Source organism: Dermacentor variabilis, chromosome 3 (genome assembly GCF_050947875.1).
Source record: "Dermacentor variabilis isolate Ectoservices chromosome 3, ASM5094787v1, whole genome shotgun sequence".
In the NCBI taxonomy this organism is placed as follows: Eukaryota; Metazoa; Arthropoda; class Arachnida; order Ixodida; family Ixodidae; genus Dermacentor; species Dermacentor variabilis.
This window is the reverse complement of record NC_134570.1, coordinates 145,893,706-146,037,884: the sequence shown is the minus strand read 5'-3', so window position 1 is coordinate 146,037,884 and position 144,179 is coordinate 145,893,706. Positions and strand designations below refer to the sequence as shown.

Below are 144,179 nucleotides of genomic sequence, written 5' to 3'. Positions count from 1 at the left end.
AGGTGATCGAAATTTCCGGAGTCCTCCACTACGCGTGCTTCATCATCAGAAAGTGGTTTTGGCACGTAGAACCCTGTAATTTAATTTGAAAGGTCTTACGTTTTGCCCAGCCTCAGGTAGATTCAGTGAATTTCAGCTTTTAAGCCCCCCCTCCTACCTACATAATTTTCCTCGAAACATACGCCTTAACGAGTACATTTATAATCGTCAAAGTGCTTGCGAGACCAGCCTACTTGTGCCTACACACAAGCACTGGACACCGCCGCCGCAACGCGATAAATGTCTAGATATGTGCATAAGTGCTGTACAATTTGATATCCTAGAGACATACAAAACACGAGTTCCATAACCGATCGAATCTGAGGAAGGAAGAAAAAACAGCGCTAGAACAATTAGCAATAACCACGACATTATTATTAAACCTTCATATCAGGGAGGAGCAATTGTTCTTCATAATAAGCAGGATTATATAGAGGAAGCTGCCAGACACCTCTCGGATGTAACTTTCATCGAAGGTTTTTCCAAGGGCCCAACCGATAACTTTAAGGGCATTTTGAAGGATACGCTTATGGCGCTACTAAAAGAGAAAAAGATAAATGAAAAAGCCTCTCGGTCACTTGTACCGCTCAATCCTGTGGCTGGTTGATTTTGCTTGCTCCTGAAGACTAACAAACAAGGTAACCCGGGCCGCCCGATTATATCCGGCGTAAATACTACAACAGAGAACCTATCACGCTACGTAGACTCTTTTATTAAAGATTTCCAAAAAATTTCCGTCATTTGTAAGAGATATCAACAAATTTCTCCAAGCTATTTAAATCGTGCCATTGCGCATAACGCAATCCTCGTAACGCTCGACGTCACTTCTCTCTATACTAACACACCGAATGCCGATGGAATTGCAGCACTCCTTAAGACTTATGAAGATTCCTATTACGAGAAACCTCTTCATAAAGAAACCCTGAGATCGTTGTTAAAGCTTATTCTTGAGCTTTACAATGAATTTATTAATTATTATTACGTTTAGATTAATGGCCCATTAAAGGGAACTCGAATAGGCCCAAATTACGCAAATATCTTCATGGGCGTTCTGGAAAATGATTTTGTATCCAGTACTAACCTGCAGCCTTTCTTTTATAAGCGCTTTATTGACGATATCTTCTTGATTTAGGCTCATGGGAGGGCTAGCCTGTTTACGTTCATAGAAGGGTTGAGTCACTTTCACCCTTGAATGAAATTTTCGCAAAATTACTCGTCAACTTCGGTAAACTTTCCGGATGTCACAGTTAAGCTACCCCAAGATAAATTACAAAGTTTATCGCAAACCTACTGATCGAAACTAGCTTCTACATTTCCGGAGCAGTTATGTGCGACATTGCAAAACCGGCATCCCCTACAGTCATACTCACCGCTCCAAGCGGCTGGGTTCCGATCGCAAAGATTTCATTTCTAATTGCGAACAACTCAAAAGTGTTCTCGCTAAACGGCAGTACCCGTCAAATTTAATTAACGACGGCATATGCCGATCAGATCAATTAAACAGAGCCGTCATTCTTAGCGGAAACCGGTTACCCGAAAAACTTAACAGCACCAATCTTGTACTAACATTCTCTGCATCAGCGCCAAAAGTCTTCTATATTGAAACGCTACCGCAGTGTCCTTTCTCAAAGCGAACATCTCCTCGATATCTTTCCTGAACCGCCTCGCGTCGTGTACCGACGGTGTAAGAACCTGCGCGATATGTTAACATCCTCAAAATTAAATGAGCACAAGACGTCTGGCTGCGCCCCATGCTGAAAAGCACGCTGCAAGTTGTGTGTGCATATGCAAACCACATAGAAAGTGATTAGTCTGTCCTCAGACTTTACCCTAAAACTTCGCTGACCTTTTAATTGCGATACCTCGAATGTTGTATATATGCTTGAGTGCACAGTCTGCAGAAAACAGTATATTGGCCAAACAGAAACCTCGCTTCGAATACACTTTAATAACCACCGATCGAATGCTAATGAGCTTCGTAACCTACCGTTATCAAGACATATTCGCTTACCAGGGCATTTTTCCGAGTACCTCAGGGCCACATACTTGAATCAGGCTTTCATTCCCATCACGATCGCGAAGTCCGCGAGTCTTACCTAATCTATAAGTTCAACACTGCGTCATCCAGCAATACCGAAAGCACAGTCACACTAACCAGCGGGCCCACTAAGCGTCCTTGACATTAGCCGTGACTCCTTATGTATGCCCGTAGACGCAGCTTTTTTAGAGCGCAGCTCTTTGGCGTCCGTTCCTGGGTTTCGCGTCGTCGTCGGCGTTGTCGTCGGCCTCGTAACCAGCTCCGCCCCCCTTTCATCCCCCCAGCGCTAGCAGCGACCGAGTGATACCGCTGGATGCCGCTGACGCCGCTAGAGAGTCAAGATAACGTGACTGCGTAGAACACCGTCGCCGCCATGCAGAAAGAGGAGGAAAGGGTCCCCCCCCCCCTGTTCTTGTGTGGCGGATAGGGTGCTCTTCAGTTGCCGACGCGCCGGTTATTTCACGTAGGCCCCGGCACGTCGACGAATACGTGACCACCTTCCCACGGCTAGACCTGGTTCTTAGCGCTGCGGAAGCGAGGGTATCATATTGTTTGTGTCGGCATCGGCGGCGTTGTCCCTGAACCCAACTCCGCAGCTGGGGTTGACTCACTATCGGCGTCAGCGGCATCAGTCAGTCGCTGCTATCTCTTCCCTCCTCCCTTTATCGTGTTGTCCGCTTGCTGCGCGCGCTTCTGCCCCCATCGTTTGCCGCTGGGTGTACACGCCGCCCCCCTCCCCCCTCTTCCTGCGAGTCTCCGGTTGTCAAAGCGCCGGCTCAAACTTAATTCCTTTCTTCGCTCCTCCTCCAATGCAACCCCTGTGCGGTGGCAATCAGAGAGCCAGATCGGTGGCGGCGGATCTGTATATGTGCACCGCCCAAGCCGAAATTGCCGCTGCCGTTCGCCCTGTGCGGTGGCAATCAGAGAGCCAGATCGGTGGCGGCTTGACATAAAGACAAACAGCAATTTCCTAACACTTATGCGGGAGAACATCCCGTTCCTCTCGCTCGTAACGCGTCCCACGGCTGTGACAACCTCGCGAGGCACTTGTATAGATCTCGTCTTTGAGAATCAAGCATTGGTGTACCAAGTAGAACATATATCAGTCTATTTCTCCTTCCACAAAGCTTCCTTCATGACTGTCAAGAACTGTTAGTGGAGTCTTTGTTAAAGGAATACGTGTGAAAAAAAAATTCTGTGATAGCGCATACATGTGTTGCTCGATTTCTTTGCCTCAATCTATCGAAAAGGTGAAACAGCTTATTTGCTGCGCTCAAATTTCGCATTAGGAAGTAACGTAATCGTCGGTAATTTTTTTCAAGAACCCTCTATATTCTTTTCCTCTTTTTTTCGCTGTGGCGTCAATTCTGTGTCACATTATGTCCATCGCCTGCACACGACACTGTATTCCACTGTACACATGCCAATAAAAGCCCTGATCCTGCTCGCCATGAGGACTACTGAGCAGTGCGCTTCACCTGCACCCTGAATGTACTGTCGCGCGGTGCCTATGATCTCGATATTTCTTTTTATTTTATGATTTCTTATTTTTTGTTCCTTTTAAGTGGTTACACTGAGTAAACGAACGATTCATTTCAACACTGTGCGTGTGTGGTATCCCTATCGCCAGTGGTATCGCTATATTTACGTTGTTTTTCTTGTTGTTCCTACTGTGCACAACTTTATCCCATTTATCACGGGTTTATAAGGAAGCCCAAATGCATCTACATGTTATTTGACAAAGGCTAGTCCACCGGCCGAAATGTCAGTGAAATATACTGTGCTAATTCAGCGTACACTCGCGTGCAGTATGACTCGCAACGCCCTTGTTCGCGATTGAAGGGGCTCCAGGGCTGCGCGGCGGCTCTGGGATGCGAAATAGCGGTTTAATAAATACCGCTACTTGAAACTCTGTTTATGTCTGGAACTTACACTGTGTCTGGAAAGCCGTACAGACGTAGACTGGGAATAGATCAAAAGGAATGTACACCTTATCGACTCTCGTCTATACGCAGTCCATAGACAAAGAATCAATAAGGATAAATGGAGACTGTATAAAATTTTGTCTACAGATAAGCTATAGGGCACAAGTAGAGAAAGAGAAACAAGCATCATATCGACTTTTTCTTTAGATCGGCTATAGAATGGGAGTAGAGAAAATTAAATAGAAACCTTATAAATTTTTGTCTATAGACAACCTATAAACAGGGAGTAGACAAAAATGATCAACACGTCACCGACTCGCGTCTATAAACAGTCTAAAGATGCAGAATGAACAATAAATAGAGACTTTATCGACTTTTGTCTATAGGTAGCGTATACAGCAGAAGCAGACAAACAAACAGCTTATCGACTTTTTTGTGTAGACCATCCATAGGATGCGAGTAGACAAAAAATAGAAACTTTATTGACTCTCGCCTACACACAGCCTATACACAAAGAATGGAGAAAATTAAATAGAGACTGTAACGGCTTTCGTCTATAGGTAGTCTATAGAGGGGTCATAGAGAAAAAGAAGAAACAGCTTATCGACTTTTTTCTATAGACCGTTTAAAGGATGCGAGTAGGCAAAAAGAAACAGAAACTCTATTGGCTCTCGTGTAGGCAGTCTATAGACAAAGAATGAAGAAAAATAAATAGAGCATCTATTTTTGTCTATAGTTAGTCTATTGAGGGGAAGTAGGCAAGAAAGACCTTATCGACTTTTTCTAGAGACCATCGATAGAATGCGAGTAGACAAAAAGAAAGAGAAACTATCGAATTTTTTCTACAGACAGTCTATAGACAAAGAATGGACAAAAATAAATAGAGACTGTATCGACTTTCATCTATAGGTAGTCTACAGAGGGTCGTAGCCGAAAAGAAACAAACACCTTTATGCCTTTTTTCTATAGACCGTCTATAGAATGCGAGTGCACAAAAAGAAATCGAAACCTTATCGACTCTCGCCTATAGACAGCCTATAGGCAGAGAATAGACTAAAGTAAAGAGAGACTGTATCGATTTTCATCTATAGGCAGTCTATGAAGGAGACACACACAAAAAGGAACAAACATCTTATCGACTTTGTTCTATCGACTGTCTATAGAATTTGAATAGGCAAAAAGAAATAGCAACCTTTCAACTTTATCTATAGACAGTTTACAGAATTTGCATCAACAAAAACCAAATCTTAGAAAGGCAGGGCCGTCTATAAAAGGTCTATAGACTTTTCATAGAAAGCCTAAACTCATTTTTGTAAGAGATAAGACCACTCGCCGAATCGGGTTTGGTTTCCGAAGCACCTACTGAATAAATATGTGGAGAAACGGTGGCACGGCCCTTCAGAAGCGACCCAGCATCGAGACAGAGTCGCTGAAACATTTGCCACTGCTCGTTCAGGTACACGTTCTGTAGAAATTGTTGTCGTGTTGCGACTGCTCGGTTATGTCATGCGTCATTATATTCTTGCCCCTGGCTCCCTTACACGGATTCTCCGTCTCTTATGCCAGGGCGATGGTGCATCTTCTTTTAGTACAGACAATCTGGAAATTGAGGCATAAGTTTGGACATCCCAACACAACTCATTGAGATTGGTGGACCTCCATAGTGGAATGCTCCGGATTATTTTTGAGCACCTTTGCTTCTTTATTGTGCACCTAGATCATGATATATTATTGTTCTCATTCTTTTCCAGCTTCGAAATCTGACAGCATGGTTGGGAGCCAAACCACCCTCGACTTCATGTTAAGCAGCAGAACGTTACAGCCACTGAGACACCAGGTCGGCTTAGTGAATACCACGCTGGGCACCTTTTTATTGCACGTCGGCTACCAGATCATTGAAATTTGCTGCTTTTAGGATTTACTGAGCTTGCAAGTTATTTGTTATTTTGATGAATGGGGTTGAGCAATAAAAAAGACTTCCAAGTGAAACATGCGGGATGGCGAGGGATTGCAGATATTAAATCTTCTGTGAAAACCGCAGGCTTTTTGAGTCACACGCTCAGAAAGTGAACAGGGAAGAAAATTTTGAATACTTGAGATTGAGGTCTAGAGCCTGCCCGTGAGGGTTAAAATACAGAGACATGAAGTGTCGCAGCTGTACCCGTGGCACAATCCAGGAAGTAAAAAAAAAAGATTATCAATGATCGCATAAGCGAACCTGATGTAATGAAAGACGGTAAACGATGATGCTGCTATGTTGGCTACCTGCACCGGAAGGTAGCAGACTTGAGTTTAGAAGTTAGTAGAGCGTGAAATGTCACACAATTTTTCTTGCGATCGGTGAAAATACAGTAACCAAGCAAAGCGAAGCTTCAATAAAATGTGACGGTCATGTGATTAACACTGAAATATCAGCGGGTTGATAAGGTTTATTCATTAAAAAGAACTGGTCTAAGAAGGTACGCAAACGAAAGCAAAAGCCAACAACTTATATACAAGCTGACTAATGGCTAACCGATTAATCTTTCCTGAAGAACGCTCGTGTTTTAAAAAAATTAAGTTATGGGTTTTTAGGTGCCAAAACCACTTTCTGAATATGAGGCATGCCGTCGTGGAGGACTCCGGAAATTTTGACCACCAGGGGTTCTTTAACGTGCACCTAAATCTAAGTACACGGGTGTTTTCGCATTTCGGCCCCATCGAAATGCTGCCGCCGTGGCCAGGATTCGATACCGCGACCTCGTGCTCAGCAGCCTAACGCCATAGCCACTCAGCAACCACGGCGGGTACTCGTGTTTTGCGCTTGTGCTCTTTTTAATTTGTATGCGCTTTTTGTGCGCTTCTGTACTTATAGTTATAATGAACAACTTTGCTTGTTAAAATATAACCTTGTTGATTTTCTTACTGTCTGCACGACAAAATAATCTTGACATGGTACATGCGGCACCTTATCGCTTTCTGCTGGATATCTATGAAGAATAAGAAGAAACTTTAGTAAAGAATAGCCCCCACAGTGGGTGTGCGCCATCGCATAAGGAATACCATACCATACCATAGTCCGGCAGTTCTTGATGTGGTGGCCTCAGGTGACGGCTCGAAGTTCTTGGACTGAAACGGCATCTTCGGCTTGCCGGACGGCCCAGAGCTGGTCTGCCAGCTCCATAGCCGCCTCCCAGCGGCGGCGACGCCTACGAAATACGCATTACATTGGCAGATGGTACTCCCGTACCGCACGTAGAGAAAATTAGAATCCTAGGGTTACACCTGCAGGCGAACGGCCATAACGAAGAGGCGGTGCGAATACTTCGTCGTTCGGTAGATGACACGATCCGACTCTTGCGTCGCATCACGAATAGACGCAAAGGCATGCGTGAAGAGTGCGCGATCCGTCTCGTGCAGGCGTACGTACGCGATAAGCCGCATAACGTATGTTGCCCCCTACCTGAGGTGGATCGGGTCCGAAAAAAACAAAGTCGAATGCATGATCCGACAGGCTTTTGTTACGTTTCGCCTACGACGCGCGGTTTAGCCGGCGCGGCTGCAACGGACGCCGGGGCTTCGTTCAAAGCAGCAGACATTTTGGCCCGTTCGGCGCCGCCGCTGCGCCTCCCCGCCAAGCGCGTCCAGGCATGTTCCAATGCCACGTGTCTTCATGTGCGTGTGTGTGTGTATGTGCATGTTGGTGCCCACGCTTGTCGAAGCGCGGCAGCCGGGGAGAGGAGCTCCCCCAACTGTGAAGCGAGGGGTCTGACCGGCGCCGGCACGACGTATGCGCCACCTTCTCTTCCCATTGTGCCCGAACGGCGCCGGCACGACGGCTACGCCACCTTCTCATCCCATTGTGCCCGAGCGGCACAGTCACGTGCTCGTCTATAGAGGGGTTCCTTCTTGCCCTCAACTGCGAGAGTATAAAAGCAGCTGCCCCCGGACGCCAAGAAGGAGGCTCCGATTTCTTCTGTTGAGTAACGTACTCTCCCGTCTCTCTACTTCGGTCGACCTGACCGCCAACTCTTTACGATGTTAGAATAAACAAGTTGTTTTGTTGTTACCAGTCGACTCATGCTTTGCCGGGACCTTCGGATGCTTCCAGTTGTACCCCAGGCCGCCAGGCCAACGCTACCCTTGGGGCTTGTGACCCAGGTGCAACCACGGGTGTCAGCGCCGAGTTCCCAACAACTCGTGCCAGCGGTGCGATTCCAACAACTGGTGGCAGCGGTGGGATCGCGACAACGGAGGCCAGCAGCGAAGAGATGCAGTTGACTGTATGCTGAGCAGCTCAACGACCATCCGGGAGCAGTGCAACGAGCCCTGTGTGATGACTGGTTGCCTGCAGCGGAACGACTGCGCTGAATTCTTGGCTGCGAGGTTTGGTGAGTGCGGGACTTTCTTCTTCTGAGCTTTGCCAGGCTTTTGTTAGTGTCAGAAACAGAGCTGGTAATTGTGGTTGTCGTTGCTGCCGGGTTAGTTTGCGACAAGGCAATAGTAGGCAGTAGAGAAAGCAGCATTCAGAGCAGCCATGGATTTGAAGTCATTGCGCAAACCGAAATTGTTGGAGCTTGCAAGAGAGTTGGGTCTGGATGTCTCGGACAAACTCAGAAAACCAGAACTGCTAAGGGCAATTCTTGAGTTAGAAGCTGAGGATGACGAGCTGTCGGAATGCCTTGAGACCATTGAGGAGAGGGAGACTGCAAAAAGACAGGAGCGCGAACTTAAAGAACAGAAAGAGAAAGAAGAGCGTGAACGTAAAGAAGAGAAAGAAAAAGAAGAGCGCGACCGTCAACACGCTTTGGAAATGAAGCGTCTCGAGGTAGAGATGGAACGCGCTCGTAATGGAAGTCAGGCACACGGTGCAGGAGAACGCGTATTGTTCAAAATGACTGACCTGATGCGGCCGTTTAAGCTTGGAGAGGACATTGGTTTGTTCCTGGTTAACTTTGAGCGAACGTGCGAGAAGCAGGGGTTCTCTCGGGAAACGTGGCCACAGCGCTTCCTCACTTTGTTACCCGGCGAGGCGGCCGACGTAGTCGCTCGCTTGAATAGAGAGGAGGCAGAGGATTTCGACAAAGTGAAATCGAGTCTGCTAAAAAAGTACAGGTTGTCAGCGGAGGCGTTCCGTCGGAAGTTTCGGGAAAATGAGAAAGGCAGAAGTGAGTCATATACAGAGTTTGCGTACAGGCTTATGTCAAACATGCAGGAGTGGCTCAAAGAAGAGAAAGCGTTTGGTGACAACGAGAAAGTTCTGCAGTGTTTCGGGCTGGAACAGTTTTATAGTCGGTTACCTGAGAACGTGCGGTACTGGGTCTTGGATAGGCCAGACGTTTGTACGGTGGCTAAAGCCGCTGAGCTAGCCGAGGAGTTTGTGACGCGTCGGGCTCGCGGAGCTAAGGACGGTGAAAAGGGTGAATTTGGCTCGAAGTTTGAGAGGCCAAAGTTCACACCCATGAGAGCCAAGGGGAACACACGTAGTGCGGACGCGAGTGAAAGCAGTGCGACCGAACCTAAGGAGACGGCGGCAGCCGAAGCCGAACGCAGAAAGCGGTTCAAGACGAGGCGAGCGCGCGTTTGTTATACGTGCCAGAAGCCGGGTCACTTTTCGGCGCAGTGTCCGGAAACAAAAACAAAAGTTGTGTTTTTGTCATTATGCAGCACTGACGAGAACATGAAGCTTCTCGAGCCTTACATGCGAGACCTCCTCGTGAACGGGAAAGAGTGCCGAGTGCTTCGCGATTCCGCAGCTACGATGGATGTAGTTCACCCCTCCTACGTAGAACCCGATATGTTCACGGGCGAGTGTGCATGGATCAAGCAAGCCGTGGAAGCTCATAGCGTGTGTCTGCCCGTAGCAAAAGTGCTTATTGAAGGACCTTTCGGAGCACTTGAAACGGAGGACGCAGTGTCATCTATGCTGCCCCCTCAGTACCCGTACCTATTTTCGAACAGGTCCGATCACCTCCTGCGCGAGAAGGGGCTTTTTTTGGTGAGGCTAGCGTTCAGGCCTTAACCAGATCGAAGGTTCGGGAGCTCGCTGCAAAGGCGGTAGTTGCGGGGCCGACGTTATCAAACAATGAAAAAGGGTCAGAGGCGCAGCAAGCCGATATTCAGAGCACGCCCGAACTGAATAAAATTGAGCCTGTAGCGTTGAAGGCGCCAGATACTGGAGAGGAAATGCCCGATAAGGGAAAGTTAGAAGAGCTATCTGCAGATTTGCTCATCGCGCCTACGTCAGACGGACTTGATAGGTTGCTAAAAGTCAGCCGGTCGGCTTTGATAGCCGAGCAAAAGAAGGATGGCAGCCTAGAAAACGTGCGCTGCAATGTCAAGGAAGGTATCGCCAGGAAAAATGCGCGTTTTGTGGAAAGAGGTGGAGTCCTGTACCGGAAGTATCTAGACCGCAGGGGAGTGGAGTTCGACCAGCTGATCGTGCCTCAATGCTATCGTCAGGATCTGTTGCGCTTGTCGCACGGGGGTTCGTGGTCCGGACACCTAGGAGTTAAGAAAACTAAGGACCGTCTCTTGCAAGAGTACTATTGGCCAGGGTGTTTTCGGGACGCAGACCATTTCGTGAGGACATGTGACACCTGTCAGCGGGTGGGCAAACCAGGGGACAAATCGAGGGCGCCGTTGAGATTGGTACCTATCATTACGGAGCCTTTTAGACGGCTCGTTATTGATACAGTGGGACCTCTGCCGGTAACAGCCACGGGGTACAGACACATTTTGACTGTGATCTGCCCAGCGACAAAGTTCCCTGAAGCAGTGCCGCTTAAAGAACTCAGCTCAGTTGAGATAGTCAATGCACTACTGTCCATATTTGCGCGAGTTGGTTTTCCTGCGGAAATCCAATCAGATCAGGGCACAGTGTTTACTAGCGCTTTGACGACAACTTTTCTCGAAAGGTGTGGGGTAAAGCTGTTACACAGCTCAGTGTACCACCCACAGTCGAATTCCGTTGAGACGCTCCACTCCGTCATGAAGCGCGTGTTGAGAGCATTGTGTTTTGAACATCAAACTGACTGGGAGCTGTGTCTGCCTGGGGTGATGTTTGCATTACGGACTGCGCCGCATGCGGCTACGGGGTTTTCGCCAGCTGAGCTGGTGTACGGTCGCTCGCTGCGATCTCCGCTTCGCATGCTTCGAGAATCGTGGGAAGGCAGGGGCGACGACCCAGTCGTGGTGGAGTACGTGCTTAAGCTCCTCGAACGCTTAAGAAGGGCACAGGAGTTGTCAGGTGAAGCAATGGCAAAGGCCCAGCAGAGGGCCAAGGTTTATTATGATCGGACAGCCAGGGCCCGTCGTTTTGAGGTGGGCGATGAGGTCATGATATTGCGCACATCGCTAAACAACAAACTAGACGTGCAGTGGGAGGGCCCAGCACGAATTGTTCAGAAACTGTCGGACGTTAACTACGTGGTGAGTCTGCCAGGAAAGCGGAAAGCACAGCAAGTTTACCACTGTAATCTGCTCAAACCTTATAGACAAAGGGAAGCAGTGGTGTGCATGATGGTAAACGTTCCTGAAGAGCTTCCGGTCGAGCTTCCGGGACTAGACTCAGTGACGAACAGGGAAGACACGGATCAAGTCATTAGTGACCTTATCAGTAAAGCACCGCTGTCGCCTGAGCAGAAAACCGAACTACACCAGCTCTTACAAGAGTTTCAAGGTCTGTTCTCTGAGAGGCCTGGTAGGACTTCTGTCCTTACTCATGACATAGAACTTACCTCCCCAGAGCCAGTACGATCCAAGGCGTATCGGGTGTCACCCCGCCAGAGCGATATTATGGAGGCTGAGGTAAAGAAAATGCTACAGCTCGGTGTTATTGAGGCAGGTGAGAGTGATTATACCTCCCCTTTGATTTTAGTTGAGGTACCGGGCAAGGAACTTCGTCCTTGCGTCGACTACCGCAGGCTTAATTCCATCACTAAGGATCAAATTTATCCGATCCCTAACATCGAGGAGCGCCTTGAGAAAGTTAGTAGCGCTCAGTTTATTTCCACCCTAGATCTTGTCAGGGGTTATTGGCAGGTTCCACTTACAGAAGAGGCTAGTAGGTATGCGGCGTTCATTTCACCAATGGGAACATTCCGTCCTAAAGTGTCGAGTTTTGGTTTGAAGAACGCGCCATACTGCTTTTCAAGCCTCATGGATAAAGTGTTGCGGGGACAGCAAGAATTCGCTTTACCGTATTTAGACGACGTAGCGATATTCTCCGCATCCTGGTCTGAGCATATAGCACACTTGCGGGCAGTATTAACCCGCCTGCGCGAAGCGGGCTTGACAGTCAAGGCTCCTAAGTGCCAGTTAGCCCAGGCCGAGTTTGTCTACCTCGGTCACGTGATTGGTCGGGGTCGTCGCCGCCCCTCTGAAATAAAGGTGGCCGCTGTGCGAGACTTCCCGCAACCGCGCACGAAGACCGATATTCGGTTGTTCTTAGGTGTCGCCGGCTACTATCAGAGGTACATCCCCAGGTACTCTGATATCGCGGGTCCCCTGACGGATGCTCTAAGAAAAACAGAGCCCCAAACAGTCGTATGGGACGAGACAAAGGAAAGAGCTTTTAGCGCCCTAAAGAGTGCCCTAACAAGCCAGCCGGTGCTACGATCGCCAGACTATACAAAAGGGTTCGTTGTTCAGTGCGATGCTAGTGAGCGAGGCATGGGCGTTGTACTGTGCCAACGGGAAAATGGAGAAGTAGAACACCCCGTCCTGTATGCTAGTCGTAAGCTGACCAGTCGTGAGCAGGCATATAGCGCCACCGAGAAAGAGTGTGCATGTCTCGTGTGGGCCGTTCAGAAATTGTCATGCTATCTAGCCGGCTCGAGGTTTATCATTGAGACGGATCACTGCCCTCTCCAATGGCTGCAGACCATCTCTCCCAAAAATGGCCGCCTCCTGCGCTGGAGCCTCGCTTTGCAACAATATTCCTTTGAGGTGCGTTACAAAAAGGGGAGTCTCAACGGTAACGCCGATGGCTTAAGTCGAAGCCCCTAACGTAGGAATCAGCCTCAAAATTGTTTGTTACTGATGTTTTTCTTCCTGAGGCAGGATTTTTAACATATTGCTTTTGTTTAGTATTTCAAAGTGATGACATGCTTTCTAGTGCAATTTTCCAATTTGTGGACGCGTTCTGAGTGCTGCTAGACTACTGTAAGGAACTAGGCAGTGGTATAGAAGGGGAAAGAGCCTGGCAGGGCTTAGTGAGGGTTGTGCCGTGCTTGCTGACTAAGCGGTTGAGTTTCAGCGTAGTTCTAACGCTTGCCGGGAACGAGAACAAAAATGTGAACTCTCCCGAAGTCACTTTGCAGTGTCCCGTGCGAACCTGAACGAGAGAACGAGGCCTTCTCTGTGCGCTGCGCTCAAGAAACGTCGAGGGACGCCCGACTTCGGTTATGAGCATCATCGAGCGACATCCCTCCGGACAGCGGATGCAGTCCCCTGACCATCGGGATCTCCTTCCCCCGGCTGGGCGGTCTGTTACGTTTCGCCTACGACGCGCGGTTTAGCCGGCGCGGCTGCAACGGACGCCGGGGCTTCGTTCAAAGCGGCAGACATTTTGGCCCGTTCGGCGCCGCCGCTACGCCTCCCCGCCAAGCGTGTCCAGGCATGTTCCAATGCCACGTGTCTTCATGTGCGTGTGTGTGTGTATGTGCATGTTGGTGCCCACGCTTGTCGAAGCGCGGCAGCCCGGGAGAGGAGCTCCCCCAACTGTGAAGCGAGGGGTCTGACCGGCGCCGGCACGACGTATGCGCCACCTTCTCTTCCCATTGTGCCCGAACGGCGCCGGCACGACGGCTACGCCACCTTCTCATCCCATTGTGCCCGAGCTGCACAGTCACGTGCTCGTCTATAGAGGGGTTCCTTCTTGCCCTCAACTGCGAGAGTATAAAAGCAGCTGCCCCCGGACGCCAAGAAGGAGGCTCCGATTTCTTCTGTTGAGTAACGTGCTCTCGCGTCTCTCTACTTCGGTCGACCTGACCGCCAACTCTTTGCGATGTTAGAATAAACAAGTTGTTTTGTTGCTACCAGTCGACTCATGCTTTGCCGGGACCTTCGGATGCTTCCAGTTGTACCCCAGGCCGCCAGGCCAACGCTACCCTTGGGGCTTGCGACCCAGGTGCAACCACGGGCGTCAGCGCCGAGTTCCCAACAACTCGTGCCAGCGGTGCGATTCCAACACTTTCAAGAGGGCGGTCGGCGTTCCACTCAACGCGAGCACCGACAAGTTTCTAGAGCTCGGAGTTCACAACTCCCTCAACGAGTTAATCGAGGCGCACGACATTGCTCAATACGAACGATTATCGAGATCAAAGGCAGGTCGATGCATCCTCGAGTCGCTCAGCATCGCGCACCACACTCAGCATGGAGAAAAGACGGCGGTTCCCGCCTCTGTTCGTGACCGCCTGATCATCCCACCGCTTCCCAAGAACATGCACCCGACGCACCACGCCGGGAGACGCAACAAACGAGCAAGCGACCTTCAGAAGAAGTTTGGTAACAGCAACGAGGCGGTGTACGTAGACGCGGCGCGATATGGAGGAGGGAGAAGCGCGCACGCGATAGCTGTTGTAGACCGCTCGGGTAGGTGCCTCGCGAGCGCCGCGGTGACCACGGGACACACGGAGGGGGCCGAAGAAGCCGCGATAGCCCTAGCACTCGTCGCGGTGCCGAACGCTGCGATCGTGATCAGCGACTCGCAGGCGGCAACCCGCGGCTTCGCGCGCGGTCGTGTCTCGCAGGAAGCGGCCCGCATACTCCAAATTTCTGACGACGGCGACACGTCATCGCCCTCGCAACCCCAAAATTCTACGGTCTACCTCCTCTGGACCCCGGCACACACCGATGTTCCGCGCGCGGGAAACGAGGCGGCCCACGCCACGGCTCGAGGTCTCACACGCCGAGCCGCCGCTGATTATGTGGGCGCCTCCGCCACCGAGAGCGGGGCATCGGATCTGCCGGATCGGGACACTACAACAGAAACACAGCAACAAGAAACACACTGGGCGTGGGGCGATCGCCTAACCACGTTCAGAGACCTCGCCGAACACTACAGACTCTAAAGACGCACATTCCTGCCACCGCACGATAAATTGAACAGGAACGAGGCCGTAACCTTACGCTTGCTCCAGACACACACCTACCCTAGCCCCGCTATCTTACACCACTGCTATCCGCGTTTGTACCCGACAGGCGCGTGTAAAACATGCGGACACAGAGCAACGCTGCGACATATGCTCTGGGAGTGTACCGGCAACAACGGTAATCAAAGCAGCTCCGTTGGCGACGCGTCCATAATCGCGGCTGTTGCCAGAGTAGGAGAAGGCTCGAGCTCCGTTCTTCGCGACGCCGCCCCAGATGCGGGAGCCGCCGGGGACCTTCTGGATATCTATGAGCAACTCTTTTTTTGCTTATATATTTCCGTCTCCAGAATAACTTTCCGCGAAATATTAGAAATTGAGCAACAAGAACTGCTCTAGCTGGAGTATACACGAAACAGTTTTGTTCATGTATTGGGACATATAGTACATACCTAATTTCGAATTGTCCTGAAGTTTCTGAATATTGGATTATGTACAAGAGAGGCTGCGTACGAAGTTCATGCGGCCAAGTGTGTCGATATTACGTCGATATTACGTGAACATGCGCTGCAAAACGCCATACTTTCTATACCTCCAAATACTCTCACAAAGTATATATTTCGCATGTGTTACGCAGCCAGAAATTCCGGCACTATTTTCGATTAACGAGCTTTTTTTTAAATGCGAAGGTTAATGTCTCAGGGCATACAGTGGCATGGGATGCGGGCGTGGAAGGGCGACTAAATGTATGAAAAAACATTTGTGGATCTAATATAGCCCAGGAGGGATCGATAATGTGGTCCCTCCATCCAAGCAGTGTAATGGCTAGGATTATGCGGCGAAGGTACCGATGCTGAGATGTGCCGGAGCCTCGTCCGTTTCAGCGCAGAGCGAACCCAGAGCAGGTGGTGGATGTCGGCTTCAGCATTGCGTGACTGGCAGAGTGGACACCCAGAGTGGGAATATAACTGGCGAAAGTGCGGCCACTTCCGAGTGACGGTAGGAGCGAGGGCAATCCCGATCCAGATCCTCCGAACCACTGGATAGCGTTACCGTACACGGAGGTATAAGAGCACGTGCGTGGCGCCGGAGGTGCTTTCTTCTTGTTAAAAGGAGGGTGGTATCATCTAGGTGAAAGAGCTGAGGCATTTAGGATATAGATGTCGCTAGACGGTTCTCAGAAACGGCACGACTTGGGAAACTCAGAAGATCGTGTGGGATCCACTTGATAGATATTTGCTGCGGGGTGCGTGCCGCCTGAAGATGGTCTGCTGACATATTTAAGGGCTGCGACGAACACGTGGCAGGAGTCGCATCCCCTGGTGCACATCAGTGTGGATGACGATGCGGGCCGTGGGGGCCGTGGGAAAAGTTGAAGGAAGAAAACCAATCAAAAAACACAAAGGACAAGAGGAGAGGTTCACACCACAACGACTGATTCTTGGTAAGGGCAATGTCAAAGAGCGAGAAATCCTGGAAGCATACTACATCAGTTTATCAGGTGACGACTACATTAGTACAACCTCGGTGCGCTCACTTGAAAAAGAATTTGCTTTTGTAGGTCGGCCACGATAGATGCGATATCTTGCCTTCTCGTGCTCTGTCATTAGCGATGATGTGGTTGCGCGTGTTCTGCTGGCCTTGCCGGGACTACGCCGTTTTCCAGTCGTTGTGGTGTGAACCTCTCCTCTTGTCCTTTGTATTTTATGACTGGTTTTTCCCTTCAACTATGTACCAACTGGCCCGGATTTTAACCCTTCTGCAAGGCCATGGGAAAGGCGGACACAGAGCGCAGCGCTTCCCGAAGAGCAAGTAGCTCAGTACAATAGGAGGAAGGAGGCTCTTGGATTGGAAACCGGGACATCTTACTCAGGGCAGGTGTGCAAGGGCAATAAAGTGCCGTGGTTGTTTCACAGTGCTGGGTGCTTGAATCAACGTAAATCACGATGGAGCCAAGTAGCAGGTGGCCGTCTTGAACTATAATTTGTTCCCGAAGGGAAGCCGTCGCATGAGTTGGTGTAGGGCGAGGTATATCTGTTGGCTTGGTATCGCTTAGCTGTACAAAACTCCAGTGAGGAAGAACTGGCGATGGTGGTGGTAGAAGCCAGTGCGAGAATGCATAAGCCCAGAGAGCACCCGTTGCGTGCAATAGGCTGCACGTGAAAAGGCAGGCCTTTAGATTGCGAGCATCACGTCGCTGCTACACCAGCTCATCTAGTGTGTTCAGCTGAGCTTTTTCTTGGAGAGCAACCATCGGGGTGATGCGTGGAAGGCAAATGATTACCTTCATTGCCTCGGAATAACAGCTCAAAGGCGATCCCGTTGTGCCCTCGTCAAATGCTGGAATTGGGCTTGATAAATAAGGCGTGGTTGCACTACGACCTTCACCTACTGTCGCCAACATATGAGCGGGCGCCGCCCACTTTAAGAGCAATGCGTCTAATCAAACCCAATGCCTGAATCGCCTGCTTTTTAGCGCTGGAGAGAAAAGCAATCCCAGTTGCGGACTCGTGGACCGTCAAACCTAGAATATTTATAGTTGAACATTGGTGAAGCGGGGTTCCGGATAGATGAACAAGAATGGGTGTTGCAGAGAGTTTACGCCAGCCCCAGTGGTTGGCGACTGACATGTAAGCGCATTTACTGACGGAAAGCTTAATACCGACTGAAGAAGCGTAAGTCGACGTAATATGTAAAGCCAATTTAAGGGTAGTGATTTGAGCCTTCAGGTCACGGTGCGTTCTCCAAACTGTGATGCCATCAGTGTACAACAAGAACTTTATGTCAGGCACATCGTGTAGGTGCCATGCAAGCGAGATGAACGCAAAACTGAATAATGTGAGTGACAATATCGATCGTTGGGTTACGCCGCGAAAAGGGACAAATGAGCCGATGGCGTCACCAGTGAGGCGGAGTGCAAAGTGTCGGTCTTTGAGGAAGGATTTGACAAATTCCGTAGTGTTGGGGGAAATGCAGCATGTCAATGAAGCCCAGATGGCAGCATGACTGATGTTATCCTACGCCTTTTCGAAATCCATAGGACAGTACGGAGAGTGAGGCTGCGAGTTGATGGTTAAACTGACGATGCCAAGACAGCCAGCCCATCTTCAGCGCCTACAGATGGACCGTAGCCAATTCGAGCAGAGTGGTAGAAACCGTGGTGCTCCAGCCACCACAACAGTCGTGTGGCTAGCACTTTCTCAGCAATCGTGCACATTGCTTATGTTAGAGAAATGGGTCATGGCCCAACTCGGGCAGCTCCCGAGGTGGGCCATGACGAAGAATGAAACGATGGAGCAGAAAGGAGGCAACGTCACTGGCGGTCGCTGCCGGTAGAGCAGCGGTTTCGGCATAGCGTGTAAGGTGATCAACTGCGACAATAATCCATCGTTTTCCAGTGGGTGTGAGTGGTAGTGGCCCGTACAGGTCAATTCCCACACGGTCGAAGGCATGAGCAGGGCACGGAAACGGCTGTAATAAACCGTGGGCCGGATGAGGCGGAGATTTGCGGCGTTGGCATTGCGGGCACGAGCGGACAAACTTTTGGACAAAAGTAAACATTCCTTGCTAGTAGTAACGTTGCCGCAGGCGCTCATATGTCCTCAAAACGCCTGCTTGTGCACATTGTAGGTAAGTATGGAAAGACGCGCACATATCGGAACGCAAACTCCCAGGAATAACCAGGAGCCCCTTGCGACCATCGGGCTGATAGTTGCGTCGATACAAGAGGTTATCCCAGACAGCAAAATGGACAGCCTGGCGACGCAGGGAGCGGGAGATGGGAGATGCAGGCGAGCTGGAAAGGAGATCCAAAAGAGAGGCCACCCAAGGATCCTTGTGCTGTTCTGATTCGAAGGTGTCGATGTCGACCGAGGATACCGCCTTAATGGTGGAGAGGGAGGCCGTGTCGGCTGGCAACGGAGAGCGGGACACAGCGTCAGCGTCAGTGGGCTTGCGACCTGAGTGGTATATGAGGTCTATGCCGTATTCTTGAATGCGCAGAGCCCAGCGGGCAAGGCGTCCAGACGGGCCTTTTAAAGATGATAACCAAGAAAGGGCGTGATGGTCAGCAACCACATTGAAAGGCCTGCTGTATAAATAGGGCCGAAACTTTCCGAGTGCCCAAACAATGGCCAGGCATTCTTTTTCTGTGAAGCTGTAATTGCGTTCCGCTTTGGTCAGCGTACGACTGGCGTAAGGAACGACATACTCAGAGTAGCCAGACTTGCGCTGCGCAAGGACAGTGCCAAGGCCAATACCACTGGCACCGGTATGCATTTCAGTTGGGGCGGTGGGTTCGTAGTGTCGCAGTATAGGCGGAGACGTCAGGAGACGGCGTAAGGTCACGAACGCGGTGTCGCATGTAGGAGACCAGGAGGATAGGTCGTTGGCGCCACTTAAGAGCTGTGTCAGAGGTGAGATTATCGAGGCAAAATTGCGAACAAAGCGTCTCAAGTAAGAACAGAGGCCGATGAAGGCGCAGAGTTTTTTGAGTGTCTTAGATTTCGGAAATTCTGGCATGGCACGAAGTTTTGATGGGTCGGGGCAAATGCCGTCTTGTGATGCGACGTGACCTAGGATCATGAGCTTGCGCGCGTTCAACTGTCACTTTTTCAGGTTCAGTCGCAGGCCTGCGTTGGTCAAGGACGTCAACATTTGCCTAAGGCGAAGAAGATGCGTGCTGAAATCAGGGGCGAACACAACGACGTCCTCGAGGTAACACAAACAAGTGCTCCATTTTAGGCCGCGCAAGATATTGCCCATCATTCGTTCAAACGTAGCAGGAGCATTGTATAGTCCAAATGGCATCACATTAAATTCGTATAAACCATCTGGAGTAATGAATGCAGTTTTAGGGCGATCAACTGCTGACATCGGGACCTGCCAGTAGCCCGAGCGTAAATCCAACAAAGAGAAGAATTTAGCGCCTTGCAAGCTGTCCAGAGCTTCGTCAACACGCGGTAGAGGGTATACGTCTTTGCGCGTTATCTTATTAAGACGGCGATAAACGACGCAGAACCGAATATAACCATCGTTTTTTTTTTGTGACGAGAACCACCGGTGATGCCCACGGGCTATTGGAAGGTCGAATGACGCCGCGCTGAAGCATGTCGTCCGCGTGCTCACTGATCACCTGACGCTCCTTGGCGGATACGCGGTACGGGCGCTGCCGCAATGGCGCGTTGTAGCCAGTGTCGATGTGGTGGCTGACGGTTGACGAGTTATCTAGAGTAGGCTGACCGACGTCAAAAGATGAGCGGAACTGGGCAAGCAGGTGTAGAAGCTGGGAGCGCTGCTCGGAAGTAAGGTCATCGGCAATAAAAGGAGTGAATAAGTCAGGCGATGGCGGAGCAGAAGTGGAAAGTGCACAGAAGTCAGTGAGTTCTGCATGAGAAGCATCCGGCATGTCGGTTATAAACATGTAATCGAGAGGCTTAACATGGCCAAGTGCTTCGCCGCAAAGAGCCATCAGGGCTGTAGGAAGCGGATTGCAGTCAACGATGGCACTGAAACCGGCTGAAATGTCAAGCGCGGTGAAAGGGAGGGGAACGTCCTTGCGGGTCATGAAGAGTTCTGAAGGAGTGAAGAGGACAGCGCCTTCAGAGGCAGCGCCACATAAGACGGGGACAACGGCAGACGAGTACGGTGGTATGGCGATGTCTTCTCGAAGAACTAGATTAGCGGGAAGAGAAGTGGCGCTGACGAGAGGCACGTCACACAGAGGTGATAATTCGACTTCAGTACGTGCACAATTGATGACGGCGTTATTTCGCGAAAGAAAGTCCCACCCAAGTATCATGTCGTGAGAACAGGACTGCAGAACCACAAACTCCACAATATAGACAACGCCCTGAATAACAAACCTAGCTGTGCATGCTGCTTAAGGCTGCAATGGCTGGGCGCTTGCTGTGCGAAGAGAAAACCCAGAAAGTGGCGTCATAACTTTTCGTAAAGCGCGAGAGAGGCGTTCGTTTAGGAGAGACAAGGCTGCTCCAGTATCAGTTAGCACAACGGTAGGGACGCCGTCAACAATAAGGTCGAGAACGTTCGAAGGCGACAATGGAGGACTTGTACAGATCGATGGCGACGCAGTTCTCGCTCCTTAACTGCGGCGCTTAGTTTCCCTCTGGCGTGGGTGAAGGGCGCCGACGCATGGGGGACAACGAGCGGCGACGCGGGGAAGGTGAACGACGTGTAAGGGCCGGGCGCTTGGCTGGTGGCCTGTTCGACTGTCGACTAAAATAAATGCCGTGGAAAGGCTGCACGTCGGCGTTAGGAGGCGACTGCAAAAACTTATCAGAGTGCAGCATGCAGCGGCGGCAGAGTCGTGCAACATGGCTGGGAATACCGCAGGCATAACATATGGGACTGCTGTCTTGCGTGCGCCAAGCATTAGTAAAGCCAGGAACAGGTCGATGAACGGGATTATGAAAGGGTGGTAGCAGCCGAGGATGTAGCGCTACGAGTGGTTGACGAGGAGGCGGCGCGGCGATGGATTCGTAAGTAGGTCGCGCGGCGACAGGATACTGGTGATGCTGCATTGGTAGAGCCTCAGCAACTTGGTCTTCAATAACCAGCCGGAGCGTAGGCGCGAGCTGTGTAGGATCTTGTTGCGGCAGCGCCTGTTGCTGGGTAGCTCAGCGAAGGGTAGCAGAGAAAGCTGACGTGCAACTTCCTCCCGCACGAAAGCTTGGATTTGTGTGAGCAAGGGGGAGCGATCAGAGAAGGCTGTCATGAAAGAGATGGCCTCGCCAGCCACTGAGGGGCGCCTGGTCAACTCGCGCTGCCTCCTCAACTCGTCGTAGCTTTGGCACAAGTTTATGAGCTCTGGTACGGTGCGCAGGCTCTTGGCAATCAACATTTGGAAAATGTCATCGGCGATGCCCTTCAATATGTGCTTCAATTTGCCATTTTCGGGCACAAAAGCATCCACACGTTTTCATAGATCGACAACCTTTTCGATATAACAGGTAAATGTTTCACCGGGTTGTTGCGCTCGCTCTCGTAACCGCTGCTCGGCGCGCAGCTTGTGGACGGCTGGGCGACCGAAAACTGCAGCGAAACTGATCTTGAACGTGGACCAAGACTGAAAGTCGGCTTCGTGATTTTTAAACCACTGGTGAGACACTCCCGCAAGGTAGAATATGACGGCATTTAACTTGGCGGTATCATCCCATCGATTGTGCAAGCTCACCCGTTCGTACGTAGCCAACCAGCCATTGACGTCCTGTTCATCGGTACCGCTGAAAACCGCTGGATGGCGTTGCAGGACAGCGCCAGAGCAGGCAACAGGGGGTGGCGGCGACGTCAGCTGGGGAGAGTCAGGCATGACGGGAGGCAGAGTCCGAGACCGGAGTTCCAGGGTGTAGATGTTCATGAATACGCCGCCCCTTCCACCAGTTGTAATGGGTGCAGTGAACAGTTCCGAGGGTAACGTCTCTTTGTAACCGAGCAGGCAGGTGACGCAGAGCAGGAACAACTGGTTGCCCGAACGGATCACGCTCGTGCAAAGCACTGGCGATCGGGCTGGCCCACTGGTTGCGCAGCAGGCACGGAAGATACGATCTGGCTGACCTTGTTCTTGTGCTGTTCTTCTTCATTACAATATATATATATATATATATATATATATATATATATATATATATATATATATATATATATATATGTATGTGTGTGTGTGTGTGTGGGTATTGTTACTATCAAATTTAGGGATGTGCCAAGGAAGCACTAAATTTTACGTTGACCTCGTGTGCAAAAAATACTATGTATGTCATTTTTCACTAATGCCGTCGATTATGCGCTTAGCTGAATAGTAAACCTCTCTAAGAAAAGAGCCTTCACTTCTAAAGGATTTCAACACATGTCGCTGTGAGCAAAACACAAAAGCGCCCATGAACTTATATTAGGCCCACGTTAAGAAAAACGGGCCGGTGTAAAATGTTGAATTCGAAAGTATACGGTGCCTCATCATAAAGTGCATTTAACATCTAAAACGTAAGTATTAAATCATTATAATGCCATCGGATTAGTAATAGCGCGCGACATATGCACAAGTACGCAACGCAATGGTGCAGTGGCTTCTGAGTCTGTGTTCTCATTCACGTGAGCTCTTCCTCTCCGCTCATGTCAATGGCACTCGCATCACTCTTGCTGCTCGAATCCGATCCGGGTGAAATTAGAAGCTGGATGAGGCTTGCACCAGTGATGCCGTCATGTTTGCCAGACCTCATCTTCGATTGTCTGAACATGAGCACACGCCCGAAGTCATTTCTCAGCCATTGCGTTTCGCGCGTTGTGTTTCGGTTGGTGGGAGATATTCGGAATTTTTCTACAGGCCCATGCGCTGTGGTATAGGGTAGGTCGCTCTGTACGGAAAGGACAAAGGGGTTGATAAAGGATGGAGCACATCGCATTGGGGAGCGTGAGGTGAAGATAGGTGTTGGTCAGAAGTTGCATCCAGGCCGTGACTTCAGCTCTGATGCAGGATGGGAGCGGTGACGGCACAGTTATTCTCGAAAAGAGGCAGTGCTTAAGTATTTCATAGTAAGTTTGCAGTGCTTGAACACTGTGGGATTCTGGCATCTCTTGCAGTGCCCGGCTACAGTGACCTCAGGCTATTGTGTGCACGATTGTTTCCGCCGAGGGCGTCGTGTCCCGGTGTCCAGGTTATGGCGGTGCGGGGTAATTGTTTCAAGCGGTTGAGGATATCGCATGCTAGTTTATTTAGATTGCCGTTCGCGTAGGCTTGATACGCTGACTAACAATCTGCAAGAATATATATTCCCTCATCCTGTGTCGATGCCGACATAGCGAGATGAATGGCGGCCTCTTCTGCTGCGATGACGTTCTGCGTGCGAACGGAGGCGGATGCCAGTTCATCAGTCTGCGCCGTGCTGATAACCATTCCCTCCCCATTCTGGTGCAGTGAAAACTCGATCAAACGAAACTCGATTTTATAATGTTCCCAATCTAACAAAGAAATTTCTATTCCCCGGCAGGTACCCATCGGTTTCAATGTTGTCATCCGCCCAAATTACCGAAACCAACTTAGCCGAACTAGATTTAACGAAGTTTTTTTTTAAGTAAATGAGGAAAGAAAAAGCGGTGATCTATTTGTAATTTTGACACAGGCGGATTTTTCTTCAAGGGTAGACTCTAAAACTAACGCGTTAATGCATCTAGGTGTCCTAGTCGCTACCCTAGCTTTATCTTGACGAGGCTGCGCCCCGCGCCCATGCACGGGACAGCGGTCTCAACCCTGCCTCGGAAGAGGCGATGGTGGTTGCTTTCATTATTTCATGGTTTATGCGACAGATGGCTGAATTAGCGGCAATACGATGCCGCGGTATCTTTTGCGTGTCTCTGCATAACAATATTCGATTTCGACGGACTGAAAACTTTTTGTCAATTTTAAAAACTTCCCGATTTAGCGAAATAATTCGAGCGTGGCCATCACTTCGTTAAATCGAGTTTCAACTGTACTTGGCCGCATCTGTCCAGCGAGCAGTGGAGAAAATGCCTTATCCGCCTAGTATTGCTTTGGCTCGTGCTTTCCTCCTGCCAAAGGGATATTCAGGTTGCATGTTACGGCGAATAGGGGCCACCGTTATTTCCTTATGTAAGCAATTGAGGAGGTAGTGGCGCATTGCAATTTCGGAATAGGGGCCCTGCCGCATGTAGTGAGCTTGTGCAGCGTGTGATTCGCGCATGTCGGTGTGCTTCAGTTAGTTTATTTTCGGAGTTGTGGATGCCGAGGGATGGAATGTTCCTTGTTCCCGTGCCTGGAAGAATGTAAGGGCTTGTTTGTATGCTTTCGGTAGTATTACATTTATTAGAACGCTTTCGGTTGGTGTTAGCTTGAGATAAAGTGTCGCTTACGTCACTCTACTGAAGATAAGGGCCGGAGTCAAGCGTAATTAATGGATATTCATCCTTAATTCCATGTCTGCGATTGGCTACTCTATTGATCATGCGAGCGCCGCTGTAGGTAGTTTGTCTTAGTGCATTTTAAGATCGGATATTGCGACCATTGCCTTGCCTGTAAACACCTAATACGTGGAATGTTTGGATTCTGGGCATAGGTTTTTTGTTTAGGTGCATTGAGCTGCGCTGAAATTTTGCACTAGGGTGCATCGTTATCGTCGGTGATTTTTTAGTTTGTGGTTATTTCGAATTTATCGAATAACTTCAAAGAAATAGGTCTTCGCGATGAGTCAACCGCAGGGAGCTACAATACTGTTGTTTACAGAAGAGAAATTGAAGCCGTGTATTCCTATTATGCCCTAAAGCCGTCAAGAACAACATTCGATCCGGTGTGATGACGCCGGTGATAGATGGCTCATTGTAATGTCTCTGCCACGTTATTTTAGACAGCAATATTTCTGAGAGGTTTTTTACGTGTCGCACTGCATCTGCGCCTCACAATGGTATCGGACCGCAAAAAATAAAAAAAATAATAATAAGACGAGCGTGTCGTGAAAAGCCACTTGCAATCCTTTGTTTTTGGAGAACTCTAATTTTGTGTCAAGCAGAACACTACATCCGAAAGCGACCGCGACAGCTCGCCGTTCTAGGATTCGCCGTTGTCTTGCAGCTTTTGGGTAAGTGGCGAAGATGAATTTTGTCATTCGCTGAAGGGGTTGGCAATAGAAAATTAGGGGTATCTTTATTTGAACGAAATATGACGTTGAAGTGGCGCAAATGTTTGCCGTCCATCCCTTTTTGCCTGTGGCTCTTATAAAGAAGAACACTGGTGCAATAAAGGACAATCTGAGGAAGGCAAACAGGCGTTCGCCGGCATTTTTTTCGTTCTTCCTGCGTGTCCCTGTTTTTATAGTCTATCTCACAACTAACCTGCAGCGCTGCCGAAGGGATGAGATTCACACAGGCAATATCCACGGGCACCAGAATATAATTCCAGGCGTAACTGTTTGATCGTTAACAAGATAAGAGCGTCTCAGCTTAGCTTCTTGCATGATGCGTCATAGTACTACCTGATACGCTAGGCCCTCCACGCATGCACTTATATAGCAGCATGGCACCACCCATACAGCCGAGCCCGTCCGCTCCGATAAGAATTCGTGCTTGTTACTGGCTCTCCGCCAGGACAAAAAATATGTCGCGAAATTCGTCTTCACCTAATGACCGCTGAGGGCAAAACAGTAATTGTATTTTGTCGTCATCATTTAGATCAGCTGTTTATTTCGATGCAGCTAGTACTACTGAGGTGGTGCCGAGCTGTAAAAATGGTTCATGCTAACTTTGCTGGTCGCACCACAACATTAGCGCCGGTGATGCGATGACAGTGTGGAACTCTCTAATAGACTAATTGTTTACTGCGCTAATGATTTCATCTCCGGTTTACTACAATACGTGATGACCGCTGAAAGGGCGTCGGATCAATTTCCGTAGCGCTACATGTCAAAGATCCAGTATTTTTTTAAAGAAGCAAAGTTCGTAACGCTAAATGTGTTTGGTTCAGTCAGAAAAGAACTCGGTAAGAGTGCCAATATGAACGCTGTCATGCAGATAACCTCGTTTTCGCAAACGCCAGCGAACGCCCCCTGTAACAGTGGGTTTCTTAACTTCGAAGAAGCATTCTTTCTCTATGGAAGCAGCGCGGAGGTGGCGTCCCTGAAGTGGCTTTCCCGTGGAAGCAGAGCTCGCGAGCGGAAAAGGAAATTTGGCGATTTGCACTTGACCAATCTGCGTCAAGTGGGCCATGAATACTTCAAGTGGAACGAAATCCCGATGTTGCTAAAACCTGCCTCTCCCTTAAACGAAAATTAGACCCTGCGTTTATATAAACCAGCAACATTGCCTCGCATTCTCAGCAAGATAGGTTTTCGCTTTGACAAAATGCCCGGCAACGCCCTCTTTATTGAGACTATACTCACAAGTTCAGTGCCCGTGCATGTAATGGAGGCAAATTAGAGAACTGCGGCGTTAAGGTAGGCACATATTCATATCGTCACGAAACGTGGGTTCATTTAATGCACAGGGCAGATAATGTGTGGGTGGACGAGGGTGTCTGAACAGCCGAACAAGCAAAGAGGGCCGGTCTCTCAGCTGGCCTACGCTAACAGATATAGCCAGTCTTGTGAAAACGGCTTCCATACGTATTTGCTCCTCGTTTTTAAAGTGTCCGGCTTGCGACGTTTTTATTGCGTAGAGTTTGGTGAAAAATCTGTTTGAGACGGTGAATCCAATAATACCACGTTTTGAAGACTGTGTGCTATCTTGGAGAGCAACCTAGGGAAGCGGAAGCCATTCGCTTACGGAAAGAGAACTACGAACTTAAGAAGACGATCAAGAGGCTAGTTAACGAAACGGCAGTGATCAGTAAACTTGTTTCGAATGTGTCGGGTAACGGTGCGTTAGTCAGGGCCACCGAGACTCCAATCCCAGCTCTGGTAGACGGTACTGAGACGTCTTCCAAACGCAGGGGAGTAGCCAAACAAAAATGTGAATCGGGAGCGTTGTGCGCAGAAGGCAGCGATATAAGCAAACTCTCATTGGGCTGGCAGATGGCCTCAACAGGTCAACGCCAGCGCCAGTTTCCTCGCCGATAGCGTTCGCCAAATTCGGATTGTGCTCGGGGACGCTAACAAGGGCCTCGGAGCTCTCGCAGATCGATAGATGCGATTGAGGCGCAAATGGCTTCATGCGCCTTAGTCATACAATCGGTAAATGTTTCCGCCATACTAAAGGAAGCCAGTATCCCATGTGCGCGGCGGCAGGAGGTCCCAGTTTTGCGCAGCCCTAACTGCCCCGTTATGTGGTAGTCCGTCCGGTCAGCCATAATGGATAAACTCAAAGAGAATTTTCGCCTTTTTCAATGTTACTTCAGCGGGTACTTTAACAAGAAAGCCCCTCTGCAGCAGTTTTTAAGGAATTTAACCTCCAGTCAATACTCTCCAGGAAACATTTGTCTCCACCGCCTCACTCCAGGGCAGCAGAGCCATGCCGGCCCAGACCGCCGGCGAGCGATTTGCACCTTGATCGATCAAATGCTGACTCATCTCACCCACGACCTCAAGCTGGCGAGTGGTAGAATAGAACATGCCATAATTGAGGTCCTGTTCGACGTACTGCAGCGGAATCAGCGCAGAAACAGCGTGTTCGTCCTCAATATCTATAGCGACCACAGGGACTCGCACCAACAGTTCAAGAACATCCTCAAGAAAGCGACAGACTTGGCCGGCCCTCGACCTTTGGTCGTCGTCGGTGACTTAAACGCACCGTACGGCATCAGGGGTTACATCTACGACGCTAAGGGGCACAACCTGCGGCAAGACGCCAACGAGATGGACTTCACTCTAGTCACTGACAAGAATTTTCCTGCGCGCATCGAGAACTCTGTCACTTGGGACTCGACACCTGACCTCGCCTTCGTCAGTAACGTCGAGGACGTGGGCTGGGAGAACACCACCATGAATTTCGGCAGCGACCACTACATTCCAACTTCAAGGTGTCTCAGAGTAGGGCCAAGGTATTCACATTCATTAATTGGGAGCATTTTGGAAAGATTCGGGAAGAACCCCGGAGAGCCAGGGCACCTGCCACTCTCAAATAGCGGTATGAAGACACCCGGAACGACGCTTCTATGGTCAACTAGAAAGTGGAAACCGATCTTGACATCGATCAGTTGGACTGCCGACTCGCTCACCTGATCGAGGCCAATAATGCCCTGCTCCACCGATGGAAGGGTCAAAGGCTCAATCGCAGACTCCGAAAGATGATTTAGGACCTCAACAAGGTTATTGATGATCACTGCAAGGCGCTATGCCAGCAGCAATGGGACAAGCACTGCGAATTCATTGACAGACAGATGCGCAACGGCAAATACTGGGGTATCCTGACGCACCTTCTCGACGAAAGCGACTCCAAGTCAAATCATAGGCATGGGTGTTCAGCGACTTCAGGTTTGCTAGTGTAGGCCGTGGCGCAGTTGGAGCATTTGCCCTGATGATCCACTACCGCCGCCGCGAACTTAGTTCGATCCTTGTAAGGAGCCGAATCAACAAAGCAGGCTCCTCCGCCCCCTTTATCCATTTTCTTGATTAACGCCCTGGCTCGTGCAACTCTCCTGCTGATGTTATGTTTTTGGTGCATATTCCTGGGTAGCGGTGCGACAATTATGTTGTCTGTGAAATCGTGATGAACTTTAATGAAATTTGCTGGATCCGTAATAGGGTTGATCATGATCTTGTCCAGGATTGATCTTCCCGTGCTGCTTGTAGATAGTCTCGCTATTTGTGATGTTTCTTGAGCCTGCGCGATCTCCATGGTCGCGTTGTGTATTCCTAGGTTGAGCAATTTTTCACTGCTGGTTGGAATTGGGAGCCAAAATGTGCTTTTAACAACCTTCTTGATCGCTGCGTCAAGCTTCTTCAGTTGAACCTGCGTCCAGTTGTACATGACAGCGGCGTATGAGATATGACAGAGTACGAAAGGGTCGATTAACCTGATGAGGTTATTTTCTTTCATGCCCTTGTGTCTTCCTGCCAGGCGTCTGATCACCCTGCAGGCGTTATCCGTTTTAAGGGTGATTTTCTTGACTTCCGTATGCTTTCCACCGTTGTCATCAATGAAAAAGCCTAGTACCCTGATCACGTTGACTCTGGGTATACTGACACCATTTTCTGTATGTAGGTGCATATTGCTTTTCGATAGAGGTTTCCAGCCCTTAGGCCTGCCCCCTTTTTCACGTCTATAAAGTAGCAACTCCTATCTATGTGGGGAGCAGCTGAGTCCAGTAGGTCTCAGGTATTCCTCCACCGTCTTGACCGCTCCCGTCAGTGCGTCCTGTATCTGCCCTTCACTGCCACCAGCACGCCATACAGTGAGATCATCAGCATATATGGTATGGTCAATAACCTTAATGTTTTCCAGCTTTCTGGACAGACCAATCATGCAGAGGTTGAAGAGGACGGAAGAGATCACCGATCCTTGGGGGTTCCTCGATGTCCGAGCTGAAACACTTCCGAGTTTGTGTCGCCGACCTTTATCTTCGCAGTGCGTGCATCGAGAAAGGATTTGATGTACTTAGACATCCTCAATCCCAGTCCAATGTCTTCTATCGTTTTGAGGATGTACTCATGCTTGATGCTGTCGAACGCTTTTCCAAGTCTAATCCGAGTATGACCTTAGTATTTCTAGAATATCCGTCGAGTATGTGGTGTTTAATTTGCTTCATGGCATCCTGCGTGGTGTGGTCCTAAAACCCAGCATGTTGTGAATTTATATATTACTGTCCTCTAAGTGGTCTTTTAGTCTATTAAGGATTGCGTGTTCAGCGACCTTCCCCACGCATGATGTTAGTGATATTGGCCTTAAGTTGTCCAAGCTTGAAGGTTCACCTGGTTTCGGTATTAGTATAACTTGGGAAGTCTTGCACTCTTCTGGGACCTCGCCTGAAATCCATGCTTCGTTGATGAAGTCTGTCAGCGATTCAATTGACGGCTCATCGAGATTGCTAAGTGATCTGTTTGTCACTCCATCAGGACCGGTGGCTGACTTTCGATTTAGTTCACTTAACACCCTCCGGATTTCGGATGTGGTGAAGGGTTGGTCGAGTTCAGGTTGAGCAGCTTCCCTGTATTCTGATGGACGTGGTTGGTCCTGCTCATTTCTAACTGGTTGGTATTTGTCAACTAGTTGTTTGGTAACTGTTTCGATAGGCTGACCCTTAAGGGCTACGTGTATAGCTCGGGCAAGGCTGTGTGTCTGGTTGGCTTTAGTGCCTTCTTCATCCAGCAGATGCTTGATCAATTTCCACGCCTTGCAGTTCCTAATTTGCCCATCAATTGACTCACAAAACTCGTCCCACTGTTGCTGGCAAAGGGTGTTACAGCGTTGTTCGATTTGTTTGTTAAGTACTGCGATTCTTTTTCTCAGCCTACGATTTAGGGTTTCGGCCCACCACCTTCGGCTTATGGCTTCCTTGGCTTCTATTAAATGGGCAAGTTTCGAGTCTATTGTCTCTATATTGGTGCTGCAACAAACCTTTTGGACGCTGATTTGATGTCCCTTCTGATGCCCTCACACCTGTCTCTGAGATTGAGTTTGGTGGTTTCTTTTCCGCTTTGGGCTCTTAACTTACGAAAAAGGTCCCAATCTACGACCTCGAATTCTCGACTTCGGCCTTTCTCAACTTCCAGTTTGACTTCTATCACGTATTGATCGCTGCCAAAATTCATGTTTGTGTTAGTCCATGATGCATGCTCCGCGTTCTTAATGAACGTAAGGTCCGGTGTGGTGTCTCTGCAGACAGAATTGCCGATCTTGTGGGATGTGTCTTATCCGTGATTAAGACCAGGTCTAGTTCATCCGCGTGGTTCCACAGATTCCTGCCCTTGACATCCGTCGTAAGGCAGCCCCCTAGCTCGTGGGCTGCATTGAAGTCTCCTAATATAATCAGAGGTCTACTTTCAGCTATATTAGTAGCCTTTTCGAATAATCTCTTGAAGTGTTGTTTCTGGTGTTTCGGATTGCTGTAGACGTTGAGCACGAATAAACTATTTTTCCTTTGTTTTTTTGTGTGAAGTTAGCACTGCAACCTCAACCATGCGGTACTCTAGGTTTTTGTCTATGATGCCTAAGTCATGTGAAATCTGTGTAAGCTGCTTATTTACCAGCACGTACAGGCCCCTACAATATGTTTGACACTCTATGGCTCTGTATCCAGTGAGTGTGACATATCCATATCCTGTCTCTCGAAGTGCGATAATTTCCGCTTTAAACTTAAGTGACATAAGGTATTGCTGCATGATGGTACGTTTGTTCTTGTACCCCCCGCAATTCCACTGCCATATTCGAAATTCCCTCTTAGTGTGAGCCATATTGCATATTCATCTCCCCCGCCTGGGGAGTAAGTGTAGCTCTGAGGAATGACGACCCGCATTGTTCCCTTACATCCAATGACATAGTCATCATTTCCAGGGTTCCAATTCTTTCGCCAAAAGCCTTCAGTCCATCCTTAGGGTCATTCAGTGCCGTCTGTATTTGGCCTACATTCAATGTCAACTGTGAGACGCTGTCCATAAGCATCTGCATGTTGTCTTTGAAAGACGCCAGCGCTTGTTTGACTTCCTCCATCTGTATTTCACTGTTCTTGAGCTTATTTTCAACAGCCCTACGCTTAGCTGACATAGGTCCCTCACCAGCACACGCGGGGACTGGGGCTTCTTTGCGTGTATTAGTGCTTTCTTTGTTTTCTGCTTTTTTAGCCTCGCTTAAGAGTTTCCTTATTGCCGTCATCTCTCTAATCATGTTCTGATTCATTTCTTTTAGTTCTGCGTTCTCTTTCTCCAGCCTTTCTAATTTACGATGGCTAGTTTGCTCTGGGGGTGGGTCACAAAGCATGGCACTTACCGGATCGGTACGCGCGTCGTCGGCCCAGATTGGTGTCCCTGTGAGGCAGCGTCTTGTCCGCTATAGCCGTTCCCTTGATTTTGTCGGCCCACGTGGAACCGTTGCTTCCTTCCCTGGGTTTCGATGCAGCCTGCTGACTGTCATCTCTTGATCCGGATCGCGCCCTGGATTGGGATCTGGATCTGGGTACGGATCAGCACATGCTTCTTCCCCGGGAACGTGAGTGACTGCGGGACCTGGACCTGCCGCGGGACCTTGATCTTGGCGGCGCATCGTTATTGCCCTTGTTGACGTTGGTTGCTAGTGCTCTTTCATTTCTCCGTTTTCTGACCACGCGTGGAGTCGTATAGCGCTCCTTACACATTTTGTCCGCCGTTGGGTGTGGGCCACCCCACATTTCACACCTGGGTTTGCACTGATGTTCGTCAGTCGGATTCGCTGCACCACAGCCTCAGCATATTCTCTCTTGCGGAAACGGGCACACGTCAGCTCTGTGACCGAGCCGACCGCAAGCGTAGCATAGGTCGACTTGTTTCTTGTATAGTGAGCACCTTACAAGGACCGGGCCGTATCTGACGAAATTCGGAAACCTTTGTCCATCAAATGCGATGATCACCGTACCAGTATTCTTGATTCTTTTAACGGCGAGAGTCAAAGGGTTTCTTGAATTGACTATGTTCTTCTCCAGCTCTGCCGATCCATCAGCTACGTCAATGTTCCTTATCACTCCATTGCACGTGTTGTGAGGTGCAGCCTCATATGCATTGATCTCGAAGCTGCATCCATCCAGGTTAATTGACCTTATTCTCACATATTTCTCAGCATTCTCTCGTTCCGGCGTACTCGCCACAATTATATTTTGGTTGAAGTTCGGGCATATGTTGTCTGATGCATAGTGGTCCGAGCTCAGACCAGCTGCTTCAAAGATGGTTTTACCTATCTTGGTGGAGCCAATCTTGCTAATATTGAGTCCGCCGCGTGGTCGGAGTATGCTTTTAAAGTGATCTTTCGGGATGTATGGCATTGGGGACGCCCTGGCGATCCTGTTCTTCACTCGACTGCCGTTCTCGAATGTTCTAGGCGACGTAGCCATATGAGGCCCAGCTCCTGCTGAATTCCCGCTAACACCGGATCTGGTCGAAATTCCCCTAGAAACTGCTGCCTGCCATCCGTTCTCTTCAGTGCACTCGTCGGGCGGTAGTTCCTCCCCTACCATCATGACTTGCATGTCTGACTCGCCTCCAATCGCCACACTAAGGCGGCCCCTGGCCTAGCGCGGTGGCGGCGATGGCGGCTCGAAAAAAGTATCTTAAGATGCGAAAAGTCGACCCACCGTAGAAATCTTGGTGTCTCCGCGATTCCCTCGATGCTAAGCGTCGATTTATGTAACCGAACCAAGGGTACACTCTGATTAACGGGTCAAAACCGATGTTGAAAGCGGGAGCCGATCTTTCTCCATGTTCTTCGATGCTTCTTCTTCCTCGTCCTCTCGTGATCTAGGCCATGAAATAAATTTCCACTAGCTTCCAACTCACTACGGGGTTATCGGAAATCAAGCCGATCAAGCTGCCTTTCAGCCCATGCTGAGGACCAGTACGTACGAATACCACTTTCTAGAACTGACGCAGTACGGAAACTCTACCTGCTTGCTCGCCAGTGAACCACGTCGCAATGGAATGAACCACTTTAAGGAATTGCAGACTATACTTCTTTAATCCCACATTAAGCCTCCGAGTCCTATCAAAGCTTCACCGTGAAAACGCTACGCTTTTGCATCAACTGTGGTTGGGCGTTGCTTTTACCAAAACGAATGCGTTTCCCATAGGGATGGCCGACACCGCAGCCGGTGACGACTGCGGCCATGAAGAAACGAAGGCCATATTTCCTCTCTTTTTCTTCTCTGTCTTGTTTCTGACCCCTCTCTCCCAACCCCAGTGTAGGCTAGCAAACCGGAGACTACTCTCTGGTTAACCTCCTTGCCTTTCCTCTTCATGTTTTTCGCTCACTAGCAACTGTCTCAAACCTGTTCACGTAAGCTTACAGGTCAGCTTTCCTTTCATCGAATGCCACAAGCTGCTCGCTTGCGTTCAGACGGAAGTTCGTTTCTTCCCTTTCAACTCTCTCGACTCTTGCCTTAGCAGGAGCGTCTGTGTGCTGCTGTTGTGCTGCCTTTGTTCTTTCTCTCTGATATCCCAGCTTCTATTTGTTGTTTTAACTGTCGTGATATCGCCTCTCTTTCTTCTCTTACTACAGCTTCTTTTTTCTTCTGGCTAACCCACTTCTGTAGCTCAGCTGCGGAAAGACCCATCTTCTCATCGAGGGCAACTAAATTATCGACATCCATGATGCCCTTCAAGAACACAGCCGCGTGGAAAAGGTGTCTGCCTAGATTTCAACTATCCAACAGTTTTCTGTGACAATTAGCGAGACGTGATGCAACAATAAAAATCGTTTACGATGGCAACGTAAACAACCCTAGGCTCTTTTGACCTAGTATGGACACACCATTTGCACGAGAATATCCTGTCGCAGACGCCAGAAATATTGTCAGGCACCCCGTGAACGAGCCAAATTCCAAATTCATATTATCAGCTTTGGCGCCGGGCCAAATTCCAAATTCATCTTATCAGCTTCCGAAAATAACCCCAATAAAGTACGGACAATTAATAGGAGACATTCTGGTGCGCTAGCGATTGCCAGCTCTTGTCCGTCGCAGATAGCTTTTAAGGTACGGCGACCCGGGAGGCGGCCGCCAGGTGGGCGGCTTCTTAGGAGCCTCGCGGCTCCTTTCCTAGGAGTCTCGCGCGATGGAAGATGGCGCGCTTCCTGCCTGCTTCCCTACGGTGAGTGCGCGAGATTGAGCCATGATCACCGGCTCAACCTCGTACGCTTGTACTGGCACATATGTGCAGCGCAGGTCGCGTGGACACGCTATTGTCGCCTTTAGAGTTTACACCGAACATAACGGCAATGACGACGTCGACGTGAGAAATGCGCTTGGAGTGTTACTTATTCATATATGGATAGTGAGAAATGCTAGTGGCAAAAATTAGAGCACATATTGTTATGTGGAGCTAACGGAGACCAAAATGGCGACGCTTTGTCAAGGAGGCACACGTCCTCTTCTTCCTCGTCAGTACAGCCACACTTGGCGGCTGTTTTGTATCATCACCCCCGGCAGTAGAAGCACCATCCGCGGTGAAAGGTGTGTGGTATGGCTTTAGTCTCGCCACGTGAACGATGCCACGTGCAGCTGACGATGACGCTGAAAGGTCGGAGGGGATGATTTCATACGTGACATCGGTCACTTGTCGCACCACACGGTATGGGCCAGTCTAGCGCAACAGCAGCTTTTCGGAAAGGCGCACACGTCGAATGGGTGACCAGAGAAGCACCAGAGAGCCCGGAGCAAAGTGCACGTCACGATGGTGGCAAACATAGAGGCCTCTCTGATGATCCTGTGAGGCCTCGAGACGGGTGCGGGCGAGCTGGCGTGCATTGTCGGCGTGTGCGATCGTGTCGCGGGCGTATTCACTGGCTGAACGTGTGGCCGAGGGCAGCAAAGTGTCCAAAGGCAACGCGGGTCCTCGGCCATATAGGAGATAGAATGGTAAATAGCCGGCGGTGTCGTGACGCGATGAATTATATGCGAACACCACATATGGTAAGTGAATATCCCAGTCGTGGTGGTCGGTCGCAACGTGCTTCGAAAGCATGTCGGTGATGGTCTGGTTGAGGCGCTTCGTGAGGCCGTTGGTCTGTGGGTGCTAGGACGTGCTGAACTTGTGCTTTGTCGAGTGGGAGCGGAGGATGCCTTCGACGACTGCCGAGAGAAAGCTGCGGCCACGGTCAGCGAGTAATTGGCGCGGAGCACCGTGCACTACAATGATGTCATAGAGAAGAAAGTCAGCAACGTCAGTAGCACAATTTGTCGGGAGCGCTCTGGTGATTGCGTACCGCGTAGCATGATCAGTAGAGATGGCGACGCATTTATTTGTGGAGCCCCAGAGAGGAAATGGTCGAACTAGGTCTCGACTAGCACGGAAAAAGGGTTCAGGTGGGATGTCGATCGGCTGGAGACATCCAGTTGGAAGTGTGGAGGGCTTCTTCCGGCGCTTACAAGGGCTCACAAGCGGCAACGTAGCACCTCACGCAGCGGGCGGCATCCGGCCAAAAGAATCGACGGCGTACACGGTCGTATGTGCGCGAGACGACCAACTATCCAGCCAAGGGAGCGTCGTGGAGTTGGTGGAGGATAGTTGAATGCAGGTGTGATGGAATGGCGAGCATAAGGTCAAGGCCATGTGGATCGAAATTGCGGCGGTATAATGTCCCGGTCCTGGAGGAGAAAGATCCGTAGAGAGGCGTCGCCAAGCGTTGATTCCGGGCGGTCGATGAGGGCTCGTAATCAAGGACCGCGGTGTTGCTCGTTGCCGATTTGAAGCAACTGGGACACAGAGAAAACGCAAGCGATGGCATCCGCATCAGTCGGTTCGTCAACGGGGTAGTGGGACAAACAATCGGCATCCTGGTGCAAGCGTCCCGTCTTATATACCACGGAGAAGGTATATTCTTTCAGGCATAACGACCAGCGAACGAGTCATCCCGGGGGGCTCTTGAGCGAGGATAGCCAGCAGATACAGATAATTTGCCACCATAATACAGCTTCACTGACACCAGAATGCTTTGAAAGAGTTCAAAAAGACCACTCAAATGTGCCATAATAATAGTAATAGCACTTCCATATACGATTCGTAATGATTTAGGGAATTTCATAATATATGAAATTGTAAAGTACTTATTTCTATTCAAAGTAAGGGATAAAAGAATTTAATAGAACCTTGAAGGATAACAAAACTTTGAAGGAAGGACACTGATGCAATGAATGCAATAATGCAGAGTGGAACGGACTGCCCGAGGACATGGTTTCACAAACCATAGAGAGAGAGAATGAAGAGCAAATGCAGGGAGGTTAACCAGATATGAGTCTCCAGTTTGCTACCCTACACTGGGGATGGGGGATAGGGGTTAGAAAAATGACAGAGAGGAAAACACTAAAAAAAGAAGGGAAAAAAAGGAACGCGCACACCTGGAGACACACACACAGAAGGCGTTCCAGTTAAAGTCGTTCACACAGGCCGGTAGATCGCAAGAAGCGCAATAGCGCTTGCAGGGCCTTCTTCTGTGACGGTAGGTCCTTCCGATGCTGTAGAATTCTTTTTTCGGATAGCGGTTGGTCGTCCAGTTGGTCAAGTTCGCGGCGAAGGCATGCCCTCTGTGGACTGTACTGCGGGCAGGCGCACAAAATATGGCCAATTGATTCTTCATGGCCGCACTGGTCACAGGTTAGGGTGTCGGTCATCCCTACGTGGAATGTATAGGCTTTGGTAAAGGCAACGCCCAACCAAAGTCGATATAAAAGCGTGGCGTCTCTTCGGCGAAGCTGTGATGACGCTCGAAGACTTTGTGTGGGATCAAGTTAGTACAGTCGCGTATTTCTTAAATGTGGCTCATTCCATTGCGACGCGGTGTACTGCCAAGCAAGTAGGCGGAGCTTCCGTGCCGCGTCAGTTCTAGAAAGAGGAATTGGGAAGTGGCGCTTATCGGTATGGGTTGATCGGGCAGCGTGATCCGCCTGTTCATTGCCGATAATCCCGCAGTTACTTGGAAGCCACTGGAAGGTTATTTCATGGCCTGCATCCCTTATACGGTGTAACGTCTCTGTAATATGGAATGTTAGTTGTTCGTGCGATCCGCGTCGTAAAGGTGACAGTAGAGCCTGCAGTGCCGCCTTCGAATCGCAGAATATTGTCCACTTGTGTGGCGGTTCATCACCAATGTGATGAAGGGCAGTAAAGAGCGCGGCGAGCTCTGCTGCCATCGATGTTGTCGCGTAGGTCGTCTGAAATTTGATTGTTGTAGCTTTCGCTGGTACGATGATTGCCGCCGCGGAGCTGCTTAGAAGGACAGATCAATCAGTGTAAATATGCGTAGAGTCACGGTAGCTGTCGTACAAATAAGTAACGTGAGCTGTGTAAGGGCTGGTGATGACAGATCAGGTTTTTTCGAGATACCAGGTATTCCAAGATTGATCTTTGGCTGAGCGAGGCACCATGGAGGGATCGAAGGTCTCGCAGCCGGAGTGAAACAAGCTGGCAATGATTCATCATATGCAGTTATCGTTTTGCTGAAAGATGTGTGTGGTCTGTCCGCTTGTGGTGAGGCTAAATGGTGACGAGGAGTCCTGGCTAGATGCATTATATGTGTCCTGAGTACTTCAATTTCAATGTGGGTCTTGACAAGGTGGTCTCTACCGATTGCTATCGTAGCCACTGTTGAAGCACTCTGAGGCAGGCCTAAACAGATCGAGAGCACTTCACCCTGAAGACTTTGTATTGTGCGTAGATTCGTTTTGCCTGTGTTGTTTATTGCTGGCGAGCTGTATCGCAGAAATCCTAGAAAAAGCACCCTGTACAGTTGTAACATGGCACTTGGCGACATTCCCCAGTTTTTGTCAGCGAAAAACTTGAACAGGTGGCAGACGCCTGTCAACCGTTTTTTCACGTATGATATGTATGGGCTCCATGACAAGTCCCTGTCGATTATGACACCTAGAAACTTGTACGATCGGACCCGTTGTAATATTTGGCCCTTTATCATTACACTGTAGTTTGCCATGGGTTCGCGCGTAAATAGCACTAGTGCGCATTTCTCGGAGGAAATTTCCAGGCCTCGATTACGGAGGTAGATAGCAGTTTGTGTGGCGGCTCTCTGAATTCTCGCTCGCAGTTGTAGGCGTGTTACTGCAGACGTCCATATGCAGATGCCATCCGCGTACATTGATAGCCTCACTGTGGTTGGCACGTGATCAAGGAGAGCAATTAGTGTTAGATTAAATAACACATGGCTAAGTACACCGCCCTGGGGGACGCCGCGGTAGCTATAATGTAGAAAAGTATGGCCTTCCTCGGTGCTTACAAAGAACGATCACATGGATAGATAGCTCCGTATCCATTGAAACATCCGACCATCCACTGCTACCTCTGCGAGAACAGAGAGGATGGCTTCATGTGTAACGTTGTCATACGCCCCTTTAACGTCCAGGAATAAAGAAGCGCAGAGACGCTTACGGCATTTCTCATGTTGAATGTAGGCGACCAGGTCGACGACGTTATCGATCGATGATCGACCACGTCGGAACTCCGCCATGGCATCTGGGTAGGTGTTGTGGTACTCCAAGTACCACTCCAGACGTCCTAGGACCATCCTCTCCATTACTTTGCCCACACAGCTCGCCAAAGCGATCGGGCGATATGATGAGAGTTCCAACGGCGATTTGCCAGGCTTCAGCAGTGGAACAAGGCAACTTGTCTTCCAGGTTGTTGGTAGCGTGCCATTTCTCCAAGATTCATTGTACACCTCAAGGAGAACTCTCTCGCTTGCTACACAAATTGCGGCTACACAAAGCTAATGCTGCCTTAAGTTGTGGATTGGGAATAGTAGATCCAACCGGTGATCACGTGGTGGCGGACAGCTGCTCGAAGGTGATAGAATGTTGGTAGCTGTGAGTTGGCCGGATAATCTGGCGCAGAAACCCTCTGCTACGTCAATCTCCAATATCTTTTGAGAGAGGGCAAGCGCCTTGACTGGGAATCGCTGTACGGGAAGTGTCCGGAGACCGCGCACCGTTCTCCATAGTTGAGATAAAGGCTTGCGTGGATCTATCTACTGACAGAACGACTGACGAAGCTTGTCTAACCGGCGCTGTATCTTTTTTTGCGTGCCCCTGGCGGTCCGTAGATCGTCCATTGTTTTCGTACGTTGGTATCTTCGTTAAGCACGTCATCGGATTGCTCGAAGTCGTTCTAGTTTAACATCAAATTCATTCAGTTTCGAAGGGCATGTGAGAGTACGTATAGTGTGCTCGAAGTCGTTCTAGTTCCGCATCAAATTGATTCAGTTTCGAAGAGCATGTGAGAGTACGCATAGTGTGCTTTTAACTGTGCATTTGGTGATCAGTGATTACCCAGAATTGGCGTCCGTACAAGTATGGATGAAACTTCGCAACAGCCCACACAAGAGCGAGGCACTCGCGCTCTGTGATTGAATAATTGCGCTCGGCGGGTGATAAAAGTCGGCTGGCATAGGCTAAAACGCGATCATGTCCACGCTGACGTTGTACTAAATTTCTCGTATGCCGTGACCACTGACATAAGTTCGAACTTCCGCTGGGGCAGACGGGTCAAAGTGGACCAGAATTGGAGGCGTGGTAAGGAGAGCAGTGAGCTGCCAAAAAGATGCGGCATGGGCAGGACCCCAAGAAAAAGGGGCGTCTTTCTTCAGAAGGTCGGCAAGGGTAAGTGCGATGATCGCAAAATCCTTCACAGAGCGTCGGAAATATGAGCAGAGCCCTACGAAACTATGAACATCCTTGGTAGACTTCGGAAAAGGAAAGTTCGTAACGGCGCGAACTTTGTCCGGATCAGGTCGCACGCCTCTGGCATTCACGAAGTTTCCAAGGACGGTGACTTCACGGCGAGCGAAGTGATATTTGGCGAGTTTAACTGGAGACCGGCGCGCCGGAACACGTCAAGAATCACTGAAAGACGGTCTAGATGCCTGTCGAATGTGGGCGAAAAAATGATGACGTCGTCCAGATACCACAACCAGGAGGACCACTTGAACCCCTGAAGCAAAGAGTGTATCATTCGTTCGAAAGTAGCGGGCGCGTTACAAAGACCGAAAGGCATCACTTTGAACAGATAGAGGCCGTCAGGGGTAACAGATGCAGTGTTCTCTCGGTCTCTGTCGTCGACACATATCTGCCAGTAGCTGCACCGTAAGTCGATAGTAGAAAAATAGGTGGCACCATACAGCCAGTCTAGAGCGTCATCAATACGTGCCAAAGAGTACACTTCTTTTTTTGTGATCTTAATCTACGAAAAGCGCCAGGTTCCATCCTTCTTTTTGACAAGTACGACGGGAGAAGCCCAGGGACTACACGAAGGCTCAATAATGCCATTTTAAAGCATCTCTTTTAGTTCCTGCTGGAGAACAGCTCGTTGCGACGCAGAAACACGATATGGACGTCAGTGAATAGGGTTCGCATCGCCAGTATTTATGCGATGGGTCACAACGGACGTTTCACCTAAGGGTCGATTGTGCAAGTCAAAAGTGTCGCGAAAGCCTTCAAGAATGTGGCAACGGGCTTTCAGCTTGAGCAGGTGTAAGGTCAGAGGAAACCATCTTCTCAATGTCAACGTCAGTACCGTGCGACGACGTTACGGTATAGGCTGGGCTGTAACGATCTTCCAGTGTGAATGGCTCGACCTCATCTTCCTGCAAAGCGTTAAGTATAACCAATGAGATCCCCTGAGGCAGAACTTGCGCGGTTCGCACAAAATTGTCAAGGGGAAGGAAAGTGCGGTTGCCAGCAATTGTCAGCTCAGTGTGCGGCACGGTAACGGTGCGATGTACGGTGTAACGGTGCACGGTGTGGTGTTAAGCGAAATTACCATGAGCTGTAAGTAATAATACTGAATGCCTGAATTCATGCCATTGCTTGCGTGTTTATTGCGCGGTGCTATTTGTGTGTTTTCTTTCGTGATTTTTTGGTGCTCTGGGAAAAATAAAACAGTGCATTTGTAATGAAGACCGCATTCGCCTTATCATGAATTTTTGCCTGGATACCGTTGTTTCTGCACTTCTTGCGCTTGTGCAGCATCTGTTTTCCGTGCCGTATGGCCTCCGTGACGCTGCGCGCGGACGTCACGCGTGGTCATGCGTGGAAAAACTAATATATAGGTATTCTTGCCGAACATTAGTTCAGTATGCTTAAGAAATGACGTCACAAAAAGGCAAACGTTTTAGGCTGCTTTTCGGCTGCCAAAAATGTTTTCTTTTGGCTACATTTGGGCTACTGAGGAGGTCACCTTGGCTACCTGTGGTTGGAGCGATCTGGCAACCCTGCCGAACAGTCAATGAGGGCAGAATTATTGGCGAGGAAATCCAGAGCGAGAATGAGTTCGTGAGGGCAATGCTCCATGACGGTGAAGACGACGACGGTGTGTCTTACCGCAATGGTGAGTCGGACAGAGCACATGCCAACAATAGCGACAGTCCCTCCATCGGCGACTTGTGCAACTCGGTTCAGGGCACGCGTCAGAACTTTCTTGAGCCGACGGCGAAGATCAGCACTCATATTGAACACATGCGCCCCGGTGTCAATCAACGCGCACGCAGGAACATTGTCGACGAGAACGTCCCATAGATTCTTGTTCGTGGGTAAGGTGAAGCGAGGATTTCGTGCCAATGTCGTCATTGCAGCTTCACCTCCAGAAGCTGGACTGTCTGGTTTTACGGTCGGGAGTGCGGCGAGTAGTTCGGGGAAGGAACACGGCGTGACGGGGGCCAACGAGATTGGCGGCGGGAGGGAGAAGGCGAGCGGGAGTAGCGGCGTCGTGTCAAAGGTGTCGCAGGGTCTGATGATGGGGCGAACATAGAAGGAGCGAAGGAAGAGGACTCGCTAGAGGGACGAGGGTGCTAATCAGGAGAATAGCGCGTCGGATAAGTCCAGTGGCTGCGGCAGTTGCGAGCGACATACCCAATGCGTTGACAGTTAAAACAGATCGGCTTGTCGTGCACGGTTCGCCATTCGGAGGGGTTGCGCTGTCAATAAGAGGAGGAAGAGCGGGGTGGGGACGTGCGTGGAGAATGAGGTTCCGATCGTACGGAACGAATGGATTGCAGGCCGACGTTGGACAACTCTTGCCAGACGAAGCCTGGATCACGGAGATTGTCACCGGAGAATGATCAGGTGACGGGAATGAAGGGGCTGCCGATTGTGCTGCTTCGACTTCGCGACGAATGATGCGGGTCAAATTGTCGCATCGCGACGGCTCGTGGAAGCGGTCGTCACAAGGTGACGTAGCAGCTGTGTTGGGAAGTCGCGTGATGTGCTGGGATACCCGGCGGCTTTTAGCATTCTCGAGACGTCGCCACTCCTTGAGGATTGTATCGATGCTGGCGGCGTTCGTAAACACCAGTAAATTGAAGGGGTCATCAGCAATGCTTTTGAAGACGTGATTAACCTTATCGTCCTCAGACATGTTCGGGTCTGCCTTGGCACAAAGGGCCAATACATCGAGAATGTGCGACACGTAGGACACGATCAAAGTCTGTATACGTGTGGCAAGGGCTTTCTTGACACTGACTTGGCGACCGAACGGATTGTCAGAAAGGTCCCAGCTCGAGATTTCTTCGTGAGTCTGGAACCATGCCAGTGGAGCTCCGTCCAGGTTGAAAAGAACTTTGGCAAGACTAATAGTCCGATCCCACCTGTGAGTGGTGCTGACATGTTGGTATAAGCGGAGCACATCAGGACTGCCGATGCCGGTGAAAACATCAGGGTCCCGAGGAGGGGAAACGGCAACGCCTAGGTCGCGGCTGCAGGCGGAGACGCTTGCGCAGTTGAAGTGCCGCCAGCAGGAGCCGAAGTTGCACTGTCGCGTTGCGATCGCTGCGGAGCTCCGTGACGGGTACGGGGAAGGTCTACTTCAACCAAATTAATGTTACGTGTAACTGATGCCCAATTCTATTTACAATTTATTTTCAGGGGAGCTAACGGAGGCTAAACTGGCGACGCTATATCAAGCGGGCACACGTCGTCTTCTTCCTCATCAGTGCAGCCACACTGTGGCGGCTAATCCGTATAAATATAATTTAATCGAGGATTTCAGCCCGGGTAATGCACTAATGATCAACTTAATCGGATAAAATACAAGCAATGGCAAAGTGACACCTACGAAAAAAATTGAACATTAAAGGTAAGCTGTGGTTGGGGGGCTGTTTCGATGGCAGTCGTAACTATACCCGCACATACTGTAATACTTGGAATAGCCCCAGTGGCTTGCGTGAAATTCCATTAGAAATATTGTAGTGAGAACTGTCACTGACACGAGCGAACCTTTTTACGCATCGCACAAAAGGGTAATTTTAGTCGATTGCGCCCTGCTACTTTTCTGAATAATAATCGAATGCTGGAAACGCGAGCTTTATTTGTTCGAACTCTACAAACAAAAATTTTCGGGAAATAGGTGCATGATTTCACATTTTTACGTTCAACGCCAATGGTATCTCATTAATGACACTGTGGTTACTATTCCCATTGTTACACCACACTGACGGTCAGAAAAGAAAGAAACGTTTTACTACGTAGGCTAATCGCCTGTCACACACACACAAAAAACTTGGAGGCCGCTTAAGCTTCGCCTTCAAGAGTGGAGCGCGATAGTGTTATCGCACCCCGTTTCCACCGCCCACTCATTCGCTCGGCATGCTCTTGAGTCATACAACGCCGAAACATGCGCATGAGCAAGCGGAACGAACCAAAGAACTCGGTGTCTCTGAGGGAGAAAAGATCTACGCGAGCCAATCATCATGATCGGCACGGATAACCGGGCCGCGACGCACCATGAAGGCGGACGCGATTATGGGGCTGACGCCTCGATGCGATCGTCCTCTATTTCGCTTGGGAGCACCACGCAGACGTATGACTCCTCGCCAGCAGCACGGCACACATCACAGGGGACGCTTTCCCACCAGACCCGCTACGGTGCAGCGATCACGTCAGAGGCGTCCCACATCAGACGCTGCACCTAGGAATCGCGCTGTGAGCGGCAATAGGAGCTGCGTCTCCTAAACACGAGGGTTCGAGTGACGACACTGGAAGTTGGAAGGGGAGAGGGCGAGAAAAGTTATTAAATGCAAGGTTATGGGGGAATTCTCGCACTGGTCACCACACGGCCGCAATGCACTCAAACGAGACGAACGGCAGAAGCGTGCGAGTGGCGTGTCAGCTGTCGGGGCAGCGCCGTAAATTGCGAGGAGGGGGTCTTCTGTGTTTGCCGCAAGATGGCTCTGCGTGTGCGCTAAGCGCAGAAGAAATATAGCGGAAACGTACTTCACTGCTCGTTTAACTGCGACTTCTGTAATTTACATGCTCATAATTACCAATATACACCACAGTATAACTCTCTAAGGCACGTTTCTAAGGCAACACCACATTCACTAGAGGCACTTTTGTCCCGCTTATGAGCCATCGAACTCATGGCTGAGTGGTAGCGTCTTCGTCTCACAGTCCGGAGACCCTGGTTCCATTCCCACCCAGCCCATCTTGCATGTTGCTTTTATTTATGAATCGCCTTCCGCCATCTTTCGGTCACGGCCAACGCCGCCGACGCCGACGACAGCGTCTTTTCTGCGACACGAGCTCCTTAACGCTGTCGCGTTAATGTAGCTTACAACGGGATCAGATTCAAGCTAGGAGCATCGCAAGTGCAAGAAGGCGAAGAAGCCAGCGCTAAACTATAGGGTGTATTAAAAGGCAGTCATGAAAAGGTTCACTTGCGGCAAGAATCAGTTCCTGCATCATGTACGACTCTTCGTTGTGCCTTCTAAAAAAATAAAAGTGTCCGACGCAACGCTTTCGTATTCCAGTTACTTTTGTGATTCAATGCCTAAAACAAAGCCTTCTTCAATGAAGGAACTGTGGAACGCCAATGCATTTCATGGAACACATTGAAAACTGATATCTTGAAATTGGTGTAGTCCTCAAAATTTGTAAGTGGATAATGTGGTGGGGTGTGCCATTGAAAACATGCACCACACCAATTTTAAGATTGTGGCTAGTACCATCTCCAACCAATTTCCTTGCCGGTTGCTATTTCATGCTTACCCTCACCACATGTAATGGCACTCTTTGGCCCTACTTGGCACTTGCGTCAATAAAAACCACATATTATTATTGCCATTTCATGCTTACATCTACTCTCGATTACGAGAGAGTCGGCAATATTTAATTTATACCCTATTGGTTGGCTTGTTTCAAGTGGAATGGAAAAGCCCACTACGGCAGATGGGCCCTGGATCATGTTACAGTAGGGAATATATGCGGAATAGAAAATGGAAAATGTAGTAAAGGAATATGGCAGTAAATGAATGAACCTTATTAACAACCATAAGGAAGAACAGGCGCTTTGAGTATGGCAGCATGAAATTTAAAAGAACTACTGAAGTGAATAATACTGCGTCCTGTTAGTGACATGAATAAATGGTAATAACAATAATAAAACTTGAATTAGCCTGATATTTTTTTGTTTGACGATTAAAATCAACTGAGGCGCCACATGCGTTCCTATGGTAGTAACCAAGTTTCGTAGCCTCAACAGAGAGAACCAGCAGACGCGAAAGTAGCAGGTTAGGGCTACAAAAGGTACTTTAAGAGAGCGCTTCTATAAATTGAAGATATCATCATCAACAACAGCAGCAGCCTGGTTACGCCCACTGCAGGGCAAAGGTCTCTCCCACACTTCTCCAGCTACCCTGGTCATGTAATAATTGTGGCCGTGTTGTCCCTGCAAACTTCTTAATATCATCCGGATTCTCCGCTAGGGGGCCGTGGAGTACTGACGTGCCTCATATGTGCTCCTGCGTCCTGCGTTCATTTCTACTAGAAAGGCCACCCACCCCTTTCATGTTGCACCGATAGAATCGGCAAGATTCAAGGAACCAGCGGATTCCACCTACATTAAATGTGAGTGCGTTTTGGTCAAGATATCGAGCTTCATCTTCGACCACCCCGCACCTTGCTACGCCTAACGCCGCGCAAGACCATGGCGGTCCGCCGGGGAGAACACCTGTCGCACGTGCAGCAGGCACACGGCGCGTGAAAGGAGTCCGACACCGCTCGATGCCGCACGAGCAACAGGCGTTGCACGTGCACTGTGAGCCGAAGCCGACGCGTCCAACGCCCGAGGGTCGTCTCGCGGAAGGTATGATAGGCTGCGTGTCGCTCTGAAGTCTCGGGCCAAGATGGTTTTCGCTTCGCCCGGAGAGCGCCCGCCACGCGTTCGCCACCGTCGCCATGCCAGTTTGAGCCTGGTGACACTCGGACCTGCATCCCTCGACGAACTCCGGGCAAGGGAGGACCTGGAACTTCGTGCAACTCGTATGCTGGGCCAGTGGCTCAGTCAACGGGCCGCCACCCTCGATCTCCCTGTGGATCCCCCCCTGCCTACTACCGCTTCGAAGCCTCTCCAGGACGGCCACCCAGTACAAGAGCCCCATGCTTCGGTCCCGCTCCTCCCCTCCGACGACGAGGACATGGATATGTCCAGCTCCCGGAAACGCGCCCGAGAGACGGAGAGCGAGGGCGAGGAGCCAACCGGGCGACGTAAGCAGCCGTCGAGCTCTCCCCCCAGCCCGGAGCAGCACACGGCAGCCAGCAGCCACGTGCAGCAACCGGACCACGGCAGCGCCATTTCCCCACACTCAGGCGAACCAGCCGCCACCTCCTCTCCGCCTGCCGCACAAGACGGAGGCCCTCCAAGAAGGGCGAGCGCCACCTCTCGACATCCCGCCGAGTCTACAGCCGCCGCCCCCGCGCCCCCTCCGAGCAAGGGCGCGCCCGGAACCATCCTCGACGCGCCGTCTGCTCCTGATGGCGGCGCGTCCCCTGCAGCGTCTGCTAGCGAATCAGCTATAAACGAAAGCGCTGCTGACGAGATGGAGGTGACGGACGCAACACCCACTGTTTCGTCACATCAGGGCCCTGATCACCCCGCGGCGCGGTTCCTGAAGGACCCACCATGCCAGCCTGCTTCGCGGCCGAAGCCAAAGGGGCAGAAGAAGAAGCAGAACAAGAGGAAGGAGCCTGCCCATGTTTCCCGTTCGTCTCCCGGGGCAACGGACGACTCGCGGCGCCCACCCGCTACCCTGGTCACCCCCAGTGTGCCTACAGCCACAGTACAGAGAGTGACACCATCCGCCCGCGAGTCCACCACGTACGACTTCGCGCTGGTGCAGTCAAAGAGGGACCGGCGCCGTGCACGAGCCCTGGAGACTGCTGCACTCCCGGTTGACCCCGCGGTCGTCGGTACGGTGCTCTTCCGTCCCTCGGCGCCTGGCGGAGCCTTCCGAGGAGCACCGCGCCTCTCACTCGCTGCAACCCTCTCTTCGCGGCCCGGTGTTGCAGTGGTTCGCGTTAACCATAAGCGCAACATCGTGGCCGCCGATACTACCACCCGGGAGTGCCTGGAGGAGCTGCTGGCAGTCACTGAGCTGCACGGAATTCCAGTGACTGCCGGACTACCAGCCGAGCGCGGCAAGAGCACCGGCTTCCTGCACGGGGTGGTCGGGTTACCCGCGGACGCAGACCTGCTGGGAGCCATCGAGTCGAGCGTTCCCGTGCTGTCGGCAACGAGGGAGGAGAGCACCATCACCATCCGATTCGCGGGACCGGTCCCCCCTGAACACGTGCGCCTTTTCAAGCTCGGATTCAGGGTGAGACCTACCAGGCCCCGTCCAGTGCAATGTCGGCAGTGCGGTCGCTTCGGGCACGTGCTGGAGTCCTGCAGATGGCCGACCGACTGCATCTCCTGCGGCAAAAGCCACGTGGAGGGCGCCTCCTGCCAGAAAGTCCGCTGCAGGAACTGCGGGGGGCCCCATAGGGCCGACACTCCCTCCTGCCCCAATTGGCAGGAAGAACGGGAGGTGGCCACCATCATGGCTTCCTCCACCTCGGCATTGTCGGGGCGTTCTATCAGGGCAGCAGTCCGAGAGGAGAAGCAGCCACAGCAGTCCTTCTCATCTCCGGCGCGGTCCTATGCGAGCGTGCTGAAGGGCCCCAGTCCTGCACCCAGGCGTCCAGTACGAGCCCCTCGTGCCTCTCAACGCCAGCAGACGCAGGATACTGCAGCTCCACCCGCCCAAACTACTATGGATCAGCTGGTAGAAAACCTGCTGCTCACCATGCAAACAGTCAGCACCATGCTGCCAGCTGACCATCCGCTCCGGGCCATCTGCCTGCAGGCAGTGGCATGTCAACAGCAATATAATCAGCATGGCTAGTCGCACAGCAAAACGTCGGCCGCGCATCCTGCAGTGGAACGTGCGCTCGCTGCGCCGACGACACGCCGAACTTTCCGAACACCTACTTCTGCACGAGTACGACGTGCTCGCGTTGCAAGAGACATACACGCGCGACGGGGAGTGCAACCTTCCGGGATCCATGGGATACCACAGTGCGACCACCTGCGAGTTACGGACTTGCGCCAACGTGCAGTGCTGTGATCCGCTCCATCCACCCGGTCGCTCCCGCGCGTCTATTTACGTCCGTGCGCGTCTTGCCCAAGCCGTCGTTCGTGTGGCCGACATTGTTCCCACCTCCGTAGACTGTGTGGCTGTGACCATTGCGCGTTGGGGGGGCCGACACTTGTGTCGCCAGCATGTACGTGCAACCCGTACGACGGTGGGATACGACCTTCATCGAGAGCCTCACCGCGCGCATCGGTGGTGACTGTGTCGTGTGCGGTGATTTCCACTCCCACCACACGGCGTGGGGCAGCGCCGACAGTGAGCCGAACGGCAGGGACCTGCTAAGTTCCATCCATGCTTCGGGCCTGCTAATCATCAACACCCGAAGTCCCACTTTTGTGCGTTGGAGGGTACACGGGAGTGCGATAGACTTGTCGCTCGCGAGTGAGCGATGCCACTACGAGTGGGTTCGCAGCCCTGACACGCAGGGGTCGGATCACCATCCGATCTCTCTCGACCCGCTCGGCCGGAACCGCACGAGGACATGTACGTACCGCGTCACGGACTGGTCTCATTTTCGGTCCCTCTGTGCCATACCCCCTCCGGCAAATACAAACTTTCGTACGCATCTTACGAGGTGTTTGGATGCCGCTACAAAATCGTGCGCGGTGCCTGCTGGAACGCCGGTCCCCGATATCAAGCTTCTCAATCTGCGCGCTGTCCGTCGTCGCGCCGAACGCCGTGCCATCAAGAGCGACAAGGTGGAGCATTGGACTTTATACAACCGCCTGGACGCTGCGTGTCGCCGTCACGCCAGGCAGTGCCGCAATCAGAGCTGGCAAAGTCTCTGCGTGTCATTGGAGGACACTCGCGACAAGTCGCGCCCTTGGCGCATTCTCGCTTCCCTCCTCCGTCCCAAGATCCCTCGCCATCCTGCATTCTCCATCGCGGTGGCTACGGGCTTGAGCACAGAGCAAGTGGCCGAACTCTTCGCCTATGCCTTCGCTCAACCGCCACCGTCTGTGCGCCCAGTCAGTGCACCCTGCGAACTACCGCCGCACAATAAGGCTGAACTCCTCGCTCCCCTGCGCTACTTTCCTACGAGGGCAATCTTGGAGCACGTTGAGGTGCTTTGCTCGGCCGAGTTTACCCTCAGTGAGTTGCGCATTGTTTTGAACACGCGTAAACGACGCTCAGCGCCTGGTGCCGACGGACTAACACATCAGGTCCTCAGGAACGTCGATGCTGCGCAGCTCCCTTGCCAACTCGAGGCCTTCAACGGCGTCTGGCGCAGTGGCATTATTCCTGCTGACTGGAAAGAGGCGATAGTCGTCCCTATTCTCAAGCGCGGCAAAGCTGCCACGAGCGTCAGCTCCTATCGCCCAGTGTCGCTTACTTCGGTAGCCGGCAAAACTCTGGAGGCCATGGCTTTGCGCCGCCTTGAGTGGATTGCCTCCGCCCTCGACGCTTTCGCCCCTGAACAGAGTGGTTTCCGGCGACTGCGCTCAGCAGCTGACTCGCTCGCGGACGTCGTGGCTACGCTCGAGCACGCAGCAAGTCGTCAAGAAGCCGGATATCTCGTGCTGCTCGATGTGCAACGCGCATTTGATGGTCTCCCTCACACCACCATCATTCAAGCCCTCCGTGAGCTACGTGTCACCGGCCGCCTCTTTGACTACATCGCGGCCTTCCTCAGTGACCGCACGCTCAGTGTGCGAGTTGGCGACACGCTCAGTGCCCCTCGCAGCGTGACCTCCGGGGTTCCCCAGGGCAGCGTGATCAGCCCATTTCTTTTTAACTTGGCTCTGGCAAGACTACCTGACTACATCCCCAAGATGACAGCCCACGAAGTGCGCGTGGCGATCTACGCCGATGACATTGCACTGTTTGCGTGCGGGCCCACGGACCTCGGCTTCCAAGTGCGAGAATCCCTGCAGTCAGCGATCAACGCCGTCGATGAATATCTCGCCAGCATAGGGCTCCAGCTCTTGGCGTCAAAAACTGAGGCGCTGTTAGTACACCCCCGTGCTCGTGCGCGCTTCGAAATGCCTTGTCTCACGCTGCGCGGAAGCCCCCTCCCGTGGCAGAAAAAAGTGCACTATCTCGGACTTGACATCGACTGCCGGGTCAACTTTAACGCCGCCGTCTCCCAGCTCTGCAAGAATTCTAAGAAGGTGGCTGGCGCCGCACGCTCCCTGCTCGCCCGTGGTCGTGGTTGTACACCGCAACTTGCGCTTCGAGTTTACAACTCGGTCGCAACAACGCGAGCACTCTATGCGCTTCCCCTCACGAACGCCAGAGCCACCAACTGGAACGCCATCGACATGGAGCACCGCACTGTAATTCGCCAACTTTACGGGCTTCCTCGCAACTCGCAAGTAGGAGCAACTCTTGCCGAAGCGGGAGACTGGCTGCCCTCACTTCGTGCACGGAAGCAAGCGATGAACCACATCGAGCGCCTTCAACGTTCGCCACAGGGACAACGCCTCGTTTGTCGCCTCCACACCCTCGAGGGCTCGGGCATGGGCCAGCGTGCCACCGAGTTCAGCACACTCGTCGCGTCGACAACGCAACTCCTACCTCTGCCGGTATCGCCGCACGCCTCCGCGCTACTCGATGTAAACACCACGGTGCCAGGCGTCAAGTCCAAGCATCAAACAACTGTTTGTGCTATGCAGCAGGAAACGGCCGCACTGCTACGTGAGCGCCTGGGGGCCGGCTGCTAGTTTACAGCGACGGCTCCGTGGCGAGTGATGGTTCAGGTGCTGCAGCGTGCACGGCGCCGGATATTTGCGCTGCACGGCAGTGCCGCCTTCGTGTTGTGTGGTCGTCGACGGTGGCCGAGCTTGCTGCGATCGACCTAGCAGCTGATCTCCTGCTTCAACAGCGCAGTGTTGTTTCTGCCGCGATCCTTTCGGACTCGCGCGCGGCACTGTGTATGCTGGCGAAGGATTACCTTGGACCTCCGTTGGTGCAGCGCGTCGGCTCGAAGCTCCGCCATCTCGTCAGCCAGGGCTGCGATTTGGCGTTGCAATGGGTTGCAGCGCACATCGGCCTGCAAGGGAACGAAGCCGCCGACGCTCTCGCAAAGCAGGCTCACTCCCTGCGCTTCCCCCTCGCCACCTCGGTCACCGGCTTCGACGTGGCGAAAACAACTATTCTGCGAACGCTCCGTGCGCAACACCCTGACCAGCGCGTCGCAGCAGGTACGTCACTTCGACTCCTCCCCTGCGTGGGCCTCTCCCGGGCGGACCGCTCTTTCCTGCTTCGCCTGCGCGTCGGCTGCTACAAGACGGCTGCTAGAACACGCAGGCTGCAGGGAATTGGCGAACCCGCGTGCAGCAACTGCGCCGATTTGGAGACGCTCGACCACTTGCTACTTCGCTGCCCTGCCTTCGATGTGGAGCGCACGGACTTGTGTACAGTCTATCGGCGACTGGGACTGACTTGCGATACGGCGACCGCGCTGCTATTCTCTGCAGCACACTCGTCCATCGTGAAGCACGCTTTTTCGGCACTGCTAGACTACTGCAATGCGACGCACTTGAGAGCGCGGCTCTGAGCCCCGCACTCACTTTTTTTCCCCTTGCCACGTTCGTCCCGTCTTTCTCTCCTTCATCTTTTTCTTCCAATTCCCCCCTTCCCCGTGCAGTGCTGTTGAGGTGTCCTCCTGTGAGAGACAGTTACGGCGCTGCACTTATCTCTTCCGTTTCCTTTTCTAAAATCACTTCACACACACACACACACACAATATCATCCGGCCACCTAACTTTCTGCCGCCCCCTGCTACGCTTCCCTTCCCTTGGAATCCAGTCCGTAACCCTTAATGAATATCGGTTATCTTGCCTCGTCATTACATGTCCTGCCCGAGCCCATTTCTTTTTCTTGAATTCAACTAAGATGTCAATAAGTCGCGTTTGTTCCCTCACCCAATCTGCTCTTTTCTTATCCCTTAACGGTACACCCATAATTCTTTTATCCATAGCTCTTTACGTCGTCCGCAATTTCAGTAGAACCCTTTACGTTAGCCTCCAGGTTTCTGCCCCGTACGTGAGTACTGGTAAGACACAGCTGTTATACACCTTTCTATTGAGGGATAATGACAACCTGCGGTTCATGACCTGAGGATGCATGCCAAACGCATCCCAGCCCCTTCTTATTCTTCTAACTATTTCAGTCTCATGATCCGGATCCGCGGTCACCACCTGTCCTAAGTAGATGTATTCCCTTACCAGTTCCAGTGCTTCGCTACCTATCGTAAACTGCTCTTCCCTTCTGAGGCTGTTAAACATTAGTTTTCTGCAGGTAAATTTTATACCCACCCTTCTGCTTTGCCTGACCAGGTCAGTGAGCATGCATTGTAATTGGTCCCCTGAGTTAATAAGCAAGGCAATATCATCAGAGAATCGTAAGTTACTAACGCATTCACCATTAACTATTATCCTTAATTCTTCCCAATCCTGGTCAATGAATACCTCCTGTAAACACGGTGTGAATAGCATAGGAGCGATCGTATCTTCCTGCCTGACGCCCTTCTTTAATAAGATTTTGTTGATTTCTTTATGGGGGACAAAGGTGGCTGTGGAGCCACTATAGATATCTTTCAGTATGTTTACATACGCCTTCTGTGCACCCTGATTCCGTAATGCCTCCATCACTGCTGAGGTTTCGATTGAATCAAACGCTTTCTCGTAATAAATGAAAGCTATATATAAGGGTTGGTTATATTCCGCACATTTCTCTATTACCGCACTGGTGGTGTGAATATGGACTATTGTTGGGTAACCTTTACGGAATCCTACCAGGTCCTTTGGTTGACAGAAGTCTAAGGTGTCCCTAATCCTATTTGCGATTACATTAGTAAATACTTTGCAGGTAAGGACAGTAAGCTCATCGGTCTATAAATTTGCAAGTCTTTGGCATCCCCTTTTTTATGGATTCGGATTATGTTAGTGTCCTTCGAAAATTACGGTACGTCTCGAAGTCATGAGGCATTGCGTATACAGGGTGGCCAGTTTTTCTAGAAAAATCTGCCCACCATCCTTCAGCAAATCTGCTGTTACCTGATCCTCCCCAGCTGCCTTCCCCCTTTGCATAGCTCCTAAGGCTTTCTTTTTACTTGTTCCGGCGGTACTTATGGAATTTCAAATTCCTCTAGACTATTGTCGCTTCCGTTATCGTCGTGAGTGACACTGGTACTGTATAAATGTCTATAGAACTCTTCAGCCACTTGAACTATCTCATCCATATTAGTAATAATATATCCAGGTTTGTCTCCTAAGGCATACATCTGATTCTTGCCTATTCCTAGTTTCTTCTTCACTGCTTTTAGGCTTCCTCTGTTCCTGAGAGCATGTTCAATTCTATCCATAGTATAATTCCTTATGTCAGCTGTCTAACGCTTGTTGATTAACCTGGAAAATTCTGCCAGTTCTATTTTAGCTGTAGGGTTAGAGGCTTTCATACATTGGCATTTCTCGATCAGATCTTTCGTTTCCTGCGATACCTTACTGGCATCCTGTCTAACGGAGTTACCACCAACTTCTTTTGCACACTGCTTAATTATGCCCATAAGATTGTCGTTCCTAACTTCAACGCTTAGATCACCTTCCTGAATTGAAGCCGAATACTTGTTCTGTAGCTTGATCCGGAATTCCTTCCGGAACCACTAACTCATTTGTCGGCTTCTTATGTACCTGTTTCTTCCGTTCCCTCCCCAAGTCTAGGCTAATTGGAGTTCTTACCATCCTATGGTCACTGCAGCGCACCGTGCCAAATACGTCCACATCTTGTATGATGCCAGGGTTAGCACAGAGTATACGGTCTATTTCATTTCTAGTCTTGCCACTCGAGCTCCTCCACGTCCACTTTCGCCTATCCCGCTTGCGCAAGAAGGTATTCATTATCCGCATATTATTCTGTTCTGTAAACTCTACTAATAACTCTCCCCTGCTATTCCTAGTGCCTATGCCATATTCTCCCACTGCCTTGACTCCAGCCCGCTTCTTGCCTGCTTCGGCATTGAAGTCGCCCATCAGTACAGCGCGTATTGTTTTCACCTTACCCATCGCCGATTCCACGTCTTCATGGAAGCTTTCGACTTCCTGTTCATCATGACTGCATGTAGGGGCGTAGACCTATACGACGTTTAATTTGTACCTCTCTTTAAGATGACTGCGAGTCGGCCTGGTTGTAACAGATTCATAATTTAAAAATTTTTTTCTGCGCAAACAGACAGGGACAAAGAACAGGAGAAACACAAGGACGAGCGCAACACAAGGAAAGCGCTAGTCCTAATAATAATAATGTAATAATATTTGGGGTTTTACGTGCCAAAACCACTTTCTGATTATGAGGCACGCCGTAGTGGAGGACTCCGGAAATTTTGACCACCTGAGGTTCTTTAACGTGCACCTAAATCTAAGCACACGGGTGTTTTCGCATTTCGCCCCCATCGAAATGCGGCCGCCGTGGCCGGGATTCGATCCCGCGACCTCGTGCTCAGCAGCCCAACACCATAGCCACTGAGCAACCACGGCGGGTAGCGCTAGTCCTTGTGTTGCTCCTCTTCTTTGCCCCTGTCTGTTTGCACACAAAAAGTTTTTAAATGATGCCTCTTTTTAAGTTTCACAACAAGACCCGCCACACTCTCGTTAATGCTATAGAATTCCTTATGTTACCAGCTATATCCTTATTATTCTGGAATCCGACTCCTAGTTCTCGTCTCTCCGCTAAGCCCCGGTAGCACAAGACGTGCCCGCTTTTTAGCACTGTATGTGCTTTTTTTGTCCTCTTAGCTTCACTGAGCCCTATTATATCCCATTTACTGCCCTCTAATTGCTCCAATTGCTCAAATTGCTCCAGACTCGCCTCTCTGGGTGTCGTTCTAGAGGTAAACGTTGCCAGGTTCAGAAATTGAAGATATACATAGGTTTATAGGTTCATATATCGTAATCTTTATTGAAAATAGTGATACTTAAAGCGCGAAGAGAAATTCATTTGTGCAAATGTAAATTCAGTGAAGATATTTGGAAACGTATTCTCATAAACGAAACTTCGAGCATTCGTGTGAGACGCCTCCTGCACCCCAAGAGATGGCAGTGTGCTTGAAATAAGAGCTGAAGAAAGCTGGCACTTTAGAATAATAATAATAATAATATTTGGGGTTTTACGTGCCAAAACCACTTTCTGATTATGAGGCACGCCGTAGTGGAGGACTCCGGAAATTTTGACCACCTGGGGTTCTTTAACGTGCACCTAAATCTAAGCACACGGGTGTTTTCGCATTTCGCCCCCATCGAAATGCGGCCGCCGTGGCCGGGATTCGATCCCGCGACCTCGTGCTCAGCAGCCCAACACCATAGCCACTGAGCAACCACGGCGGGTAGCGCTAGTCCTTGTGTTGCTCCTCTTCTTTGCCCCTGTCTGTTTGCACACAAAAAGTTTTTAAATGATGCCTCTTTTTAAGTTTCACAACAAGACCCGCCACACTCTCGTTAATGCTATAGAATTCCTTATGTTACCAGCTATATCCTTATTATTCTGGAATCCGACTCCTAGTTCTCGTCTCTCCGCTAAGCCCCGGTAGCACAAGACGTGCCCGCTTTTTAGCACTGTATGTGCTTTTTTTGTCCTCTTAGCTTCACTGAGCCCTATTATATCCCATTTGCTGCCCTCTAATTGCTCCAATTGCTCAAATTGCTCCAGACTCGCCTCTCTGGGTGTCGTTCTAGAGGTAAACGTTGCCAGGTTCAGAAATTGAAGATATACATAGGTTTATAGGTTCATATATCGTAATCTTTATTGAAAATAGTGATACTTAAAGCGCGAAGAGAAATTCATTTGTGCAAATGTAAATTCAGTGAAGATATTTGGAAACGTATTCTCATAAACGAAACTTCGAGCATTCGTGTGAGACGCCTCCTGCACCCCAAGAGATGGCAGTGTGCTTGAAATAAGAGCTGAAGAAAGCTGGCACTTTAGAATGGTCTTCTATTATACCAAACTTTCTTAACGCCGCAGCGGTAACATACTGTGCTCTCCAGTTTACGCTTTACTTGTTAACATAACTACGGAACATGAATGCAACAGTACACGTTCCAGACATAGAGCAACACGAATTTCACCTCCCGCCTTCCCCATCTTTCTCCCAGTACACGTTCCAGTACTTTGCCGTTCGACTGACACCGGCATGCACTACTAAGCTTTAAGTAAGGGAAACAATATAAGCATAGCTAGGGTGTATTTTTATTATCTTTATGTGCATTCACGCTCTGTGCTTTGCTATTTTATGCATTTCAGTATTTATGAAAAATTGTAGGCGAGGGGAATAAATTTGCCACATTTGCTGAAGATATTGCATCAAAGAAAACAATGACGGGTTTAGAAATAGTGAGAAAGAGAGAAAGATGGTGAGAGTGCCGGATCTCTTTGAAGAATGTTTAGGATATCTGCTTATGATTTAAGACGGTGGAGCTCTCAAACCTTTTATCTGTTTCACCCGTACCGGTTCTCAATAGGATAGTGAGCATCGTGGAAGAAAAATGGTCTGGAGCGCGGCGGGCCTCAGCTTGGTAGTCCTGTGCTCGGTTTCAAGCGGAAGCGGTGTCAAGAAACCCGCGGATCTCTTCTCCGACAACAGAAGTGAGCTAACCCTCAATCCTATTAGAAATATTCAGAACTTTCGTCGCCGGCTTTCTACAACATTTGATTGTTGAAAGACATTTGGCACGATGTGCACATAAGTGGTCTGCCAAATAAAACAAGCAATTGAAGAAAATAGGGGAATAAAGAAAGCAAATATTCTTTCCACAAGGAATGTGGAAATGGCGAGGACACGCAACCTATGAATAGTGGCCATGTGAAACCTGTTAAAGCGACAGCTTATTTGTGAAAGCTTCAGGAGAAATTCACGGTACTATGTGAAAGTAAAGCCTTTGGCAATACATTTTGGTCTCAAGTAGAAATCAATATGTTATGGAGGTGCTACAGGGAATAACAATTTGTAATTCGCTTAAGCAACGAGGCTTCCTTAAAAACAGCCGGTGCGTGTTATGGGTAGGTTTCTCACGTGGTTGTTGCTGCCATCGGGAAGACTGTTTGCCGCTAACGCGTAATTCACGCTTAGCATTGAATGCATCTCGACTTATCGCAAAATTAGCACATTCACACGTTGGAGCAAATTCCCCTGCGGTACCGTGAACTCATTTTTTTAGTATCTTTAATACTATTTACGTGTACTTCAAGCTGTATTCTGTCCAAGCGAGAGGGTATTCTAGGAGATACAAAGCAACCACGATTTGTAAATATGAATAAATCAGCCTCTACTGAAGTATCAAATGCGACATAGGCATAAAATTGAGAAAAAGCAAATTTTAGCAGGGCTAACATTTTCTACGACTTAAATATCACAGCAATGTTTCTGAAGTAAACGCATCGCCTTGTGGAAATGTTTCAGGGCGGGGCGCCTTATTCTCAAAAAACAAAAAAGATTTTCAGGAAGCAGATGTGTATTTATATGTAGTTACATTGTGCTAAAATAACGAGTTCGCAGCTTCGCTGCCAAGTGCAATAATAAAGAAAGCTTGATTGAGATCACAGAGGAACCAAACGAAGCTTGTTTTTATTTTGAATATATGAAAAAATCCGCTTGCCAGTATTTATTCGCGTGTACATCGCAGGCAATATGCGGCCCCGGCATTGTGCCGACCTTCAGCGCGCCGGACAGACGACAAGTGGCCTGTACGACATATTTATTGGGAAAGATGACGTCAAAGGGAAAGTCGTCTACTGCGACATGAAGACCGACGGAGGAGGCTGGACGGTGCGTGCAGCCATTTTTTATGCTTTGCAAGACTTAGACCGCCTCCGGTTTAGGTGACATCGTCGATGGCAAGTTCACTACTTAGTATGCCTGTGTATGCATTCGCAGAATTTTAGGAAAAGAACCAAATGCGATAGCACTGAAAAATAAGGATTTTGGAGAAATTCAACTGGAGTTGTCAAAGTATGCGTAAGCATTGTGCCACTTGCTCATCTCCACGCAGCCCGGTTTCATTATCAATCTTAACAAACTTGATGCGACCAGTATAAACCCATATGAACTCTTAGCGGTCGTTATCAACCTTATTGCAGTTTATGCAATTCTAATCACCCCTTGACTATCCTTATCAACTTTATCAGACATATTCCAGCCCTTATCAACCTTGTCGGAAATAATCCAGCCCTTATAATCTATATCGGACTTGATGCGACCCTTATCAATCCTTATCAGTGATTTCAACCCTATCAGATTTTCTCCCATCATTAAAAGCGGTTATCGCTCTTTGGCACCTTATCCTTCAAAGTAGAACGATTATCAGCAGTGCTGAGACCCACATAACCCCATACCACTCCTTATAACCCTTATCAACTGACTGACGTGTTTTCTCATTGTGGCGCCAGGCGAAGGGCATGCGTGCATTAGGGGCACGTGAAAGATCCCGTGGTGGTCGAAATTAATCCCTTGTCCTCCCCCTCCACCCCTACGGTATGCATCATACTCAAATCATGGTTTTTGCAGTGGGTGAACACTGGGGTTTGATTGTTGTATTCATATGTTGTGTTCAACGAGAAGACAGCAGATTGGGTGAGGGAAGAAACGCGAGGTAATGATACCTTAGTTGGAATCACGAAAAATAAATGGGCATGGGCAGGGCATGTTATGAGGAGCGCAGATAAGCGGTGGTGATTAAGGGCTATAGACTGGATTCCAAGAGAAGGGAAGCGTAGCAAGGGGCCTCAGAAAGTTATGTGGATGGATGAGATTAATAAGTTTGCAGGGACAACATGGCCACAATTAGCACATGACCGGGGTGTAGGGAGTCTGATGACGATGATTATGATCATGATGAACACTTGGGCTAGTTTCGGTTTTGAGACAACGCCGTAGCAGACGCCATGGTTGTCTCCACTCAGTACGGAGCGGCATGCGAAGAGGATATCGAGGCACCGTAGCAGCCACCGGAAGAAAACGCCCCTCCTACCTCACCTCACCCATCTCCTCGCGAGCCACAGGGGAGGGCACGCATCTGGGCCGCGTTCCTCGATCGTGCACACGACATTGAGCCGCGTTAGCCGGCTCACCTTCACAAGCTTCCACTCATACGGGACCTCACAGCGACGCGGACGCCAATGGCCACGGCAGAAATGCACCTGGTGTGTCCATGTAATTGCTATGGCAATAATAAAGCTTCGCCATGATCTGGTCGAAGAAAAATTCCATAAATTTTTTATATATGACTGTATCTTTCATTGTGTTAGAGGAAGATCTTGAAAACCATTGAAAAGAGAAATGTTGTGTGCAGGTTACCCTGATGCAATGAATGAAGCCGATTTAAACTGGATTAAGAGCATTTGTGCATGTCGCAAAGATACGCTGTATATAATACTTTTGTGCATCCCTCTGTCCTTGCGGAACCTCAATTGACGAGCCACCGCGGATTGACACACGCCTCTCCTGCATTTAGTGTTTCTCAACAAAGGAACTCGGCGCTATATTTTATTATTTTCTTGAGAATCTGCCGTAATTGCAAAATGATGATAGAACAAACTAAATGCACTACATATTTTAAGAAACATACCTAATATGCTCGTGAGAAATTTCATAATCATGCACCTTCTTCGCCAGGGTAAAGATCTGAACGAAGCTCTAGTGGTCTTGCAAGTTCGATCGCGAAACAAACCCCAATAAGAGAAAAAGCTATAGACATTTTTCAGTATCTTTCCCTAAATATTCATATTTAGGAATATTCACAGGTCCCACCCACCCAAATCAGAGGAGGAAATGGAAACAATACCGTTAACTTACCAAGCGCTGCTACACCACTATCGGCTTGGACGCAGGGTCTCCCCTCCACCACATCCAAAACTAACAAGAAACGAAGCCACTGACTACATGCGACTCCAGAGCAATACCTTTACCCACGGAAGCTTACTGCATCGTTTCCACCCGACGCTATACAACCACATCTGTCCACACTGCAACGTGCCAGATACCCTGGCGCACCTCCTCATGCAATGCACGAACGCCCGAGCAAGCATCACAGCGCCAAAACTAATAGCAACAGACGCGGACCCAAACCTCCTCGCTGAAATGTTGGAGGCTGCGATCTCCATGCCGGACCTGGTCGACCAACGCGAACTCGTCGCCCAGGCCCGGAGGGCAATCGAAGCCAGAGGGTTCCTGGAATAAGAGACCCTCCCATCTCCACTGACAAATCACTACTTCAAATAAAAGTTTATTTCTCTCTCTCTCTCAGCCGTGGCACTCGTTACACAATGTCACGGTTCTTGCGCGAAGTTCTGACGTTAGATCAGTTCCTCAGGGCAAGATTTTCACTTGAGTACACTGGCAAAGTAAAAATAAAGCGTCTGTTTTCTCTTTGCCAATCTGTCGGTTAATGTTCCAAGATGGCGTGGGCAAGAAGTACTCACAAGGATTAAATATATCTAAACACCGGCGAACTTTAAAACACATATGTTGAAGCCTCGCGCGGGAACGTTACCTGTTAAAGCGTGGTTAAAACAAAGAGTGATTTATGTGCCGTCGGGAAGAAGATTCTTTCTCTCCAACAAAGCTGGCACTATTGAACAAGTTTTCATTGATTGTAACTGTGCGATATTGGGATATGTTACAGAGAACTTTAAAGATAAACCTTCCACTCAATGTACATGACATTGCTTCTTTTGCAGGCTGAAACTGATCTTCAACAGACAGGTGTTATCCTTTTAGACCGGCTGCATACATTCTGCTGTGGTCTCTTGGAACATAGACACTGTGATGTTAAAGGCCAATCTGTGCATAAATAGTTTGTGGAAGTGGTTGTGAAAGTACGTGTTGTGTATAAGACGATTGAATGCGTTCAAGATGTGATGTCAATGTTCGATGTTGCAACGCATATCAAACGAGTGTTATCTGGGATCACACGCATCTATTTATGCTCGTAGTCAAGCGAGAAATAAAGAAAAAAAAACTGAAAAATAAAGTATGTGCTTAACCCACTTGGTAAGACACTTGGCTTCTGAGCGTGGGGTGGTAGATTCGAAACTCACCGCTGCCAGTGTTTTTCCTTGCTAACTTATTCACCTGTTTTTACTAAATTAATTTCTTTGTAGTGATTCACTGTACGTGACAAACACACCGACGGGTTTCGTCGTTGGGTAGGCCTAGATATGCTAATGCATTTAAAGAAGGCCATTTTTAGAGGCTATATTCTTTATTCTTTATTCAGTGAGTGCCCCGCTTTGCCAGTAAGGCATTACAACAGGGGGGGTTACAGACTTAAATAGAACACTTCTTCATTTATACAGCACACTTGCGTCTCTTGCAGCCGGTTCCAATCTTTGATGGTCATCACAAAGAAGGAATTGTAATACATAGTTGTTCTTGCACGGTACTCTTTCACTTTGTGTCGGTGATCATTTCTACTGGATATGTAATTGGGTTGATACAAGTAGTTATTATAAGCAATTCCAGTGTTACCATAAAAAATACGAAAGAAAAACTTCAACCGCAGTTTTTTTCTGCGTAAAGAAAGCGATTCCCAGCCCAATTCCGTTTTCATAACGGTACAGCTATCTGTCCGCTTGTACCGCCCTAAAACAAACCGCGCAGCTCTATTCTGAATTTTTTTCAAGTTTATCTATAGACCTGGCCTGCATCGGGTCCCATACAGGGCATGCGTACTCTAAAATCGGCCTAATACAGGTGAGGTAGGCTGTGTTCTTTAAATTCTGGGGTGCCCATCTTAGGTTCCGTTGGATAAAGTTAAGAGCCCTTGCTGCTTTACCAACAACATAATCAATATTAGCATTCCATGAGCAATCATGCGATAAAACAACACCAAGATATTTGCATGTCGGTTCAGTAGCAATGACATACATATTCAGGCTGTAAGATGTCTCAAATGGTTTCTTTTTTTTTGGAAACACGCATGTGCACACACTTTTTCGGGTTCAACGACATTTGCCACTTCTGGCACCACCTTGTAATACGATCCAAATCGTCCTGCAAATAAATGCCGTCACTTGCGTCCCTAATCTGCCGATCTAAAACACAATCGTCGGCAAATAAACGCATGCGCGATGAAATACCCACAGAAATATCATTAACCAAAATGAGGAATGAGAGCGGTCCAAGGACGGAGCCTTGTGGCACGCCTGACGTTACACCAACATCGGATGAACACCTCCCATTTAAATGCACGCATTGACGCCTGTCGAACAAGTAATTGGTTATCCAAGTTAGTACATTCTGGTCAAAATTTAGAATCTGCAGTTTGACGAGGAGAAGGGAGTGCGACACGGTGTCGAAGGCCTTTCGAAAATCTAAAAAGACACAATCTGTTTGCCCACGCTCGTCAACGTTGGAAGCCAACTCATGAAAGAACTCTATAAGTTGCGTGGTACAAGAAAATCCTTTGCGAAAACCGTGCTGCTCATTTATCAGAACATTATTATCTGTAAGATGGGTCAATATGTGCTTAAATAGGATATGTTCAAAGAGTTTACATGATATCGATGTTAATGAAATGGGCCGGTAATTTGTTACATCCTTTTTTGAGCCACCCTTATGAACCGGAACAACATGGGAAATTTTCCAATCATCGGGTAAAGTGCCTGTTGAAAGGGACTTAGTGTAAATTATGTAAAGGTACAGCGAAATGGGCGCAGCACATCGCTTCAGTACACGAGGAGAGATACCATCAGGACCAACTGCTTTGGATTCGTCTTGGCTTTCAAGAAGAGAACGGATACCACGAACACTCAGTTCCACCGGCGGCATCAGTGGAAACGTGCTTGGGTGCCGTTGGGAAGGAGCGTCATGCTTAGGCAAAAACACGGATTGGAAATACGTATTTAAACATGTGGCTTTAGCTTCCTCATCGACTATAACCGTATCATTAAAATTCAGTTCGCTGACTCCAACATTATCAGATCCGCACTCCTTGATATAGTGCCAGAACGACTTGGGATTAGTTTTCATTTTATTATTGAGCCCTTCAAAATATCTCACTTTTGCTTTTTCGACACTTGCTTTATATTGCTCCGTTAATGCTTGTAATTCTTTCGCGTGCTCACTGCTTCCAGTTTTCTTTAATTTACGGAAAACTCGTCGCCTTCTCCTGATTTCTCTCAAAATACCTGACGTCATCCATGGCTTCTTGCATTTATTAATCTTGCCTGCTTGCATCGCAGGTATATGCTTATCCACAAGGGCTAACACCTTATCCCTAAACTTAAGCCATAAGTCGTTTACACCATCGGTTTCAGCAAGGCACTCAAACACGGGCAGATAATCTTCTAGTTTTTGAGCTATGCTTGAGTAGTCACCCTTGCTGAATAGAAAAACCTTTCTAGTTGCACAACTTAAGGTTCTTCTGCTCTCTTTTTTAATGTCTGCAACAACGGCCATGTGGTCACTGATACCTGGAATAACACTGACATTATTCACCAAACTGGGGTTATTCGAGAACACGAGGTCTAGAACGTTACTATTTCGAGTTGGGCAAGTAACAAACTAAATAAGACCAAAATTGTCAATAATATTTTTCATTTCTATGTTTACACGGCACCCAGTGCTGCTTACACATATTCCATCACGCCATTCTAAGTCTGGCAGGTTAAAATCACCAGCCAGAATGAATGGTCTGCTTGAAACTTCCGAGATAATTTCATTCAGCGATTGAAGTGTATTGTAATCAGAGTTCGGTGGTCGGTAAAATGCACCTACGGCGAACGAAGAATTATCATCTAGGGTCATTGTGCATCAAACAGATTCGACATCACACGGGATGTCTAAGGCGACAGATTTCAGGGAACTTCGCACAAGTAAAAATACACCGCCCCCATGGCTCGACCTATCTCTACGATACGCGACAAATTCGCTGGGAAAGACTTCGCCATCACCGATATCATGGTTCAGCCATGATTCCGTGCCAATAACTAAGTCAGCTCTCACCGTCTCAATTAGTCCTGCCAATTCTTCCGCCTTATTCATTACACTTCTACAGTTTATTAAAACGGCGACCAGACGGCTATCAAACGGCTTCAGCTGTCCAATAATAGTATCTTCTTACGAGCGATACCAAAATACACTATTATATAAATCAGTTGAGCACAAACCTGCGAAGTAGCAAAATTTTCGCTTTCGGATTAATAAATTATCAAGTCTGGATGCCAGTTTCAAAGTTGAAGAAAATTATCCGTGGGACATGGTAACTGCGAATCAATAGCGTTTCGCGCCTCACGTGCCCACGTTAGGTTATCTATGTTGTCGAATTACAGGGCTATATAATTCGTTAAGCAAGTAACTTTCACTATTTCACACGTTTTTGTCCTGATCTGCCATAAACTGTCAGACAAATGGATCACTACATAGTGCATGCTTTCTTGTTCTGCTTGTGCTTCGTGCAGGTCATTCAAAGACGAGGGCAGTTCGGCAACAGGGTATACTACTTCTACCGTAAATGGAAAGAGTATGCCACCGGCTTTGGTGATCCGGCCAAAGAGCACTGGTTTGGTAAGTTGGGTTGGCTCGGAGCTCACGTGTGTGGCACGGTTGTGTCGTTTGGTCTAAACTTTACCTGATGATTTGCGTGTCCCCTTATTTTGTTCATTCACCTTCCTGCACAACTTTAGCGATAGGGACATCAAATACTCATAGGTATGTTTAGGAAAACAAAAAGACTGCCAATGGGCAGAAAGCATCCAACGAAACATCCTTATTGGCCTTCTTGATGCCTAAATTATGGGGTTTTGCGACGGGCTTTTTATTTAGCACAACGACAAAGAAAAGCCGCAATTGAAAGTCGCCTCGATTAACCAATAATGGCCTTCAATGACGCACTCGACACGTCCATTTTACGGCATTGTTCGTTCGCTAAGTTTTTTCGTAGGACGAAATCATGCAGTAAAGGTAAAATCTTTCCTGCAGCATGAAGCGTGAAAGAAATAATAAAGGCTGGCCTTACTTTAGCCTGTGGAGAAGGACTGCCCCAGCGGAACGAATGCCTCATTGAACTGCTAGATGGCCTGTGGGCTTCGGAGCGGTGTCTGCAGATGTCGGTCACTGTCAGCCAATCTCAGTGCGCATTGAAGACAATAGAGCGCTTTCGATCAGGGTGCCTAAGCTTTATGGGACTAAAGCCGCTGGTGGTGTAAGAGACCGCACAGTGAGTACAAAAGAGTGCGAAGGACCCGAAATAGAGTCGAGTCCCGAAACACTTGGGTGTGGCTTAGGTTCCCTATTCTAAAGCTCCCTAACTTACATTCTCAAGGCGTAATTTAAGGATAAGGTATACGCATTGTTCCACTTTGGTGAAGGATTCTGAATGTGAGCATAGCGCTGCTCACAAGTAGGCGAGAAGTGCCTTGTGAACACGAAATATGCCGTTAATAAAAAGATCTCTTCGAAAAAACCACGACGTGGATGATGTTTGATTTTCTCTGTAACCTCATGGTATTAAACCATGGATGTCAATTTGCCGTTCAAGAAAACATTTCCAGATTCCTGTAGAATGGTTGTGTATAGAACAGTAGTCCTCATTATGGAACTACAAGAAGTTGGTAAAATTTTTGGCTTGTTCAAGGAAATTAACGGGCGCTGAAGCTGCTGCCGAAATTGCTGCACAACCATAAAACGTTGGTCTAAGCCTAACTTTCAGTATGGCACCCATAGTGCGTCTCCCTCTTGAAGTGTCTCGTACCCTGCAGATGTCCATATACATCACCATAGTTACCATCATTACAACACTTTCAACCGACGCTCCCCCCCCCTCCACCAATTAGGCCCACATGCAATTCGATGCTCGATAAGCTTACTTTGGCTTTTCTTTATTCGAAAGGTTGCCCTACGACACAAAGCGTGCGATGCATGGAAGTTATATGGGCACGCTGTGTTTAATGAAGTCCAACAGTCATCTATGGTGAGCACCACAGATCCATAGGTGATGACATGTAGTGGAGTCTTGATGAGCGCAGTCCGGCACAATTTCACCATAGGTGCGGTAGACCCTCGAGGGCAGCTGGGTGAGGGCACAAGCGGCAGGTCGAGCCGAAGGTTAGTCGATGGTCTGTAGCTCATAAACAGGCTGCAGCTGGCATCAATGTAGCACTCACGCACATCCTTCTAAACCGAACCTCCTCGCGGCGTGAGCTACCAGGTGGCCGGGCTTATCGAGACGGAGTTACCAATGTGTGTATCGGCGAAGTTCTTGCTTTTTCGATAGCTATACGACCACAATGTTTTTTTGGAAGGGCGGCAGTGGGTATGTAGCTGGAACTTACTGACTTGCTGCGTCTGCCTGAGTGCATTCTGAGACGTCGAGCCTAACCACCACCTTTTCTTAAAACTGATTTTGCTGTACTTGCTGGGCGCGTGAGGACGCGGGCAGGAACACACGCCTTCCGGGCTTATTTAGGAAAATTGAAAATACTCACTGCGATAATGTTGCACTTCTGCGCGGGGTTCCGCAGAGACTTTCTCCTTATATATTGAACTTAAAGAACGCGTGCTCGCACTGGAATTCTAAAGCATAGCATCACCTCTAGGAGTGACCGCATCAGCAAACACGCATGGGCGTGTGTTAAAGATTTTTCCTAGGTTACGGTGAATTAGATGAATGGTTCTGGCCTCGCGCTATGCGGATTCTGCAGAAAGCCTGTAACTTCAGCGTGGTGAGTTTTCTACTGGCCTCACTGTGGCACGCAGTTTGTAGCAGATACTGAAGGTGAATCTAGATCAGGGGAGATATTGTTACATAAATAAAACACAATGTCCAGGGTATACTGACGCTGCGATGCATGTCTGTCACCCAAATTGTAGACTGCTGGCGTGCAGAACAACATCGTCATCTTCCTTTTCTTTGCACAGCGATGGCTGCTTTGCCTTGCTTTCAGTAGACGCGTAGTATTAGCCTCAGCGGTAAAAACGCCGTCTAGGGCCAACCCAGGGCTGCCAAACCTAGCGAATTTTCCCTAGATTTAGCGATTGCATGCGCCATTCAGGGAAATAGGGACATTTGCCCAAATCTAGGGAAATATATTGCTAGGACTTTAGAGAGCTGCATGCACATTTGTGTACGCCAACATAGTGAACAGGTAAACAGTTCGCGAAAATAAGGATTTGTAAAATGTGTTCAATGCACCTCTGATTTTAATTGCGCTGCAAACTTGAATAACGTGTTCAGTATGGTTTACTAAATTAACGGGAAGTTACACGGGTGTTTATTTCTTAGTGGAGTATGCGGCTGTGTGTATCGGGTTCTCTGCTTTCACCGTGTTTCGCGATGTGTTGCACCAGGGATAATCGTCAAGTGACCGGGTTTGTACTTTTCCAGCCAGCTTGACATGAAAGAGTTGGTGCCTACCTATCTAATGTTCGTCTAGTGAGTTTTTACAAGGAGCGGACACTATGTCCACTTGACCAAGCTCCCTCAATAGAAACTTCGTAGTGCATTTTACAGCTCTACGTCTTTGGTTGGTCCTAAAATGCAAGAAGTGCGGCGAAAATAAGTTTTCAATCAAAGGAATTAATTGGCGCCTGAAAGGGCTTAGAAGAAACACTGCTCCGACGCCAAAGCAACCTATGTCTGGAACTGCTGCCGTGAAAGAGTGTTTTGATTTGAGTAACCGCACATAGCCATCGCGTTCACATGCGAATCATTACTAATAATCGCACTGCAGCTTAGTGAACGCATCATGCCAAGCAAACTACAGGGCGTGGATGCCCAGGGCTGGTTCATCATCATCATCATCAGCCTGCTTACGCCTACTGCAGGGCAAAGGCCTCTCCCATACTTCTCTAACTACCCCGGTCATGTACTAATTGTGGCCATGTTGTCCCTACAAACTCCTTAATCTCATCCGCCCACTTAACTTTCTGCCACCCCCTGCTACGCTTCCCTTCCCTTCGAATCCAGTCCGTAACCCTTAATGACCATAGGTTATCTTCCCTGCTCATTATATGTCCTGCCTATGCCCATTTCTTTATCTTGATTTCAACTAAGATGTCATTAACTAGCGTTTGTTCCCTCACCCACAGACACAACTGTTATACACTTTTTTCTTGAGGGATAACGACAATCTGCTGTTCATGATCTGAGAATGCCTGCCAAACGCAGCCCAGCCCATTCTTATTCTTGTGATTATTTCAGTCACATGATGCGGATTCGGGGTCACTACCTGCCCTAAGTAGATTTATTCCCTTACCACTTCCAGTGACTCGCTACCTATCTTAAACTGCTGTTCTCTTCTGTGACTATTGAACATTGCTTTAGTTTTCTGCAGATTAATTTTAGACCCGCCTTTCTGATTTCCCTCTCCTGTTCAGTGAGCATGCATTTCAATTGCTCCCCTGAGTTACTAAGCAATGCAATATCATCAGCGAATCGCAAGTTACTAATGTATTCTCCATTAATTCTTATCCCCAATTCTTCCCAATCCAGGTCTCTGAATACCTCCTGTAAGTACGCTGTAAATAGCAGTGGAGAGGTCGTATCTCCCTGCCTGACACCTTTCTTTATTGGGATTATGTTGCTTTCTTTATGGAGCACTACGGTTTCTGTGGAGCTGCTAAGATATCTTTGAGTATTTTTACATACGGCTCGTCTACACCCTGATTCCCTAATGCCTCCATGACTGCTGGGATTCTGACTGAATCAAACGCTTTCTCTTAATCGCAGGGCTGGTTACCGAATCAATAATAATGCACTGCTGCTGTTGCACTGGGGATGTTCGTGCACATAGAAGGAAATATTAAGTTTTCACCTGCGAAAGAAGCGCATACCGCAACACTAAAGAATGCAGTAAGGCAAATCTCAGCATAGGCTGACAGATACGCACTTTACCGCCGAGCATGACAAGGTGGTCTTGGCGTTGAGCAGCAGACTGGTGCATGGTAAACAAGGAAGGTTCATTTCGCGTCTTTTACGTTGGTGTCTTGATGCTGCATTGACAGTGTAACATTCTGTAAGAGAGGTCCGGTGCCTATCTTCTCTGCAATCCTAAAAGTTTCCGTGTATGTCTTGTCTTGCATGCTGAGAAAAGTGTAAGTTCCTTCTCCGGGGAATTACTTCATGCTGTGCTGTGTTTCTAATTTATTTATTCCAAATACCCTCAAATTGGGATGCATTGTATGGAGGAGCGATTACAAAGGAACGGTATGTTATACAATGTTATACAAAATAAACGGCAATACAAAAAGTATTAGCGCGGTATACAAGAAATAACGACAAAACAAAAACAAAAATTGTTCAACTAACAACTTGCGCTGCAACAAAACTTCAGCTTTAGTCCACTAAAGCTTCAAATATTTCAAATAGAGGTTAGAAATAAGCCTAAAGACAAACGTCGCACTTCTTTTATATATTAGAATTTTTTTTGTGCAGCAATGTCTACAAAGGAAAACAGAATCGCTCTAGCGAAAGTCTTCCGAAATTTAGGAAATTTTGAAAAAAAAGTTGAAGTAAAGCTGGCTTCGAAGGTTGGCAACACTGGCAGCCAGACATGCTGATCAGAGGGAGGGTGGTTTGCTTTGAGCTTGCTTACACGAACTATGTCAGTGGACGTGATTGCAAGTGGCTTAGTCAAAAATACAGGAACGATCTCGTAGCCGACATCTGCCACCTTACGGACGACACAGTAATGACCAACGTACCGTGACAGCAGCTTCTCCCACAAGCATACACGACGGAACTGGTGCCACTGGATAACTAAAGAACCAATTGATAAGCGGTTATCTTGGCGCCGGTTATAATACAGGCTATCGTGGTTGGCGTGTGAGCCAGGCAAGCGAGAGCTGGAATCTGCCTGGCGCAGTCGGCACATCAAGTGCGTTCGCCCTGGGCGGGGCTTTAGCTGCAGGAACTGGGGTGTTCAGAAGTGACGACGGTTCACGGCCAGAATGCACGTGGACAGAATCCGGCGGTGTCGTGGCGTGATGAATTCTAGGCAAACGTTACGTAGAGGCAGCGCAAGGTGTTAGTCACGGTGGTCTAATGAAGCACGTACAGAGAACATTTATGGCAGGCTACGATTAAAGGGTCGGTGCGACCGCTTATTTGAAGATGGTAGGGAGCGGTCAGCTTGTGCTCCGTTGGGCAGCAGCGCAAGTTCTCGTCGTTGACTCTGACCAAAATGGTGCGGCCGCGGCCCGTGAGTTACGAGAAGGGGGCCCCATGGAGTAAAATGATGTTCTACCGGAGGAAATCGGCGACGTCAAAGCAGAGCTGGTCGGGAGCGCTCGAGTGACCTCGTATATGGTTGCAATAGGGAGGATGTTCTGCGAACTAGATTTTGACGAAACAAGTTGACTATAGTCGGAGTCTCGTTACATTTTCAGTGTGGATGACGTATGTGGTTTGGAACTTTACAGTCGTACGGTATCCATGCGACTGCTCATGCTGGGACTACAGTTGAAACCAGGTGCAACAAAGTGAAAGGGAAAATTTTTTTTTATATTTTTTCCTCACTTGCTCGTTGGGAAGCAGTTCTTTTTCATGGCCACTATTGAATTGAATAGTGAAAATTAACAATTTACTAGGCTAACGACTAAGTTCCACAAAATGAGAACCAAATTTTGTTTACACGTAGTCGTCTTGTTTGACGTTCTGACGCCTATATACTCTTACAAAATCAATGTGGCGGGATCGAGTCCTTGACGAAGCGACCACAACATGAACGCGGCCAACAGAAAGAATGTTTGTGCGCTGTGCTTTGGATGCATGTTAAATAACCAGAAGTGGCCGAAATTATCCTGACGCTTCTTACTACGCAGCCGGACATAATTCGTAAGTTGCCAAGGGACGTTCAACCCCACAAATGAAGACTCTAAAGCAATGGTGGCAGCAACTTTGCAAACTGTTGTTGTTTTCTGTAATTTTGGCATTGTTTCATATTTGCATAGTCCCAGAAGTGCCACAGCCAATGTAATTTTTCTTGTGCGTTCGCAATATTCGTTTTTCGTAGCTGAATATATTGTTATTGCTCCCGGTATTCTCTATGACACCTTTTTCTTTAACTTTGTCCTAAACAGGTAATAGAGCGCTGCATGCTCTGACGTCGAATGCAGAATGCATGAAGCTGAAGATTGTCTTGAAGAACCACACAGGTGAAAGCGTCTCTGTGGACTACGAGAGTATCAAAGTCGGGCCGGAGAAAGATCATTTTAGGCTTTCCCTAGGACGATTTCTGGGTCCGAAGGGTAAGAAACAAAAATATATTTCAGTGAAAGAAAGCATGTGGAAATATACGCTGCTTCATTTACAATTCCTTTATCTATACGGTTTTGCATTATTACGAGCAGGAGTCTTGTAGAGTAACGACTATTATGTGGAACCAGCGCATTGAGGACGAAAAGTGTATGAGATGAAGACCTTTACACGGAGCTCCGTCAAAGCATTACTTTTGTGAACGCCATTGGTGTGTCACTGCATGAAATGTTTACCAGCACTTTGGGAATTCAGAGGAAGCTGATAACAATGATACATTGACCATGTGGCTTATTTTATTGAGCCATATTGGATTGCTGTGTAACGAATGAAGCACGCGAAGCATAAAGAAAAAAATAAATGACGCATGGTAGCTAAGCGGAGTATTCACCAAATAAAAATAAAAGATACATCTTTCATTATATCTTAGAAATTTCTGAGAAGTTAGGCTGAACAATGCGAAAGAAGCAAGGGCGCGAAGTAAGAAACGGCACTGACAAGCGCCGACAGCCGACTGGAATTTTACTTGACGTTCACCAGCCACTCTATACCTTTGCCGGTATTAGTCATACGTGCACCTGCCACATATACTTTAGCAAAATCAGCAAAATCTGAATCTTTCCGGCGAAAAAGAAAGCTATTTCCATTTCCGAGAAAGCCAAAGAGGGAGCGCTTCAATATTCACCTCCTTCCTTTCCGGCATGATGTGATCGCTTATTTCCCTTTCCCACTTATTTTCCCTTTTCCTGTGAATTTTTTTTTCTCAAACATGGGTGTAGATGCACATTTCTTACGATGTGCCGCTAAATGACTTCCATAACCATTCTTTACGTTACTGCAGGGCAAATGAACTCTGGCTTTGAAACACTGTCCCGTTTGTCCAATTTATTATGTCTCACCACAGAGCAGTGGCATCTAACTGGTAATGTTGCGAGTGCACTCACTGAAGTGAGTTTACTGGATGATTACTGGAGCACTTTAATAAGTTTGCAACCAGTACACAAAGAAAAGAATAATAACAAAAGCGCAGTACACCTGGTGCCGAACTTGCACAAGTTCCTGCACAGTCTCAAGAATGTTTCTGATAGGCCTACTGTTAATTTATGTTTCAGTGCCCCGTACAAGCTTTCCTGAGCGTGCAAGCGCATAAAAACGCTCGAAAGGCCCCTGTGAGCCACCCATCATAAAACTCGCTTCACTCTCTCACAGCGTTATCTACCAGATGCCGCTGATCTGCGGTAAAACATATATCGGAGAAACGGGACACTGTTTCCAAAGACAGAGCTCGTCAGCACTGCAGTAGCGTAAAGAATGTTTATTGAAATCATTTAATGGGGAATTGAAACAAGTGCGCATGTGCTCCCATGTTTGAAACGACAAAATTCACAAGGGAAAGGCAAGAGGGAAAGGGAAATAACAGAGGCATATCATATTCGAACGGAAAGACATAAATGTGTAACGCTTCCTCTCTTGCCTTATCGGAAAAAAGAATAAAACCTCTTTTGCGTTAAAGATAGTGATTTTGCTATTTTTTCTCATGTATATGTGACTGGTGTACGCATGCCTGCGCTCGGAAAGGCACGAAATGGCTGGTAAATTTCAACCAAACTTCCATTTGGCAGTCAACGCTTGTCTGTCGTATTTGTTTCTCCGGGTGGTTATTTTTTTCGCGCGGGTAAATCTGTGTATAAATATGAACCAACTAGCCTCATCAAGGTGTTATTAAAAGCTTGCGTCAAGATACTGCCATACTGGAACGTGACAGTATTAGTGAAATTTTCACTGGTTCCCGGTAAACTTCTTCGCGGTTCTGTCTCTACACAATCATGTTTTTTTAATAATGAATAAGTGAACGTTTTCTTATGAATCTTAAGTTATATTAGCCTGTGCGTAAAAAGGCGCGTAACATTCCGAATGTTACCTGCAGAGCCCGGCACACCTTGCAGGAGGACGATGTAACCGCGTTATTTGTAGCATCGATACAGATTCAGAACCTCTCACAAGTGGGCAGAAGTTGATGGGTTATCGAAAGGGCCACTAAAGAGAAACACTAAATCAGTTGATAATGGTAACGTATACTATAAAAAAGTTCATTTTTCCTAATTTTGTGATACATAGTGGGCTTCTAAGCAATAGAAAATTAAGACCTAACTTGGCCATGTTATTTTATTTTCGTGCCCGAAATCTAGCGTTGGTACATCAGTCTACCACCATAGTGTTTTTCCGTCTCGCATTTGGGTTGTTGTGGCGAAATAAAGGTAATCGAAACTTCCCAAGTTCAGTATTCGATCCTTAAATGCGACGTAGTCCAAGCTTACCGATAAAAAATTAACTAGGCATCAGCAGATCCTGTCAAAATTCATGGCGTCATCGTCGCCATTTTTGTTGTTTTGTTTTTCTGGTAATCCTGGCAAATCAACGATTTCCTAAAGGTAAGAGTAGTAGTAGTGAGAGCACAGCCACGTCTAAGCTTGCACTTTGGATTATCTTCCAATAACCAGCCACTCAACCTGCATGTTGCAGCTCCCGATATCAGAGCTGATCGTATGCCAGCATGACCTCAGAGGTTTGCGTGCACTAGCAGGTTTTCTTCTAGCACTCCTATCCGCACGCAAAGAGCTTAAATTCAGTGGAGGGTATGGCTGGCTCCTTCTCTGCACCGCGGCGCTGTCACCTGGGGACTTTTCAGGCGTCGAGGAGGCTTTCGCGCACTTCAGTACTGTTGCTGCCGCTTTGATGAGGCGAGCAAAACATTATTTTTCAGTGATGCATGAATCCTTACTCATTAGAAAATGACAGGAGAAGGTGTACGCGCGGCAAAAAGCGTGTTGGCGGCTATTAATTCTCAAATGCGTTTATTTTTTTCCAAACGCATTCTCCCAGTACACTCATCTAGGCATGTAGAAGCGGTATATCTCTGCAAGCGTTCGTCACGTTCCAGGTAGAACGTATGAACAGCCACCAACTGGTCCCTTTCACCACTTTTCTGAAGTACGTATGTGTTGGCTTTGTTATCGAACGAACAACCCTAACTCTCCGTAATCAGCATGCCACCCCAAAGGCAAATATTCGAGATGCAACGTCACTAAAAGCGCGAACACACAAAGAATGCTTCAGCTAAGACGCAGCGAACTTTAAGAAAGGTTGCATTTGAGATTAGGGGAAATCCATGTGTTTTGCTGCGTGAGTTTGTGTGTGACTGCCCGCTGCGTGCCGCATTTTCAAGGCTTGTTGCGGTTGGCGTGTAACACTCCAGGCAAAAAGGATGCTTGAAAGACCCTGCTCAACCAAACGGAGGATGTATTCCTAATTTGTTATGGTTGTCTCGAATGGTTGCCGGTCTAGCGGACGCCATGCAGTGTTTACAGGCCCCTTTGTGTGTGTGCGTGAAAACGCTTTCCGCCAGCTGTCCGACAGTAGGGGAGACCTTTTTCCGCGAACCAACGTCTCCTAGAAGAAAGGATCAGCCGCCCATCCCAGACCCGCGGGTTGCCCCCATTGGAGGCAAGCAAGTGCAACCTCGCCCAGGAAAGTGCGAGCAGCCGCAAAGCACCAACGGGGACGTAACGTTGCCTAGGAAAGTGCGAGCAGCTGCAAGGGAAAAACGGCGACGTGCAACTTCGCCCAGGAAAGTGGGAGCAGCCAAAAAGCACCGAGGGCGACTCAGTGCATGTCACGTGACCTTGACATGAGCAAGATCCCACCTACAATTTAGTGGGCCTATTTAAGGGGTTCCGCAATGTCTCTTTAAAATCATTCATTTTTTTTTCTATATCCTTCAGCAACCATTGTATGAACAATGCAAGTTTCGCACTAGAAATCGTCTCATTCCTACCTGGTCGCCATGGTCTACCGGACACCTGCATCCTGCCGACAACGCCACGCTACCCAATCGTAACGCCGTTTGAGCTTCGAGAAACAGGCAATGCAACAGGCTGGACGCAGCGATAAGTTGTGCGCAAAAATTGTGAAATGATACGTTATGCCATTACGTACTCGTTTATTAGGATACTATAGTCACCGCCAACGAAGGCACTGTGATAATTATGAATGCTATGATTCAAATTTTCTTTACACAGAAAAAATACTAGTTACTCTTCCGCGTGTCGGCATAGGGAATCTTGCTTCATATAAGAGAAATATCTATTTATGAATGCCGTAGAAGCCTTCAGCAAGGCATTAGGTAAGGGGGACACTCCGGTTACATCAACATAAGATAAGTGTTATTCAGCAAGGCGCGAAAAGATCATCAGCGCTGCAAAAGCGTTATTCCTACAACAGTATACCGAAGAAAATCAATCAGTCGACAAGAAAACTACCTCTGAAATGAAATTTAAAGACGGGGAAATCTACGTGCAGCAAATATAACACAAGGCGAATGCCACTGCAGAGTAGGCGCACAAACGCGACAGTGGCGATATCAATTCATGAATGACCGCAATCGACAGTGACAAAAAAGAAAGCAAAACACGACAAAAATAAACTTTGCTATCTACGATGAACTACACGACGAGATACAATGAATGGTGTGTCAAACTAAACATTATTCCTTTAGAAATACAAATTATAAAGTAATAAAAGTCTAGTATGAAATAATAAACATTAAAAATAAAAATATAGTTCTGAACTGCGAGCATCGCAGGCGGCGTCGGAGCTGCGAGCCAGCCGTAAGGTGTCGGTTAGGACTTGCACGCGCAACTGACGCTGGCGCCGGAATAGCCGACGCAGTAGCAATCGGCTCGCTCACTCTTTTGTACTACATGCGGGTGGTTGCGATTTCCAGATGGTTTCCTGCCCGTGGTAGTCTGCTGGAGTCTTAGTATCTGCGACCCTAATTGTGCTTCTTTGAGCTCCGCGAACCTGTTATGGAATCCGAGGGTTACCAGCTTCTCTGTCGAAGTGTTGGCCGGCAGATGAAGAGCTGTTTTGTAGGCTTTCCTTATGATGGCGTCGGCCTGGTCCCTCTCGCCTTTGTTTGTGTTGTAATGGGGAGGGAGTACGTGATTCGGCTGATTACGAGGCTCCTAACCAGCGTAACCGTGTCTCCCTCCCTTATGCCGCTTCTTTTTTGTGATACACCGGTGATCAGGCGCGCTACCTGTGTTGTCGCTTGCTTGAGTAGACTTATAGTGTGTGTGCAGCGTTGGTTACTTTGCACCCACATTCCCAGAATTCTGACTTCGTTTTCTGGTAATTTCTGTCCTTTTAGGGTGACGTTGAATTCCTCTTTCGAGTGCTTTCCTCGTCTGACTCTCAGGAGCTCGGACTTCTCCGTCGAGCAGGCGAGGCTTCTAAAAAGGCTGGGACATCAAGAAAGAGAAAGGGAAGAACAGAGACGGCAAACCTACCAGATGATTACAGCAGCACCATCAGGGTAGGGTCTTTGCCAAGAAACATGGACCCAAACCTACACGCAGCCAGGCGAAATGCTAGGGCAAAATATGTAGAGAAATATCTAGCAACCATGGCGAACATCCTATATACGGACGACGCGGTGTATCCTTGGAAACGAGGCACAACAGAGCCAAAAGTCGTCGCGACATTAATTGGCTCGGACTATAAGGAGATCACTTGCGGGTCGGCACGGGACGGTACGGTAAGTGAGGGAGAAGAAATGGCTGTTCCTCTGGCGGCCGCGGAGGGTTAGCGCGCTAACAAATCTCTTGCAATATTAACGGATTCTATGGAAGCATGCCGTAACTACATCAATGGCAGAATTGGCTAAAAGGCGCTCCAAATATTCCACCGCGTTGGCCAACACGAAAGATCAGTTAGACACAACATTTTCTGGATACCGGGACACACTGAAATTCAAGGCAACCAGAGGGCCGATAGGACCGCTCGCGAGCTTACTAACCGAGCGGACCTAAGTGGAGGCGCCGAAGACTTCATGACGGTGATACCGACGTACTCTGATATACTAAATTACCATAGAGAAACGAGGGTCAAATACTCCCCATACGCCCCATGACATGCTTAATCAACAAGAGGCACTTTGCTGGCGGAAGCTGCAAACAGGAACCTATCCAAATCTACATATACTAAGCAAAATGTTACCAAACCAATACACGGACATATGCCCATGGTGTGGCACAAAACCCACCTTGCATCATATTACGTGTGAATGCAGCAAAAACAAAACATTCCACAGTATAGAAAATCCGAGTGCCGAGCAGTGGGAGAGTGTGCTCTCCAGCGGCAACCCATGTCTCCAACGGGGGCTGGTACACCATGCCCGACGAGCAGCCACGGTCAGTGGTGCCCTGTAATAGGGGCGCCAACCCTGCAAGACGGGAGTCACCATCGACATGAAGTAGATGGAAGTACTCGGTCTGACCGCTGAATGACTCTATAAATTAGAGCGATAAAGTGTATCCTATCTTATCCTATCCAGGTGGGTTCGCTTGGTTTCCGCGCAGACGATGGAAACACTTTCTTTATAGTTTTCTGTTGGTAAAGTTGGTCAACAGCCTCTCAGGGGAGTTGATTGGCGGGACAGAAAACGGCGAACACTCACCAGAAGACACTGGCATGATTTTGCGCTTGCTGAATGTGCGAAAGGTGCGACGGCCTCGGGTGTCCGGGAACTCGAAAGAGCAAACTAAAAATACAACAAGATATCAATAGCTGACTGGTGAATGTTGTGCATGGTTTCAAGCTAGGTGCTGTAAAAAAACGGTGTGATGATAAATGCGGGCGCCAGCAGAAGACGAAGAGGAAGAAGACGGTTGTTGTTGCTGGTTCTCTAGTTCGGCCCGCTCAGCCGTTGTCTATTTCTGGGCATTGATATAAAAAGCTAAGTGTATCTAACCTTAAACGCGTGCTATAAATTCGTGGAGCGCGATGGTTCCATTTTTCATCGGGGAACTCCGTACCCAGACTCCACCCCCCGTCTTTTCATCGCCTGCCGACGTGCCACAGCAAAGTCCTACCGCACCACCGGTGGTCGCCTGCTCCGGAGTACCAAGACAGCAGGACCCTGTCATTTTCAACGGACCGGCGAACACGACGTTGAGAACTGGCTCACTTCGTATGAGCGGGTGAGTGCCCACAATAAATGGGACGACGGCGACAAACTCAGCAACGTCAGCTTTTACCTGGCGGGCGTGGCGCAGCTGTGGTTCCACAAGCACGAAGTTGATATTGCCAAATGGGCGTCCTTTAAAACGAGCTTCGCGGAAGTCTTCGGCCGACCCACTGTTCACAAGATCCGCGCAAGACAGCGCTTACGCTGTCGCGCCCAGCAATCCGGCGAGAACTTCACGTCCTACATTGAGGACATTGTCGACCACTGCCGTCGCATCAATCCTGCTATGTCTGCGGCTGATAAAATCAGACACATCATGAAGAGAATCGAGGACGACGCCTTCCAAATGATCATTTCCCATGATCCCCAAACTGTCATGGACGTGGTTCAGTACTACCAGAGCTACGACGAGTTGCGGAAACAGCGCATTTCTACACGCCACCCGTGCTCTGGCACGGCCAACATGTCAGCAATAACTCTGGGCACGTTTCTACTGAGACCACATTGTTAATGCAGCAAATCCAGCAGTTTGTCGGAGAAGAAATGGCCCGACAGTTTTTCCTCGTTCCCTGTGTACCGGACGTCGCGCAGCCGCTTGCTCCTACGCTACGACAAACCATAGAGGAGCAAATTTCTGAGGCGTGACCAACTTCCTACCAACATCCGCCTGTTTCCGCTCCTCTGACCTATGCTGAAGCCATACGCAGGCAGTCGCCAGCAATTCCACTCGGCACGGATTCTGGTCGACCTGCAAATGACTTTTACGCTGTACGTGCGCTTATCCGCCCCAACCCGCCAAGTTTTCGCCGATCCGCACCGCCGTCCACTAATCCTAGGCGCACCCCGCAGAACAGGCCTATCTGCTACTTCTGCTGCCTACCTGACCATGTCGCAGGTTTCTGTCGTCGTATTGACTTTCGGACTAGTGGGGCCGATGAAAATCAAGGATACTTACGACCTAAGCCACCACACCCGATCCCCTCCCACACAACGAAGGACGCCTGCTCAACGAATCGACGTGGCTACGGCACACGTCGGTCGCCTTCACCACGTCACCGTTCACTTTCCCCTATGATTGGTCGCCACCTCTCTCCCCCCCCCCACCCGTTCAAGCGGAAAACTAGCCATCACACTTCCGGAGGTAAGAACTGCGCTCGTGTATGACAAATTCAAGGCCTCGATTTCTACCTGCAAACAAAATAATTCTGAATATCAAAGGCGTTTTCGTGCAAGCACTCGTTGATACTGGAGTCGTTTTGCTTGTTCTTAGTGGAGAACTGTGCCGCAAGTTAAGAAAGGTCACAATTCCGCTTTCCGACGTCTCCCTTCGTATCGCAACCGCGCACCGCATTTAACTTTTAGCGGCATACACAGCTCATATAGTAATTGAGCACATTTCGTACGTAGTCAAATTTGCCGTTTTTTCACCATGTTCGCACGAGGTTATATTGGGTTGCGACTTTCTTGAAACCGTGCCGTTGTTGACTGTGTGCGTGCCAAGCTTGAGTTGTCGCCGATGTGTGACGCCTCATCTGACAAGCCACCTTCTTCTGGAGTTGTCGTCGCCACGGATACTGACATACATGCTTTCACTTATATTTTTGTACCACTTTCTTGCGGCTATGCTCCCTCTTCTACCGCCCTGTTTGCGCCCTCAAAAGCATTCAACTCTCGCAAAAGCTTCCAGCTCCCTTTTGCAGTTCTCGCAGTCGAAAACCTTTGCAGCGCCATTTATGTCACGAATCGGTTTTCAACAGCCACCTTATTCCGTGGCCAATGTGCAGGTCGGCTTGATGACATTGCTTCCGTCTACTCTACAGAACGGCCTGGCGACACGTTGTCTTCCCGTCGACAGCCTTGCTCCTCTTACCACCACTGATTCGCCCTGCTTAGAGGCCTTCCTTTCGTCAATTGACACCGAACTCCTCCCCGCCCAGCGTACCCAACTGTTGGAGCTGCTCGACCGCTTTCGCATGTCATTCGATCGCAAACAATTTTCCTTAGGCCGCACATCCGCTATCGTGCACCACATTGACCCCATGCGCCCCTACGGCAGCATCCATACCGAGTTTTTCACACTGAACGCAGTGTCACTGATCAACAAGTCAACGACATGCTTGATCGTGTCGTTATTCAGCGCTCACACAGCGCTTGGGCCTACCCAGTTGTGCTGGTCAAGAAAAGGACGGTAGCATCAGATTTTGCGCTGATTACAGGTACCTTAACAAGATCACGCGAAAAGATGTTTATCCGCGGCCCGGAATCGACGACGCTCTCGACTGCTTAGAAGGAGCAGAGTTATTTTCCTGTTTGTACTCTCAACCTGGGTACTGGCAGATCCCTATGAATGAAACTGACCGTCCAAAGACTGCGTTTTAACCGCAGACGATCTATATGTGTTTAGCCTAATGCCGTTCGGCCTTTGTAATGCACCTGCCACCTTCGAACGTCTCATAGACAACATTCTTAGAGGTTTCAAATGGCAGACGTGTCTTTGCAACCTGGGCGACGTTGTGGACTTTTCGAAGTACCTTGGCTCCCATCTGACCCGTCCTGACTTGCCTTTCACACGCTGAACTGCAGCTTAATTTGAAGAAGTGCCATTTTGCCGCCCACCGGCTTACACTCTTAGGCCATGTCAGCAAGGACAGTGTCCTTCCCGACACTGCAAAGCTTCGCGCCATCGCCGAGTTTCCCAGGCCGTCTACGCTGAAAGAAATCTGTAGCTTTATAGGCCTGTGTTCGTACTTTCGCCGATTCGTGCGTAATTTCACGTCCATAATCGCCCCCTTAACGCAGCTGCTTGCCAACAGCCAATGCATCTCGGCATGGTGCACCACTTGTGAAGATGCTTTCGCGACATTTCGCCATTCTTTGATATCCCCACCTATACTACGCCACTCTGACCCGTACGCTCCTACCGATATCCACACGAACGCTAGTGAAGTAGGCCTCGGTGCTATTCTTGCCCAGCGTAAGTCTCACTTCGAAGAGTACGTCGGTTCTTACGCCAGCCGCACTCTGCCCAAAAAGGAAACGAACTATTCGGTCACTGAAAAAGAATATCTTGCAATCGTGTGGGCAATCACCAAATTTCACCCTCCATTTGACGTCGTGACGGATCACCCCACCATGTGCTGGTTGCCGTCATTAAAGACCCATCCGGTCGCCTAGCTCGTTGGGTGCTTTGTCTACAGGACTATGACATCCGTGTGGTCTACCGGTGAGGCCGTAAGCCCTCGAATGGCGACGTTCTTTCGTGCTTACCACTGCCCGATGAGTGTGGTGCTCCGTCTGTCTCCTGCTACGATTTTTCGTCTCTTACATTCGCCGACATGCCAGCAGAACAACCCCGGGATCCTTGGATAGCCTCTATTCTAGGGTATCTTTCTCAACCCTCAACACACGCCACCGTCCGCTAGCTTCCGCGCACTGCCCGCCACTTTGCCAATGGTGAAGGGCTCCTGTACCGCCGCATCTACCTACCTGATGGCCGTAAATGGTTGCTCGTGATTCCTCGCCATCTACATTCCGGCGTCTGTGCCTCTTTTCATGCGGATCCGCGATGCGACCATGGTGGTGTACTAAAGACGTATGCACGTTACGGCTTCGATACTACTGGCGAGGAATGTACCAATGCGTTCGACAGTACGTCCACTCATGCTGCAAGTGCCAACGCCGCAAGAGCCCACCTCACAAGATAAAATGACCGCTCCAGCTATTACCTTGTCCCTCCAGGTCTTTTCACCATATTGGCATTAATTTCTACAGCCCTCTACCGTACACCCCTGATGGCAACCGCTGGGTCATCGTTGCCGTGGGCCACTTCACACGCTACGCCGAAACTTCAGCGCTCCCGGCGGCCACAGCACGTGAGGTCGTCTCGTTCATCCTTCGCAGCCTTGTTCTTCGATACGGTGTGCCTCGCGAGCTACTAAGTGACCGTGGTTGTGAATTCCTACCCGAAGCTGCAGAAGCCCTACTTCGCGAATGCAACAAGCGCCTATCATCCATAAACCAATGGTGTGACTGAACGCTTTAATCGTACTCTTGTCGACATGCCCGTCATGTACAGTCGTCATCAATATGAAAGGAAACAGCAATCTTTTTTTTATTGACAATAACTCGTAGTCCACAGGTTTGAATTTAGGAACTTGATAAATAGCAATAAGTTTTCATGTTGAAGTTTTAGTATCATTGAACACTTTCACGGTGGGCATGTGCGTTTAGCCAATACGGGCGATAGAAAAAAATTAGGTGTTCCCTTTCATATTGATGAAGACTGTACATCTACGCTGACTACAATAACTGGGACTGCATCCTTCCCTTCTTTATGTATGTTTACAATAACGCCACTCAGTCTATCATGGGATACTCTCCCTTCTTTCTTCTTTATGGTCGCGAATATTCCTCGTTTATGGACACGATTCTTTTGTATCGCCCCGACGCTTCCGAATCTACGGCTCTGTCCGAAGCCGCCACTTATGCCGAAGAATGTCGTCAGATCGCGCGCTCACTTACCACGCAATACCAGGATAGCCAGAAACATGGCCGCGACGCAAGCTTGCTTTTCCATCATATTCACCTGGAACGCTGGTATGGCTCCGGCTTCCTTCCTCTACACCTGGCCTTTCTATAATGTTCAGTTCGAACTACAACAGAGGTCCCCGGTCAACTAGTTAAGCCTATTCAGTCATCTACAGACCAACGGCGTCGCGAACGCGAAACTGTTCATGTCGACCGATTGAAGCAGCATTAAGACCAACCAGTGCTGCCTGTTCCATAGGTCGCCAGGATGGCTCCTTTTTCGGCGGGGAGTGATTGTAGTGAGAAATACGGGCGCCAGAAGAAGACGAAGAGGAAGAGGACGGTTGTTGTTGCTGCTCGCGCTGGCACTGCTCAGCCGTTGTCTCTTTTTCGGCATTCATATGAAACACCGAGCGTATCTAACCTGAAACGCGTACTATCAAAGGTATTATTTTCTCTTTCCCACGTAAGAAAACGTGAGAAAAGCTGCTGAAATACTTCCAGTAACGGAGAAACAGGCGCACTTAGTTTTTGTAGGCTTGGCTTCATAGCCAAGAAATGTTGCCGGAAGTACAGAGAGCTCTCTTTTTGCTTTGAACGTTATACGTTACAGAGATGCGCCACATGTTAGCAACTTGGCGGATACCCATCGCACACCGGGAAAAACTTTGTCGGTGGGCAGATGACGTGGCGCGACTTGACACATCTTGAGGGTTATACGACTTTCCTGTGGGCTAAGCCCGGAAACTTCCACATTGCTGCAAATGAATTTTGAGACGGTGTATAGTTATCATGTTTTTATGGTGGCACGACTTTGTCCCGATAACTAAATGAATCTGGCGACCGTCCTGCATCATCGTTGGGATTGCGTAAAAGCTTGGACGAAAGGTAGCTAATATTTCAGAGAGTTGAAGGAAGAGCAGGTGGCGATTTCAACAAAATTGTTTGGCTTCCTGCTGCCTGTACTGGAACAATATCGATTCAGTTCATGAAATATTCGATTAACGACGACCTTCATTGTTGAGCTGTTTTAAATAAAGATGACCCCCATTGAATAACGCTAAAATATTCTGTGCAATGAAATACGCAGGCTGGGATTCGCTCCACCTGAGCAACAACACCAAATTTTCCACTTTCGACCAGGACCACGACGACGCGAAATACAACTGTGCCAAGAACTACCGCAGTGGCTGGTGGCACTACCGTTGTTTCAAGGCTAACCCCAACGGCCTCAACTTGAACGGCGCGCACGACAGCTTAGCCGACGGCATTGAGTGGAGCACCCGGAATGGTTCAACGCGCCTGTACCACTACTCTTATCCCAGTGTGACCATCATGATACGTCCCCTGACAATGGATACAAACTGCAAAAGCAGATGCCCACATTGATAAGGAAACAATACCTCTGGAAATATTGTGTATCTTGTTGTCGTTTAAGCAGCGTACTGCTTCCCGATCTTCTTTTGTGTCGCGTATGCCAGTATTTGTGCGCTTGTTCAGCACTATTCATTAACTACATGAAATCGCATTGCTTATCATTGTATAATGCCGTCACGCACCAAGAAACTTTATACATGCGGACCACTTTAGGGGCGCATAATTTGTGTATTAGGCCAGCTGCAATGCTAATAGAATACACGTTCTAAAGCAGGGACCATATACGCTGTATCTAATTAGAAAATAAAGTCAATTTAGTTATCTGTGCAACTCCACTGCTGGTTGTGAAAGAGCTACGCCATGTTTCGCAGTGTGAACGTGCCTCTTTGAACTTTATTACCAGCCGTGAACTGCAAGGGTTAAGGAGGCGCTGTGCTCTGATAGCGTCTTGTGCACTGCACAATATCGTACCTTAGAAGGCAATATTTCGGCTTTTGATCGAAAGAGTGAATGCGCGGAATGTTGGCAATGTTTCTGAATTGGGGGTTCGCATTGTACGTGACGTCGTTTTTGGAGCATTACCAAGTTACAGTTGCTGTTTTACGCGAAACAACAATTCGGAATTGTCTCAAAAAATGAAGTTTACCTGCGCACTGACGTTACGTATGTATTTGTTCGGTACAAAAGGACAAGCGCCTAAGTCAGGAATCCGCTTCTAAAGTTATTTCAATTTGGCCTCTTCGGGAAACTAGTACTGACACACGCTTTTCAAGTTGAACAAGCACTACCGGTATACGCATTTCGCCCATACAAGTGTAATGCCTGGCGGATATGCAGCCTGGCAAACATATAAAACGGATTTAAATTTGTGACTAAAAGAAAAAGCCTCGGCATCCTAGACTTGGCGTCATTGATATTATAGCGAAGTTAGCCAAAATAAAAATAAAATGGCAGATGTTACCTTACGCTGAGTTTCGATGGCAATGGGTTAGAATGGAATCAATTCAGCCGCAGAATGTATTGCCTCTGTCGAAACAATTTATGTGTAAGGTGTGTACTGCAACGGGACTCCCTTTCATCGCTTCCCGAAGAACACTCGGCGCCATCTCGCGCCACCTACGCGAATCCGGGGGCGGCATCCGAATATCGATGTCGCACCTGTACGTGCGAACGCTGGGAAATGCTTCACGCGACCACCGGGCTCCTTTCGCGCGCTTCTTTCTTCGCAAGCTGTGACATCTAGTGGCACTGCCTTAGCGTCTGAGGGTGGCCTCCGAGACGGGAAGCTTGGCGCGTTGTTGCTTGCGAACACTGATTGTAGTTTCCTCGCGTGCAGGGCACTCAGTGGGTCATGCATATCGATCCACGTTGGCAAGAAATTCGTTGAACAGCGGCACATTCACAATGCATTCATGGTGCAGCTTGCTGAAGTGTTGACGTCAAAGTGGTTCATTGAAGAAGAGCACATACCCAGTGCGTTTGAGGCGCAGCCTGAAAATGGGTTGAGTTGCTGTCTTCGAGGAACTCTTGTCAAGTGGGCCCCCTCGATTCTGCTCAGAATCCGATAAACTTGAGGGACCTTTTTTTTTTCATTGTAGGGCCGCACGTTCGCAGTGGCACATATCTAGTTAGCCAAGCTGGTGTCAAAGAGGTTCGTTAAGGAGGGGCACACACCTTTTGGCACATAGCCAGAGAGCCAAGTTGCCTCCACAGCGGTCCATTGAAGACCGGCACATATAGAATGGCACATAGTCATGGTTCCCAGTTGGCGTCAAAAAGTTTCTTCCAACCGCGGCACCTACCAAGTCCCCACCTACCTACCATCTACAGTGGCCCATGTCGAAGTGAAAGAGTTTCATTGAAGAGGAACAGGTATGCAGGCATCGGCACATGCTCGGTAAGCGAAGTTGGTCCGATGGTTGGTCTCGAGCCTGTTACCTCAAGAAGGGTTTAGGATCGGGCTTGTTGGTCAAACATGCGTTGAAGTTTGAATAAAAGCGCAATGATAGCAGAGGGGACAGAAGAGAGAACAGAGCGCTAACTTCCAGCACTTTTCTCTGATGGCCTTGCGCTCTTGTTCAAATTTTAAAGCTGTTATCTCAGCATAGCAACCCGATGCGCTAGCCGTTCTACCACGCCTTATTAAAATGGGAATCCTAGCAGAAATTTCGTTGACGTCTTGTTGCTCAATAAACAAAACTTTTGTTGAACTATCATGGACCTACTATCGTAGACTCATTGATCGTTATTCAAAGAGGCCACCGCGAAACCAGTGTAACTTAATTTAGCAGTTTTGCGTTGATTTTATATGGGATTCTTATGGAATAAATGTAGTTCTTGCAGAAATGGAAAGTCGAATGCAACATAAAATTGATAGGTTTTAAAGTGGACTACAATGCTAAATTAATATAATTTTTTGTTCCATGTAGGCATAGGTTTGCGTTGGACACTTTCATGCTATTTCTTGTTGTCTTTTATTTCAAGACCCCTTTTCCCTGTAATGTTATCGGAAGTAAACATTAAATTTGACCACAAAGAAAAAAGCATTGAATACATTTCGATGAAGCTGATAATAAGTATATTTCTCTTGCATTTGACCTGCCAGCATCGAAACCAGGCTACTTGTTATGCGGATACGCTGGACGATGGGAACTTGGAGTACGTGTACTCTGGAAAGAAATTCGCCATACGATTAGTCAAGTATATATACTTCCTGAATAATAAATTGTTCAGGATAGGCACTGATTTAAAAGAACAGCGCAGTGAACTCCTCTGCTTGGTTTGCTTATACCTGTTGATGGGAGCGCATTGAACTTGTGGACCAGACATGAATGTGGGTATATTTTATGACATTCTCCTGCAAAATGACAATAGATATTAACGTACTGAAAATTATTATGTGTATAAAAAAGAGCATTCCGTGGTTTTATATGCAGGACCACGAGAGTCTACTTATTGTCGCGCAGTAATGAGAGGTTCCGCAATAATTAGAACCCTCTATGGTTATTAAAGGGTATCTAAATGCACGACACCTGGGCGTTTTTGTATGCCAGCTTCATTGGAGCGTGACCGCTGCCGCCGGGATCGAAACCGCGACGTCGAGCTCGGCAGCGTAACAACATTAACCACTGGTCTACCGCGGCCGGGCAGGGCTCAAATACTGCTTTACCTGCTCTGTCATTTATAGCACAAAACGTTTGCTGCCACAAATATTATTATAGTAGTCGAACAAAGACAATGCCACTTGAATGTTAAATATCATGGAAAGCGTATGAGCTCAGCCAAGAAAGTTCTGAAAGTTGTCACTGAGCGTCATAAACTACTAGCTCACAATTCCGCAGACACTAAAAATATTATAAAAAAAACGTTTTTGTCAGCAGAAATATATGATATACAATCGTAGGTACGTTATCTACAACATTAGTTCACTGAAATCAACAGCTACATAATGTTTAAGATGGAGCTCTTGAGATACACTTGGTAAACGATTGGCAAAAATACAACACCTTTTAATTTAGCGTAGTTTTGTAGTTAGTGTAGAGGTAATCGTATGACCCGTCTTGATCCATTATTTTTTTCCATACTCCACAACGTTTAAGTAATACGTTGGTCTTTAAATTATTAAATGCACGCGCAAAATTTAACCGAAATATGTTTGCGCCTGGATAAATGTTCAGCGCTGGGTAAGAAACTGGTGGCGTCGATCGCATTCGCTATGAGCACTTAATTTTTGCATTTGTAGAGCTGAGGAGACATCACCGTTGCATTTGATTCACCACATAAGAGTCGACCTGCTTTTTTTCGATGATCTGCGCTTGCAATACCAGTATGAAAGATTCATTTTTGATCGGGAACGCATTTCTAGACTGCGACTGGCCAAATTGCGCGGCTTGCGCTAATGAGCGAATTGCGATATAGAAATTCGATCCCGATCCCAATGGCAGTGTGGCACACGCATCATACATGGCCCGTCACCATTTCCGACACTTGCTCCATCACTATTTTATGACCACACAACCAAAAAGCGGACGGGTACCTTAAAGTTAAAATAAACGGCTGCGGCATGAGTCATACTGAAACTATACACGTACAAAGCCCTCAACTGAAAAATTTAATCTTGCAGTATTATGTGCCATACGATCTGATTCTGAAGCACGCCGCAGTGGCAGACTCCCAGAATAATTCCGACCTCTTGGGTTGATTAGTGGTCTCAGAAATATTAATATACAAGCGCTCTTTGCACTTTGCCCCATCAAATGTGGCTGGGATGGCCGGGATGAAACCCGCGACTTCGAGCTCGACATAGCCATTAAGCCACCGCGGCAGGTATACGGACGAGCATGAGAATACAGGAACCGGCATCCCTGTGAGAAGTGGTTTGTTGCAGTGACATTCAAGTGGTTTCACCGTGACCAGCCAGCCCAATTTATAATCCTGGTAAATAGGCCGGGCCGCAAATTGCTGAGCTCAAACCGCTGACATGTCGCACACCTTCGCGCTCGGCTGAAGGCATGTGCGACAACTTAAGCAGGCATCGCGGACACCACGCCTGCACTGCACCGGCACCGCACAAGCCGTTTTGAGACCGGTGCCGTCCACCCCACGTGAATCAAACATTCAGCTGGCAGAGTCGTGTGTACACGCAAGAGGAGGAAAGCGCTCACGAAAAACAAGTACTACCGTCGGGGTGGTGGGCTTACCGCTCTTTCCTTTGCGCACGTTCTGGCGCAGCAGCCCATGACAAACATGAGCGTCACACACCTGCTTTGTTGTTATCCGGAATAAATGTGGCGCGGACGGGATATAAGCGCATAGCACACTTCGTCTTCTAAACTCTTAACAAAAAATGCGTCTAATTAGAGCGCTACAGCAAACACACACGTGCTAAGTGCAGACCCTACGGACAACGCGCACAAGGAGACCACAAAAATATGCAAAATGGGGACCAAGGAACCGCACGTAAAAAACAATGTTGACTGTTTCATTTTTAGAAATACACAATGTAACACTTTCTAAAGTAACTTCTCTGATTGAAATCCAGCTACCTGTTGCAAAGCTGTAAGCTTTGCACAAAGATTGAAACAATAAAATACGTTGCTGCGCGAATGAATGTTGGATGCCATGACACAATGCTTAAATATCCACGGGAATGTAGAGGCTTGGCCTCGCAGATTGCTAGAGGTTGTCGGCGCGCCATTTTATTTTCAGGGGCCACAACTAAAGCATGGTGAATGGCGAGCATGCGGACGCTCACATTGGTGACATCGCATGTTACTATAAAAAAAGAAGACGAGAATAAGAAAAATAAGCAATAAATCTGTGATGCTTTTTTACCCACTTTATTTCTTTCCTTCTCTTTCCCCCTTTTTACGTTCTTTCTTGTCGGGTCCTTTCTTGATTGCTTTGGCCCCCATTTTTATCTCATGAACTATGAACCATCTGGCTCAGCAGCAAGGTGCAACGCCATTTACAAATTTCCAGAACTGCTAACTGGTCGTCCTTGTCTTCCTCTTACTATATCAGTCACTGCCCGATGATGTCACATCCAGCACCATGCAGAGAAAGAACTCGGCAAGCCCTTATTTTATTTATGTAGCCTTATTATCCCTAGAACGCTACTTCTTTACTAGCCTGCCGCATCTATTTTACTGCAACATTCTACACTGACTGTCTTGATGCACTGAAGAAACTGAAAGCCACCAAGACATTTAAAAACTGCGAGAAATGCGTAGACTAAAATAGGTCGTCACACTTCAGCGTTACATTTTATTGGATTCAGGGACGCAGTCCGAGTCCGTTAATCACCTTGACCGACCAAATGGCTCACTAGTCTCTCTTCCTTATGACCGCCGAGGTCTCCTCGAAGGCCATAAGTACGGCATCCAATAGTGAACTTGTCTAGGTATGTTACCGTGCACCTGGTTTGATCGCCTCAAAAGGTAAGTTTGTCTTTGAAGGCTTCCGGCTGGCGTGGCCCTGACAAAAGCTGTCATCTGGGCATGCTGACTTGTGACAACCCTTGAACGCAACGGAACCCAAGGGTACGGCTGCTGCTTCTTCGACGGTCATCCATCACCTGTTGCTTTGTACTGGTACTGAGAATATTGGACGCAAGATCCTCATGGTGGCGAAACTAAATCCTAATGCCAAGGGTGACGCTAGCCGATCGATAACGGACAAAAAATGCTCTAACTCGTTGTTGTACTATTGCGTCACACAGGGCTGCATGCATTTCCGATTATCCTTTTTATTCATTTTTTTACTACGCATGGCTGGCTGCAAGCAACCCCCCACGGCCCTTCCCCACAAAAAAAAAAAAACTGAAATAAAGAAAGAAACAGCCTTTTCCTAAACATCTCAATTCCAACGTCCCACTCAACGGCTCCAGTAGAATATGCGCAACACTACAGAGATCGGGCTGCATTCTCACAGTGATGACTCATAAATAAGAGGGAAAAAAACTTAACTTTCAGTCTGTCTCTTCCCTATTGCAAAACTTCCCACGATCATCGCAGAAGGTCCGAATATAAGGCGAACTGAGAACTGCACAAAGGCTGCAGGGAACCATTAAGTAGAGGTCGAAGTTTGGTGCCTATACAGGATGTTTTAAATTTTTTGTTAGAAATATGCTATGAGCGCAGGGAAAATGGTACTTTTGCAGCAGATGAGTGCCTAGGCGAAGTGGAGATATTTTGCGTTTAGTAACGTGAATTTCTGGATAGTAATAACAATAACTCCTTAACGTTATTTCAGAGTATTGTGGGTAGTGGCCTATATATATATATATATAAATATATATATATATATATATATATATATATATATATATATATATATATATATATATATATATATATATATATATATATATATATATATATCTGTGTGTGTGTGTGTGTGTGTGCGCGCGCGCGCGCGGAACGCCTTCAGATTACGGAAGTCATCTTCTTCATCTATAACAAAGCATAAGCATCGCTTCCCGTATCCATCTTCAGTGCGCTATTTCGTGCTTCGGGAATAAAGCGAAGGCTAAACTTTTACTTCTCAAGTTGTGGAAATGCATTAAGATCCCTTTGACCTCTGCTCTTTCACATTCCACTCCTGGAGGACGGGATGCCACTTACACCAAGTACCCACCGAAATGTCTCAGTAGGGTCACCAGCCCCGTTCTAATACCGGCCACCCCACCCTCCTGGACTGTAAGCAGCCACCAGCGCGATCCTGAGATGTTCGTTGGCCTGGGCGGAGATGACGTCGAATGCTGGCTGAAAATAAAATCTATGGGCACTTTGCTGAGCTAAACAGCAATAAGCGAAAGCCTATCTATGACTGCCTCTGTTGCTGTTGTCTGAACTGTTCTGCGAACGGACGACGCCGTGGTCGTGAGCATGGGTGCAATCACAGCCATATGGCTGCAAGGTCTGTCGCCGATGTGCGCGCATCCCCACGCGCAGGTCCGCGCTCTCCCACGCGCCCACTCGCACAGCGCTACTTGCATGGCGCCTCCTCTCCTTGCTTCCTCGCTGTGGCTCCTCCTCTCCATGCTGCCCTCGCCGGTGGCCCCTCCTCTCTTTGCTCACCCCGCCGGTGATCACCGCGTTCCTGCGCGAGGACCAGTGACTGAGCCCGAACACTCATGAGCCACTAAAGGCTTACGCCTCAATATGCTCGAGTAAACTCCTTCAACCACTTAGGCGAGACTACCAAATTACGGAATGTTGCCTTCTACGTCACTGAGGTACCCAAGGCATGGTTTACCAGTCACGATCGGCATTTCTGTGATTTGTCGTCTTTCAGAGAGCATCTTCGGCGGAGTTGGGACACACTCATGGTTCACTCTGAAGTTTCGAGGAAGCTGTTTGGGCGCGTGCACATTAACGGGGACTCCTACAAGTCGTATATTGAAAATGTTCTCTACATTTGTCATCGCGTTGACAACGCCATGCCAGAAACTTACTGCGTAAGTTTCTGGCATTTCTAAGTAGACTTACTTACTAAGACATGAAGAGTAAAGAGGCGGTCTTTTCTTTTTTTTTTTAGGTGTTGCGCACTGGAATCTTAAAAACGGCCCCAACGAAGATCTATGCTGAAGTCTTGCGCCCTCTGCAAAGAATGAAGCGCGACATCTATAGGCGGCATCGCATAAATGACCTGGCGGTAATCAAAGGAAAAGAGTACCGATGCGTCATTTTATAGCGAAGGTGCATACTTCTACCCTCCACGGAAATTTTCGTGTCGTTGTAAGCAAAAAACTCCCCTTACATGGGCCGATCCCGGAGATTGTGCAATGCCGGGCAGACCCGCGAGGGAGGTAAAGTAGGGATTAATCACTCCCCGTACGTTGGCCGATCCAGAAGATAGTGCAATGCGGGGCCGACCCGCGGCGAAGCTGAAGCAGGCGTCAAGCACTTCCCATACGTGGGCCGAGCCCGAAGATACTGCAATGCTGGGCCGACCCGCGGCGGAGATGCAGTTCGTCATTAAGGGGCCCACATACACAGCTTCGCTGGTCATCCTTCGCCACAGAGTGGAAGAGGACTGAGTTTTTTTTCTGCTAAAATGATGAGATATGACCAAGAATTCGCAGACTGGCGTATGTTGTTCTTTTTGTAGCCTGTCGGCGAGGTTCTCCTAAATGTCTTAGCGCTAAGCTAAAGGGACCGGTTAGGAACTATGGCGCACAATCGTTTCGCCATCGCTGTCGATTAGGTAGGATACGACGCAAGTCCATCCGAGTAAAAATGAATTGGCGTAAAATGATGATTGGTGCTTCATCAGCGAATCTAGCAATGCCTGAGTCTGCGAGTTAGTACGTTTAGGGCTTATTGCGGAAGCAGGGGCGGATGTAGAACAAGATTCATCCAGCCGAGAGAAAGAGAGAGAGAGAGCTGGAGAAGCATCAAGGGAGAAACAGAGACTGGTTCAGCTTCCTAACACCAAGTGACACCGTGCCTTGAGGCAGAAGATTGGTATCTGGGATTGTGTGCAAAGCGGTCATGAACGCACAGCCATCTTTGAAACGCACCAAGCTTGAATTGAAGACAAGCCCACGGAAACGAAGACGGCCGTAGGCAGTGAGAAACACGTTGCCTCAATAGATGTCGATGGTCTGGAGGGCAATACGTTGGTCGTGACCAGGAGGGAACAAAGAATCAGCAGCTATTAACAAATGCAATCATCCTCCATCGACAGCATGCAGTAGAATTGTCGGTCTCGGTTGATGCCATTAACTTAAAGCGGACGTCGGACGAGAGAAAGTCCCAACCGAAAGTGAGTTCGTCAGCGCACGCAATAAAATCTGAAACTGAATGTGGTGACGGATACAGTCAGTTATGGCACTTGCAAAACATTCTGCGTGGGATCAAATATTTGCATCGGCGACCCACAGAAAATTTCCAATGTAAGGGATTTTCACTTTTTTTTCATCCGAGAGCGCAATTTTGCACGCATACGAAAAAGAGTAGCTCCCGTGTCAGCCAAATCCAATAACCGCACACTTTCCACAGACACCAATAACATGTTTGACTGGCGCTCCAGGAGGAACTATAACAGTTCGCAAACCTGCAGCTTTACCTTCAAACACTACAGTAGTTAGTTTTCTCGGAGCTGTGAAGCCGGGCGTAGCGGAGCAACGGAGCGTCGGAATGGCGATGGGGAGTGGCTTCTCAAGGCACGTGACCTTGTGGTCATGTTGAAGAAGCCGGCCGGAGATGGAGGTCGGCAACTGGAATGATTATCGGAATATCGGCTGCATGATCGAGGAGAGTACATCGCACTGAAAGACAGCGCAGCCACGTCATTCGTCTTATTCGTGGCGTCTGCAAAACCGGGAAATCTGCCATAGTATGCCGCAGTAGCATCATATCGGGCGCAATTGAAGCCAGGAAGAGAAGTCAGGCAGATTGGATGCTCGTGCATGTAAAAGTGCTAGCTGAGAAATGGCTGGATGATTGGCGGTATCTAGGGAGGCCAACACCTCTTTAATCGTCCTGCGTATGACGGTAACAGCGGAATGAAAGTAAGAGATTTAGGAAGTTTACAAATCGTGTGCTTGAAGTTCTTCACGAACGAGAACTTGGAGCTTAACAGTGCTTGTCGGGGGGTTGTTGGACGAGTAGGCTTGCAAATGGATTTGCTGCAAATCATCGAGGTACTGACACACAGGGATGACGTCGTGTACACTCGAGGGATGTTGTGGCGCAAGGGTGTTAAACGCAAAAGATCTCATTGTCTTGAGAAGGCGGCGCACGCGCAGGCTATGATCGAGGATCCCGTCAATTGCAATGAGTTGTGTTTGGATGTGCAAACTCATGCCTGAAATTGAAGATTGTCTGTACTAGAAGAAGATGCACTATCGCCCTGGCATAAGAGCCGGAGAATCCGTCTAAGGGAGCAAAATACTTATTATCTTCAGCTGTGTGACCGAAGGTATACCAGAGGTTATACCCTACGTGCACAAGGTGTCACACAACCTTAAAAAGGTTGCTAACCATCACGGTATTCCTCCGGTTTTTTTCTGCGCCTAACAAGCTTTGGAAGCTATGCCTTCGAGTTTGCTGTGAAAGCAGGCGGGGCTGCCGTACGAGGCAAGAAAAGCCCTTTGTTGAGTGCTCCAGAGGGGTTGTATACGGAATTCCCTTGCTCCCGTGTGGGAAGCTCTACGTTGGGCAAACCGAACGTTGCGTAAATGACCATTTACGGGAATATGCGTCAAAACTAAAGAAAAAGGAGGATAAGGGCGCACATTTGGTGACTCATGTTAGCACGTGTAGTTGTGACGCTCGATTTTCTGCGACTGCTATTCTGGGCAGGAGCGGCAACGCCTCTTCCAGGCTCGCTCTTGAGGCCTTGTTTATCAAGAAGAATAGAGATAGGTGTTTAAGTTATCTGTCTATCTCACTACTAGATGCCGAATTTAAATTCTTGCGCAACCGCTTTTGATGTGCATATGCCTGTTCGCTTCTCCTTGGTATGCGCATACCTGAAAAGAGGATATATATGTACTATCCTTCCTTCCATCAAACAGTTGTGAGAAGCGCTTGTCCTTATCTACCCTTCTTGTTTCCGTGCTTTTATCGCGCTAAGTTACCACTTCAATTTTGGACGCCCAACAATCCACTCATCGAGAGCTAGGTCATGGATGAGAGCGAGGCCAGGTCGCCTTCTCTGAGCTTTGCACGGGAGCGGGAGGCTTGGAGCCGTCGTCGCCGAGCGGTGTCTGACTACCCCGCGGATATTACCCGGCGAGCTGCTTCACTGACAGGCGTCGCACAGTCGATATCAATGTAGCTACAGCATTCGTGCTCCGTCGGTTTGTGCTTCGACGCTGCGCATGTTCACGGCGTCTCTTTGCATGTCTAGCACATGCGCTTTCCCTGGGGCACAACAGGCATCGCACCGTCAAACGATGCGTGTCATGTCTCACCACCGACCAAGGCACAGCCGTCATACCTGGCTTAATGATGATTGTACACCTAAGTATAATCATTACAGCTAAATCAAAAGTTAGCCAAGTAAAACCAATACTTAACAAGGCTAAGCCAAGATTTCGCTTTGCATATCCAGGGTTACCCGAGCTTTTTTTCAACCTCGTATGTGCTGTCTGAGAAATGGGCATACCGAAGTAAAAAGGAAAATTTTTGTGTACTTTCAGACAGTAATATTTCGTGGGCAGGCTATATTGTGCTGAAGCTACCGTGCAGTAAATCTGTCTGCTCAGCGGTAAGAAGCTGTTGTGACATTGAGGTGAGCCTGAGGACATTTTAGGAGGTCGTTGTTATCAAGTGTTAGCAATATTGTTACGTCGGAAGACACCGACGAAAAGCTATTTACAAGTATATTTACAAGGCTACAAGGCAATACGCTGCGCTTGGCCAAGAGGCAACAGCCCGCGCTAGCTTCTAATCGTCGTCGTCGTCTTCCCACTGCTCGCCTTTCGTGATCGCACATATTGTGCCGTAGCACTACCCCCGGCGGCAAAAGCGCCGTCCCGGAGCGACTAAAGATCGGATTCGGAAGCAGTGTAGTAGGCCTTGAGCCTACTGACGTGTACGACATCACTAGATGCCAGAGGAGTGGACGAGGTGGAACCCACAGGAGCAATTTCGTAAGTCACAGGCGTCACCTGGCGCAGCACGCGGTAGGGCCCTGTGTATCGCGAAAGGAGCTTCTCTGAAAGTCCGACGTGACGAGTGGGCGACCACAGGAGCACGAGCGCACCAGGCGAAAACTGTACGTCACGATGGCGGGCGTTGTACTGGCACTGCTGAGTGGTTTGTGAGGCCGTCAGTCGAGCACGGGCAAGCTGGCGTGCATGGTCGGCGAGGGCGATGGCGTCGCGCGCATACTCGCTTGTTGAGACCGAAGCAGGAGGAAGTGCCGTGTCTAAGGGCAAGGTAGGTTCGCGACCGTACAGTAGATAAAAGGGAGAAAATCCAGCGGTGTCGTGCCGGGAAGAATTGTACGCAAATGTTACGTAAGGAAGGGCAATGTCCCAGTCGTGGTGGTCCTTGGAAACGTACTTGGCCAGCATATCGGTAAGAGTGCGGTTTAACCGCTCTGTCAGGCCATTGGTTTGAGGATGGTATGAGGTAGTCAGTTTGTGTTGAAGGGAGCAGGAACGCACAATGTCAGCGATAACTTTCGAGAGAAAGTTTCGACCACGGTCAGTAAGGAGCTGTCGCGGGGCGCCATGAAGCAAGATAATGTCACGCAAGAGAAAGTCCGCGACGTCAGTGGCGCAACTGGTAGGGAGAGCCCGAGTGATAGCGTATCGGGTGGCGTAATCAGTCGCGACGGCTACCCATTTGTTCCCAGAGGATGACGTGGGAAAGGGACCGAGCAGGTCTAATCCAACACGAAAGAACGGTTCCACAGGGATGGTGATCGGCTGGAGATGACCGGCAGGTAGCACCTGAGGTGTTTTCCGACGCTGGCAGGGATCACAGGCAGCAACATAGCGTCGAACGGAGCGAGCGAGACCAGGCCAATAGAAGCGGCGGCGGACGCGGTCGTACGTGCGGGTTACCCCAAGATGTCCTGCAGTGGGTGCGTCATGCATCTCAAAGAGCACAGTCTGTCGTAGTTGTTTTGGCACGACAAGAAGAAGGTCAGAGCCGTCAGGGAGGAAGTTCCTTCGATACAGAATGCCGCCCTGGAGGACATAGCGGCGAACGGATGCGTCGGTAGGTGTAGAACGCAGACGCTCGATAAGTGCTCGCAGCGATAGGTCTCGGTACTGCTCATCGGCGATGTTAGCGAAGGCAGACACAGAGAAAATGCCGTTGGCGCTACTACTGTCGGCGTCGTCAGGCTCGTCGACCGGGTAGCGAGACAGGCAGTCAGCGTCCTTGTGTAGTCGGCCAGATTTATAGGTGACAGTATACGAATATTCTTGGAGGCGTAAGGCCCAGCGACCAAGTCTGCCTGTAGGATCTTTCAGTGAGCATAACCAGCAAAGCGCGTGATGGTCTGTGACAACGGAAAAGGATCGGCCATATAAGTATGGGCGGAATTTCGCAACCGCCCAAACTAGGGCCAGACACTCACGCTCAGTGATGGAATAGTTGCGCTCCGCGGGTGAGAGGAGCCTGCTGGCGTAAGCGATAACCCGGTCGTGGCCACGCTGACGTTGTGCCAGGACCGCGCCAATTCCGTGACCGCTGGCATCAGTACGGACTTCGGTAGGCGCAGAAGGATCGAAATGGGCCAGAACGGGAGGCGTTGTGAGAATGTCGATTAGATGTGAGAATGCAGAGGCCTCGTTATCGCCCCACTGGAAAGGGGCGTCTTTTCTCAAAAGCTCGGTTAGTGGTCGTGCTATGGCGGCGAAATTTCTCACGAAACGGCGGAAGTACGAACAAAGGCCGATGAAGCTGCGCACATCCTTGACACACTACGGAACAGGGAAGTGCGCAACAGCATGGATCTTGCCTGGGTCCGGTTGCACTCCGTTCGCGTCAACGAGATGTCCAAGGACGGTAATCTGGCGACGGCCGAATTGGCACTTGGATGCGTTGAGTTGCAGACCGGCTCGACGAAAAACGTCCAGGACTGCTGAGAGGCGCTCGAGGTGCGTAGCGAACGTTGGGGAGAATACGATAACGTCGTCCAGGTAGCACAGGCACGTGGACCATTTGAATCCGTGAAGAAGGGAGTCCATCATGCGTTCAAAAGTGGCAGGGGCGTTACATAGACCGAACGGCATCACTTTGAATTGATAAAGACCGTCGGGTGTGACAAAAGCAGTCTTCTCGCGGTCGAGATCGTCCACGGCAATCTGCCAGTAGCCGGAGCGAAGGTCAATAGAGGAGAAATAGCGAGCACCGTGGAGGCAGTCAAGGGCGTCATCAATCCGAGGTAGGGGATACACGTCCTTTTTGGTGACCCTATTAAGGTGCCGATAATCCACGCAAAAGCGCCATGAGCCATCCTTCTTTTTGACCAGTACTACAGGTGACGCCCATGGACTATGTGATGGTTCAATAATGTTCTTGGCAAGCATTTTGCGAAGTTCTGCGTGAATAACTTGACGCTCAGCTGGTGACACTCGATACGGGCGGCGATGAATAGGAGGGGCATCGCCGGTATTAATGCGATGTTTGACAGCTGTAGTTTGGGCCAAAGGACGATCGTTAAAGTCAAAAATATCGTGGTAGGAAAACAGAACGCGGTAGAGTTCACGAGCGTGCTCGGACGGCAAGTCGGGGGCAATCATTTTCTGGAAGTCAGCGATGGTACAATTTGCCGACTGCGATGGTAGAGGAGTATCGGATGAAGTGTCGTCAACTGCAATGGATGCTACTGAGTGATCCTCGAATGAGCAAAGGTGGGCCAGAGACATCCCACGTGGCAGCACTTGTGTCGTCAAGCCAAAGTTGACCACTGGCAGGCAGACGCAATTCGCCGTAATAGATAAAACTGTATGAGGTACTGTGATCCCGTGTGTAAGGAGGACGTCTTGCATAGGAGCCGCGATGTAGTGACCGTCGGGGACTGGTGGGGATGACACTAGGTCAACGTAGGTCAGTGCCGAAGGTGGCAAGCGAACGAAGTCGGCGGAACTGAGGCGACTGGGGTGTGGTTCAGGAGGATCGAGAACAGGCAGGTCAAGGCGGAGAGTACTGGCGGAACAATCGATGAGAGCAGAATGTGCGGAGAGGAAGTCTAAGCCGAGGATGATGTCGTGGGGACAGTGGGCGATGACTGTGAATAGCACGATTGTTGAGCGATCGGCGAAGGAGACGCGGGCGGTACACATACCAATAACGGGGGCTGTTCCGCCATCGGCGACACGGACAACAGGCGTCGTGGCGGGCGTGATAATTTTCTTGAGCCGGTTACGAAGGTCAGCGCTCATTACGGACAAATGCGCCCCAGTGTCTATGAGTGCAGACACAGAAACACCGTCGACTTGCACGTCAAGAAGGTTCAGATGAGTGGGCAAGGTCAGTAGAGGATTTGGCGGCGTAGGGAGCAATGCAGCGTCACCTCGAGGCGCTGCATCGTCTAGTTTTCCGGCTGGGAGCGGCGTCCGAAGGGAGTTGGCGAATAGGAGCGACGGGGCTGGGGAGAGCGAGATTGTCGTCGTTGGGGCGAAGGCGAACGAGAATAGGGGCGGTTCGTTGCAGGAGAATCAGTGGCGGCATTATCGGAAGGTGCGGCATAGGGACGAGAAGGGCCACCTGGGGAGCGAGAGTAGGCAGTGTAAGTAGATCGGATCGGGGAACTCCAGCGACTGCGACAGTGCCGAGAAATGTGCCCGATTCGATGGCAGTAGAAACAAATTGGCTTGTCGTCAGCAGTGCGCCATTCAGATGGGTTGCGGAAACGTGGTGGGTAAGAAGATGCGGGGCGGGGCGGAATGGAAGAAGCCGGGCGGGTATCAGGGCGATGGGCCGAGCAGATGGTGTGAAGACCCATGTTTTCGAACTCCTGGCGGACAACTGCCTGGATCAGTGAGACCGTGACTGCAGATGTGTTGGTGGGACTGGAGTCGAAGGCAGCCGGATAGGCGGCCTCGATCTCACGCCGGACGATCCTGGTAACATCAGCAGTGTTGTTGGGACGAGGAGCGTCGGCACAGGAAGATGTCGCTGGGGTGTTGGGCAGACGGGCAAACTTCGGGTCAATACGTCGGCTTTTGGCGAGTTCCAGGCGGCGGCACTCTTTTATAACAGCATCCACCGTCGCTACGTTGTTGCACACGAGCAAGTTGAAGGCGTCATCGGCAATGCCTTTGAGGATGTGGGAAACCTTGTCTGACTCAGTCATGTGGGTGTCAACTTTGCGGCACAGAGCCAAGACGTCCTGAATGTACGTGACATAGGGCTCTGTTGACGTCTGCACACGGCCGGAAAGCGCCTTCTGCGCGGCAAGTTGGTGACCGTAGGGGTTGCCGAACAAGTCTCGAAGCTGTGTCTTAAGTGAATCCCAACTGGTGAGCTCATCTTCGTGCGTGCGGTACCAAACGCGAGGTGTGCCACCGAGGTAAAAGACGACGTTGGCGAGCATAATAGTAGGGTCCCACCGGTTATTGCGGCTGACGTGTTCATACAGGCTGATCCAGTCATCGACGTCTTCCCCATCTTTGCCTGAGAATACGCCAGGATCACGGGGAGCGGGGAGAGTGATGTAGGTCGTCGAAGTGGCAGCAGGTGTCGGAGCCGGCGGTGTCGGGTTGTCGTCGCCGGGAGCCATGAAGGAAGGCACGACGTACCGTCCACTGCGAAGCTCCGTGACGAGGTACAGGGAACGTCCACCTCCACCAGATATGTTACGTAGGAAGACACCGACGAAAAGCTATTTACAAGTATATTTACAAGGCTACAAGGCAATACGCTGCGCTTGGCCAAGAGGCAACAGCCCGCGCTAGCTTCTAATCGTCGTCGTCGTCTTCCCACTGCTCGCCTTTCGTGATCGCACATATTGTGCCGTAGCAATATTGAGCTGCAGCGACCCAAGTAGGATGCTGTGTTCAGTTCTACAGCCATTCGGTAAAAAACCAACAGGCTAATTTGATGTTGCATAAGCTATTCTTAGCTAAGGGAAAATGAGACAAGCAACCAATCGAAGGAATTGCTACAAAAGAAACCCAAAGGGTTTCTTTTGTGGCAATTGCTACGATTGGGCGGATATCTCATTTGCCCTTAATTAATTGCTTGTCTCTACCTTGCGGGCTTCCGCAGAACTATGACGTCATATTTTTACCTTGTCATATATATGCGCCGAAAACGTGATGTTGTTCTGATTACAGATCTATATGTCAGCGCCCAATAACTCACGAAATTCTTGTACTCACAAAATTCTTGTACTTACCTCTTCCCCTCCTGTGTTTCACGTAGACACTAAGCGGTGGGGCCATTTCGATAACAGAACCTTAAATTCTTGCCGAAATTGAACGCAGTACGTCGCCGGGACCGGTGACTCTGCCAAGAAATCCCGCATTGATATTCTATTTGGAAACTGTCTAATACAGAATAATAAAACTTTCTAACATTCCAAAACTTCATTATAGATAATTTTACAATAGCATTTGCAGCCAAACGTAAAAGCATTACGTACGAAAGAAATTAGAGTTGTCCTCCCTGCGCATGCTCCGAACGATATTAGGTTTCTGTGGTTTAGGTGCGCTATGATAACGTACGGTATTTGGCGAGTTTAACGTTTGTAATGTTTACGCACGCTAATGGCGGTGTAGTACATGGCGGCGCCGTTGGTCTAGCTTCAGCATGAATTCTCGTCATGGCGGCGCTCTCACCCTCGTCGATTGCCACTAAGTGCCAATGAAATAAGATTTCCTTTCATCGAAAATCACCCCGAATGGTTGCGATGAGCGCCACTTATGCCCGAACCCACCCAGACTCTGGCTTCGGACCAGCAGCACGTCAATAAAACCCCGATTACTGATGCCCTGCCACCTATTCCCCAACGTTCACTCGTCTCAGCGTCGTTTGCCTACAGTGCCGTCACTGCTCGGCGGGCACCGTTGTTTCTCTGCTATTCCCGACATGTGGTGCCACTCAATTTGATGCCGTCGCTCTTGAGTTCAGCTACGCTTTACGTTGCTATGTCTTCGGCGCCGTTCTCCCACCGCCCAGACGCTGGCGGACACCGGAGAATAATCCGAATCTCCTTGTCTGTGTCATATCGCTGGACGCGCTACCCGCCACTGTCGCCGACGCCCACAATCAGCCTTTGACTCCGTCAGGTCGTCTGTTTCCTTGACGCCGCAATCTGCTGTACTTTGTATCGCTGTGTATCACTTCGTTACCCGTCACTCACCGTCTCTTCGACGGCGCTGCCTGTCGCCATTGCATCGCCGGCCTCCTGCAGAAGAAGAAAACTGATTACGGCTGTTCCGGAGGCAAGAACTGCTTGCGAATGAAAGTTCAAGGCATCTCTCTTCCGCTAAAGACGCTATCAAAGTTACTGTCGAAGGTGCCGCCGTACTAGCGTTTCTATACAAAGCGGCCGCTTTTTCCATAATTTGAAGAAAGCTATGCTGCCAGATAAAAACGTTCACCACGTCGCTCACCGGACTACTGTTCCACACTGCCAAGTCGCAGTACATTGTGCCTGTAGCTATTTGCACTGCACGTATCGTGATCCAAGATGTACTCTATGCGATATAATTTTTTTAGCTATAGCCTCGTGGTCAAAGGAGATTATCTTCGGTGTGACTTCTCACGTCAGCGTGCCATCATAGACTGCGCTCGTGTTTAAGTCGGGCTTATCTTCCTGCGCGGCTTTCTGGTGGTGGACCCTTTCCCCGACGCTCACAAACTTGACGTTGCTACGAACACTAAGAGTGTTCCGCCAATTTGCACACTTGTAGCCTTGTCTTGCCCCACCGTACGAGACGGAACTGTCCTGTTTGCTACACCAAAGATACTGGTTCGTCTGCGCCTTCCTCACTGTTCAATCTATATCGTGCTATGGCGATAGTTGTCCCGAAACCACTTACGTTCTTGGTCACTTTACTTTGTGGAGAATCTTTGGGCCATGCCCCAGTCGCTGACTTTCTTCGTCAGCTGGACTTTGCTAAGGAGTATTTCTATCTTCAACCACATGCAATAACCTCACGTGCTTGTAGGCCCGCTACTTCAGGCTCTTTCCAATCTCCTGTTACCGGCGACCATTCACCGACACACCCCAGCTAACTCCTTGAGCTTCATGAGACGTTACTACTCTTTCGATGCACCCAACCATGTTTCGGTCGTACGACGATCGTTGCACACTACCCAGGCACCGCTGCCCATGCTCCCTTACGCCAACGACCACATCGCATTTCCGCTGCAGAACGGCGCATTATCCACGAGCAAGTGAATGAGATGCTTCAGCAAGGTGTCATTCAACATTTCCAGAGTCCTTGGTCGTTCGTGATCGGCCACGTCCTGTACGGTGGCGACTTCTGTCTGTACAAAATCACCGCTGTTTGACGACGAAATGAGGATGACAAGGAGGAGGCTTGGGTATCGCACGGTGCGTGTAGCCTACATACATGGAGCGAAACAGCTAGCAAGACAAATCTTGAGCGTTAGGCGTGCGCGTCAGTTTTCTCCAATCACCTGACGATTCCCGTTTGCGAGGCATATCATCAAGTAACGCGCATCTGGTAGGTCTTTCAAATCTGAAGTTGGTCTGGTTCCTACAAATAAGCGTCCAAAAAATTAAAAGTGTAGCGGAGAAGCAACCAAAGTCCCTTGCCGTGATTTCTGAGTCACTGGCTACTTACTACAAAAGAAAAGACGGAAACTAAAATACCTGTGTCGGTACTGCTTGACCATAACTTCGCACTAAATCAGCTCATCACTCGTGGAAACACCATGCGAAGTAATTTGGATAGTTTATGTCTATAGGTATATTTGTCACAGCATACATACAGAGAATATTAAAAGGGCTCTTAAAATAGCTTTGCTATATTTATTGTTTCGTTGCTGCAATTACGATCGTTGTTATGAGAATTACCAAGCCAGTTAGCCGGCGGCACCTACCGGCAACAACATTTCCACGAATATGCTTCGCCCCCCCCCCCCCAGCACATACTTCTCTCGCAATAAACAGTGCCCAAAAAGGAAAGGATGTCCTGCTTTTGGAGGCTTTAGGCATTTAACGTACACTTGTGCGAAGTCAGAGTGCTGTTTCCTGGAGCCCCGAGCACTTGCACTCCATAAGGTGATATGTTGAGGTTGGAGGTGATGCGTAATAACGCAAGTGCCATAAGCATATGGTCCACCTAATTGAAAGCAGACCGTCGTGACAGCGATAGCGTTGCCTTCGTTCTACTATTCCTTCAATGTACAGAATAGTGCTGAACGAACCCGTCTTTGTTAGCAGAAAATCAATATGAGAAGTGCACGCTGGAAGTAGCTTTCCCAATATGCTCATGTAGGCCGCTTCTTTTCGAGAATTAGGGCTATTGCGCGGTAATTAGAAAATTATGCTGGCATTGAACTCGCTGCTCATTTACATCTTGTCCCGCCCCTTCCTTTTTTCAGTAAGCTTTTATTCAGCTCCACCTTTTACTAAGAGGCGTTACATTTCTGGGTAAAAATAAATTGCTTCACAGTACATAATTCTCTTGGTCTATATTATCTGTGGTTCAAACTATCTAAGTTGTACGTGAACCTTCCGAAGACAAATTCAGGAGCAGACAGCAGGAAGACGATGAAGCTGACAGAGGGGAGAAAGAGTAAGGTCAATGCAGCAGACGCTACAGCATAGCCCTATTTTACGTCATCACATAAGCATTATGATGGCAATTGAAAAAAAATTACCGTCGCGGTCCTTGCAGGTATACCGGCTGCATGCATTAAATGATGTTTGCCAGAATACATCCCGTGTTTCAGCGATGGGCCCCTTTCACTGTTAAAAAATGGGATTCGAGTGAAAGTGATAGCTTTCTCACAAAAAGCTTTCCAGCTATTGCGGTCATTCAAATTTACGCGTAAGCTCCAGCACGGTCATCAATATGTACTCGTTTCTCTGGCTAACTTATGTTCCTTTCGCGGACATCTCGTAGACATCGGGCGCCTTGTACCTGTTGGAGAAAATTTTACTCAACTGCGCTATTAGCGAATGTATGTCCCTGTTAACACTTTTCAGTGCTTCAATTTTCTGTAAGTTTCAGCACAAATTTTTAGCACTTGCTTCTTTTTCTAATCTTGTGCAAATACGTACTGCTCATTTATGCGGATTTGGTCGGTGCTTTTTGTTTTTTTTTGTGCCATATGTAAACCCTTTTCAAAACTAAATGAGACGTCTAATTATCAATTTCAACTGCTTTATTATGACTGTTCGTTTACATTATTTCTCCTTTGTGCATAAGTGCTCAATTACCTGTGCCATAGTATGGATCGCGCCTGTCTTCCCTCCTATGCTGAAGAATTAATATTTTGTACTTGCGGGACCAATGTGATAAGATTCTGGTTCTGAAAATTTCTACCTGTGGTCGTCATGTCGCTTGTTAACACTGAGAAATGTTTGTGTGGTGGATCCCCTCTCAACAAGGATGCAGCAGCCTTGATACTTCGCACTATGTCAAAATGAGGCTACAAGAAATAAACGATTGATTTAGTGGGAGAATAAACGCGCAAATAAATCATTACGTAAAGGGATATTGGTAGCCTGAATTCTGCTTTGCTTGGTGGTGGTGCAAAGGGCCTCATGTGCTCCTTATCTCGGGTTTTTCGCACCGGAGACGCTAGCGTTCCGGTTTTTCCGGACGCTTCGCGAGAGAGGAAGTGGACACAAGCGCGAAATACACAGTAAAGAGACTCGCTTATCTAACACGTGGCTGCGTGAATGAAGAAAAAAGAAACTACCCTTTTGTACTGCATGTGAGTTTGGCGAACGATGTTGAAGGAAAGTGTTGAGTAACAAAAACACACGGAACGCAATGACTTGACAAAGAATCCGAAATGGAAGCGAAAAAAGCATAAAGGAAGTCAAATGGACAAATGTCAGGGGCAGGTAGTTAAGAGAAAATAAAACGCCCTAGCTGACGCATATTCAGTCGCTACGGACTTTCCGCCCACAAGACCACTGATATTACAGATGTTTTCGCGTCTGGCGCCTGAAGCGAACTTACGACACTGACCTACCAAGCCCCTCTGTCGGTGTCTTGTTTCGTTGGCTTGCTGAGCTAGGCGAGTGCTTACAGCGGCGACAGAAAGACGGATGGTTGCAGGCATGCGAAAAGGTTCTGAGAAAGGGAGCCTGTCCCGGGATATCGGTTCATTGAAATGCATGCGCCCTTTCTTTTTTTTTTTGCCTACCGGCACGTGTCCTTAGCAGACGTCGGAGAGTGTGTGGGAATATATGAGAGAGCGCAGTATCCTGTGTGCGCCCTGAGCAGCTTGTCGGCACAAGACATATCTGAATTCCGGGCAGCGCAGCATTTTCGTCACAGCCCCGTCTAGGTAAGCTCTCCAGAAATGGTTATTTTGTTCTTTACCATGAGATGCCTGTTGAAGTTGTACTTGCGTAGCTAAGAGGACTAAAGGCATGGACGTTTAGGAAGCCAAGCCTCAAGGCGCTAATGTCAACAATTGCCTACTTGAGAACTATTGGCGTCAAATATTCCCACCTAATTCTTCCTATAAAAGAAAATTCATGCATCTAGCAATGAGTACAAAAAAGGGGACAAGCCAAGATAAACTCATTTGGATCAGCCGTCACCAAGAATTAGTACAAAATTGAATATGTCCGCAAGGAAAACGTTGTGATGAATAGGGCAATCAATCGGCTGTTTGAAATTTGCTACATCAGTTCCGCACTGCTGCTACCTTCTATTAGCTGCTGCCAAGTGTACAGGATGCCAAGTAAAAAAAAGAACGTGTCAGCAAGAAAAAGAAAGTTTTCTATAAAACGCGTCCCTTTCGCACCTTCGCTAAATCACTGTTCTTTCTGAAAGGCGCTGGCAACTTCCTTGAAATGCGTAGCGAAGAACCCATCACCGGTTGTGTCCACTGTAATGTCATCCTAAACAATTCAGACTTTAACTAGGTGCAAATATATTTACGCTGATGTGAGGCTATACGTTTACTACTGGTTGATAGCGTTGTAAGGAGCAGATTTACTTTGTTTTCAATCTAGTACAAAAGAAAAGTGTGACATGGTTTTCAATGCTGTACTGTCAGCTCTTCAATATACGTGTTTTATGAATAGTGCGGCGCATTTTACATGTTTGGATAACTCTTAGTGGACGTTTTATATGAGGTATGTAACTGAGAAGAGACTGTACAACCGAACTCATGCGGAACAAATAAGAATCACGTAGAAACGACTTAATTTCAGCCGTTTGTGACGAGTGTTGCCTACACGCAACACACCAGCAAGAAATTTCTTGCGGGGTTTCGATTTTAAGAACGAAGTTTCTGGCTAAATGTCTTGGGCCCACTCTGAATCACAGGCAGCAAGCGTCAGTCGTTGGTTTGGAGCAGAAACACGGATGACGAAGAATAAGTTTGGCATGCAACTCGTTTTCTTTTGAAGGCGTTGTCAGGGGAGACACACCAGTGTCGTATCTCCGGCTCTAGTGGTGCTGCAAATGTAAAGCAAATGAAATGTACACCAATGGTTCACATAAAATGAGAGCCGCCTGCACAAATTCCTAATGAAGCGTTAGGTGGCTTCGGGTTAAGCCCACTTCCACCTCTCTGCCTGGGATTTTTCCCGTATTGCTGAAAAAAATTTCCTTAAGATATTTTTATTCTTGTTGATTATGAATATATTTGATGTGTTTTGTGCAGTTAGATAGAAAATAAATATATTGCTACTTGGTAGTATTCCCAATGACGAAGAGCCGAGTAGGAAGAAGACGAAGACGACGATTGGAAGCTAGCGCGGGCTGTTGCCTCTTGGTCAACTGCGGCGTCTTGCCTTGTAAATATACTTGTAAATAGCTATTCGTCGGCGTCTTCCTACGTAACATATTTGGTGGAGGTTCCTACGTAACAATATTTTCTTGGTATTTATATGTCTCCTCCTTAACAGGTTAAAATGAGTACACATGAGTACACTGAAAATAGCTCACCATAATTTGCACACACTTCAGAGTGCCAAAGCTATGCCAGAGATACTTCTAAGTAACTATGTCCGCTCCTCATGATATCTGAGAAGAAAAAAAGGGGCTAAAAATTTTCGGAAAGAGATGAGAAACGTAGTACTGCTTTGTGGCTCTTACCGGCTTCGTTGCCTGCGTTGGGGGATAGAAAAAAAAGTGACGAGGGAAATGCAGAGCGGTTACCTGGAAGAAAAGCATCAAGTTTGGTTCCCTAGACTAGAGAAGGAGTAAGAGAGGCAATTATGAAAAGTAAAAAAGCATACGCACAATGGTTGCACTATACGGGATACACTGGTGTACAACTGTGGCAGAAACCCACAAAATGCGTGAGATGATTGCCCGCCCCGATCGGACAGAAAGATGACCACTGCAAGAACATTTAGCTGTCAGCCAAATCAGCAATCATTACCAGTTATCTCGTAGGTATTTGTCTTGCGGCCTAATTTACAAGGTGCAGGTCTCAGTGCGTTTTCGAACAATACATATACTGATGAATTCTGTAGACGACTGTAAGAAAACGGAGCTTTCTTTTGCTCTTGAGCAAAAGAAAGCTCAAGGTGAATTGACAGCACGGTGAGTGAATTGAGGTGAATTGACAGTACGGTGCCCATGCCGTAAAGTATTATTTGCAGTACATAAGTTACGAAATGTTTGAAAACTGTATTTCACGGGTTATAAAGACATCGAAAACGTGAAAAATAGCAAGAGCACAGTGTTTTTATGAGTGCAGGGGACATTTATTTTGGTCACGAAGGCGACCTCATGATCGACCAGCGAACCTGTTCATGTTGACATCTTCATCTCCTAGGTTTAAGGCCTTCGCTACAGAATGATTTTTCTATGTACGAAAAGGGAGGACGTGCATAGGGGAGAGTGAAAGGAATATAACCGATTGTCTCGTGTTTGGCGGTGGTGAGCGCATAATTGATCAACAATAGGTAGAGGCCAGCTCATAATAACTGCTTACAGATATGAGATTAATGTTTACTCACTATAGCGGCACAACATATTGGCACCATATAAGCGAGTTATATATGAGGCATGAACTACAACGGGACTTTTCTTTCACGATTCCCTAAGAACACTCGCTGCCATCTAGCGCGGCCGCTGCGAAGCCTGGGGTGTCGTACAAAATTCATGGCGCACCGGCGCATGCGAACGCTGAGAAACCCATCATACGCCAAATGGGTTTCTGTCTCACGCTTCTTTCATCACACACGTGCCCCCGAGTGCAGAAGCGTGGCGCGCTGGTGCCGGCCAACAATAATGATTGTTCCCTTGCTTGCCACACACTCAGTGGCACATATTCGGTGACCCACATTAGCAAGAGATTCATTGAAAAGTGGAAAATAACCAGTGAATTCATCGCACAGTTCGTGAATGCCTTGGCGTGAAATGCGTTCATTGAAAATTGGCACACACCCATTGCAATTGTGCCGCAACATGCTAATGTGTAAGGTTGTTCTCCGTGAGGAACCTTTGTGACGTACGTTTATTTCCGCTCAGCACCGGAAAAATTTAAGGGATCCTTTCTTCATTGTAGAGCGGCCCATTCGCTGTGGCCCATGCCTAGTTACCCAAGTTGGCATCAAAGACATTCATTAAAGAGTGGCACAACTGGCTCAAAGCCAGTGACTCAAGTCGCATCTACGAGATTCATTCAAGGCCAACACAGGCCGAGTGTGGCACAGACCCGCAGCATCAAGCTGGTGACAAAAGCGTCAAAGAGTTTCTTCGAACAGTGGTATCTACACTGTCGCACATCTACAGTGACCACTGTCGGCGTGAAAGAGGCTCGGTGTAGAGTGGCACGAGTGTATGCATTGCGCATACTCAGTAACCCAAGTTAGTCCAACGGTTAGTTTCAAACCGGTTTTCCTCAGCACAGTAGCGCGATGCTGTACATATCTGACCATGAACCTTCCAGTGACTGGAATTCGCGGAAGAATGTGGTCATACATACATACATACATACATACATACATACATACATACATACATACATACATACATACATACATACATACATACATACATACATACATACATACATACATACATACATACATACACACGCGCTGTGAATCGGCGTACGCAGCGGCTGATAATCACGTGAGGTAACCATTGCCGCAAGATCACATATTTTCGCAGGAACAGTGACAGGCTGGTTGCAGTTGCAGAGGGGTTGGCCGTACCATTGCAGCATCGCGTTAAGTGATCAAAATAAACGGGTATTCAATGGTTGCCCTCGCCTGACTTGGTACAAAGACACATGAGTTCAATTGCTGAAAAGGCGTGCTTGGAGGAGGCACCAGCTGCAAGAGACCAGGTGGTGTAGTAGTTTAACCTTTGTGACTAGAACAATACTATACAAATGGCAGCTTATGATTCCGCAGGCTGTACCCTTTAGACCCAATAAAATTGTTCTTGGGTACGCTAAAGCGTCCGCGCACAACCTGAATGCCCAGATGTAGGGTCGTCATGCATGCACACAGACTCGCTGTTCGAAGGCTTTCCGATACCACTAGGAGAAAACGGGCACTAATGTTGAGATAGTTTTTTTTATGCAAATGTAAGTCTCGCACATTAAATTGTTTGCTGTGGTAGACTCGGGCAGAGTACGTGGTAAGGAGTGGCGTCAAACTGGCGTCCTTGTGCTGTTTGGTGTTGAAACCATTGATATGCGACATATTCAACAGCGCAGAAACTACAAGGTGATTGAACTTGTGTGCGTCAGAGTCCATTGAGCCGAGAGGTATATGGGATAGAAAATCTTAGTTTGCGTGTCGTGGGGAGCTCCCATATGAAACAGTGAAGATGTGTTCTTGTAGCCGGAGGGCCCAAGGCACAAGGCAGCCTCGCAGGTTACAAATGATGACAAGACAACACAGAGTGGGGTAGTCGGTTACAACTTTGCAAGAACTCCCATACAGGCATGGTCGAAACCACTGAACAGCAGATTCCGTTGAGACATTCTCATTCTGAGACCGTGTAATTCTGATAGGGCCTGCTTACTGAGCGACTTTAATAGGCAATCACGTGTTCGCGGTTAGTATGGTGATAACCAGAAAGGCACCAATGTTGATGCAACTGCATCTGTGTGAATTTCTGTCGGTGCAGTATGCGCAAAGTGACAAAGAACACGTGGTGACCTCAGCAGGAACTTCGACTGACAGAAAGAACACTAGCATTTGGGGGTCCACATGTGTGCGGCAAATTAAGGCCATCAAACGGTCCCAAACACCTGGCCACGGCTACTAAATTCTTATACAGAAGCCGGCGTTGATATCCATGCCTTGACACCGTCGGAGCTCATCTGTCTGGCGAAAACTACGATTTACATCACCATGGTATAGGTAAACCACGTGCATTCACAGTGAATGAAATCTAACTACTCCCTTTAATTGATGTAACCCACTGTTATTTGTTTTCCAATTCTGAGAGTGTTCTATGCCACCGGTCTGCCAATATGTAAAGTGGGCAAGGGACCACTCAAGCTGCCAATAAGCAGGTTTTACCTTGGCCACCTCCATTTGCTTGTAAATGGGCCCAAATAAAATGACATGAACTGAAATGAAATGCTGGAAGCAGTCAGAGGTCACGCCACGTAAGAAATGTTACCAATAAAGCGATCGTCCCGGAAACTATGAAACTCCTTCAGAGAACAATGCACACTGAACGCATTAATGGTTGCTACCTTTTGGGGCGGATGCCATCTTTGTTAACGAGATGGCTTAACAGAAGAGTTGTGAAAACACCTAAACGGCATTTTTTGGAGTTTTTATACAAGTCATGTGGATTTGATGCAGTTCTGCATAATATCCAGACGAGTGGCGCTTGCTGAATGTGTGTTCAAAGACAATGTAGTCGAAGCAGCACATACCGATGATGTTCAAGTTGAAGGAAGGCAGAATGACGTCCATGAATCTTTCAGAAGTTGCGAGAGCATTTTGCAGTCCATATAGAAGTCCATTAAATTGGAAGAGCCCGTCTGTGGTTACATAGGTTGTCTCCTTTTTTTTTGGTCTTCAAGGTGCATTGAAATTTGCTATTAGTCGGAGCGTAGGTCTACATAATAAGGGTTAGAGGCCGATTCAAGGCAGTCTATGACATCACCAATGCCTGGGAGGTGGTAAACGTCTTTTTTATTCAAAGCATTCCGTCGGTGGTAGTCGATGCAAAATCTCCAAGTACCACGTTTCTTCTTTACAAGAATGACGAGCTGCCTAGCGACTTGGTGAATTTTGTAATAACTTCTTTTGCATCATTTCGCGCACTTGTTCGTCGATGATCTTACGCTCCGTAGATGAAATGTTATTTGGTTTTTCTCCAATCGGATTCACCGACCTCATGTTGATTGTATGACGTGTTCAATACGCTGATATGGAGAGCATTTTGCTCTTTTGTGCAAAGTCTAATACTTAGGTGCGCTTCCAAAGCAGGCGCCCCATCGTTCGGTTTTCACATGTGTTTAGCGTCTTCTAAATTGTAAAGAAAAAGGTCGTTTTCTAATAACAGATACCATCACTTTCTAAAGACGCCTTAAGTACAGCCACTGGTGAGCACGTGTATGCCGTGAAGTAGGCGAGCTTCTAGCTGTCTTTAGATGGCTAGTTTCAAGCCGCCGAACAGTTTACACTCCTTAAGCCAGCACGCCCACGGGTGATTCACCCAACACAGTACCCAACTAAGAGGTTCTTCTTTAAACAGTTAATGCACATCGGTTCAAGGACAGTATCGAAACTGTAGAAGGCGTTGCACAACAGACAACTTAAACACAAAGCGCATGTGATGGAGATAGAACAGTGTCCACACAAACAGAAAATCGAATTTGGTTGTCTAACGCATTCTCCACGAGTACCGAAGGGACTCGGGTACCTATGAACTACTTTCCTGTGCAGCAATCGAGCGTTACACCAAACTTCCTAAAGGAGCCCATGTCCAAAATGCCATCGTCGATTGATCGAGGAATAATAGCAGACTTGATCGCAGAAGCACGCCTTCCAAAAACGCGTCAGCAGTAGACACACTAAAAAGTCACCACGGCTTATCTCTCACTCCGCATAACGTCGATTTCTGCCACCTCAATACAACTTTTCGCCTTAATATGTTTTGAAAGTGACACTCATAACTGAAACTGCTGCGCTATTATCCTCTACAGTCTTCAAGACATAGGGTCAAAAATGACATGCACTCTGTTTTTATGCATGAACTTGGGTGGCATAACTTGGGTGGCATTTTTATTGGTAGAAAATATTCAGTGACCTCGCCTCCATCGGTCGCGCTAGGAAGTGTTGCAGCGTCGAAGCAATCGTGTGCGACGCTGCGTTGGAGATAAGGGGGTGGTTTCAAACTCCTGTCAGATCCCGGATGGCGGTTCCGGAAGCTCATCGTCTAATAATTCCCTCTGGACAGAAAGCATGCTGGACCTCATGATGCCGTAGGGCATTTGATAGGGTCGAGTAAAATGTCGTGGTCGGTTATACCGCGAGGTGGTTGCATGGCGATTGCGAAACCGTGATATATTACCTATGGCAAATTAGGAGTAACACACCCGAGAGAGGCCGAAATGTTGATTGTTCCTCAACAGAAGCAGCAGTGTCATTGTGAATCGTGTAGTGAACAGGTTAGTCGACGGTATCATAACAAGAGATTGGGCGTGTCGAAAGGAACACACGAGGCTTGCGCTTGGTCACAGCTCAATGACGGAAAGAATGTCCTCATTCTTCAATGTGGTGCTGCACTGGTCACTGCGGCCACTTAGCTAACTGTTCGTTGCAAGGAGGATTGAAAGCGGCGAAGTTATTGCCTGGTGTGGCGTCTGCACACTGGGGTTATCAGGTGCGCAGCTGAACGTCTCTTCACGGCGGGTAAGTTCCTCACGGATAATTTGATGGAGGGTCGAAGATGAAAGAGAGCATGTCTACACACTGGCAATCGCCGACACGTTCGCCAACTAGCAACCTCTGTCGAAATCCGGCGCAACTTTAGTGTATAGAAGATTATGGAATGCCGAAGGACGTCAAACAATGAACTCAAGTGTTTTTGTCTTATGAAAAAAATGTTTAGGCCTCTTCAGACATACCTTTCAACAGATGGCCGACTTTTGTGTTGTTCCGAAATCCGATCATTGCCCACATTCCGCAGCTCCAGTACTTCCAGAATAGATGTTGTGCATGTCTCATCTGGTAGCTAGGCCTGTTGCGAGAGCGTCAGTTTGGCGCGTATTATTTTTTTTAGTGAGTGAGTCCCTGAAACACGCCTTCAACTCTTTTACAAAACGTTGCCCCGTTGTAAGCGCGTCCTCATGATTATCGTACCAGACGAGTGCAGTATTGATGAGGGAGAACAGCAGGGTGCATACCTTTGGGGCTGAATCCCACCCGCTAAATATGCTTACTCGTTTCTAGTGGGTAAGCTCCTCTTCAGCATCTTCTACGACTTGTTTCCAGAAAGAGGTGCGGTTTCCGATAATATTGCAGGGGAATGGTAGGCGTTACCCTTATAGGCGCTGCCTGCGGACTGACTTCCTCAACTGGTATGTCGGAGACGTCGACATATTCTGTAAGGTCAGATGGCCGAAGGGTGGCAAGTCGGCGGCTTCGACGAAGTTGCAGTGGTGGTGTTTCCGTCATTGTGAGTGCTTAACCAGCACCTCCAGCACTCTTGATTTAGTGCAGGTCACATTTATTCTGGTGGCTAAGGCGAGCTCAAGAGCTTCCAGCAGAAGCTGTCAATATTCACATCGTCATCCTCTACTTCCTTTCGTTCGCAGCTATACGTTGTCTTCTTCCCTACGCATTGATCGCAACTATATCACGGAGAGCGAAAATTGATAAGCCAGAAACAGGGAGGCCGACCAGGTTAAACGCAGTTGATCACACGGCACTACGGAACGGAGAAAGTGGACTCAATGACAAGAAGGAGATTTTGCAGTAGAGACGCACAGACGCCGAATGAAGCGTTCATCGCTAAGTTCATCACAAGTGGCATTATAGGCTAGTGCATCCCAAGAAACGCATAAACGTTTTTGTTGGTTTCCACATTGCAGACGCAATAAGCCACGGTGCCTCAATCTTTCCCTATTTTTCTTAATGCTGTCGGAAGGTTATGCGTCTCATTTTTCCGTGTTGGACAATCGCACGACCGCTAGAGTTTCTTCTGTGCCCATAATGACATAATTTTGCTTTGTGTCTAGTGCTTGTCCTCCTCGCCATTTTCACAACAGTAAATAATTTAAAGTAGGCCCGGAAGACCGGCAGTAGAAAAGAGCCCGTGTTATTTTTTTGGGAGGGGCAACAATATTTTATGATCTTTTTGCAAACAATTTCTCCGTTTTTACTGAGAAGAAGAGAGATAATTGCGTGATTTATCTTCTACATTGGGTATATTTCATATAAATCTCTCAGTCAGTGCATTTTTAGCTGTAGTGCGCTCTGTTGTATTAAATCAAGCAACATGGTCTCACTTTATTAAATTTTTCGCCAAATATTCTGCTCAAGAAATTTGGTGGATGATGTGGAGTGCCGGTGCTACAATGAACTTTTTCGAAGAATAAGAAGAATGTCAGCTTGTCATGTATACAATAAGCATCAATTTCGCGTCGCTGGTGGACAAACGTTTCGTATTCGAAGCATAAGAGGTCAGGCCCAGCCAGATTTAAGCAAGTACGCGTGAATAGAGGGGTTTCGGATGCCGGGTACGTGCACTCGAATAAAAGGTGTTTTCGTTGTGCCATCAGAACAATGAAGCTGTGTCATTGTGATGACGTACACGCCATTAGAGCATGCCGGCAAAACGAATACCCTATACTAAAAGCTAATCATGCACTTCGAATGCCAATGACACGAGAACACTCCAGATTACAAAGATTTAAGCCAATTATTACAGGCCACATCTTGAGGTCATTTTCATTCTGCTTATCACAGAAATGTTTATTCATGCTTTATACTCACCGACCCTCGTGAAACCACTTCCTTTTAACCATGAGAAGTAACAAACAATGAAGCCAGAGGAATCACAGAAAAGGTAATTGTTATATTGTTTTTATGCAGTGCTGTAACATGACAACTCCCTCTCGCTTTGTGTTCTCTGGAGTCATTCCTACTTCGTATATAGTTGTGATAAATAAGCAGTCGAGCCCCTCCTGCCTCTCCATTCTTCTCGCTCTCATCTTTTTAAAAGAAATGAACAGTTCACCTGGCCCCACTCGAGTAGCTCACCGAATGGATCACGCAATTTGAATTCTTTTCAGGCGACAAGTTTCTCGCACGTTTAGGAAGCGCCCTGGACCCTGTCCTGCACTGGCAACGAAATGGCGGGCTACGTCACTTTCATCTGTGCCGCCGTCGCCGCTGCAGTCGCAACGGCGCAGTCGTCAGCAGTCGCAAGAGCCTCCATTGACCAGGCCGAGGAACGTGTGCGGGAACTGGCACAGTTACTCGATTACATAAAATGTACGTTGTTCGCATTTGGTACTGTGAAATACGGAGAGGAACTTTTCCCCCGTACGTATATCAACGCTCGGTGGCTGCCATCTTACCGCAAGAGAAGGCCAATATGCATGGTCGTGTAGCCCGGTGAGTAATATGATAGAGGTGATTGCGCGGGATAATTGTGATTAGGCTCGGGAAACATGCTGCAATTTGTGGTTCAATATTTGCACCAGGCGTAATTATGATGTATAAGCTGAAAGATTCAGCGCGGAAACAGAAGCATCACATCTCAGAATAAAATCGCTTGGTAACGCGTAATTATTGTCCGAAAACAAATGTAGCCTTCCGCGACATATTTGAGGTGGTCGTCGGCTATACGCATAATGCACTTCTTTTTCTTGTCTTATAGCCACAATTCAGCCTCACCACTGCACCGATCTCTTACACGCTGGTCAGCGCTCCAGTGGAGTCTACAGCGTGTTCCACACGGCTGCTGGACCGCTGGGTCAGAGCGTCTACTGTGATATGGAGACGGATGGCGGAGGCTGGACGGTAAGAACGACCGATGAGCTGAGCCAACATAGTAATAGTAAGGTCGGGCATGATTCACATTTTGTTTCTTTAGAAGGTAGCCGTAGCATGAAATGTAACAAATATGCGAAAATGCTCGGATTTATTCTATTATCTTCGCATGTGCTGGTCTCACTAATTTTTATTTACACCAGCGCATCTTTCTGGCGAGGAACGGCACCAAACGTGCTCAGGTTGAGCACGTAATATTTTCTTCTTCTCTTTTCTTTCTACTTTTTCCTTGCTGTAATACCCTGCTAGAACGCAGGGTAGTAAACTAAAAAAAGAAAAGTTCATCCGGAAAAGTTCATCCCCCTTTTTTTTCTCTCTTTAAGTGTTAAATTTGTGATACTCCATATTGCCTCAGGTATCATGAGGCGTCATCATGCAATTAATGATATCGCATGGGCGGAATACAGGATACATATTAATATCTCAGCTGCAATGCCCTTGGCCATAACAATGCAGCCTATGCGGGTCATTCTCATCAGCTGCCGCGTTTGCACGTGTCAAACTTGGAGCGCAAGATTCCTGTTGACAATTAGTGGAGGAGGAAGAAATCAGGACGAACAAATGTGAGCACGTTGTGGTATGTGCTTTAGCCCGCCGCCACTATTTTCGCACAAAGCTGCACAAATATATCGACGACACCAATTAATCATCATCAGTTTGATAGCGTTCTAGAAATTTAAACACTCACTTTTATTAGTATAAAGCGGCGCATACCCTGTGGCACATAGCTACGCTAGTTGACGTCAAGGAGGTTCATTGAAAAGGGGCACGTACTTACTGGCACATGCCCAGTGACCTGGGTTGGTGTCAGAAAGGTTCATGGAAGAGCTGCACAGACAGAGGGGCAGAAGCCCAGTGCTCCAATGCATCGTCGAAGAGGTTCACTGAACCTCTTCGCAATTTCAATGAGATGGCTCACAGGAGCGCGCGAGACCTAACCTTCCGCGACGCCCCCTATTCTGGTCGTGACCATCCCAGCGAGAATCGGGACCCTCCCTCCACATATAACGAGATCATAAAGCACTTTTATCTAGACCGCAGAATATACAGCACACCTCACAATAAGCTCACCAGGCCTCAAGCCCTGACGTTCAGAATGCTTCAAACAAACACGTACCCCACGCAGAACAGACTACACCACTACATGCCTGACCTATACAAAACATCATATTGCGAAAATTGCCATAGCACACTAGACGTACATCACTTGCTCTGGCCGTGTGGTCGGAACCACGCAAACAAGGATCAAGACTCCGCCAGGCTACAAGACGCATTACGCCGCACGGACCTGGCGGAGCAGCTCTGGGCCGTCCAGCGAGCCCACGATGCGGCCAGGGAGTTACAACTCCCGGTCCCAACGTGGGAGTAGCCCGCTCTATGGGACCTTGCGTCCCGTAGCTCGCAGGACCTTTCTATAAAGTTACTCCATCCATCCATCCATGTAGGCGTAAAAATAGGTTCGTTGTATAGTGCTATATAGGTACTCACTTCCGAACCCGGTTTCCTCAGCACAGCAGCTCGATGGGCTACCCAATCTACCATGGGCTACCCAGTGGCCCTGGTTAGTGGCAGTTGGAGACAGCCACTAACCACTGATAGATAGACAGCCTCCGGTAAGTGCATGAGGTGCCTAAGATGTGTTATCGCAGTAATATACCTTGTTAATTTAGCAAGAAACTGACGTGAAAGCGCAGGGCTTACTGTGTAGAATACTTTATTCCTGCTTTTTATTTGCAGGTGATTCAGAGGAGAGGCCAGTTCGGCAACAGCGTGTATCACTTCTACCGAAACTGGACAGAGTACGCGAATGGATTTGGAAATGCAAGCGAGGAGTATTGGATCGGTAATACGGCTTTACGCAAGTTCTGCAAAATGTGGTAACGAATTATAGTGGGCATGACGTTTTTACGAAATAGTTATATGGATATTCAGACATACGATGAGGGTAACGCTGAATAGCGGCAAAGATGAAAAAGGCAGGACAGTCTATGAGGGCATACATGGCTTCATTCCTATTTTTATATGTTAAAAATGTATCTGCCGTTTTAGTTTAGGCTCAACTATATGTTCCTAACTCACCACTCTTGGCTAATCTCTGATAAAGGGTGTGGTCCACTCGCAGACAAAAAACTAACCCACTAGCGAACATAAACATAAAACTAGAAAGCAAAGAGAGTCTATCAAGGCAACTTTAAAAGAAGTATTGAAGGCACGCTGATTTTGTAAATATTTTTGATATTTTAGTATTTTAGCGCACCCTGTAATCTCACGCTGCGGCTGCCACCCCTTAGCAGTCTCAAGAACGGTCAAGATCACGCGTAAGAGAAGACGGCCGAAAGGCATGCCCCAGCAGAAAGCTGCTTGCCTCTCAGTGTGTCTATCAGTGCGCCCGGACTAACTTTTCGGCATACAGTGCTACTTAGCAGCTACAGAAATCTGAATACGCAAACATTAAGGAGCCCATGTAGCAGAAAATCCAGTGTCGGCATCGGACGTCGTTTCGACAAGAAGATTGCCGAACCACCCGTACCCAGGCCCTCCATGCGACGGAGGAAATTTGTTGAACTAATTAAATTTCTCAAGCTAAAATACCTGGAAAAAATCGTAAACTACGACTTGCACACAACCTACAGTCATGATATCTCTCGGATTGTCATTCGACTATGCGAGAAAGCATAATTCTGCTACGCTAAAACTCAAAGAAATCCTTTTTCCAGAATTTCTACAATGCGCAGACCGGCCGCGGCATCCGCCTTTCGCGCGTGCTGGCGCGCGGGTGGGTGTCTTGGGGGTCGCGGAGCGGCGCACTAAGTTCCGTGCAGTACCTCCCGCTTGCGTTCGGCTCCGCCGCATCGCGCCCCACGCCACAGGCCGCGTTTCTAAAACAAAGCCCGCCTTCGTGCATAACGTTCGTGCCCAGCGTTCCCCGATAAACGTTACGGTTACATACTCTCCAGTTGCTGGGAACCGTGAGAAGCAGTCAGGGATCTTTGAATACTATCGTGTTCCACTCTTAACCTCTTCAGTCCGGAGACATCAATTCTTGAACAATTTTGAACGCAAAGAACAGCAAAACAACTGATAAAAAATGTTGCGGGCAAAAAATGTGAACGAAAGGTAGTTTGTTTGTTGGTACCCAAGTGGGTACACTGGAACTTAGGCCGTATGGAACTCCAGGAAACAGTTCTTAGTTTGCAGGCAAAGAAACGCATTACATTTACGGCACATTACTCGCGACTTCCCTTTGCACTGCGGGTTCCGACACTTCATCTGGAACTTCAGCTTTCATGTTCTGGAAAGTGGCCAGTCCTGTCGTAACGCACCTCGTCTGGCGGTATAGGAATCACCTTGGCTCTTTTGGGAGGTGTAGACTTTTGATCGCTATCTGCGCTGAAATTAGGCTGCTGTGAATTAGGACGCTCTGCATTTAATAGCACATGAGCAATGCTTGTTTTGAAGCTTAGCAAATCTAGCTGATTCCTCTTTGGAAGCATGGCCTTTTCGGAGTCCCTCATGTACTGCACCCAACTGTTGCAGCAGGCCATGTCCAAAAAATGAATGAAAACGCGCATCACGCAGCATCACAAATCCGCACCACTCTGCTACAAAAGAGCCTGGATTTCGTCCTCTGTGAGGTACTTTTCTGTAAATCACCACAGAACAACTGAATCCCCAAGTACCCAACTGGGTACCTCAAGCTTCACGCACACCTAGTATCAATACATCGTGCAATACTCGTAATAAACATGTACCAGCAAGGTCTATAGTGTGTCCATTGTTATCACAGCTACAAAATTTAGGAGGAGGACCGCAAGGCAGCGTCAGAAAATTTTACTTAATGCCGGGGGGGGGGGGGGTGGCAAAAGACGCGTGCGGGCTGGAGGAAGCCATGTTTGACTGCAGATGCGGCAGCCGCGGCAAGACTTAGAGCGCCATCTCTTGCACAAAGCGGAAGATAAAATGTACCCAAACGGATAAATCGGGTCTCAAAGCGAGTATTCCGTTCTGCAAATCGTTGTGAAATTGAAGAAAGAGGTACACAATTAGGTGTCCGTGGAATGAGGAGGTTAAAGGCGAAGCTTAAGCGTCCTCCAAATTTTTTGTGCAACAGACGGCTTCAGTACGTTCACGTTGTTTCACTGTGACTTCCCTACTCGGGAGCAGACTGCTGTAGCGGGTTTGGTGCGGCACTTGGTGAAATACGAATATCTTTGAGGAAGGAAAGAATAAAAAAGATTAATGGGATAATGACGTTAGTTAGCGAGGCTCGGCAAGCCAATATCCCCTCACGGCGCCTCTCCCTTCTTTCAGGACCTAACCAAGTGTTGACTCTAGGGTAATTAGCCCTCCATGGTTATTGCAACTGTCAAGACATTGTTTGCTTCTTAATAGCTTCTGGTGACACCCTAGTGGCGACCGGCTCCGGCCACCCACGCTCTACTCTCTCCCGTAACCTCTGCCTGGTCGGCAGCTAGCAATTACCGCTTACCTGCGACGTGGCGAAGGCCTTTGATTTCCCATGGCTATTTCATTTATGAGGAAACTCCAGCTCGAGCGCTCCTATCGAAATACATGTAAAAGGAGAATTCGTTTCACCCGGCAACCACTGCACGAAATTTGACGAGGTTTGTTGCATTTAAAAGAAAAACTTAAGATCTAGTAACTTTTGGTTCGGAATATTTGAGTTAGGTCGTGAATTTTTTATTAAAAATTGGCAAATATAAAAAAAAAGGAAATTATCATGTTTACAACTCTATATATCAACAGCGAAAAAGTCTAATGTAGTTCTGTGAGTTGCATCTAATAGTACATGTAAAGCGGACAATATTGATGTTACAAATAAATATAAAGAAATTTAGTAATATGGAAATATAGCTTTTGCAGAACCCTTGTAACCAATGTAGCAAATTCACGTAAGATGTAAAATGACATATCGACTTGATCCGTTTTGAATTATCTAATGGGTGCCGTTTACAGAAGCGCGATACCTGTTCTTGATGCTGAGCTATTAACTTGTAAACTTCGTGCTTCTATTTTTTTCCAACTTTCAATTTTTAAATAATCTTTTTAACAAAATTGAGGCCCTAAATCGAAATTCCGCTTCCAATAGTTACTCGAATTTAAGTTCCTCTCTCAAATGCAACAAATTTCATTAAAATCTGTTCAGCAGTTATCTAAGAAAAACGTTTTTGCGTTTTACATGTATTTGAATAGGCCGTGTCTGTGTTGGGCCCGAGCTAAAGCTTCAAAACTGTAATAGTCCTCGTGCTTTTCCCTCCTCTTTATGCGCAAATAAAGATTACCGATGGTTGTCACTTGCGATTCCATAAGTATGAACAGAAAGAAAAATTTTAATTTCCGATTTACTTGCCTTCAACAACGTAAGGTTTAGCGTGGGCCTCCATATATAATGAAAACAGGAGGCGCAGACAAACGCAATAGCCTAAACAAAACAAGCCTCAATATTGAAGCGAACAGCATGCATAATGGTGCCGTATCTATATTGAAACAGACGCCTGTTGCGAAAGTCTACACATGACGTTCTAATTTTTCTGTAAACTGTTCGGAGTTTTCTTTATTAATGGTGTACTTGTGGCGTGCTGTTCGGGATAATTCGCAAAGTTTCTGTAATAATAATAATAATAATAATAATAATAATAATAATAATAATAATAATAATAATAATAATAATAATAATAATAATAATAATAATAATAATAATAATAATAATAATAATAATAATAATTGCCATCATCATCATCATTATCATTAGCATCCTGTTTTATGTCCACTGCAGGACGAAGGACCTTTCCTGCGATCTCCGTTTAGCCCTCTCCTGCGACAACCGATTCCAACAAGCGTCCGCGAATTTCCTCATATCATCGCTCCACCCAGCCTTTTGTCGTCCTCGATTGCGTTATTATCATTAGCATCCTGTTTTATGTCCACTGCAGGACGAAGGCCCTTTCCTGCGATCTCCGTTTAGCCCTCTCCTGCGACAACCGATTCCAACAAGCGTCCGCGAATTTCCTCATTTCATCGCTCCACCTAGCCTTTTGTCGTCCTCGATTGCGTTTCCCTTCTCTTGGTACCCCTTCTGTAACCCTGATGCTCCAACGGCTACCTGACCTGCGCAATAAATGACCTACCCAGCTCCATTTTCTTCTCTCGATGTCAATTAGAATATCGCCTAAACCCGTTTGCTCTCTCGTCCAAACCGCGCTCTTTCTGTCTCTTAACCTTATGCCTAGCAACCTTCCTTCCATCGCTCTCTGTGCGGTCCTTAACTTATTCTCAAGCTTCTTTGTCAGTCTCCAAGTCTCTGCCTCACATGACATTGCCAATTCGCCGTTAACAAAATTATGTGAACCGTACCACATGCATTTCTTTCACTTTCAGGAAAATGTTGCAACAAGAAGCATACCAAAAGAAGCCATGAACCATCCAACTCGGTGAATGTGGATGACCCGCGAAGGTGTTTAGCACACGACCCAGAGGTGACATACAAATTGAACAACAGTGCGAACATGTTTCTTATCCTGGTCAGTGGTCATCCTGACGATAGTTATGCACACACATTTTCGCATCACATATGTTATTAAATGCGTCCGTCACGTAAGACAATGGCTCCTAACGCCTTAAGCAATGGCTCATACCACTGCAAATAAAAAAAATGAATGTAGGATCCCCATTACGACGACAGAAGAGAAATTAAATTCTACACTCGAATGATGAGCGGAAATTAAGTCAGCTGTGCAAGACGTTGACGACGAACGCGCAAGCGTAGGCGCGAGTGCCTACGAGCTGTTGCGCCGAGGGGCGCAAACGAGCACGCTCTGGAAGAAGAAGACGATGATATAGCCCTTGCTGATGACGCTAGCTGTTGTTGTTATAGATGATGATGACGAGGATAGTTTCCTCTGGCCGACAAATGGCTCATACCCCCTTAAGCAGTGATCGGCAACGGAGCCAGCTCTAGAAGATAACGAGGAACGTGTGAGCAGTGGAGCGATCGAGTTCGCTGTGTTGCGCCGAGAAGCGCGAACTAGCTGGTCCGCTGGTTGTTCGAGTACGACGGAAATGCCCTAACCATATGCAGCTTCGCTGGAAAAAGCAGAACTGAGGTCCTTTATGCAATGGGCCGGCTCTGAAATTCGGTACAACTAAGTGCAATTGTGAGATCGGATGTTGCATTAGCTTGCCCGAGCGTCAATGCATAGCGTTTTGTTCTGACGAACCTGAAATTCTTAGAAAAACATTTCTTAGAAAAATATGACCCAACATGATAGCTCTAGATTGTAATATTTAATGATGTATTATTTATTCTGAAATGAAAATAATCACCGTTGGGGCTACACAATTACTCAAAATTTGGAAGCATAGAAATAGCACCGCGCAATTTATTGCAGGCTTTCGTGCATTATGTAGATGCATCAGGATCCTGAAATGGCTAGGAAAATGCAGAGCATGGTTCACTGATCATGAGCCACAAAAGAAGATCATCATCAGCAGCAGCCCAGAAGAACACATGAGCGCGTGTCTCTCACTTCGAGGGCACTAGAACTTCGGCTGGTGGTAGTAAGCAGTTGAGCATGCGCGGAAGGAGACAGAGAAGGAAAGAAATCTGTGCGAAGGTGGATCACCAGCGCAGCTGATCCGATCGGCGTTGAGCTTCCGAAGATGCGCTAGCACATACGGGTACAGGAAACCATTCATCGTCGAGAAAGGTGAAACTGCCCCCTTTGACTGAGCCTCTCCACGTGTGCCACGCACGCGAAAGTCCGACACACACTCGTAGGGGAAGCACGCCTTTAACACCTCCAACACAAGGCGCCGCTGCTCGTCATCCGCCATGGCGGCGATCGTAGCGATGTCGTTAACGAACCACGAATCAATCAATAACGAATCAAGGAAGTCTCTTTGGAACTTCGCGTTCCCACCCTTGAACTCATCCACGTTGACCCCTTGGCGCCGAATGCGCTTTGCACCATTCTCTGACTCGCGGTATGCTTCGTCGGTTCTCGCTAGTCGCTTACGTGCCGCCTCGGAGGCACGCTTTTCGGACCCCGCCTTAACGTCCGCACGCGGGCGACGACCACACTCGCGTCGCTGCTCCCTCCGTCGCTCTTCATACGCGCGCTGTTTTCGGCAGTCTTGATGACGCGCGGCCTAGCCGTTGTGAGATCAGTTACGTCGTTCACCTATAGAGCCGTGACGTCAGCCGCTCTCGAAAGAGCCCTTGGTGATGATTGGTAGTTGTTTGCAAATGGACCCAGCTGTGAAAGAAGACGACGACGATGAACGCGCGAGCAGTGGTGCGAGCGCGTTCGCGTGGTTGTGCCGAGGGGCGCCAACGAAGAAGAAGACACGTTCAAGCCATTGCTGAGGATGGTTATTTTGGCTTGCTGAAGCGACCAAACCCCGGATCTGAGCCTTATACAGATTCACTATACAGTTTCGCTGTAAAAAAAAAAAAAGATATTGTCACTCAGCGGATCACCGAGCAGGTGCCCTCAGTCCAGGCGACATCTGTCTGCGTGTTTGATGGCGGATAAGATGTAAGCTACGGGGTATTTGTGTTCTTGATGTGTGGTTTGGTGGCATCGGGATAAAGAGGGCGTAAGAGTAACTCCTCGCTGCGCTTCCGTTTTCGGTGAACCTGGCAATTCTCAAAGCTGCTAGTTTACATTCAAGGTGTGCAACAAGGTAAACGACAGCTGAAGAGAAGCGAACAGGTAGAGCTTCCTGTGCTGTCCTTTTCACTTGCCCCATCGTATGTGCTGTTCGATGTGTTGAATGTTTCACACATGAAAGAACTATGCGAAAAATTTAATAGTTCTACGTTGACCTACGGACGGCAGTGTGATGAACTTGAAATATGCTCCAGCGTCAGGTAAGAATGCCTTAACGCATGTAGCATAGGTAATATCACTTTATCTTAAATAGCCTTGGCAGAAGTAAACGTCCTATAAGGATACTGTCAGCGCACTCGTGCCTTATTATACCTTATTAGAATGCGGCTTTTCGATCTTCACTAATAATAGATGCGCCTTAATCATCTGCGACGCCAAACTGTGGCGCTTTCCCGCGGCAAAGTTTTTGCTTATGAGGGCTTTACGCAATACATGTCCTTTAAGGGAACAACAATGCTGAGTTAGGAAAACCATTTCAAGCACCCATCTCACTAAGCCGAAGCTATTCCTCTTGCGCAAGTAATGACGAAATATCGCCGAAATATTTGAACACACATCCTTACTCGACTCCATCCTGTCCCTGCAGGGAACAAGGCGCTGCACGCGCTTACGTCAGATGACGAGCCCATTACCCTGCGCGTCGTGCTGAGCAACAGGACAGGAGACAGCGTGTTCGTGGACTACGAGAGCATTCGTGTTGAGAACGAAGAGAACCTCTTCAAGATGCGACTCGGAAAGCTGTTGGGACCAGAAGGTGACGTTTTTGTGCTTTTACTTCGGGAATCCAGGCCGAATGTCTTTTTTTTTTCGATGCGATAGCTTTTGTCGTGAAGTTTCCTAACCGGATTGCCGTGTAAGTTAATTTTAGCGACGGAAATAGTGTTTCGTCCCATTTGAAGGAGCCTTCGAAGCCTTGTATAGAAGGAATTCAATGTACCTGCTTGCGAATCTTTAAAATTAACAAATTTAAATTGTGTCTTGGTTTAGCAGTCTTATCGGCTGATCAAACTGTGACATTCGACAACCACTTCATTGGAGGAGGAGGGTTTACGTGCCGAAACCACCATGGGATAGGAGGCACGTCGTAGTGTGGTACTCTGAATTGATTTTGACTATCTGGGGTTCTTTAACGCGCGTCATCCCCTGTCTTCGTCTCTCCCACTGTACACACCGCTGCCTGGAGATTGCTCGTGGTACAGCATCCATTACGGTCTGCCCATTATTTTGATTGCATCCATTCTGCATTCAGACGAACTTTAGTATGTGTGCCGCGACACGCCATCGCGACCGCTACCAATAGGATCGGCAGAACGGTATCATTTTTCGCCATAAGATGGTGCTACTGCCCCCTTAATAATAATATTTTATCGATTTGGATCCATACCATGGCACCATATTAGCGACCAATTTTAAGAAATGCGGCATCCTGCATAATATTGCGCAATTATCGGCAAACAAAAAAAGGAAAAGGCAGGAACATCACTTTAATATAGTGGAATATAGGAAGGGACAGCTTTTCGCTTGAAATTGTGAGATGCTATTTTAGTATATCAATATAATACGTGGGTCAGATGACTACATTACCGATCGGCTAAGCGCGTATTTACCTTAAGCAAAACGTAATATTGTAGCGGGTGTTTAGCGAGGGCACAATGATCTTTTCTTTTAGTCGCCTACAAACTGAGTAGAGGCAGGGAAACTGAAAAATTAAAGAACTAAATAGTGGCGGTAAGCAGGTGTTTGATTTGAGTCATTTGCAGGCGGACACGTCGGTCTTTAAACTTTCTGCACCGCGATGATTGCTATGCATTGTTTATAAGGTAATTTGCGTAAATTACGTGCTTACAATGGCATCAGGCCGTTGGAGTGCTAAGTAAGCGATATTGTACTCTGGGGTTTTTGTGTAAAGGTTCTAAAAGGAGAGCGCATTGTTTCATAGAAATGAATTTCAACTGACCTTTTATGCGCGCCGTAAAAGACAGCGATCGTTGTTTTATAATTTCAGTAGGTGAATGTATACAAATGGGAAAGGTGGCTTTTCAGTGCGGCTCCTTTGTATGCCATGTCGTTCATGATGTGAGGTGCTATCTTCCAGAAAGCTCTCTCATTGTATTTATCTCTGAGTTTCTTGAGCCATTTGGTAATCCCGGGACACATTTCGTGATACACTCTATGATCGAGATCGCTTGGCGTACTTCTCTGCAAATGTTCCAAATTCCGTAGAAACTCTATCCCACTGATCTGCTTGGCTTGAAGGTCTAACAATTTTAGAGCACAGCGCCTAAGCACCCGTTCCTGCGTTGAGCGTCGGCGTCCCTCTGCGTAATCCAGCAAACAAGCAAATCGATTGATGGAAGAGCGAATGTGAAGGGCAGCGGGAAATGTAAGACGGCGAAAGTCAAAAGAGCTCGACGAGGGAAGCAGAGGAGGAAGGCACTGCGAAAGCATGAAAAGAAAAGAGTAGCGGCGCGCCAGACGTGTTGTGCGGCAACAGTCGCTACGAGATGGCTCTATAGTAACGCGCCTCACCTGTTGACTGATGACGGCATCGATAAGGCGTGCGGCAAGCGCGTCCGCCGATAGCGTATATGGAAACAAAGCGCTGCATGAGAAAAAGTCTGTCTGCGGAGGCTGCCGCGAATCGCGCCCACGCGTCACCCATGCGCTACCACTCGCAATTTTCTAATAAGCGAGGAAGTCGCGCCACATTTTGTTCCGTGTGCAATGTGTCGCACGAGACGGATTGCCCGCTCCAGCCCAATATATCGCGGAATCGAAACACATTCATAGCTAAGCTCAAAGTTCGCATTAGGGAGTATAGTAATTGTCGGTTAACTTCTTTCGCGTTCTTGAAGAAAAACAGCAGTGCGAAGAACCCCGTGAGCACATCCCAGGAAATTTGACGTTGCTTATTTGAAGAAAAACAGCGCTATGGGGACGAGGACGAATAGAAGAACATGTACAACGGACAGGTGGCTGCACCACTCGAGTATGAAAAATATGCACTTGGTTGTGTCCGCTCCGTGTTCTTTACAAAGAGCGCGGTGCATGACAGCTGGGACAGCCTTTTATGCAGTACACCGTTCACTACCTTTGTTAAAATACAAAGATCAATTCATGCGAATTAACAGTCCGAGACATCGAGGTAGTGAACTAGATGCGATGTTTGATGTTTTTATGCAGGAAAATGGCATAAATAGGTGCATGCAGAGAGAAGTGCAATGACAATGAATAAGGTTGACTATTGTGGCCCCACTTTACTCTTGTATTTGTGGAACAATGACAACTGCCCTGAGCGCATGTGCTATGCACCAGAACGTCCACGTCAGTCGTCTCAAAGAGCTTGTTGTTGTTAATGCGTGTGAAGTATGCGTGCGATGGATGCCTAATTCTGCGCATGGCTTTAGTGGGCCAAGGACAAGCGAACAAGAGAAAAAGCTGTTTATGTTTTGATGGTTAGAGAATCGGGCTGTTCGAGACCGGATTTCCGTCGCAGCATTGAGCACCCAATTATTTTATTCTTTGTGTGGCAAGATTTTTGGCTAGACAACAACAGCAACCACTGCTAGCAATTCTTGCGAGGGTTCCCAGAGAAAGCTTCCCTTTAAAAGACTACCCGGCACGGCAGCGGCCATCGTTTGCCGAGGTGTCTGCACGTATTGTGACTGCTGAGGCTATAAAATGTATAATGATTATTTCCAACACTAAGGACAGACGTTTTACCGTATTTATTCTGACATTGCGCTGCTTCCATGTTTCAGGCTGGGACGCACTGGCGAACGGCAATGGTCAGAATTTCTCCACCTTCGAAAGAGACAACGACGCGGCGCCGTCTGAAAATTGCGCTGTCCGCTACCGCGGTGGCTGGTGGTACAACAGGTGCCACCTCGCCAACCTGAATGGCCTGAATCTGAACGGACCGCACGACAGCTTCGCTGACGGCATTGAGTGGAGCGTTCGGGGATACCCCACCCGCCTTTACCATTATTCGTTCCCCAGTGTTCGCATGATGATACGACCGGCTGGATCGCTGTTAGACCGCCGAAGCAAGCTGGATTCTCCACCTCCAGTGTGAAGACGGGAGCAATAGAATAGAAAAAAAAATGGCAATTAGGTTGCAAGAAAGTCAAGCAAGGAAGAAAGCTAGAAGCATTGAGTGAAGCCTGAACAAATTGTGAGGACTGCATTCTTTTTGGTGCCGGCGCTTGAGTAGGCGGAGTTCACTTCAGCGTCCCTGGTGCCTCATGCTCGTTGGACCCGACAGTGGAAAGCTTTACGGCTATAGCGTCTTATCTTTGTGAAAAATCAGACTGTAAGTCCCCCCCCCCCGCCCCCTGACCCTCAAGAAAGTTCGATTAAAACCGTCTGTGTTCCTATGCCGGGGGCCTACGGCTACACCATAATTCTGCAGGAAAGATACATTGGCTTTTTGTTGAAATAGACAAAAGCTTCAGCTAACGCCTCTAAGAAAGTAAGGATTTTGTTACGAAGCATTAAAAAGAAAATAGAAATCAATGCCTTATTTAAAGGGAAGCTGAAGAGTCTGTCGAATTCAATAAGACGCTCACATACGGATGCGGGAACCTTATAAACCATGTAGGTAAAATTTGGTTTTTTTTTCAATTAGGAGCGACGTAATCGTCGGTTGAAATTGCGCTGTAGCTCCACCCCCCTTTGAGTGAGCGAGCGGAGCGGAGACCGGAAACCGCGGTGTTGTGACGTCAACTCTGCTTCGTTCCTTCGCAGCGTCCGCGACCGTGCCTGACCGCGCTTGTTTCTGCGTGCGTGCCATCGTAATATGCTTCGATCAACCCTGCATTCCTTTGTTGGTGCGTCTGCGTGTATGTAGAGTGGTAGTCAACGTGCGTGGTAGTCAACGTGAGTGGTAATTAACGTGAGTGGTAGTCAACATGAGTGGTAGTCAACAGATGAAGGTCGCTACACGTACTGCATGAACCGGGAAGCTTTTCACGCGTTTAAACCGTCTTTGTAGATTGCCGACAGCTTTGGACAGCGCACAAATGCCGACGATCGCATCCCCGCTTACGTTCCACGAGGAGGCATGCAGGAACACAACACTACAGTTGTTTGAGCGGAAACGAGCTCACTAGATCGGCGAAAGATCGGCGAGATCACTAGATCGCTTTGCAAAAAACATACTCACCAAAGAGCATTTCCAACACGAGGAGATCCCAAGACTTTGCTTTTGTTCGCGTCGAAAGCATTGCTCGCACCAGCATCGTTTGCTTCTTCGAGAGGCAGGCTCTTCGCAATCGGCTCGTACATGTAGGGAGTAACGCCGAACTCCTCAGAAAAACGCAGTCTCTCTAAATTTTCCATTACCGTCTCAGAAAAACAGCACCAAACTACCTGGTACCGCGCTTCATGTGTAGCGGCAGCGGTCGGCAGCGGCAGAGTTGACGTCACGAGGCGCACCGACCAATCACAGGCGGAAACGAGACGCGCGAGCTGGGCGTGTCCGCTGCTGCACTTTTCGTCGAAATAAAATATATTTGCGCTTTCTTTGGCTCAATTTCGATACGATATTCGAATCCGGAGGGTTGAAAACCATAATGTACAGATGTTCACTCATTTTTTCTGGAAAACCTTTCAGCTTCCCTTTAATGGGAACAGTAAGCTCAACTCGAAATGGAACATCTTGGCTCTGAACGGTTCTTACTCGCCGTGACGGTTCGGTGATCATCATTCCGCCGCCGATGATGAGGTCGCGGGTTTCAGGAACTGCGGTGGAGGCAGTATTAGGATACGGTCGGAATGGGCAGAACGTTTGTTTACACCGGTTTAGGTCCAACTAATGAACCCCAAGATGCCAAAATCTCATCCAGAGTGCCCCATTGTGGCATATGTCATAGACTGTGTCTTAATTGCTTCTTGACCTTGTACCTCATGATTTATTTCAGTCAAGCGATACTTTGCTACACCGAATCCATAAGAGAACTACGTGCTTGTTGCTAGTTCGCAGCCTAAAACTCTGATATAACCCGGCACCTGTACTTGGGTAGAGGCTAGAAAAATATTTGCAGCATTTCATGCTTTCTTACGATAGTATAACTTCCCATCGGGCTTTGCTTGCACTGCTTAGAATAACATTTGATATTCACATCAAAACTGAATTCAACGGCAGGGATATCCTTAAGCAGGTCTCTAGTTTACTCTGCGTACGGGCGGCTATGGGCACTCGAGCACTGTTCTACTGGCCGCAGCACCATTTTCTATCATGATGTGGAAAAGTGGTGCACCACGGCCGGTAGGCAAACATAATCCGCACTGCACCGTTGTGGAGGACGAGGACAATGCTGCTCGCACCTAGAGTGAGCGTCTGAGCCAGCGACAATGCTTTTGCAGTGCACGTCCTCAGAGCCGAAGGTTCAGAAGTTGTCCTTAGGCAATCCTTCTGGGACATCTGTAGCTAAGATACTTAAGCTTGCCATGTCTCTCGTTGCGGAAGACCTGTGTCGATGGACAGACCTTTGGGAGGGTATAACTGAGGTGACTCATCGCAACGCAAGCCTCACAGTGGCGGACAAGTTGAACTACTTGAAGTTCTTCCTGAGAGGTGATGCCGCATGACCTTTTGTGGGCCTGGCAACAACAGAGGCACAACACATGAATTTGTGCTAAACAAGTGATTCGGTGATGGAATATGACTTGAGCAGGAGTAGGTCCCCGGCTTCGCGTGCTTTCCCCAGCGTGGTCTTGAAGTCACCTGGTAGCCCTTTGCAGGCTATGTTACCAGGTCGTCGTCAACGTCACATGCCTAGAGAAACATGGGAAGGGGCTGCGCAACCTGTTACTCCAGGCTTTTCCAGTCGAATTTGTAGTATAGCAGCACCATCTATCTGCAGTTTTGCTCATCTTGGGCGATGAATGATGACGACAGTAATACGGCATCTGGCATGGAGCTGCAACCATTGCTGAAATAACGGTCTATCTACTTGGAGAATTCATTTTTTTATTTATTTACTTCGTTATACGTTCACTTCACAGATTCCAGACATGGGAATACAGCTACGTAGGGGTTAAAGAAAACAAAATTGGGTAAAGAGTCCATAGCACAGGAAATGCCGCATGGCATCTCTACTCTAGCATCTAGGGATGTTAGGCACGCCAGTAGGTTCAAGGCCTACTACGCTGCTTCCGAGTCCGGCGTTTAGTCGCTCCGGGACGGCGCTTTTACCGCCGGGGGCAGTGCAACGGAACAGTATTTGCGATGACAAAGAGGCGAGCAGGGGGAAGACGATGACGACGATTAGAGGCTAGCGCGGGCTGTTTCCTCTTGGCCAAGTGCGGCGTATTACCTTGTAAATATACTTGTATATAGCTTATCGTCGGCGTCTTCCTACGCAACAATATTCCCTCTGGTCCCGCGGATGAAGAATGCCTGAATAGAGCAAGAGTCCCCTCGAATTCATTCACTGTGAAAGGACGGTACATGCAGCAGTCATGCGAAGCAAAGATTTCACTGGGTGCAGGAGAGCCTGGACAGTGTGCTTGACCTGCGATCCTTTCAAGAAAGTCTTCTGCAATATCAACATACAGCCGCCACTGGAAAAGCACCAGTGCTTTGAACGGGAAGTGTTGTTCACGGACGGAACGCATTTAGTAAAGTAATGAACGGGGCTACTTGGTAGACGTTCATGATTATATTGCGCTTAGTGTTACACGGACGAAAAGTGTAACGCTAAGCGCAATATAATCATGGACGGAACGCAGACCACGTAGGGTTCTCTAGATGCGGCAAAGTGGCTTCCGGCATTCTTGTAAGTGGCAAAGCATTGTCCAACGTTTACGTGCCAATCTACCAATGCGAAACTGGATTTTCTTTTGAATTCGTCCGGCTACCGTACGATCGTGGATGGATTTTGCCCCGGTGTATCGTCACTCCGCACGGCGATAGAGTGCGCGCAGTCGCTCGAACTCGTGTGTAAGACGAAGCAGGGAGCATGCACGTGGCGTCTTGCATTGTACCCTTAGTGTTTTCTCAAATCCAGAGTATAAGCCCTCTGGACCAGCATCTTATATGTCAAAGTCAAAAGTAGTGCAATCAATAAATAATCGAATGGTGTTCCGCACATCGTTTGCGACAAGGTACGTGCGCATGTTCACTGACCGTGGATCTGGATAAATAAAAACAATTTAACACATCTTGTGAAAGAGCTGGAGACGAAAGCTAGGTAAAGACAGCTGTCATAATTCGCGCCTTGTAAGGTCGTAGAGCTGCTCTCATTCGGGATTGAAAGTGCCATGGTTGCAGGTGATGCTTGGTAGTATTTACCCTCTTGCATTTGTCTTTGTGCTTCCACGTGCTTTATGGTACGCATTAAAATCTCCGATGATGACCGATGGAGCATGACATACCGTTATTTTTTAAGCCTTTGGAATCCAAATTACTTGAATGCGATCGATGAACGCCTGTAAGTGTAAACATGAGTTTGCCCTTTTTTAGCTGTTATTCAAACATATTGATGGTCCTTGCGAGGCGGAATCGGCTGGCGAACTTATGGTAGTTCACTATGAATAAAAACACAGACATTGCTGCATGGATGCCGTTGTTGTGGTCCTACCACACTCATATCCCGATAATCTTTCTTGTTTTCAAGATTACAATGACTGAGGAGTTATTAACATATAAAACATGCGAACGTCAGAAATCCGTGACTCTAGTCCTCTTACATTGCAGTGTATAATTGACGCAGCCTTGACTTCTAGAAATGATGGGTGGTGGTTGGCAATGTCTCTATTCGATAGATTCAAGCTTTGGGCTTAGGGCGTCCAGTATTTTCAGTGAACTTTGGGCAGGCATGGTGCCAAGGTTCGGCAAAAAGGCTCGAATGGCATCTATGAGGGAACGAAGCGTTAAAAGTACTTCACGACCTACTTTGGGCGTGGCATCAGCGCCAGCAATAGGCTCCTTGAAGCCTTGACAATCTCGCTCGGAAGCGCAGACTCTTCTTTTGGATAATGTCTCTTTTCAGCTGACTCATTTGTGCAATTCAGGCCTTTCGTGGCCTAAATGGAGAATGTGGGTGCTACAGTGAAAGGGCCGCACGAGGTTGCGGGATCAAATCGCGTCCACGGCGGCCGCATTTCAATGGGGGCGAAATGCGGAAACACCCATGTAATTATATTTAACTGCAAGTTAAAGAACCCCATGTGGTCAAAATTTCCGGAGTCCTCCACTACGGCGTACCTCATAATCTGAAAGTGGGTTTGGAGCGTAAAACCCAATAACTTCTTTTTTAACAATAGAAGGGCCACTATCCTTTCGTGGCACTCTGTTTTTAAGCACTGCGTTTTTTAGCACGGTCCCCCTGTGAGACGAATTGTCCCGAAACATTTTCTTGAGAACTGCGAGCTTTTCGTTGATGCGAGGGCAGCCTATAGGCGAGGCAGAATGACAACCATTAGAGTTGCCGCACTTCATGATAGTAGCCCAGCAAGTGTCTTCATGATGAGGTTCAACCCACCGGTGACACAGTAAGGAGTTCGCACAGAGCCACTTTAAATTTCCAAGTCTAAAACACTGATGGCATTGTAGAGGCTTTTGCTGGTATCGCCGTACAGGTTGCCGGAAGTGACCGAATTTGACGTATGATGGCGCACAATGTCCTTTGAAAATCCCTTTGACGAAACACGTGGTTCCAAGGCGGCTCACTTGCGTGATGACAATACCCTCAATTGTTCTTTTGACGAGTATTGACAAGTCCGCATTGAGAATGGTCACTCCAATGTAATAAATTACACTCGCCGTGGAACATCGTTCATAGCGATGTAGGAACGCACTTTGAGGCTCCCTCACTTCGTGATTTGTGGCAATTGTTCCAGCGAACTCTCGTTGGAAACTTCGATTGCGAGTACATTTTCGGCGTATGTATCTGAATGTCCTCACATTCATTCGGGACGATACCTTCCAAGAAAAACATAATGCATGCCTGTTCAATAATCGGAGGTTGCTGGAGGATTACTCGGGAACCAAGACGATGGTGTGAGGTCAGTGTTCAGGCCTTGACTTCAGAGTTACCATGCTCGACTGCATTGCTCATTCGCAAAGACATTCTTCCTGCTGGGTCTCTTTCTGCGGAGACAGATGAATCTACCATCCGGGGAGTCTTCAGGCGGCATGGTGTTCTTGGTGCCAATGAGCAAGTTTTCTCTCTTCCTCGCAAATGACGGCCGTGATGACTTCTGGCCAGGTGGGCGTCAGAAATATTCGAACTGAATACTAGAGATGGTCAGATTCCACAATTACGCTGTCATTGAGAAAAAAAAACGCAAATTGCAAGCAATTCATTTTCAACAAAGACAGTAGGAAAACAGCCGATCCATCCATGTGCATGGATTGTCCAGGACCTTACAATGACCGCAGAGCTTCTGACACCTGGTGCTTCCAACTGTATGACGTGTCATGGATGTGATTGGCTATCCAAGGAAGTAGAAGAAAAGTGATCTTTACCGCCAGTATTTGCCAGAACGAATGACACGATAGTCACTGAGAAGAATGCTTTTCACTTGAGTCGACATCCTGTGAAAAGCAGTCGTCCTCGAATCTAGTTATTAGAAGCTGTATAGATTGAAAACGGGAAAGAGAAAGAGAAAATAAAAAGAGAATGCAGAGACGTTAACCAGGAAGACGTCTTTTTGGCTACCCTGCACTTGGGGAAGGAAAAGGGGGTATAGAAAAAATACAGAGTGGAAGGCGGCGAATGCGCGCCAATGTGCGGACTGCACCAGGCTGTCGAAAGCGTTCGCCCGAGCCAATCATGTTCAAAAAGCGCAAAAATGACTTGAATGCCCTCTGGGCTGACGGTCGGTGCGGAAGATGTTTCAGTAAGGCCAGTACAGGCAGGTAACAATCATGTAGTCCGCACAGTTCATTGGGCATTTATCGTGTTTGTATGTAAAATCAAGGACTGTGGCATGTGGCAGAATAAGAGATTTATGTTCTCCTGGTCACAGATATAACATGCATCTCTGCCGCATAATCTAGTAAGTAGTTAATAAGGTCTCCCGAGTGCAGGTCCCAACCACAACTGGCCGAGAAACAATATCTTGCGTCCGTACAGCCCGGGCAGAGATCTAAGTTTGTGAGAAGGGTTCAGTTTATGCTGTCTGGTGCGCTTTACATGCGTTATATTGCACTGGGATACCGACAGTGCGCTTACTAGAAAGCGAAGCTATCTCAGGGCGTCTGTCCTAAGGAGTGGAAGCGGACGCAGTAGTCTCCTTTGTGGGATATTCGGACAGCCTGTGTGCATCATTATTTAGAGTGATTCTGCAATGATCGGGTACCCAGTGAAAAAATATCCTGTGTAAGTATCTCTTGTACATTTCCGTGCTGGTTAGGTTAACGGATTTCCCACGTCGCTCGGTGATGAGTTCCAGGTGCTAGGAACGATTACATACATTGAAATGCCACCTTTTTGTCGCAAAGGACAACCAATTTCCAGGACCATCCGTGTTGACCATCTGAAACAAACCGCGGAGAACCGCGAGTTCTGCTACGGTAGACGTTTTGGAATGCAAAGCCTTCAAGCGTTGGTTTACTCCTCTCGTCGGTACAGCTTACTGTGTACCGGAACTATTCGGTGTAGTTGAGTCATAACTGTAGACAGGTATTCAGTGAATGTGTTTCCCGTGCAAGCGAAGAAAACTTATGCGCTTGAGAAAAGACGATGGTAGTTCAGACTTGCGCTACTTGAACCTTCTGGCATTCCACTTAAATAAAGACGCGTTCTAGGCATCATGAAACAACGGCTTCGGCCCGGGAAACGACTTCACTCCAGAGCTTCAAGCAGTGGACTGACAGCGTCGGGCACGGGTCAGTGGCCGACGCTTTGATGTTGTCGAGCAGGACGCGCATGATCTCCATCAGAGACTGCAAAACAATAATCACGTGGTGATCAGGTCGGTTTTGCATCAGCAGTTGAGGAAGGTATCGAGGGCTGCTAAATTCGAGGTGAAGACGCCACAGCTTATGCACTCGGAAGCGCACCCCACTGTTCAGGGCGGGTGACTCTTTCCTTTGTCCCTTTGTGTGTTTTCATTGCATCCGCCTTGGTGGTGCTCTGCACTGGCTCGACAACTGCTCAAACTGGAGATGATGTGCCGAGCTCAGGTTTTTAGTAAAGCTTTGCGGTGATTACGCTATCACCACGAAAGTGTTAGGATGAAACAAGTCTACGCGGCGACCCCAGGCGATCTATATTTCGGTGGCACAGAACGCGACCAAAAAGTTGGGGCAGCCTGTCTGTGCTTTAACTGGGCCCACAACATTCCTTCGACAACTGCAAATTTCTCCTGCCCACGTGGGCAAACGTTCCACAAGGCTTTAGGAGCAACAATGCAGTCAGAGCTGGTAGGGCGCTTTAGAACACTTGCGCAGCAGGTGTCTTCTGATGCGGATTCAGTGTACCGCAGGTACAATTAGATTGTTCGCGAAAACACGTGAACCACTAAAGTGGGCGATCATGAATCTCGTTTAATCCTGGAAGGTCTAATACTACGGGGACGCCTTGGACACCCACCTCCGCTGGAGGAATTCCGGATCAAGCTACAGAGCAGGTATTCGGCTTTAACTAAGGAAAAGGGCCTTGTGTTGAAGCAACTAACGACCGTCATATGGGCATTACTAAGGAGTATGCAACAGAAGACGGTGGCAACTCCGTTAGACAGGATACCAGTAAGCTATCGCAGGAGACAAAATATTTCATCAAGAAAGGGCAATGTATGAAAGCCTCTAACCGTACAGTTAGAATAGAACTGGCAGAACTTTCGAAGGTTATGAACAAGCGTAAGACAGCTGACATAAGGAAGTATAATATGGATAGAACTGAACATGTTCTCAGGAACAGAGGACGCCTAAAAGCAGTGAAGAAGTAACTAGGAATAGGCAAGAATCAGATGTATGCGTTAAGAGGCTACGCCGGCAGTATCATTGTAAATATGGTTGAGATAGTTCAACTCGCGGAGGAGTTCTATAGAGATTTATACAGTACCAGTCACACCCACGAGGATAATGAAAGGGAGAATAGTCTAGGGGAAGTTGAAATCCCACAAGTAACGCCGGAAGAAGTAAAGAAAGCCTTGGGAGCTGTGCAAAGGGGGAAGGCCGCTGGAGAGGATCAGGTAGCAGCAGGTTTGTTGAAGGATGATGGGCAGATTGTTCTAGAAAAACTGGCCACGCTGTATGCGCAATGCTTCATGACCTCGAGCGTACCGGAACCTTGCTGCGCTACTCAACAATAGACAATATTCACACGATCAATCAGGCGACTGAGAAATGTGCGGAATGTGGGCGTCTTGCGATGGAGTTTGAGGTATAGTAGCGGCGCCTGGTGGCGGCGCGCGAAACGCTATGTGGGTAGTACCGGCTTGGGTAGTAATGAGCCCTGGCTGTGGCGAACCGCGTTTCTAGCCCGAGTTTTGCGTCGATTCGCAGTTTTTTCTGCCCTGTTGCGAGTGCGAAAAGGCTCGTCACTTCTCACAGACCGCGCCGACCACGCTGCGAGCTAGCCGCAGCCTATATAGTTTAACGAAAACGGACTCTCCGTGAGACGTAGTGCTGGAAGCAGAAGGAATCGGCGACACCAATCCGGAGAGACCTAGCTCAGCCTCGAAAAAGCGTCACCGTCGTTACTTCTGCGTCGTGGGCTGCCATGAACAAGAAGGCCTGAATCCCAGCATCAGATTCTATCGCTTCCCTTCAAGGCCTCACGAAGCGGAGCGTCGGGCGCGCTGGATAACTGTAGTTTGTAACGCAGGGTAGGGGAAACTTCGCGCCATGTTGACTACTTCGCCTGTCTTGAAGCTTGCTTGATTATCTGCGTTCTAAAATTCGATCTTTTGCACCTACAGTCCCTACGGCAGACCGACATAGCAGTAGGCATGGCTGATGATTCATGATTCGAGACCCGGCCACAGCAACATTTAACAGTTCGACTGGTGCGAAGTGGTGAGACCAGGTGTGTGCACAATTGACCCAATTGACCATAAATGGTCGGGCTTAATCTAAGACAATTCACTACACGAATATACGAGCAGCACAGGTTAGAGATTTAAATGCGCTCATCCTTGAACTCAAGCCAGCACGTTGAGGCAGCGCAGCAAGGTAGTATTGATTGCAGAACATCGATGTTCGAGCGCTGTCATTAAAAGCTACATCAAGCGAGCAGCGCACGAGCTCGCGCTGCAGCGCAATTCACACGTACGTTACTGCGAGCTCATATGCATTGCATCAGTTATTTATCAGTTGCTAAAGGGACAGATGACCGCTACTACGGCGCAGGAATAACTACTTGTATAGCGGCATGCAGTCAACAACCCGCCGTGTTTGCTCAGTGGCTATGGTGTTGGGCTGCTGAGCACGAGGTCGCGGGATCGAATCCCGGCCACGGCGGCCGCATTTCGATGGGGGCGAAATGCGAAAACACTTGTGTGCTTAGATTTAGGTGCACGTTAAAGAACCCCAGGTGGTCAAAATTTCCGGAGTCCTCCACTACGGCGTGCCTCATAATCATAAAGTGGTTTTGGCACGTAAAACCCCAAATATTATTATTATGCAGGCAACAAAGATTGCAGCAGGCCCGCTGTTTCGCGGCATGTCGAAAGACCGCTGCCGTCGCGGTGTGTACGATCGTGCGCTCGAGCAGTTCGTACATCGCGGCATGCTGAAAGACCGCTGCCATCGCAGCGCGTACCGTCGTGGGCTAGAGCAGCTCCGTACACATGTCTCCTTATCGCTGCTATGAATTCACTTATAGCAAGCATTTCCGCGTGTTTGTGCGCCTGAATCTAGCAGCGTGCAAACCCTACCAGAAGTTCAACTTCGTAGGTGACTCGCTTCACTCGCGATTCACACCGAGCTAAAACTTTGTCGGTTAATTCTTGAACGGCGTAAACGTATTCGGCGTTGCATAATTTATTGCCTTTCTGCAGCGTGCCACGACTGAAAAAAATCCTTGTCGCTCGATATTCGCTGCAAGCCGTGGTACAACAAAACGGAAAGTGGTGGGTTCATATTGTAAACGTGCTATCCGAAGCAGACGGCCGAGCTTGGTACTACCCAGGTCAGGATAGAGGGTGCTTTTTAGCACGATTTTGGCAGCGCCCCCTGAGCAATGCAAGAGCCCCATAAACAACCCTTATATATTGCTTTCATTGATTACCCGAAACCGTTTGATTCAGTCGAAACACCAGCCGTCATGGAGGCATTACGGAATCAGGGTCTAGACGAGCAGTATGTAAAAATACCGAAAGATATATATAGCGGCTCCACAGCCACCATAGTCCTCCATAAAGAGAGCAACAACATCCCAATAAAGAAAGGCGTCAGGCAAGGAGATACGCTCTCTCCAATGTTATTCACAACGTGTTTACAGGAGGTGTTCAGAGACCTGGATTCGGAAGAATTCGGGATAAGACTTAATGGAGGATACCTTAGTAACTTGCTATTCGCTGATTACGTTGCCTTGCTTAGTAACTCAGGGGACCAATTGCCATGCATGCGCAGTGACCTGGAGAGGCAAAGCAGAAGGGTGGGTCTGAAAATTATTCTGCAGAAAACTAAAGTAACGTTTAACAGTCTCGGAAGAGAACCGCAGTTTACGATAGGTAGCGAGGTACTGGAAGTGGCAAGGGAATACATCTACTTAGGGCAGGTAGAGACCACGGATCCGTATCATGATACTGAAATAATCAGAAGAATAAGAATGGGCTGGGGTGCGTTTGGCAGGCTTTCTCAGATCGTGATCAGCAGGTTGCCATTATCCCTCAAGAGAAAAGTGTATAACGACAGTGTCTTACCAGTACTCACTTGCGGGGCAGAAACCTGGAGGCTTACGAAAAGGTCTCTACTTAAATTGAGGACGACGCAACGAGCTATGGAAAGAAGAGTGATGGGTGTGACGTTAAGGATAAGAAAAGAGCAGATTGGGTGAGGAAACAAACGCGAGTTCATGACATCTTAGTTGAAAGCAAGATAATTAAAGGGGGGGGGGGCAGGACATGGGCAGGACATGTACTGAGGAGAGTAGATAAACGATGGTGAACGATAACCAGGCTGCTGTTGATGATGCTGATGATGAAATCTACTTCGATTCATCCGCCTTTATTCAAGTTTTTTTACATATACTTGCATTTAGTGTTTCCGCCAGAGACTATTCGTTAATCACAACTGATTGCATTCTGACAACTCTGCCGACATATATTCTGAACTATTTCTACAGCTGATGTTAGTTTTGACCTCTTGCTCCTTAGCCCGTTTTCTTAGGACTTTACAATGAATTCTCTTGATGCCCCTATGATACCCTTGATACCCGGTATTCAGCTTTCCTCTTTTTCTGTCTATTTGATTTTTATTTCTTCCACATAATGGTTAGACGTTTTGCATAGAATTTTGGGAACACCTTAGGTATATGAGTATAGGGCCTACGAGTCTATTCTATATAAAGCAGATGGGGAGCTTTTTAGAACAGATTGGGAGAGCCTTCCACGTTTCTGGAGGCTCCAAATAAGGCAGCGCACCTTTCAGTGCACTGCAGGAAGTGCGGCTGCTCTTCCCTCTTTGGTGATGCCAAGGTGATTAGCAGAGACAGGGGCGGGTTGGAGAAGGAGATTCTTGAGGCTTGACGAATAGGTGTCTCAGCAGATTTGTGCA

At 48.3% G+C, this 144,179-nt stretch overlaps 1 protein-coding gene across 1 annotated transcript; it reads left to right on the top strand.

Moving 5' to 3' along the window:
- Nucleotides 1-25,830: 25,830 nt before the first annotated feature.
- Nucleotides 25,831-131,905, top strand: LOC142574797 (uncharacterized). The gene is made up of 11 exons (XM_075683808.1): nucleotides 25,831-25,965; nucleotides 58,067-58,190; nucleotides 59,228-59,370; nucleotides 66,003-66,108; nucleotides 72,622-72,789; nucleotides 85,441-85,676; nucleotides 118,073-118,250; nucleotides 118,639-118,781; nucleotides 120,549-120,654; nucleotides 128,091-128,258; nucleotides 131,266-131,905. Exons 1-11 carry the CDS (start codon nucleotides 25,951-25,953, stop codon nucleotides 131,577-131,579), a joined length of 1,701 nt encoding a protein of 566 aa, XP_075539923.1. The 5' UTR covers nucleotides 25,831-25,950; the 3' UTR covers nucleotides 131,580-131,905.
- The last annotated feature ends 12,274 nt before the right edge of the window (nucleotides 131,906-144,179 follow it).

Excerpts from the sequence above, each read along its gene's own strand:
- LOC142574797 (XM_075683808.1), top strand. Across the intron at positions 118,251-118,638 it reads GTTACTCGATTACATAAAAT|CCACAATTCAGCCTCACCAC; the intron begins GTACGTTGTTCG and ends CTTGTCTTATAG. Across the intron at positions 128,259-131,265 it reads AAAGCTGTTGGGACCAGAAG|GCTGGGACGCACTGGCGAAC; the intron begins GTGACGTTTTTG and ends TCCATGTTTCAG.